Genomic DNA, 144179 nt, shown 5'->3' with positions numbered 1-144179 from the left:
GGCTCTATCTTAGGAGGATATTCTTAAAATTTTGAATGTAAGATTGTAAGATTGTTCTTACATTGATTATCGAATGTTATAATCTGTGGATTGGTACCGAATCTGGTTAAAAATTGCGATATGTGTCTGAAGACGCAAACGTTGAATTTTGCCGGGTACTATGAACACCGAATGCAGCAAGGAAGCAAACATATATTCCATCTGGAATTGTTCGTGGAGCAGTTAATGGCACGGTATAAGAAGTTTCTCAATAAAGTCTCAATGCAAGTGGATGATTTTTGAGCGATTCTTTGAGATCGCAATTTTCTTTCATTTTATGAAAAAATAAAATTTTTGTGTTCATCTCACGTTTATTAACTAAATTTCAAGATGGAGGCGATCTGGCGTAGTGGTGACATCCATGCCTCTCACGCTGAAGGTCACGAGTTCAATTCTCACTCCCGACATTCTTCCAAAAATGGAAGTACAAGTGACGAACCAGCCAGATGAGTTGAAAATCACTATAATACAGATAAAAAAAAAAACTAAATCAATAGTTCAATAGTTCTGGTAATGAAATGATTAACTCAAAATTTAAAAAACACGCCTTGTCGGTTTTCAATCGGATCGTTTTCATGATCCGCAAATAATTATGAAATGGTAAATTTATCAATATACTTAAATACCATTTCATTCAAAAACCATTATGCTGCATTGATTTGCTTGATTAATTCTCGAGTAATGCAGAAATTTCAGTTTCATTTGTATGGTTTCATTTGCTTGATTAATTCTCGAGTAATGCAGAAATTTCAGTTTCATTTGAAAGCGCTGATGAACGGTGTCACCAAGAGCCTGTTTGTGCGCCTTAGGTCTGAAGAGAATCCATCAGAATGAGAGTGATGCCACTGAAAAAGCGACCAAGAAAGTACCAGCATCGAAAATTGGTTCCACTTGAGGCATCGTAGCAGCCGCCACACAGACACATACACGCGCGCAACTTTTTTCGTTTGGTGATTATCGAGCATCGAGAAGAATCCGGAAAGATGTCTTCGTTGCTGAAAAATGATCTGCAAGTTCGCCTTAGAATTGAAAATTACATTCAAGCGAAAGAGTTTATTTTAATGTTTTCTATTCATATAATACTGCGATCAAATGCATTTGAAAATAACGTAATGCATTTCGTTTTGTGATTTTTCAATCAAGTGCAATTAACAGAAAAGCTTCTGAAGATTGTTCTTCCCCATCAAAAGAATATTTTTGTATCCAATATTGTATGCATAAAACCTTGTGCCTCCAACGTAACACTCTCGTTTTCGGAGTACCCCAAATATTGATTTATTCATTCAGAATGAATGAATTCAGCTTGAACTTCAAAATAATGATCACTAAATCAACGATAGTCCTACGTCAACCTTACGGTTATACCACAAATATAATCCGCTTCCTGTTCTCCCAGTTGACGTACACACAAACCCCCAGTGTGTTTGTTCCATGATTTTTCAAAGTTAACATGTTAACAAGCTCAATGAAAAATATATCAAATAAACTAACCATTAATTAGTTAGAAACCATGATATAATGAATCTAATAAAATGGATATCGATATGGAGTTCCTTATAGTTCAGAAAAGATGTATTACCTAAATTCAATTTAATTAATTAATGAGATACAAAAGTAATAATCGAAATTGATTCAAGTCTCTACGTATAACATGACAGTCGAGGATTAGAAATTATAATGAGTATTAATAATGTGACCATGTTTCAGTCTCCTCAGTTTTCAAGAAAAAATATAGCGCCCTTTGTCTAAGCCATGTAACTAATAATTTCGGAAACGAAATCTAAATTTTTACAAGCGTAGTATTTTTTTAGAAAAAAGAGGGAAAAGAGGGTTTAAATGGACAAACAAAAACCAAATAAAAAAAACGGGTCCAATATTATACGATAAGAACCAATTTTAAAGAAAATCTGATCACTATTCCGGTTTGGGTGTATTGTAATATGAATGGACGATCAATTCAGAGAAATTCTTAATATTATCTGCTCCTCAAATAGTTCAGAAGATCACGGAAGATTTCGGAAAGAAATTTTCAACTTCTGCGAGAGTTTATATGATGTTTAATAATTATTCCACATTCTTTAGCATTGTCAGAATGACTTTTCTCTCAATTTAATTTAATGTGAACAAAATAAAAATTATAAATATGCTTAGAACAGGAACTATTAAATGTATAATAAAGCCTATCCACGGTAAATTTCGGACACCAAGATGATGCCAGTAAAACAAAAATTCACGTAATACAACAAAACCGATTGTTTATTTCAGTAAAATAGACTTATATCTAAAACAAGGAAAGCTTACTTCGATGTTAATTACGTTGTCTGTAAAATTCACGAACTTTCTTGGGAACATCTGCCATTATTTTCCGTACAGTATCCTCAGATATGCTGGCGGCGGCGCTTTTTCATCTCCTCTTGAAATCATTAATGCAATTCTTCTTAGTTTCGAATAGTTTTCGCCTAATCAGAGCCCAGTACTTTTCCACTTTTGACCTCATGTGCATTATACCATTCCAGGATGGATTTTGCATAGTGACAAGGGGCCAAAACAGCGCTGGAGAGTGGTGGCTTCTTATGAATGGTAGCAACCGCTTCTGGAGACATTCCTTCTCGTAGACATCTTTGTTGATAGTGCCGGTAGAGACAAAAGATTTGGATTTCGGCCGCAACTGCATATGGTCTGCCAAACTTTTTGGGGAATTTAGACTGCTTCTTGGTCCGGAAACACTCAGCTACGGCATTTCTTCGCATTGCAGTATAAAAAGCGAGACCCGGAAACTGTTTGAAGTCTTCTAGAACATAAGTTTCATCGTCCATTATGGTGCATGAGCATTTTTGCAAAAACTGGGTGTAGAGCACCTTAGCACGGCTTTTTGTAGTGAAATTTTACTTATCATCACGATTGGGCACCTTTTTCACTTTGTACGCCTTCAGTTCATGCCTCTGCGTCACTTTTTGTGCATATGACTTTAATTTTCCAATCTTTCGAGCCAGATTTCTAACTGAAAGGTTGGGATGTTTCTCAATAATGGCAACCACCTTTGGGTCCATCTGTCGGGAGCATACTTTTCGATTTGTTCCGCTTCCAACCTTCCGATCCACAGCTAAGCGCTGGTCAAACGATTTGCACACACTAAACACGGTACTCTTCGGCAGTTTTAGCTTTTTGGCGAGGTCGCGTACCAACAGTGTTGGATTTCGCTGCCGTTCGCGCAAAATGCGTTTGCGTACTTCCACTTGATTCGACGCCATTTTACCAAACTGAAGAAGAATGTAAACATGATGGACATCGAAATAAAGAGGAGGGTTTCAGCTGTCATGTAAGTGAAATATTTCATTGATTAGTGAAATATTTCATAAACTACACTGAAAGAAAAGTGTCCGAAATTTAACGTAGACAGGCTTTATAGTAGAGATGGGCAAAACGGATCATTTCAGAGAGCAGCTCAGAGCTGTGCGAGCTTTGCAAGTATCATGGAGCGGTATAATGAATTTGTCTAAATAAGTTTTTTTCTTTTGTATTTTAGCTAAATGTATACATTTATTCATTGCTGCGTAAAGATAATCTTTTTAGATCAAAACCTTGGGGAAATTGTGGTTCGGTAATTTAGAGTTTAGTTTCCTGAAGCTCTCTGTAGCTCTCTCATACCTCCTACTGCAGTGCTTGAATTAAGCTTTCAGAACTAGCAGAATCACTAGGTTTTTCATTAGAGATGTTGATAGTGCTGTTCCCGATTTCATTTGACGGAATATCCCTCTCGGGATAGTCATGTTTCGTCCCATAAGAAAACTGGACCAACTCCGCGGATGTTATGGATGATTTATGATTTTTTATCCTTGCTTGATGTTAATCAAGACCTTTCGGTGAGCCGTCCGTTTTGATTTCCCGAGGCATGAGATTCGTTGGCCTTTCTGACAGTAGGATCAGCTAAAAATAAACATTTTTGTGTAATAATTGTACTTATAATATGGATTTGTTCAAATTTACCTGTTTGAATCAGTTTTCGACGATATTGTACTTCCAAGCCATCGATATGAATGAAACAATCTGGACTTTAGTGAAGCGAGCAAATGTACATGTGTTTAGTATTGCTGTTTAGGTCCTGTCCAAAGAATCGAAGCCATTTCTTCCGAATAGTCACATCCCTTGGGGATCGATGGAATGATAATTTGTGGGCTATGTTTTCATAATTCGAGTTGGAGTCGAGCCAGAGTATCGATGTTTAGCCACGCATCGGGGTGCCACACATCGAGCCATAGAGTTATCTGAAAATAGAAATATTTTATATATATATATTCCTTCGCAGTCGGGCCACCGTAAAAGGACCACTTTAAAAAGCAACATAGAAACACCACATCCTGGGTACTAGTTCCGTTATTTTAAATTTGATGGTTCATTAACTCGTCTATCACAAGTATTATTGACATATTTCCAAATAAAATGTAGCAAAACACGTAATATTCGCAACAACACTTGTTATGAATTGCTTTGCGATCTCTGCTTTCCGTCAAAGCTAAGATGTCATAGTTGAGAGTGTATAAGGGAATCGTGTCGGACACACTTCGAGTCCAGGATACCTTCTCATAAACGTATCCTGGGCTCGATGGCTCTTTCCAAGAACTGGTTTAATCGGATATGTAAAAAATGGAAGACGTAAAAAATAAAGTTTAAAACAATAATCAGTGCAGAGAGAAGATATATTTCCATCACATTCACATTACTTCTTTATTTTTTTATTTATATAGATTATCTTTATCTGATGAAAGTCTACTACATCTTTCACTGCAAAATTGTTTTGCTTTCGGAAAACTCGCTCACATGGTACTGAAGTCGCCGGGACACAAAATATTTTCAAAAATAGGAAGATAGAGCCGCGGAGAGATAGATTTCTTTCATTCACCAAAACAAAGGGTCGCTTAGTCTCAGAAAATGTGGTTCCGCTAAATGTTTATCCACAATAGAGGTTGCAGCAGCTTTTGGATCATGTGAGGATGGAAGATTACCAACCAGTACATCAAACTCCTCTCATACAGGTGACAGCGCTTTATCACCAACGATTTGTGGTAGTTTCGTAGGTGTGTATTCTATGGATGTCATTTTTAACATCATTATCAACGACTGGGTTTCATAGTTGTACTTTCTGTTATCCCCAAAACCTTGCTGCTTGAAGCGAGGATCTAGCAGTATTTGTTAGGCTACTAATTCGTCTGACTCAAAATTTGTAGATCGCTTTACCAGCTCCAAAATCAATTCATACAGAGCTTTTTTATAATCACTAGAACTGATTTCACATGATCCATATAATATTGATCATGTCGAATTATACGTCGGGAGAATATAGCAGTTTTCGATAACGACACAGTTTTCTCCCCGTTTTAAATCCCAAACGTTTTCAAAATATTTCGAATGGAATGTTTTATGATTAACTATATTATATTTGTCAAATCATTGCATTCGATACCCATATGCGGGTTGGATTTATCATAAATAACTGTGATTTACTAGTCAAGCCCATTCATCTGACACCCATATGATGGGGTTTTCAGAAGAAATGTAGTCTGCCATTTCGTAACGGTCGCCATTTTGAATTTACATTTTTCATGAATAACTGCGTTCTACTAGTCAAGTCTATTCATTTGATACCCATATTGATGAGGTTTTGGCAAAATATGTAGTCTGTCATTTTATAACGGCCGCCATCTTGGATTTCCATTTTTCATAAATGACTGTAATCTACTAGTCAAGCCCTTTCATTTAATACGCGATTCCCGGAATAAAGCGCAGGAGAAAATGACTGCAACAGAAACCACATTGCTAAAGGATCGTATCCTATGTTTCAAACTAACCGGCCAATCAGTGGATCCCAGGTTTGCGTGCGAGACACCGCCGCTTCCGACGGCGGGTCGGTGGTGTACTCGGATCACGTCATCTTGGCGGCTTGGGCCGCCTCGATTCCTTATCCTCGTCAAATGGTCATCAGAATAAATTTCGAAAAACGAGAACAAGAGAATAAATTTATAGTAGAAATGTGAGGGATTTATACACATGATGTTTTTCCCGCGCCAAATATTTCTAGCCTACTACACTTTTTATAAGTGGTTGTTTCTGTTGCAGTTGTTTACTGTGGCGATTTATTCCGGTCACGGGGAAACATATATTTCTTCCGCACTGCCGCAAGCCACGGTTCGTCAGAACGAGCGTACGATTCACGGTTCTTTATCAATAAGCCGGCTCTTGAAAGAAACACGATTATTTTATGAACCGCAGTTCTTTTTTGAACGATGGTTCTCAAATGAACGGCTCTTAAATGAACCGCGGTTCAAAAAGAGCCACGGCTCATAAAAGAACCGTGGGTCTTTTTTGAACCGTGGTTCATTCAAGAGCCGTTCATTTGAGAGCCGCGACTCATTTTTCAAGAACCATGGATCGTGCGCTTTTTCTGACGTACCGGCTCAAATGAGCGTCTCGTGAGCGCTCGCCCATCTCTACTTTATACAGCGCGGACTCGATTATATACAATCGAATATATATAATCGAATCTTGTATATAATCGAGTCAAACAAAAATTTAGTGTTATTCGTTTTTTTTTTGCATGTATTTTTCGTTTTTTGAATATAAAAGAGAAATTTGATTTTTGAATCATCCCCTTAAAGTCAAAAAAAACCTTTCTCACATGATAAAAATTAATTTATTCAAATTCCCTCAGGAAGTAATAGACGATCATATTTGATGAAAAAAATCCTCCTACGCATATGTTCGAATTTCAACAATGACTTTATTTTGTTTCGGACTTTGTTGCCTCTAACTGGCTCTACATTACAAAGTACGCTACGGAATACGATTCTGTTACTTTCATTTGAAAGACAAGGAAATTTAGTACAGGATATAGTAGTGGAACATCTAAATTAGTGAATTTTAATAACAATTTGGAAGTGAAAAACTTGAAAGTTAATAATTTTTAATGTGTTATTATTAATTTTATCCTAGAAATGTATATTAAACTAGATTGTTTCTATCAATTAAATGGAAGCTCTCTAACCGTCCTACAATTTGTTCTCTGACACCCAACTTCTATCTTTCTTAATTTGGCAGCAATGTCGATATAAGCAATTCTTGATGAAAATTCAAGCAAAATCTTCAAAAATCACGATTTTTACCGCACTGGACATGTAATAACCACTTAAATTACACCTTAATGTTGAAAGGTTAAATTTCTTCTTGAAATAAGTCATGTTTGAAATATTAAAAAAAATATTTTTTTCCAAACTGTATATAATCGAGTCCAAAATTGTATATAATCGAATCACATATAATCGAGTCTGTATATAATCGAGTCTATATATAATCGAGTCCGACCTGTAGTAGCCCGTATAGGTAAATTTAGGACCACCCGTTTGAACATGTAGAAAAAGTATTTCTTTTTCTGTATCACTGTTTCTCAATACAACCCAGAAGTAAAGTAATGCCTCAGAGAACACAATCAATTTGTAATTGTCAACATTGTAAGCATGTTTTCGTATATGACATAATTTCCAATAGTAACAATGCTGTGTTTAATCCAGCGCATGAACATACATTGTACCCATGCCTTATTACAAAAGCGCAACACGTGTCCATATTTCGAACTCAACGTTCGAACAAATGTTGACTGCCTGCAGTAATTAGTTCTCCGTAATTGAGTTTGCTCAAATTAAACCATTGGATTACGTACAAATCGCAAAGGGACTTCACAACTGTACAGCTTTCAATCGTTCATTTGCAATCCAAAACAAACACAGAATACTTCTGTCTCTGCAAGATTTTTATAAAACAGTGACGTAAAAACGAGCCCAAGTTCATCGAACTTTTACTGTAGTCGCGCGAATGCATTATGTTGAGGTAACATAACAGGCAAAGGTCTCCGCGCGAGACACCACTCTCGAACCATCATAGCGGCGGAGTGAGCAACCCGTCGAACCAGTTTCCCGTTTGACGACACACTTTTCCAGTCTCTGCGCTGTCGAAGTGCAATTCAAGCGAGCCACGAAGAGGAAAAGTGCAACGCTTCTTGAAAGTGAAATTTTCTACCAACATCAACTGAACAGACTAACACCCATACAAAGAGTTTTCATGCGAGATACAGAGAGGCGCTAGCAGCAACGGTGAAAGAGTGAATGTTTTTACTTTATGTGTTTCGTGGACTACCTTCGCTATAGCCCGGTCGATAAGATCGAATCTTTTTTTATTCTTTTCCTATACCTTTCGCCAATATTTGGCTTATGAGCTGCTCAAATGATCCGGTGAGTTTCAGCGCCTGCATCCCATAGCAACTAAATGAATAAATTTTTATCGATATTAGTTATGGTGTTATTTATTATCCAACTAAAGCGTCTTAATAATATGTTAATTGAAGATTATGAAATATACTTTCCGTTTACATCTATTCCCTTGTAAAAATCTATTATTATACATCTTATACATCTATTCTCTTGTAAAAAAAACATCGCAGATTGGTAGCAATTCTCAACTATTTCAGTAATAATTGACAGAAAAACAACTGGTGTTTGGAAATGTATGAGCTATTTTTTCAGCTGCATATTTCTAAAATTTAGACATTTAAGAATACAGGTCGAAGTCGATTATACACTGCGTTTCACAACTATAGAACCACTCATTTTTTCTGAGTTTCCAGAGATATGTAAGAAGTCGGTTGAGTTGAAGTATATAGTGTAGGACATAATAACTATCTTTATTTATAAGACTGGTCATTTGTACTTTATTGTTGTGTCCAGGCGTAAAACATTCAAAAAACTAAAATTCAGTGTTTCATAACTATAGAACCAGATGGAAAAACTCTCACTCCATTACAAAATTAACGTCAATTTCACATGAATTACAATAAGTTTCTAATTCGTAGGTCATCTTGTGGTCAACTTACGGCTTGTAAGTTGCATCTACTATTTGTACAATCACTTCCTACAAGTTCTTAATAGGGTTTTGATCTGGTAAACAAGCTGAGCAGTCTAGAATCAGAAGCCCCTATTCATTAAACCATGCCATGAACTTCCGGATTTTATTAATTGATGTCAAATTACTCAATTATCACACCGTTTTTCATGCAGAAACAGCAATAAATGATTCTGAAGTTCTTCATTGCACTTCTGACTGTTGACGTTAATCTTGTGTAGAAGTGAGAGTTTTTCCATCTGGTTCTATAGATATGAAACACTGGAATTTTAGTTTTTTTAATGTTTCGCACTTGAACACTACAATCAAGTTCAAATGGCCAGTCTTATAAATGAAGATAGTTATTATGCCCTACATTATATACTTCAATTCAACCGACTTCTTCCATATCTCTGGAAACTCAGAGAAAATGAGTGGTTCTACAGTTGTGAAACGCAGTGTATACAGACTCGATTATAAGTGATTCGATAATATACAATTTCGGTCTCGATTATATACAGTTTGAAAAAAAAATTCTACGTTTTCCACAACCTGTCAACGTAAAGGGGAAATTTGAGAGGCTATTATAAGTACCGTGGGGTAAGAATGGCAATTTTTGAAGATTTTGCTTGAATTTTCCAATTCCAATAACTGTGTATGTCGATATTGCAGCGAAATTATGAAAGATAGAAGTTATGCATCAAAGAACAAATTGTAGAGTGGCAAAAAAGCCTTAATTTTATTGATTAAAACAATCATGTTTAACATGAGTTTTTGAGATAAAATTAATAATTACGAATTAAAAATTACTAACTTTCAAATTTTTCACTTCCAAATGCTATTTAAATGATCAACTACAATATTCTCTACTAAATTTTCTCATCTTTCAAATGGGAGCAACAGAATTGATTTACGTAGCGTACTTTTCAGTGTAGAGCCAGTTTGAGGTAACAGAGTCCGAATCGAAAGAAAAGTTTCATAAGTCTGTCATTGTTGAAATTCGAACAAATGCGTAGAAGGATTTGTTTCATCAAATATGATCACCTTCTGAGATTCTGGAAACAAAACTAGAAGTGGGTTATATCTTTGATATAACTGCAAGGTGGACGTAGGACTAACGTTGACTTAGCAATCAACAAGTAACAAGCATATAAATATTAGACGTTTCATCTATCGAATAAAGTGATTATAGTACCACTTCGTTTAGCCGGAGAAGAATTATTAACGTTCAAAGGGGGAATCGATTACTCCTCGGAAAAACCCAGCGCAAATAGTACCCACTCCCCAAGCCCCGACAATTGGAATCATCGTTGATCCAGAGCAGGATTATTAACGCTTGAGAAGGAATGGATTCCTCCTCAAAATTACACAGCGAAAATAAGACCCAACAATTCCAACTTCCTAATAACGACGATCATTGCAGCATTCGTAAACAAATAATTTTCTAACGCTGCTTTTATAAATGTGATTTCTTCGATATGTAATATAATATCCACTTTGATCATATCCACCACACCGTATCATACCATATCAAATCCATAGTCAATACGAGTACAATAGTACTCGCTGCTTGCATCTAATTTTCTATGAGAATTGGCTCCATGGTTTTGAATTCTGTGTTAGGGAAACATTCCATTTGTAGAAACGCATGTGAGTACAAAAGTACCCGCAGCTCAAATCTATTTTGCAATGCCGATTTCCCCAGGCTTCATGATTTTGAAGCCTTTGGAAACATTCCAAAATTGCAGAAACGCAAACGAGTACAAAATTACCCACTGCTTGCATTTAATTTGCTATGCCAATTTCCCTTGGCTCCATGGTTTTGAAGTCTGTGTTAGGGAAACATTCCGATTACCAGAAACACAAGCGAGTACAAAAGTACCCGAAGCTTAAATTTGTTTTGCAATGTTGATTTCCCTCAGGCTCCATGGTTTCGAAGTCTGTGTTAGGGAAACATTTCAATTTCCAGATACGCAAGCGAATACAAAAGTACCGACTGCTTTCATCTATTTTGCAATGCCGATTTCTCCTGGCTCCAAGGTTTTGAAGTCTGTGTTAGGGAAACATCCATCCATTTCAGCGATCGTACCTAAATCGTTGCACAATTATAACTGAGTGGATATCCAAGCGGCACTTGTTTATATACCGATTGGTGTGATTTCAATAGCCTGTTTTGAAAGTAATTTTAGGACTATTGAAACAAATCAAAAAGTAACAAGCATATAACGCGTAGTTATTTTATCTTTCGAATGAAGTGTTTATCATACAATTTCGTTCAGTTGCTTAAAAGCTATTAACATTCGAAAACTCGTTCTCCGGCGTAACGCATTCGTTTTCGAAACTTTGAACTTACACCCCACTATAGAAATGAAAGACATAGTCCTACGTCAAAACCAATAATAAAGATTATCTATGCGATTGGACCTATCATGAATTTTTTTGTACTTCTCGTAGTTATGTACTCTCCAATTGGCAACATAATTGGAGAGAAGATAATATGGGTCGCTGGTTACATACAATTACACTGAAGTCGCATTTTACGCAGGGGATACGTGCCGCGTAAACAAAAACCGCGTAAAAAAGCCGCGTAAAATAAAACCGCGTATAAAAAAACCTCGTAAAAAGCGACTTCAGTGTATTCCCAAGGTATCGACAAACGCATGGTTCAAGGGATTGAATGTAGGTCGGGACTTCATTCGCGTGATGTCCCGCCTCATTTCCAATCATTACTTGTTAGATGCACATCTGTATCGCATTGGAATCGTTGATAGTAATATTTGAGTTTGTGGTGATGGTTATCACGACATCGAGCATGTGGTCTGGTCTTGTATGAACTTTCATTCAGCCAGGGCTCATCTATCGGATTCACTCAGGGCACAAGGAAGACAATCTGACTTACCGGTTAGAGACATCTTAGCTAGTCGCGACCTCAGCGTTAAGTTCTCTCTTTACCAACTTTTCAAAAGAAATGATATCTCTGTTTGATTCCTTCCCTCCTCATGAAACCAAATTACTCCACTCGCTTCATCCTAGTTCTAAATCCTAATCCTGTCCATCCAATCTAGCGTTAGATTTACTAATTACTAAATTGTTAGTCTTAATTATATAGAAGATAAGTTATATTTTAAGGTGAAAATTGACTCTGTAAACGTTAGATAATAAGTAATTGAGTCTGATTAACACTAAACCTACCACGAGGGGTCAAATGACCCATTTTATACATTTGGTCAATTTTTTCTTGCAAATTACATTTTTTTTTTTTTATCTGTATTATAGTGATTTTCAACTCATTTGGCTGGTTCGTCACTTTTACTTCCATTTTAGGAAGAATGTCGGGAGTGAGAATTGAACTCGTGACCTTTAGCGTGAGAGGCATGGATGTTACCACTACGCCAGATCGCCTCCTCTGCAAATTACATTGTCACAACATAATTTGCCTACACCATTTTTCTTAAAACATACATCAACTGTTTTTTACTGTTTACTTCTCTCTTGTTATTTTTTTTTTACTGAGAAATATATGTAATCTGCCTTAACTACCTTCTTTTTGAATGGCGTTAACGTTCCCTGTGGAACTTTTGCCGTCTCAACGTATGCATTATTTAGCGTTATTTATTAATACTTAGTTGAGATTTCTTAAGCCAAATAACACGCCTCGAATGTATTCCGAGGGGCAAGCTCTTAAATACGCGTAACCACAGTGCAAGTCGAAAGAAATTTCTTTGACGAAAAATCCTTCGGCCAGAACGGGAATCGAACCCGAACACCCTGCATGATAATGTGAGACGCTAACCACTCGGCCACGGATGCACCAACTACCGCAACGGGTAATTTGACCCGTGCAAACATATGATATGATATCAAAAAGATTTGCATGTGTGGTTGTGATACTAAACCATTGCATTACACATTTTTGCTATTGCTTTATATTTTTTGTTGTATTTGAGGATGAATAGTGAATGATTAGAATTAATTGTATTGTTGACTATCCAAGCGAGCTAACATAGGGTGTCGACTCAAAACCAGGAAAAAAATCCCTGATTTTCCCTGATTTCCCAGTGTTTTTTTAGAAAATTTCCAGATGTAGACTAGTCAAATTTTCTACTAATTATGTAGCTGTAGTTCTAAAAACATTTGATTAGCTGAAACAATGTAATTTATGAACTTAGATTTATTAACACAGTTTTAAGTTAACCTAAAGGATCCCTAAACACTAATACAAAACGAGTCGTTATCATTTTGATTCGGATCAATTTCCCGGAACTTTGATGATTTTAACGAAACGATTTTTTCTTGCAATCTTTCGGCTTCCTTCTTTGTGTTTTCCAATTTTTTTTCTCGTTTCGCCTGGGGAGATTTCGCTTTTTCTCGTAGCCGTTTCATTAACTTTGATTCATTCGACACAAAAGCTTCTTTCTTCGGACTTTCATTGTCTTCCATATAATGAAAATGAAAATTTCAAACTCATTGAATTAACTAGCTTGACATTTTCATTGACAACCTTGTCGCATAGTACAACCATTTCCTCACGCATGTTTTCATAAAAACATTTGATGTTAATGGGAAAGCCCTCTCATTGTTGGGGTTTCCACACGAGAGTCTGGAGACCATTTTTGCTATGGTTAAAAGTTCCGTGAACATATTGTGCAATTCCAAAAGAAATTGAACTAAATATGCAGATGCAGAATGTGTAACTTTTGCAAAGGTCGTATCGATTTTAGCAAGTGGAAACTTTGATAATGTATATCTCAAAAACTATGAGTCATACCGAAATAGTGTCTTAGAAAAAGTTATAGTATATTGATGTCCAAACTTGAAAAAAAAATGCACTGAGAAAAAAAATTAGGACCTTTTTTTTATTTACAAAAAAAAATGATTTGCGGTATCTAAAATACATATTATTTATTTATTTATTTATTTTTTTTATATAAAATACAAGTCATGTAGAAAATTAAAAAAATGGGTTCAAGATGGTAAAACTATTTTTGACAATCTTTGTGGAACATCGAATTTTTAAGAATTTTCGAAATTTCGAATTTCTGTATGTTAACAATTATTTTCATCCACAAATTATGAATCCTGATGTGATTTAAAATAAAGAAAAAACCTCTTTATCGTTCTCCTTCTAAATGAAGCTATTCTCGAGATATTTAAAAAAATATTTATAAATTGTTGTCTTTTTTATAGTAAATAGGCTCTTTTAATGTGTTTGTTGTGTTATACCGTTATACCGTTATATTTGTTCATGAAATTTTATGAATTTGCTTACAATTTTTTTTTCAAATTTGCAACAACTTTTCCAAATACATCATTATGGTAAAAAATATGTATTTTAGATATTGCAAATTAATTTTTTTTTTTGGAAATAAAAAAGGTACTAATCTTTTTCTAATCAATACTCTCTAACTCTTTCTAAGACACCATATCGGTAGGACTCATAATTTTTGAGATATAAATTATCAAAGATTCTTACTAATATCGATACGCCCTTTTCAAAAGTTTTCAAAAGTGGAAAACTCATTTTTCCTCCAACCCAAACGGAATACAAACTTTCATTTGCATCAAAAATACCCATGTTTTGTCAGTTGTCGATTTCAATTGGAATTGCTCTATCATTTCAAACTTGTTGCTTTTGTTGCAAGCAATATTGTTTCAGTGTAAGTCGAATCGTTTTCTAGTCATTTGTTGATAGTAATCGAATGATGAAAGGATCAAGAGAACATACGGCTTTCATCGAAGAATACATTAACGTTTCATAAGCTTTCAAAACAGTGCATCACATCCCAGAAGAAATTGCAGTATTTGTTTGTCAATTTTTCTGAGCCCAACCATTCTTGTATGCACTGTATAGAATATACAATCCGGAAGTACCCAAATTCAAGACATTTTCTTCTCTATTTCGAAAATCGCGTAAAATGATCAATTCAAGTTAGTGCCTTTTATCGACACCAGAGGAAGTTCATTTAAAGATATATTTTCCAGGTCTTCTTTAAAGCTACAAGTTCATCTGACACTTGAGAACTCCCAAGAATTTTGACGTCACGCAACGATTGGCCATCTCTTTTATTCTTCATCCCAAAATCTGTTACTTAGACTGCATATGCAACTTAGTTGTATTCCTGTTAAGAGATTCGTCGAAACCAACGACAATGTATAGCTTGTATTATGCAATGTTTCATTGAGGTCAGATTTAGAATACGGGGCAATGTCAAACGTTAGTTAGTTAGTCTTCCTTAGCTTTCTGGCTGTCATGAAACATTACAACCATGTCTTTTTAAGCAGTGCGGAGTGATTTGTGACACATAGCTCTTTCCGGACACCACAGAATCTCTGTATCTCCACAAGAACTTTGATAACATGGTTTTGAAGCTTGAATTTATCGATAGTTTTCGAAGGGAAAATGAAAGGGAATTTGTTGGAGTTGAACTGCAGGCACTGATTGCATAAGTAAGTGAGAGTCAAACTAGTCAAATACAATTGTTTTGGTACCATGAACTGTTTAATTACTGCAATAATAAACATTCTAATCTGCGGAATTGCATTTTTCCAGGTGATGATGTGATGTAATTTGATTGTGATGTGGTGTGATTTTTTATCTGTTCTGATGACATAGAATGAACGAGCAGGGACAGCAAATTTCACATAACAACATGTTCCGTAATGGACTTTTAGCATAATGAGAGTCACATGCTTTCTTTCTTGTAAAAAAAAACTTTTCTGAAAAGCTCGTCATGCCAAATACTTTAATAGAAAACAGTCGATCCCCGTGCAGTGCTACATTTATAACAGTTTTTTTTACTATTTGAACTACAAATCATGTACTTAGGAGCTCTGTTTATTAGTCTCGTAAAATATTATATTCATAAAATCAAACTCATCTTGAAAGAAAAATAATATCCTTGATTGAATTGTACTGTTGTTCTAACATATTGCACATAACGATTGTAACTGAATAGTTAAAACTCATCAATTTAATTTTTGATTATCACGGGACAAAGCTTCTTGACAATGTTTACTTACCTCACCTGCTCGATTTCTCTTTCGGATGAATTCGGAGCTGAGTGTTAATTGAATGGTAAATGTCGAATTTGAGGAACAGCTGCACTCTTCTAAATTCTCCATCGAAACGCATCTTATAACAAAACTCAAAACATCCTCGCATAAACTGTATTTGCTTTACATCGGATAATTTCGGACGACATTTTCTTATTAACACGGAGGATTTCAATTGCAGTTCTCAACTACTTTAGCTACGCATGCTACAAAGTCGGAAAATGTGTAGAACTTTTCTCCCTGATGATATCTCATGCTCCGCTCAACAGCGGCAGATAATAATTGCAAACGTATTCCGTATGCTTTGATGGATGAACATCAATCGGTTGTGGAAACAGCGATTGAAATTTACTGTTTCCACAACAAACTGGCGTTGGTGGCATAGCTTAAATAAAACTGCATTTTTTTCAAAAATCAAGTCGATGGCAATGTTTTTCCATCAATTGTACATAATTTGTACAGATCATATTTTCGTAATGTACGCGTATGCTGATTTGCAATTTTTTGCATGCAATTTTGCGAAAAGTCTCGTACTGAAATTTTTTCCCTCTGGCGCTTGCTTCACTTTGCGAGATTACGGCAGTGCTGTGGTAGGAACAGGTATACATGAAACATCAGTAGGTTTAGTGTTAATAAACATTTTTGGAAAAAAAATATGCGATTGGATGCAGTTAAGTCGTAAATCTGGTTTCGATAAGCCATTTCCCCAAAATGAAACCTGCGAATCAGCAGTAAATTGTTTCACTACTGGCAATATATCGTTCGAGCGAGTGCTCCATTACCTGCACGAGACCAGGGAAAACCATCGAAGTTCAGTCACTTTCTAATAGCGTGGTAGCGATGGTTCGTTCACGTTTTTCTAACCATCTTTTCCAGCCCGTCAAGCCGTTACGTTAAAATTACACTTGGAAAGATTCACTTTTAGTCTCAAAACAAGTTCCATTGCCATAATGATGGCAACTGCTGCCGTTGGCAGTTTAAAACCTAAAACTTGTGCCGCAAGAAGCGATGTAATTAAAATCTGGTTGGTTTGTCTTTCTTCGCTAATACACCGCAGATCGTTGACATTGGGTGACAACAACGGGGCTTTACATCGAGTGCTGCCGGGTGAAAGTGATGTAATTTGTTGGGACTTCCATATTCTTTTTATGACGTTTCAGCGACGTCTCTTGTCGCTTGTACTTGGGGAGAGTTTCGCCTTTTGAACTAGGTGCTAGTATTTAGTACTCGAAATCGTTGCATTTCCAAGTTTTAACTGATATTTTAAATCAAGCGAGTAGTCGATTCTTGAATTTTTGCTAATTCAAAAGAAGACGGAAGTCAAATATTACAGTCAAAAAGCTACAAATTAAAATTAGAGAGACAAAAGCCACAATGCATCAATATTTCAAAGACGGAGAGGAATATTTACAGTAATGCTTTTGAATCCGGACACTTTTTCATTACATTCAATATCATACCAAAACCATTACATTTTTTGCATGTTGAATTAATGTGACTGATAGTTACTATTATATCAATGTTGTGGTACGAGCGATCATTATCGTCTAGACATTGTTTCTCTAGGATTTAGCCTCATGGGAGGTAAATCCATAAACATGGCAAGGCGTATTTATGACTTGTTCGTCTCATGGCATCACTAAGCAACACAAATAAGTAGGTAGAATAGGTTCAAAATGGAATAAGTAGATGTTAAGAATGTATCAGCAAAGGAGGAAGCAAAATGAATATCATGAGTTAGTTGGTAACGATAAACCAAGAAGTGGAGATGTGCATCCGAACGGCCCCTGACATCAATTTAGTTTAGTGTCATACATAGTACCTAGCTGTTTACACAGATATTTGTGTTTCACAAACCCATGTCCGAAATAAAAAGCTCATTCAGAAGATGATTTTACATCCAGACGGATAAAAAGTTGACAATTAACTTTCACATTGAAGGAGCTGCATAAGAGTATGTGAAAAACTCTAATATGGAGCAAAGATTTTCGATCCGAGGGACCACAAAACTATACACACCCTTCCTTCTCCGTATTTGTTCGAATTGCAACAATGACAGATTTTTGAACATCTTTATTTTCGAGTTATGATGGCTTAAATTGGCTCTACGCTACGTAGAATGATTCTGTTGCTTCCATTTGAAAGACAAGAAAATGTAGCACAGTATATTGTTGAGAAACCTCTTAATTAGTGGATTTAAATAACATTTCAGAAATGAACAAATTAGGAGTGGTTGTTGAAGTGTTATCACTAATATTACCCAAACATCCATTTGATTGTTTCTATCAACCAAATTAAAGCTCACAACCATTTGTTCTACGATTCTTGGTCAACTGTACTTATGATAACCAATTAACTTGCAATTAACTTTGGAATATTACATTTTTTCTTGAAACAAGCCACATTTGTAATATAACTTTTTTTTTTCAAACTGTATATAGTCAAGTTCGACCTGTATCTTAGTTTACACTGAAAAATCGGATTCAGGAACGGTACTCATTCACAAAAAAGATACAGCAGTATATCGTGGAATAAATCGTCTCCATTGCACAAACTGGATTTCCGGCCAATGTAAAAAATTAAATTTGCATTTAGGAAAAATTGATAAAAATCTCAGAAAGTTGGATTCCCTCAAACTCAGTATCTCATCTGAGAATGGATTAATACACTCTGTCCACTGACTTCTATAAGACCACCCTGATTATATTTCGTTGCAACACAAACAGTTAGAATTTCAACAAGATACATTCATACATTGTAGAATGCTTTGAATGAAGTATATTTAACCTCAATTTCATTCAAAAGAAGTATTTGTTTATTTATTGTGCTTACATATGATAATTAAAGCTGTCAAGTTTCTATAAGACCAAATTCATAAGTATTATCAATGAAAAATTCAAAACTATTGCGTGATTTATATGTCAATAATTGGCAACCTTGCCATCTGAGGCTAATAACCTGGAAAATTCGTGTTGGCATACTATTTACCAAATTTTTTCTGAACGGATTTAGCGATATTTTTGCATTTTTCCAAAATTGCGACCTTGTGCTCTCCAATCGTGGTGTACCGCTTTCTTTCACTATAAATTCTGCGCACAAGGATCCCCCTAAGATTTTCAACAGGATACAAGTCTGGAGAGCGAACCAATCAGTCCAAAAAAATAAGTTTTTGTGTCCTTAATCCATTGCTTAATTTTCTTGCTGGTATGAATAGTAGCATTGTTTTACTGGAATGTGATTTTTTTGTGACGATATTCACGCAAAAACGGTAGGAGAGAAGATTTTTTTTATACCCTCCACTAACCCCCACACCAGAAAGCTCGAATAGAGAGCCCCCTGGTAGTGGACTCTTGCTAACAGACAACAAACATAAGAAGAAATAGCGGAGAATATAACAACAAACGAAGAAAACAAAACATGTGAAATCCCAGTGGAACATTAGAGTTCTTTTGAAGGGATCCACCATATTATACAACATTAGAACGACGCAGGAAAAAGAAAAGTGACGGAAAATATTATTAACCAAAGCATACATATACATAAGATGGTCGGCACATTTACAGAATATATTGATTTATGTGGATCGTCATATACTGTTTCAGCTTATTTTTAAAAATATGTTTATTGCTTATTGCTTTCAGATTATTGGGAAGCACGTTGAATTTTAATGGACCGTAACTTTTTATGCGCGTGAGTCCCAATTTCGTAAAAGCTCTGGTTCTCATTAAGTCATTTGCATTTCTCGTATTCAAAAGGTTTATTCGAGTAGGGAATGTGATATTATGGTGAAAATTACGATTATGCAAAATATTATGAACAAACATGATACTTTGAATATCACATAGGCCTGAAATAGGAACAATTCTATTTTGTATAGTAGTGTAAAGCGCAACTGTCGGATATAAGTGAGGAAGATTGAAAACTACTTTCACACATCTATTTTGCAGCGTTTGAATTTTTTTCAATTTTGATTTGGCAGCATGACCCCAGACTACAATTAAGTATTGGAGGATGGAGTGGATGCATGCAAAATAAAACTGTAACAATGCTCTTTTCGGTATGAAACAGCGTACTCTTTTCATGAGACCACATAAACTTGCAACTTTACTCGATACATGTTTAATGTGAGTATCCCAGGAAAGGGCAGAATCTAAATACAATCCTAAGTATTTGGAAGAGAAGACTTTTTCAATAGACAGGATTCCCACACATGGATCACGGTGTTGAGGTATTTTTTTTCGTGGCGAATGGAAGACCATATACTTTGTTTTAGTGAGGTTAATGGTTAGATAATTGCCACTGAAATGTTCCATGAGTTTCACTATATCTGATTCCATGTCCGCTACAATAGTTTGAATATCAGGACGCGGATAGAATAACGCCGAATCGTCTGCAAAAAGTCTTGGTATTCCGTGGAGCGTTAAATTACCAAGATCATTGATAAAAATCAAGAAGAGTAGAGGACCTATGTTGCTTCCTTGAGGAACTCCTATATCAATCGGACGTAAGCTACTACGAACACCGTTAATTACTACAAATTGTTTTCGATCGGACAGGTAACTTTTTTTCAGATCGTTGGCAACTCCTCTTATCCCATATCGATCAAGCTTTTTCAGTAAAATTTTGTAATTAAGAGTGTCGAAAGCTTTCTTAAGATCGATAAATAAGCCTCTTACGAACCTTTTTTAATCAATTTCGCAGATCAATTCGTCGACGAGCTCTGTAATAGCGGTCATTGTGCCACAACCTTCCCGGAAACCATACTGATATTGCTATATAACATTGTTGGCACTCAAGAAGTCGGTAAGTCTACAGGTTAAGAGTTTTTCCAAGATTTTGTTGAGAACAGATAATGTTGAAATTGGTCGATAGTTCGAAGGATCACTATTGTCTCCAGATTTAAACACAGGTGAAACTTTGGCGATTTTCAGAATATTCGGATAAACTCCAGTTAGGATTATTCTATTGAATATTTCGGAAATGATTTCAGCGAACCGAGCTATGTTAGCCTTTATCAAGTCTGCAGGAAAGTTATCATAACCTTTGCTCTTCTTAACATCAAGCTGACTTATCAGAATACGAACTTCGTTTACGCTAGCAGGTCTCAGAAAGATAGAGTTTCTAACACTTTTTACTTGTTTTAGATAGTCGAAATTTTGCACTGTCAATTTACTAGCGAGATTATTATTAATACTAGAGAAATAATTATTAAATACTTCTGCAATTTCATAATTTGAATTAATGTTCCTATCATCAACTCTTAATTCAATTTGCTCACAAGGCTTAGAGCGACCAAAGATTACATTTAATTTTTTCCATACATTGAGATGATTAGAACCACTGAGCATAGTTTCATAGTATTCCTTTTTACATCGTTTCTTCATATTTGTTACTTTTTTGGATACATGAACTAACATATCCCTAGCGCGTATATCATTGGGACTGTTTTTCACTTTTTCGAGATAATTATTTTTGATTTGAATCAACTTCCAAAGTCCATAAGTCATCCATGGACATTGATCCCTCTTTATTTTGACAAGTTTAGTCAAGGTTCCGGTACAGCTTATTAACAGGTTGTTATAGGTTGTAGTAAGAGAAGCTAAAGTAGCGTCGACATCGTCAGTAACTACAAAATCATTCAAAAATATTGAAAAATGATTTTCAAGATTAACACGATCAACAATGTTCCTCTCAGTTCTTTGTGGCTCTTATCATTAATCATAGGAAGAGAGGAAATGATAGGAAGATGGTCGCTTATATCATTAAAAATAGTGTGATTTTGTAACATGTATGATGTGAAACCTATCTTGAGCTTTCCGGTTGCACAGAATCCCGCCCAAACCATGCACGAGCCTCCAACAAAATTCCTTGTTGAAAAATACTGTTCCTCCTTCCGTAAATCACGCCAGTAACCGTTGAAACCATCAGGGCCATCACAATTGACTTGTTTTCGTCACTGAAGATAACCTAGCAAAGTTAAAAGTAATAAAAATAATTTAAGAACTGAACTGACCTGAAGAACAAAATGTATTCTTTTGATTTTTGTATACACACGGATTACTTATATTCGATTTCAGTTGTTGACGAGCTGGGGCTTCCGACACGCTTTGCGTCGTTTACATCTTTTTGACCCTCCAAGATCATTTTTTCGAACTCCGATAAACGTTGTTTCGCTCCAAGGTAGGTTCACCAGATGTCACAATCAACATTCAGAATCTGTTCGCGCACTTAATTTTGTTTTTCACACGAAATTTTATACAGATTCTTTTATCCATTTTTGCAATAGGCAAAAATCGAAGATGAACCAAAACACGTGTAAGAAAAGCAGTTGTCAAAAATTAACTGAACATTCAAAATAGCCGTACTTGTCAGCATAAGTGAGAGACATGAGTACCAACATAATGCCAAATCAAATAATCAAAAAAATCCATAATCGTATATACGTAACCCGGAAAATTCGAAAGTCGCGATACTCTTTGAACAGACTTCGTATGTAAATATTTTGACGTAGGACTACGTCTTTCATTTCTATACCGGGGTGTAAAACCAAAGTTTCGAAAATGAAAGCGTTACGCCGGAGACCGAGATTTTGAGCGTTAATAGCTCTTAAACAACTGAACGAAATGGTATGATAAACACTTCATTCGAAAGATAAAAGGTCTACGCGTCATATACTTGTTACTTTTTCATCCAAAAACTTGTTTCAATAGTCTTAAAATTGCTTTTTAAAACAGGCTATTGAAATCACCAATCGGTATATAAGCGAGCGCTGCTCGTAAACCCCTCAGTTATGATTGAACAGCGATTGGAGCATGTTGTCGCTGTGTTGTGAAGCTATTTTCGTTTATCATGAAAGCGCTAATGAACGGTGTCACCAAGAGCCTGTATGTGCACCTAAGGCCAGAAGGGAATCCATCAGGAGGAGAGTGATGCCACGGTTCCGCTTGAAACATCGGCCGCCACACACACATATACACGCGCGGAATTCTCGTTGCTGAAAAATAATCTACCAGTTCCCCTGGGAATTGAAAAATACATTCATGCGAAAGAGTTTATTTTAATGTTTTCTATCCATATAACACTGCAACCAAATACATTTGGTTTTGTGATTTTTCAATCAATCGCAATTAATAGGAAAGCTTCTGAATATTTTTTTCCCATCAGTGGAAAACTTTCGTATCCAATATTGGATGCGTAACATGAAAAACGTGAAACATCATCGCTAAAATCAAGTCATTTTCAAGCGATTATTTGCTTTCTACTCATATAATGCTGCGACCAAATACATTTCGTTTTGGATTTTTTCAATCAACTGCGATCAACCTAAGACCACGTCTTTCGGCAATTTATTAGAGGTGCAATGAATCTTTAGGAATTCCCGCTCTACGCGCACTGGCAAACAATGTTTACTCAACAATTTCTCAAACGAGAAATGGGTGTTGTGAGAAAAGATTAGCGAACGCGAAAACGACAAACGGGAGAAAGATATGTTTGGAGGTTGAAGGAAATTGGCAGAAAACTTCTTCATTCTATCATTCAAATAATGTGATTCATACCACTTCGTTTTACCAGAAAGAGTTTCTTAATGCTCAAAGGAGGAATTGAGTCCTCCGAGGAAATTACCCAGCGCAAATTAGAGTCGACTATCGATTGCGGCATTCGTACACAAATAATTTTATAATGCAGTTTCACCAAAGTGATTTCTTCGGATATATTCACTACATCATGTCATATATTTCATATTCTTCATTATGAAATCCATATGCATGGCACCTATCGGTATCGAATTATCATCGACACCACGATTTTCGCTAAATGCTCCTTTCAGTTCGGCCTGTAAAAAACTTTTCTGAACTCTAATCCATCAAATTGGGAGCCCTGAAAAGGGCCGTTGATTATATGCTAAGCTAATATAGCACGCTCTCCTCGGATACGATGGGCCAACTGGATGTCCTTGGGCATGATGTGACGCGTTTTGCATGGATAGCACACAAATTGGTATCTTCGAATAGGACTCCTGCAGCGTCATAACCGCGGAACTTTGGAAGCGCAAGTCGGTTTTGAAATCCTGAGCAATTCAACGAACTGCTGCAAAGGTAGCTTGCGGATCAGCGACTTCTGATAGCGACGAATTTTACGCAAAGTTCCCGGTCGATAGCGATGTGGCTTCTTCACCTATCCTGCTGCTGGTGCGCTTATCCGAGCTGCTTTCATGTGCCTTACCACCGAAAGACTAACGAGCTGTCTGCGAAAGACTAACGAGCTCGAGTCCTCACGGTGCGAGAGTAGAGTAAGAAATGAACGAAAGCAAAGGAAGCGTCATTTTATAAAACATAAAAGTATCGAATGTAAACCCCACCCTCTTTATTATATAAGCTTACTGTATACTTACGAATATAATAAGGGTGGGGTTTAGATTCTATACTTTTATGGTTTATAAAATGACGCTTCCTTTGCTTTCGTTCATTTCTTACTCTACTCTCGCACCGTGAGGACTCGAGTTCGTTAGTCTTTCGCAGACAGCTCGTTAGTCATTCGGTGGTAAGGCACACGAAGTCAGCTCGGATAAGCGCACCAGTAGCAGGATAGGTGGAGAAGCCACATCGCTATCGACCGGGAACTTCGCATGAAATTCGTCGCTATCAGATATCGACCGAATTGCTGATCCGCAAGCTACCTTTGCAGCAGTTGGTTCGTGGAATTGCTCAGGACTTCAAAACCGACTTGCGCTTCCAAAGTTCCGCGGTTATGACGCTGCAGGAGGCTTATTCGAAGATACCAATTTGTGTGCTATCCATGCAAAACGCGTCACATCATGCCCAAGGACATCCAGTTGGCCCATCATATCCGAGGAGAGCGTGCTATATTAGCTTAGCATATAATCAACAGCCCTTTTCAGGGCTCCAAATTTGATGGATTAGAGTTCAGAAAAGTTTTTTACAGGCCGAACTGAAAGGAGAATTTAGCGAATCGTGGTGTCGATGATAATTCGATACCGATAGGTGCCATGGATATGGATATCATAATGAAGAATATGAAATATATGATATGATGTAGTGAATATATCCCCATATCGAAGAAATCATTTTGATGAAACTGTTTACCGTTTGTCGTTTTTAATTGTTGGGAAAGGGCATTATTTTTGCTGAGTAAATTCCAAGAAAATACTCAGAGAGTTTATTCTCCTCTAGTTTGCCTTCCAAATTGCCATCGTAAACCACACCTTCTCTCGATTCAATCACGCACGAAAAGCATACTTAAATGATATTCTGGTGGTGAAACCCATTCATTTTTCGTGAGGCGTCGTACACAAATTACGTAACGCGATAAGGGGGGAGGGGGTAGATGTTGCGTTACTTTCTGTTTATTAGAGATAGGAAATTGCGTTACGTAAGGGGGGGGGAGGGGGTTCAAGATCCGGATTTTTAGCGTTACGTAATTTGTGCACGACGCCTGAGGACATCGACAAGACAACATCGTTACTGAACGAGCTGAACGGCGAGGGATCGAGGGATTCATTACCTGGCCTGACCTGACCAGAAATGCAATCAGTTTGTTTTAACTGTGAGGGAGCGCAGAAAAGCCGATCGATCAGAAGGAGAAGAGAAGGTGACCAAGAGAGCATCGAAATACGGTTCCTTGGGAAGACATTGAAGCAGCCGCCACACACACACACATACACGCGCGCAACTCTTTTCGTTTGCTGGTTATCGAGAAGAAACCTGGAAAGAAATGATCGTTGCGAAAAATAATCTGCCAGTTCCCCTTGGAATTGAAAATTACATCCAAGCGAGTTTATTTTATTTTTTTTCTATCCATATAATACTGCGACCACATACATTTGGTTTTGTGGTTTGTCAATCAAGTGCAGTTAACAGGAAAGCTTCTGAAGATTATTCTTCAGAACAAGGTTTTTTGTATCCAATATTGAATGCATATAACCTTGAGCCTCCAACGTAATGCTCTCGTTTTTGAAGCCACCCAAATATTTATTTATTCATTCATTCAGGATGGATTTAGATTCAACTTCAAACAAATGATCCCTAAATCAACGATAGTCCTACGTCACCCTTGCGGTTATACCATAGATATAACCCACTTCCTGTTTTTAAGTAGTTAATGTTATTATCATAGGCGCTTAAATGTCCGGATTTCGATGCATCACGACACTTGCCGTCATTCGTCATTCCTTGAAAAAAAAAAAACACCGATGAAATTTCATATTGTGTTCAATGCTAATAGGTATTTTTGAGGAGTCGAAACAGACGTGAATAAATAACACTAAACTGTAAACCCAGTAGCAAGCTTCCTAATCCAGCTGAAGGATTTTTCTATGAGAAAATCTTCTGAAAAAGTCAGAATTTCATGAGGTCATGAAACATTATTGGAAAAGGAAATAGAGTGGATGATAGTTGGACAATTAAGGCACCAATCAATAATTTAAACAAGATCGTCCTACAAAAATAACAATTTAAAACTATACAGTACACCATCCTACGAGATATGAATAAAGTTCACAGAAAATCAACTGAAAAGTAGAATAACATAGGTTGTGACGTGTCAATATTCCGAAATTCCTATATAGAAGAAAAAATTCTAAGCCATTCGACTGTATCCGGTCCATTCACTTTCTGCGGTATGCATTTTGGGACAAGTTTTGAACTTGTTCTATAGCTTTGCAAACCGTTTGAGAATTTCGAAGCATTCGCCGCCTGGCAACCCGTGAATTTTCATCCGTTAACGCGAATATAAAATATTTCATCGATGACGTTATTTATCATGATACGGTAATGAAATGCGGAACGCCAGCAAGATGATTGTGTCCCCAACGATGTGCGTATTCAGTACACACAAACTCTGTTGCAATTGGAAATGCTGCCACACGTAATCGAGCCTTTTTGAGATGTCATTTCCAAATTCGATTCAAACGCTGTCAAACAACGAACCCGAATACATTTTCGTCCCAAGCCAAGCTCTGAACCAATCCAATCCAATCCAAAGTATTTGTGCGGGCAGTGTGCAGCGAAAGCAACCACACACCGTATGTATTTCGTTTTCCCATAATAGGAAAGTAAAAAGAAGGACCACGTGCCGCCATTCATCACGGTGAAAAAGTGTCTGTATGTAGACGCGTGCGAGCGAGAGGAACAACGAAATGAGCAACACTAAAAAAATAGTGGGGAGTTGATCCGCCGCGCTAGCTCTAGACTCTGAAAGCTTTCCAGCCCCAACGGGATCGAGTCAGTTTGGATTTATCCGCCTCGGAATTCGGAAGTGTGGCTTAGTATCCCCCGGCGCGGCGCGTTCTTCTTTAGTTTAGGTGTTCTTCGTGGAGAATCGAGATCCAGAGCAAAGCAAACGATATCAGCAGAAACAGGAAACCACCCCCCAGGATCAACTCGCCTTTTCCCCCTCCTGTATCCTCCTTCCTTGATTCCAGCGATACGAAGGCAATCCGGAAGGATTCACTGTTGAAAAGTGAGTTGGTTAAGTTAAGTTATGCGGGAGAAATCGCCTGCAATGTGGAGGAATGACTCGGTGGTGTAATGAAAGAGAAAGTTTTCGTGTGGCCACAAAATGAGGCATGGAATGAATCTGACGATGCAAGAAGATACATAAACAAAACACAAACTGTAGAAGAAATAAAACGGTTTTCGGGGAAGAAAACAATTGTGGTCAAAACATTCAGGTGAAAGTAGTGTTGGGGATAAGTGAAGCATTTTAATAAATGAGCGAACTGAAAAAAGTAAGCATAGAATCCTCGGTTCCAATTATCGAAATATCGTGTTATTAACATTTTCGCTGAAAGTTCATCGTTTAATAATCAGAGTTAACTAGAAAGCAATCGAAAAATTCATGAGACAATAATGAAAAAAGTTGATGAGTATGGGCCTAAGAGCACGAACGGGACCTTGACATAGAACTGTGATTGTGTGTAGTAATTGCATTTGAATTATTTTTTTTCTTTTATTGTTCAAAATCTGTATTTTTTTCTCATTTTCTACACCGAATGTAAGCCCCGAAAAATATGCGTTAGTCTGCTCTTTCGTTCGATGCAACCAGTTAAATTAATTAATTGCATTTTTCGTATAACCAGACAACATGCAAGATATAATGACATCCTGGACCACAATTACATAAATTGTTAGTAGCAAGACGTACACGATAAAACGTGAAATGAGCACGAATTAATTGAACAACAACTTGAACTTCAATCTAATAAAATCTCTATCAACCTTTACTCTTTCGGGCCAGACTCTCGTCAAAATCTTTGGGGAGAATAGAGTGAAACCATCCGATATCACCTTCAAGATCATTTCTAGATCAGCCCTCCATTGATTCTGCCTACTGATAAATGCCTATTATCGGCAAATCGAGAATAATTCATAACACGCTTCTAATCACATTGTGAGCTAACGCCGAATTGTAGGCAAAAAAGATTGCTTGTTGCGTTGTGGGGGATAACGAGTGGCAAGTAAATTCGAAATAACATTCATAACATTTTGATCGTCAAATTGTTTACATTGTTTTAATATATTCACTATTCATGTCTTAAGCCAAAAATGCTGGATAAATTTCTTGTCTAATGTTATACAACATAATATGTGTCGCAATAACGATTTTGAGTAATATGCGCTTGAAAATTCTTAATGAATCGTTACATTTTTCGTAGAGTTACCCCCCTATATAGAAATTAAAGACATAGTCCTATGTCAAAAATATTTTATCGCAATATTCGATCATTGAAAAATTCACAATTGTATAAAACCACCAGTTACTGGAGTTATTACTATTGGAAATAAAGGACTAACACTGCCGTATAGCTAGGAAATACATCAAACGAGCACTTTCAATGCTAATACAAAATTTAAGAATGAACCATTCGGAACAACTTCTGCAGAATCACAGAGAATGCGTGTTAAAGCGTATTGTTCCGAGAATCCTAAGCTTGGTTGGTGACTTTCCGATCAATTATTCAATTTTCGTGAATTCGTGCATTGTTTCCGGGTTATAAGTGGCGTCTAAGTACCACACATTGCAAGCCGGGTGAGAAGAAAGAATTTTCCAGCAATGAGAGTTGAAAACTGAAGATGAAAATTCGTTTCATTGCGCTAGCTATAGTTGCCGCCAACACCATCGATTTCAGATTTTATGTTGCCGTTCTACGAAAAGAGCTGCATTGTATAATTTGTGGATTATTTCTTGAGGAATTATGTTTTTGAAAGCATTGGAGATGTAATTTTGCTAAGGGGTATGGAAAAAATAGTCGGATATTCGAAAAGTTATTTAAATTAACCACCCTTAGTGTAGTCCTACGTCATTCCGGTTATGTCCCCAACTTTCACCAAGATATGAATACTTAAATACAGGGTAACTTCGATATAACGTACATTTCACTTTGTATGTTGTACATTGTATGTTATATCGAAGCATAATAAAGGACTCACAAAACCAGCTATATTTCGGGATTGATCGAAGGTACAAAACATGTTTTAGAATCATTAGCATCTTTAAGAAAAAACAATATTAAAAAATAATGTTCCCTAACACTTTGGAAATGTGTATGTTATATAGAGGGTACGTTATATCGAAGTTTACCTGTAGCTATGAAATTTTAATACTCTGCGAAGAGGTGGGAGGAGTGTCGAATCACTATAAAAGCATTTCTTGTCCCCTCAAGCCTTTACTTGTCACATTAGCTCTCGAGCTATGCTGAAATTTGTGTTTCATTTGTATGGCTTCTAGCTTTGTTGACGATTTTGACCGAGAGTCGAGAAACGATTTTTCATAAACGGTCATTCTCTTCATTTTTATCGCTGCAACTGTGTGAATCTGTTAGACGCGTGTTTGACGCTTGTTGAATTGCGGAAGATGCCACTCTTTAAATACCCAGTGCAATGCGTGCATAGATATAAAGAAACAAATTGCGACCAGGGCTCTGCATAGTCATAGTCAACTGAGGATAGTCAGCTGACTATCTAACTGACTATATCCGTATTCAGTTAGTAATGACTTTTGGCTTCTTCACGCAGTTTCTCCGCCGAAACGACTAAACAGTCAGTCGGGCATTTAATCGCTATCTCCCTCTACCGACTCGACTATGGGGAGTCTATTCCGAGAGTCGTTTCACGACGTGACAGTCAATTTGCGCACGTGTTTGTATTGTGAGAATCGGCGTAATTAAAAAAATGCCAGGTGCAATGAACTCTTTTCATTTCTCATTGTACTTTCAAGTCACTCGACTCTTAGAATTGGGTGAGAATTGTCCTATAACTCCGAAGGGAAAAATGTCACTTATACCGACTTGACTCTCAGAATAACCCCCTATATCATTTCATTCTTCCCAGTCAAATTGTCCTCATTGCATTATGAAGTGATTTCCCCCAAAACGAATTCATTCCTCTCTTTCTCTCTCCCATGTATGTGTGCATGCATCGATGTTTGAGTTCAACGTGGTTTGACATACGCTACAGGTGAGCTCGCTATTTACTAATACTAACGCGAGGACCTTTATAGCAAACTTGATGAATGTCTAAGTTCGTTGGTTCGAGTTCACGATGGGTAGACAATAAACCGTCCATTGATGGGGCAACTACTTTTTTGCATCAGCAATCAAGTTTTCGTTCCTCTTTATATGGACGTAGAAATAAGATTGCTTACGCGGGTATAAAATTAGTGTCAGGGGGAAATTCAGGTGTGGATTGAAATCAGTTGAATGAAGAGGCAGACTTGTATTCATTAGTCGAGTCAGTTAAAATAACCACTGACTGGACTAGTTCACCAGTCATCCTCGCTAGTCAACGCTAGTCAATGCATTTTCTAGTCAAGTCACTTTTTGTTGTGGGCGACTGCCAAAGCAGTTCTAGTCGAAGCGAAGCTACTGAGAGTAGAGTCGGTCTTCATTTTTCGTGTCTTCAATTCGGTCTTCAATTAGTGTATTGCAAAGGCAAGAAAGAATCGTTGCTTCTCGAAACGATTCTACAGAACCACGCAAGCTTTTCAGGGTCCCCGAAACTAAAGAGTTATTTATGAAATTTGTATCTGTTTTTCTTTATTGAATCTTATCAAAATGGATATCGATTTGGAGGTTCTTACAGTCCGGGAACGATGTATTACCTAAATTCAATCTAATTCATTTATGAGATACAGAAGCAATCATCCATATTGATTCAAGTCTCTACGTATTACATGTTATTTTAGGATTGAAAATTTTAATGATTATTGATAACGTAACCATGTTACAGTCTTTATAAATCAATGTAGGCGCATGATAGTCTAGTCGCCTAAGCTTTAATGAAAGAATATAACATATATAGCTCTAAACCAGCGGTAATCAATCTTATTTTAATTGGGGCCACAAACACGTGTTAGTCATGGTGTCGCGGGGCTCAAAAAATAAGGAATGGTGATTGTAGGATCCTGCTACCTCTATAGAGCAACACTTTGCGTAATGGATTCAATCCGTAAATGATGCACACCTTACTGAGAGAAAACACCTTGAATGAGCGAAGGGAAAACGACGTGGGAACAAAAAGTTCAGTTCGACAGCGGAAGTGAGTGCGATGGGCAGCGTTATAAGGCAGGTGAATTAATTGCCTAATAAAAGTCGTTGACAAATAAAAGACGGTGTATTATTTATAAAATAGAAAACCTTATAGCGATGTCCAAGACACAAACATTAAAGAAATTTAAAAATAAAACTCTTAAATCAAGTCAATTAGTCAATAAATGATTGAATTCACTGAGTTAGGAGCGCGAACGTTTTGCCAAGCAATTTTAGTTGGTTTTCAAATCAAATCTAGCATTAAAATTTACAGTTGATGCTCGCTGTCTTGAACACAAAAACTGAAATACTGATCTTCTTGAATATGCATATTCAGTAGTTTTTCTGTATCTTTCAGCAAAATTACATCTCCAACGTAGAACGAAACATCTCAGAAGACGCAGAACGGCAACAGAAAATCTGAACCGAATCTATTGTGAGGTGGCGCTGGAGACGAAAGCAATAGCACCGAAACAAATTTTCATCTTCAGTTTACCACTGAAGAATACAACTCTCAACGCCGAAAAATACCTTACGTATCTTTCAACCCGGAAACAATAAATGAAATCACGAAAAATGAATGATCATTCACGATTTATCAGTCATCCAGCTGGCGACCGGATGGCAGCACGGCTTTCCAATTGGTATTTCTCAAAGCCAAGTTGTTTTGTTTAGTTTTTCAAATTGGCCTTTTCCAAGGCTAGAAGCGAATGAACTGAGGAAACATCTATAATTGAAAATAATATCGTTATACCAATAAGTCCAAAAACACTCCTGAATTCACAAGACCTTCCTTCAATCAAAAATAAATATAAAATGGATTTTCAGAATGCATCTAAATTTCTAAAATAACTCTTCAGTCGGAAGTTTTAGTTGCTCTGAAAAGGACCGATGGGTTTGCGATGTTTTGTAGACGCAACTGACGATGGTAGATTCATGATTCATTCTTGATCTCGCGAGAACAATGAACGTAACACACTCAGTACACCATATATCTTGTCGTACTACACAAGAGTACGACTCCATGCGATTACATATTTGTTTCCCATTTACGCATATAATCTCATGAAACGCATATAATCTACAATTCGTACAATTTCCATAGTATGAAACCCGACGTACGTCCTATTTAATATTTCGCTTTGATTCCGCTCTACACCGTGCTTGCTTCTTGCATATTCTGAAAATGCATTCTGTGGCGAAAACAATTGTCCAACACCTGACTAAGATATACACTCAAGCAGGTATTCATATTTATATATTTTTGTGATTTCAATAGTTTGCTTTCGAAGCAGTTTGGAGCTATTGAAACATTTTTTTTGACATACATACACTCATACACCATTGATCTTTCGAATGAGGTGACCACTTTTTTCAACAGACAAAGAGGTATCAACGCTTCCAAATTTTGCACCCCAAACGTAACGTTCATATTTTAAAATCCATATTTTTATTTTTAATCACTAACGTGTACAGGTAGGCCAACCTGAAAGCGAGCTGCAGGTTAAATATGGCTGCTCTAAAACATGTAAATCATAAAAACAAATTCAATCAATAATTACGAAAACAAAATCCATTTTTTTGCAAGTATAATATTTTTTCAAAGATTAGACAAAGAATTGACTTTAATTTGACATGTCGATTATCTGAATCGGTCTATAGTTCGAAAGCTATGAATTTCTGAAAAAAAATCAATTTTGGGAAAAAGGAGAAAAATTGATTTTTCGGACCAACTTAAAATAGAAATGGCCACCCTAATGAAAAAATAAAAAAAAAATCGGATCTAATATTTTGCGATAAGGAACAAAACTACTAATTTTCAAGAAAATCTTAGAACCAATATATCGGTTTGACATGGACTGGCTGGATAAGAACGACCGAACAAGAATATGGAGAAATATTGTTAGACGGATCTTCCTTGATAAGAGACAATACACCATTGCTGAGCTTGAAGTGTCCATCTTCAAGGCGTGGTGAAATATTAAACCGAATATTTTGGAGAACTTGATTTCCAGTAAGTCCAACCAGATTTTCTAGGTTACTGAAAGTCCAGGGAAGCCAAATCATTATTACCACTCAAAACTTGTTCTAAATGTTGAATATTTAAGCATGTATCGATTATTAAAGTAAGTACGGCTATATAAATAAGCCAAGTAATATCATGATATTGTTAAGAAGAGCCTTAACTTCTATCTATTATTACTATTTTTAATGATTTTATTTTATATTTCAACTTTTTTAAAACATTTTATAATAAGGAGCTTAATTTCATGAACAGCTCCAAAATTCACCATAAATATATACAGCCATTCCATGCGAAACGATATAGTGGTTCTCAAATTTTCGCCAAAAGTGGTAATTTTGTTCCTAATCTCAAAACAATAGACCCGTATTTTTTTATTTTTATTTTTTTTTTAGAATGCCCATTTCCATTTTAGGGTGGTTCGAAAAATGAATTTTTCCACTTTTTCCCAAAAATGACTTTTTTTTAAAACTCATAACTTTTAAACCATTGCATCGATTTAGATGATCGACATATCAAATTGAAGCCAATGAGCTAAATTGTTGTATTGAATTTGCGAAAAAAATAAATTTTGTTTTTGTAAATATTGATTGTTTTTGTTTTTCATTGTTTACATGGTCTCGGGACCAAGGGGGCTATATTTTTTCATATTTTTTATTGAAAGCTGAAGTTTTTTTACATAACATATCCAAAAACCACAGAGGCGTTATTTTTTTGTTCTTGAGTTATGATTTTTCAAAGTTAACCGATGGTACAAAAAATAATTTTTCCCCTTTTTCCAAAAATGACTTTTTGCAATAATTCATAACTTTTGAACCCGTTGGAGGCGATCTGGCGTAGTGGTAACATTCATGCCTCTCACGCAGAGATCACGAGTTCAATTCTCACCCCCGACATTCTTCCAAAAATGGTAGTAAAAGTGACGAACCAGCCGAAATGTGTTGTGAAAGTCACTATAATAGAGAAAAAAAACCTTTCGAAACCACTAGGCCGATTCAGATGATCAATATATCAATTTGAATCCAATGAGTTGATCTTCTTTGAAAAATACCATACTTGCGTAAAATTGATTCTAGTTGCATATATCTAGTAAAGTCGCACAGGAATATTGAAGAAAAATTGAAAACTTGTTAACTTTGAAAAATCATAACTTATAAAGAAAAAATAAAGCCTCTCTGATTTTTGGATATGTTATGTAAAAAAACTTCAGCTTTCAAGAAAAAAATATTCAAAAAAGTGCCCTTGGTCCCGAGACCATGTAAACTATGAAAATAAATACAATCAATAATTATGAAAACGAAATCCCTTTTTCTTGCTCGCTTGATATTTTTTCAGAGAAGACTAGTTCATTGCCTTTAATTTGATGTGTTGATTATTGGAATCGGTCCAGTACTTCAAAAGTTATGATTTTTTGAAAAAAGGAATTTTTGGAAAAACTTGTAAGGGGTTGTATCTAGGACACGACCGCATTTTCGACGTAGAACTACGTAGTTATATTATTCAATCCACTTGTTTACCACTTCGAATATAATTTCAGGATGCATCGATTTTGTTTTTAAATAACTTTTTAGTTTTTTTTATTTTTGTACCACATCAGTAGTAATAATTTTTATTTGAAATTCGAACCATTTCAAACTGGTAGACCTGACCTGGTAAACTGATAGAGAATAATATGGATATCGCTATCAGACTGTAGATTTACATATTAGATATACACTGCGTTTCACAACTATAGAACCACTCTTTTTTTTTGAGTTTCCAGATATATGTAAGAAGTCAGTTGAATTGAAATATATACTGTAGGATATAATAACTATCTTCATTTAAAAGAATGGCCATTTAAACTGGATTGTGTTCTGGCGCGAAACATTCATAAAACTAAAATTCAAGTGTTTTATAACTATAGAACCAGATTGTAAAACTCTCACTCCTTTACAAAATTAACGTCAATTTCACATGAATTACTATAAGTTTCTAATTCGTAGTTCATCTTTAGTTCCCAATCAGTTGAAAAATCCCATTCGGGGTGCTATTGACCAAGCTGCGCCATGTTGTAGTGTATATCTCGTACTACGCATAGGATACTGCCAGTTTAAGCTCTTCAAATCACTCATACTGCCTGTAAGCTGCATCTACTATTCGTACGATCACTCCTCATATGTTCTTGATATGGTTTTGATCTGGTAAACAAGCTGACCAGTCCAGAATCTGAAGCCCCGTTTGCGAGTTTAGGGGAGCGTAAAAGATAATAATTGATTTTCAGGCGGAATGAACACTTTTTTGATTCCAAATTGCTTTATAGCAAATGAGAAATAAAAGTTTAACAAATTATTTCTCTCAGTGTGACGAATCGATTAATCGATTATTTGGGTAGACTTTGGGACTCGTATCGAATTACAAACTGCTGAAAAGTATTCGATTAGTTGATGAACGATTAATTTCAAAAATCGGGAATCACTACAAGCGAGTACAAAAGTACTCAACACCAAAAAAATATCCCCGATTCGCATGTACTTACGATGATGATGATGATGTTGGATTAAAGAGGCTTTAAACTTTTCAGTTCATTCGCCTCTAATGTACTTACGAAGCGGATTCCCCTAGGCACATTAATTTTGAAGCTCGTGTTCGGGAAACACGGCTCGGTGAGAACAAAAGTACCCCCGTATTGCATGTATATTTGCAATGCGGATTTCCACAGGTACATCGATTTTGAAGTCTGTGTTATGGAAACCGTAAAGCGGGCCAATCAAAACTTGGCAGTTAGGGCGTTTAGATAACGCTTGACATTTTACAGTTATTCAATTATTCATCTTATGAAAAACAACATCTAATCAATTGTGACAGACCCGTCGAAATATTTCCTATCAATTGATGCAAACATCTTTTCGATCTATTAAGAAATGTTCGAGTTATAAGCGTTCGAAATACGGGTAGGGTTAGCACACAAATCGGCAGAACAAATGTATGGGAGAAAGGAAATTCTTCCAGTTTTAATGAATTTAAACCGTTTAGAGATTAGCGAATTGTAATGTATAGTATATCAAACAAATCATAGAGAATTTCCAATTCGATTGGTATGCAAATCATGAGAATTCGTTCACAGTGATAATAGTTATTAACGTTAACTTTATTTCATAGAAACGTGACCTGTTTTCTGATTTGACACCCTTCCTGAAAGACGTAGTTCTACGTCAAAAGCGAAAAAAAAGTTGACTTTTCGGACCACTCTAAAATGGAAATGGTCGCTCTAATGAAAAAATAGAAGAATACGGGTCTTATGCAGCGTTTTCACATTATAATCTGTACCAGAGGGGTTAAACATCTCTCTCATCTGTACTTTTTCGTCCAAAAATCTGTACCAAAAATCTGTACCATCGAAAATATTCGTTGTAGTAATTTAGCATGAAAAAATACTCATTTATTTACTACAAATACAACATTTACATTTGCAAGTGCTTCGTGTGATTTCTAATGCTTATACATAGTTTTTCTTTGAATCTAGATTGCGTACTATCATGAATTAAATTTTTAAAAAAATCGCTCCAAGCTGTTAGCCACTTCTAGTTGGCTGATCATCTCACCATCCAATAAGCCCCTCGGTTGTTCTAGGGGAAACAGCCCTACCTTTGACGGATCGATCAATCAGTGACGGTAGGTCTGTCATTGGTCGGGTAAGCGAAAACCAGAAAAAAAAAAGTATTACGGATTTGAGAACTTAATTTCGCAATACTTAAAATTAATTATATATACACTATATACTTATTATCTAGTGAGTATAACTATAATTAACAAAGCCTAAACATATCCTAAATATACTTACATCCTATCTTACTACAACCCGTATTACCTAAAGATAACCTAATTTCTAACCTAGTATATATAGATATATGGAGAAAACGATTTGTTCCTGCTCTTAAAATTAGAAGAAATTAAAAAGGGGACTAAACGTGAGTAAAAATTTGAAGAAAAACTAAAACATACACAATTATTGTCAATGAACTTATAAATAATTGTTTGTTACATGCAATTTGTAACTAATATTATGAACATATGTACAATCCACAGGAAAATTATAATTTACTCTACGAACTTCAAAAACATCGAGCTCTGAAATTATAATTACGGAAGAAACCCCCTTTCGTTTTACCATTTGTAACACAAGCGATATTGTGTCGTAAAAGTCGTCATGTACCTTAATGTTGCTTTGTTCGAATGTAAGAAATTTCACACGCGAAAAAAATCTGTATTAATCTGTACTTTTTGACGAAAATGTGTACTCTTTGCCGTACAGAATCTGTACCAAAAATAACGTAAAAATCTGTTCCTATCCAGATAAATATATACGTGTGGCAACACTGGTCTAATGTTCTGCAGTAAAGAACAAAATTACCACCTTTCACGAAAATCTGAGTATCGGTTTGGCATGGAATGGCAGTTTATGTACGGCTAGAGAAAATAATGGAAGTGCATCATTGCATCAACAATCTCAACATCTCTTCATTTAATCATATATTATCATATATTTAATCATAGGTAGACTTCATGCTGAGGTATGCCATTCACAGGACAGTTTGACGATTTAAAAGAAGGGGAAAAATAATTGATTAACTGGAGCATGTGGAGGTGTTAAATTTGTACTAGATTTAAACTAAAGGGTAATGTCCAAGAATTATTGAAAGCATATCCCTAGAAACTAAAACAAACTATTTCTGATTCAAAGCTGAACGATTTTTATGTCAGTCTAACATGAGAAAAAAATGGGGAAGAACTCGGATTACCTCAAAGTCTCATCGCTCTCATCGATAAAAAAAATCGATCCGGTTGGTATGGTTCGACAACCCTCCGTACCAACACTTGCTTTTCGGTAAGACATTCACAAGGTTCGTCGGTAGCGCCAGTCAACATTGACCGAGTTGCCGCAAAAGAGAAAGTTTCATTACTCTTTCATCGCATGACGTCGCAGTTTCACTAGCCGAAAAATATTTACTTGCGACAGTGGCAATCCGCTGCAGGAAATGAAAACGAAATTTGTGCTCAGGCCAGTCCCTTGACCGCCCCTTTTGTTTCCAAGAAAAGGGTCTCGACAACAGTAACTGCAACAAAAACAATCCAAAACGAAAAAGTAAAATGCTTTCTTTCCCACGAGATGTTTTGTGGTCGTTAAACGCGAGAATTGGTAGCCGGTTCCCGGTGCAAAGAAACCGGTTGAATGATAAGAGGGCAGATGCGTGTCGGTATAATTTCGCAGTTTTACGCAGTGCGCTCTTCCGCTGTTATCTGATCATGAGTCACGAGGGCTCGAAGTCAACAATGGGAGTCAATTCTACGGTGTTTGGTGTTTGGTTCACCTAAATTACGACTAAACTGCGAAATAAATCACACTACAAGTTACAAGTTGAATGAATCAACTGGACACGACGTTTGAGTTCGTATGACGTCAAACGATTTGTTTGGAATGATAGGCAAAGATTCGCAAACGAGTTTTGCAGAATATCTTTTCCGGCGGTTGATCAGTTCCACGCCCATCCAATCGAAACAGAACTCAAATGTCAAATTTTGTAGTATGAAATTATAACAATAGCGAAACAAAAATTACTGTCCTTTGAACAACTTGAATTGAGAATTAATAGGTGCAACTCAATCAAGATTGCTCTACATTGGATATTAGCACGGCAATTGTAGTGATTGACATTTTCGTTCAAGACTCTTCAACAGCAAACATTTAACTCATTCATGTTGCCGTCGAAAGTGAAACGGATCAACAAGTGAATCAACATATGAACCACGGGAAACCGGTTCAGAGCACGAATAGTGCGCGCATAACTTGCCAAATTGGCTTGCTCTCTGATGATATAACCTCGCAAAATAGGTGTCCAAACAGAATGCTAGAGGCTCAATGACTAATCGAAGCCATTTTAATATGCCTAATCATATCGGCAAGTCACCCATGCTAGGCACTGGCTCGAAATTGTAGATGCAAATGAGCAGCCAAAGGGAAAATTATCATCATTAGTTTGGCAGGTTAATTGACTCACCCTATATGACACAATGCAACAACGGTGCTGTGACTACGCATATGGTGACAAATATACGGTACTACCCATCGGAGCGAATAAGAGGCATTGGCATTGGCCCATTACCGATTATGTGAAATGAGATGTGGCAGCTATTGAAAAAAAAAATCGGGAATGCTGAACGTGGCCCGTCACGACTGAAGATTTTAATATAATCGATTACACGATAGTTATTATTGATTAACTTATTTACTAAGTAACTACTGAACCACAATTTGTATATTTTTGTAATTATATATTTGTTGTTACTACACTAGATTTCCGTATACACAACATTGCCAAAACAATACAAAAGGTGCAGTTTATTTATATACTCAGCGCATTTCCATGCCAAACCGATATTGTAGCTCTCTTATTTACGCTAAAATTGGTAGTTTTGTTCCTTATCGCAAAATATTAGATAAATTTTTTTTTTCTTTTTATTTTAGGGTGGATGATCGACATATCAAATTAAAGCAAATGAACTAGTCTTCTGTGAAAAAAATTTTGCACTTGCAAAAAATTAAGATTCTGTTTTCTTAATTATGTATTGTATTTGTTTTTTTTTATAATTTAAATGGTTTAGAGATAGAGGGCGCTATATTTTGTTATGAATGAATGTTATGAATTTTTGAAACAAGTCATTTTTGGAGGAAAGTGGAAAAAAATATTTTTCGGACCACCCTAAAATGGAAATTGGCACTCTAATGAAAAAATACAAATATACGGGCCTAATATTTTGCGATATGGAACAAACCTAACAATTTTAACGAAAATCCGAGAACCACTGTATCGGTTCAGCATGAAATGACTCTATTCTAGGGTCATAGTCTTCCAGCTAAGAAGTGGGTATAATGATCTAATCATTGGCCCAAACTCAGTCACGATTTTTGTCAATTTGTTATCTGAATAACAGCTTGCTGCCCAAGGTGACACCCGTCTATGTTCCCACACTGATCCTGTGGATAACAGACAGAACAAGTCGCGGTCATTTTTGAGCTGAAAAAAGACTGACCATTATCTAATAAGGGAGGAAAATCTAACGTGTATAAAATGTTAAAATGCAAAAGCAAAAATGGTCATGTCAAATTTCGAAAACCGACCATGTACATTTTGTTTATTGGTCCAAAAAAATGATCTGTGCAAAGTTCAGCTCAATCGCACATGATTTAGGGGTGCCTCAAAGCGCTCAAAGTTTTTATTTTTTGATTCTCGAAAGGAAATTGGGAAAATCGATTTTTTTTTTCGATGCCGAATGACTTAAAAATGCATGAAACGTCGAGATTTGAAAAAGAAGAAAAAGAAGAAGAAGAACTCCATGTAAAAAAATCAAAATAAGCAGACAGAAGCTTAGTTATGCTGTTTCAGCTTCAGTGTCTCAAACAACTCCAGCTTTTGCTGCTTCAGTCGGTTATGTTCTGCCAGTTTACTCTGCTTCTTGTTCTTGTTCTTGCTGTCGAATGATTCCTTCTTCTTCGGATTTGACTGAGCCGTCATTTAATCCGTCTATGCGTTTCCTGCCAATGCATTATATCGCAGATTAGATTGTTGACTTTGGAATGATAATTGAATCTTCCAGAACATCTTGGCCAGCAATATATTCGTTTAATCCATGACCTTCGACCACAACGGATGCTACAGGATCTGTCTCGGAACATCAAATGCTGACGGACTAGCCTCATTCTCGCATACTGTCCTAGCAATGCCTTGATTGTCCTCAACCATATCGGATGCAACAGGATCCTTCTCAGCTGGTTCATGAGCATCGGACACTGCAGGACGGTCGTCATCCTCAGTTACTGTCCTGACAATGCATTTCTCGTAGTCAAAAGTATCAGTGCCAAAAGGAAACAGATCGTAAACTTTGAATCCGTTTTTAATGCTTTCCTCTTTGATCCCTTTATTTATCGCTTTTTGCAACACGCCGGGAAAGTCCTTCTGCGAAAGATTCGCACCTCCGTTGTTCATCCGCCATTCCGATATGGCATTTGCCCAAGCGCTCTTCAGAGGTCCAAATATGGCAACGTCTGCCGGCTGCGTAATATGCCTGGTATTTGGGTATAACGCAATCAATACGATACCCAAATCCAAACAAAGTTCGGCCACCTCCGCAGCAAGGTAAGCGAAAGGTAAGCTCGCGGTGTCGATGAAGAAATCCTTTCAACCATTTTCGACCTACAACCGATAAGGATATTCTTAACAAATCTCTATTTAAAAAAAAATGAAATGCTAACCTGGAACGTTGTTTTTAAACGGATTGGGACGAGAATTGGTTTCGAAGAAATTCTTCACTTTATGCAGCAGCAACTGTTTCGTCACAGGAAATCCTTTCTTCTGCATAGTATCCAAGTATAGAACGAGCTTCCTCCTGGTCGGTAAGTACAGTCTGCGGCATTTTTCAAGCTTTTGTTGTCCACTTGCCACTAAACCGGTAACGCACGGTACATTGAGGAATGCCGTAAGCTTTGCATGCTGCGTAAAGAGTTTTTTGCTTGAAGGTCACTAACTACATGCAGCGGGAAATGGTCGCTTCACCGTATTTCCGCACAGTCTTCATTGACAAATCCGTTCTGTAATAAATTGGGGAGTCACTGTATGTATTTTCATGAGTAAATAACTGTTTCTTACCGAATATAACAACGAATATTAGTCAAAACTTTCACTGTCTACGTTTTGTTTACGACCGAATCTGCGACTGCCATTTGCAATGTGCCACTATAGGAACAAGCATGCTTTTATGTGCCTATAATGGCACAAAAGGAAAAACAGGAAAAGCAGGAAAAGCAGGAAAAACAAGTAATTTTATATTAAAACACTTTCCATAACTTGAAATAAGTAATATTCTTGATAAAAAAAACAGTAAAGGGATGGGGTAACATTATTTTACTACCTGTAAAAGCGTTAAGCAAAATTGGTATTCGGTTCAAAAATCATAACAAATTGGCCAGATTTATGCGACGAGTTTTGAAAACAGTTTTTCTGAATCATTTTGTATTATAAAGACAATATTATAAACTGACCAGACGTCCCGCGTTACGCGGGACAGTCCCGCATTTCAACAAAATGTCCCGCGTAAGATTCCGTCCCGCGAAACGTCCCGCATTTGGCAAAAGAAACGAAAATGTCCCGGGATATCAATATATTTCAATATCACAATTTGATCATGTTGATTTTCTTAAATGGATGAACCTCAAAAAAATACTTTTATTTGGCAGACTGTTCAAGAGCGCTTCTAAAGCATCTAAAGATTAATACGTTGAGCTGGTTTCATCGCACCGACATTGGGCTTTTTGTTTAGAGAGTGTCAACTGGAAGCGACAGCAACAAAATTGGAAAATGATTTTTATAGAAGGCCCCTATTGATCCGCAGGGACCAACGTGAGTCAGACGATAAGTTCATCTTTGGCCCACTAGCTCGGTCAGGGATGATGTATATCGGCAGGTTATTTTACTTTTTCGTGGCTTTGGTGGTCTGTATGTCTTTGGCCATTCGCTCAAAAGTTTTCTATCGGGCGCAGCTGGGGAATGTTGGGGAGGTTGGTGGTCTTCGCTACAATGTTTATCTCAAGCCGATCCATCTATCCTTTTGGCATAATGGGCTGATCCCAGGTTTGAACACATAAATACCACATCACCTTCCCGACTCCGGCAAGCACTTCGTACCATATATCTCCCCGTTCACCATATGACTCGAAAGAAGAGTGGCTTGGACATTTCCTTCACGTCTGTCAGAGAAGGATCTTCTTTGAGAACTTGATGTGAATGATATATTCGACGTCATCGCTTACCTGGGGAACGTAAAGTACCCGGTCCCCTGCCATTCGTTGAATTCTAGCATCAAGTACGTCTCGTCTTTCATTATGAGTACGAAAAAAAGTTTTTCACTTCTTTCGCCGGAAAGAAGTTTTTCACCGGCACCTCAAGCTACTCCTTCTAGTGATTGCCTGCTGCTCAGATACGACCGGTCTCGTCTGACGCTTCCGCATAAAAATGTCCATTTTGGCCAGATTCTTCTACACCGTTTGGCCGGTTGCTTCGATCTTCCGGCTTAAGGAGCGGCAAAGAGATGATATTGTAAATACTAGATGGGCTATATTTGGCGGACACAAAGGGCCTATGATGTCCAACTCCTTCGAAAAATCATCAAGTTGCTTGACAGTGCGGCTGCTACGAATCAACAGCCTTGAATCATTTTTATTGTAGGCTTAATAAAAGTAAGATTTAAGGAAAATTTGTTTCATTGAATTATCTTTCATGGCCATTCGAAATTAGTCCATCTTCTTGAATGCATACGTTAACACTAAAATCGATGAAAAATGAATTGGAATTTTCGAGCATTCCATTCGGTAATTTGAAGAAAATTGTAGAATTTGAAACGTGCTTGCCAGACGTGAATGCTCTGATTGAGCGAGTGATTTTCGGGCGCAAACAAAATCTAAACCACCGAAAAATCACAACTGACTGCCGATACTCAGAAAGAAATAATACTGATCAGTTTAGACTCGCTAAACTATGGTTTATGTTCACATAACGTATATACCTAACGTTTTGTTTTTTGTGTCCCGCGTTAGACCTCTGACCATCTGGTCACTTTACGTTATTATTAACTCAAATGTGACGTAAATACCCAGCGAATGTTCTGTTTTCAGTTTATTTGCCTTAATTACCGTGAATTTGATATAAAACGACAACCACTATTGGTACTACCTCCACTATAGGAGCACTTGCCCTATATCAGAAATAAAGAGAAATGCGTAATGCGTACTTTTGCGTATCTAACCCATTTGATCCCGAGATATCAGTGATTAGTCTCAAAGTATACATTACGGTGAAGAAATCAACAATATGAGGAAAAGATGGATGTTAGATCGGGTAACTCTCTCAGGCAGCTCAATTCTTTTATTAAAAAAATACGAAATACAAAGGGTGAACACTTTTAAAAAATCTTTGAAAATTCTGATCAAATTTCAGATTTTATTTATACTATACTTATTAGGCGTGTCCACATGGACATTATTCATAACATTATTGGACATTATTGAAAAATAAAATAAACAATGGAAAAAAAAACCTGAAACATTATCCAATCTCTAGCTGTTGAATTTGAATACTTTCAAAACTATCAATGCAATAAAAAAATAACCAGAAACAAATCAATTTTATAAAAAAAACTAACCAACAAACAAAAAAAATTATCTCGCCCCCGGGTGGACTCGAACCACCAACCTTTCGGTTAACAGCCGAACGCGCTAACCGATTGCGCCACGAAGGCCACGATGTTCAGGAGGGTAGAATGAACTTTTTTTTTACTTCAGAGCTATTAGCTAATAGCAGTTGAGCTGTGGAAACTTTCACGCACTTTTGATAACGAAGAGAGTTATTTCAATCACAACTCGAATACGCCTCGATGGTGAGGAGTGTAACTTGCATACTAGAACTCCCAAACGTTCATACATTCACGAATTAATCAATTAAATGTTGTTCCCCACATCACACAATGAGTGGTAAAAATAGAGAGCCATTCATAAATGGAAACACTGCGCGTCATAGGCCGCGCTATTTACAGAACAAAATATAACCCTCAGACAATAATCATACTTTCGTTTCTCTTTCCCTTCTCCTTCTTTCAGTGGCAGCCGCTCTGAACGTGTGCAAAGCGCCCGAGTCGTACGACGACTATTCATTCACCCTTCCCGACAAGTATAAACTGACCGCCCAGGAGGAGCTTCGCGAGGAGGATGACATCCGAGAGAACGCTCTGAAACAGTTCCGAGAGTGGATCGCTAAGCATCCACTGATCAAAAAATGCCGCACCGACGCTCCGTTTCTGCTGAGATTCCTCCGGACGAAGAAGTTCTCCATCCCGGCTGCCACGGAAATGCTGGAGAAGTACCTGTCGATTCGTCAAATCTACCCCAACTGGTTCCACAAGTTAGACATCAACGACCCGGAGCTGGAGGCAATCATCGACGCTGGATACTTGTTTGCCTTGCCGGAGCGTGACGAAAAGGGCCGCAAGATAGTTTTCTCGAATGCAGGCAAATATGACACCAATCGATTCACTGCCGCCCAGCTGATTCGCGTCCATTCGATGGTTTGTGAGGCACTGCTCGACGAGGAAGAATCCCAAATCGCTGGCTACGTTCACGTGATCGATGATTCCGATCTCTCGATGGGATTCCTCGGCATTTGGTCGTTCAGCGACATCAAGAATTTGGCAAACTGTGTCCAAAACTCGCTCCCAATGCGTCAAAAAGAGAATCATTTCGTCAATTTGCCAACGTTTGCGAATAAACTATCGGACTTCATTCTCTCGGTTTTGAGTGACAAACTGAAGAATCGAGTCTTTGTACATAAGAATCTAGACGAACTGAAGGCGAAGGTGAACCCAAAATTGCTACCCCAGGAATATGGTGGAACCATCCCGATGGCTGACTGTGTGGCTCAATTTAAGGCTTTCCTGAAATCCAAGCGTGAAGAATTGATTGCCCTCGACGAGATGCAGATCGAAATCAGCAAGAACTCACCGTATTGGGCGGACAGTACCGATGCAGATATCGCAGCCGGCGTGATTGGAAGCTTCCGAAAACTCGAGGTTGATTAGGTTGTTGCGAGTTGCATCGAATGTGCGAATCTTCTCTTCAACTCGCTCTATCCTGTGACAAGCTTTCACTCCTACGTTTAATTTTATCATTATTAGACAAACAAACGCTGAGCAAATCGGTAACTTTTATTTGTATAAAAATAGTGTACTATTCTATTTATAGAGGCGGCAGAAAGAGGTGACCTAATCGTAGGTCATTATCTTATCCCAAACAGGTGGAATAAAGTTACCAAAACTCAATTATCTCTATTGTTAGTATATTTTATATTTTTGGTATTTAAAAGTTTCAAATAGATCGGTGCCAAGGTGAATCGAAATCAGAAATCATTATGGTACTATTACAACTATTATGCAGCTGCAAGTATTACGCACTATATGTACTTTTATCCAAGTGATCAGGTGAGCAATTGATCTTTTCAAATAAATAGAACATTTTCAAATGCAAAAACAAAATTTAGAAAATAAAACATGGAACTAAACAAAAATCTGAAAAATGTTATGTTTTTATTTGCTCCATTTATGAAGTTCAGATGCAATAGCTCTTTCAATAAAACCACTCGAATAGTTTAATAATATTTTCCAATGATTGATACACTCTCGAGTCTTCTGAAAACAAGATGAGAGTCTTCTGAAAACAAGATGAGACGTAGTTGATACTTCGTCATGTAAAATTGGAATCACAATGGATTACAACTTCACGGCAATGTTCCTGAGTAGAAATGACCTTTACAGCGTGTACATGAAAATACGAAAACATTCGTCGAAAATAAGTGCAAAGCTCGATTGACCTTCCAAGTTGTGATTCATGGGTAAAATAGCATGTCACTATTCATGGACATGAGCGTTTGAATAATTTCAAATGGAGAATATCCGTTGTCATCAACGCATTAGCGGCCAATTTGTAAAAAGAAAACTTTTTTTACGAAAACCATTTGTGTAAATTTGATTATTGATCCTAAAGAAAGCAAGAATATTATTCCAATTTTCCACTTTCCGGAAAATGACTGTTTGAAAACTCAAAAATTGACCAAAACCTGCATTTTCTTAATGCGGGAGGTTCAATCGAACAGTTTTTGTCCAACATCACAATGTGTGTTCTTTTATCAGAGTAATACTGTATAAAAGTTATTGAAACACCTTTCACACATATTTCTTTCAAATCGAATTTATTGTTCAATGAAGAGATACAAAACTAAAAGAAATTGTAGGTAAGTGGTAGCTAATAAATTTGGCTATCATTTGGTGTAAAGACATTACCGTATGGTTAGTTTCCAAAGACATGAAAAAATATCACTTATCAGACTGTGTGCCGCTTCATCGACACGAGTCTTTGAATACATTTGAAAAAAAAATAACAATTCAATACTAAAGTAAAATGTATAAACGATATGTTCCAATGAACAATTGCAAATATAAATATATATAGAAGATGCATTTGCATATGAAGTAAAATTATGTTTATACGCGAGCGTAACATGAGCAAATTTATAATACTTTCCCCAATACAAACAAAACCAAATTGAAAAATGAAAATTTAACATTCAGAGCACTAGCTCGAGTTTTCCGACGTTTTCACTATACAGTGCGGCAGCAGATGAAAATTTAATATCTTGTGAGTAATCGATTAGAGTTTGGTTGGTATTACTTGATGGGAAGTATGCGAAAACGATTATTTTCTTCACACTGTTTCGCAAAATTATTGATTTTAGGGCGAGGGGTGAGGGAGGGAGATGAAAGAAATGAGCGCCATTGTGGCAGCCATTTGTGGCTAGCTTTCATCTTCACCTTAAAGAACATCAAGTTATAATGTTTTTTCCAAATTTTGAAAAATAATTTAAATTTCTGATAGAGAGTATTTCTGCTTTGTGACATATGAAGTTGTCACAGTCAGTTGGCATATGACATTGCCTTTCGTGGTTGCAAATTAAAAAGTAACTTCTCAAATAGTTTCCGTGTTGCCGCAGAGTGGGTCACATCTAGATTATACTCACTAGCATTGTCGTTAAGCATTTCTCTGGGACACCTATTAGATTCACCGGAAAGTTCTGTTCGTTCTTAGAATGAAACTCAATAATAGGGTAAATGATCTTGGTTTGTCCGATTTGGGGTGTTTTTACGCAACTAGTAAATGCAAATCGATTTTTCTTCATGAAAATCACACATAATCGATACGAGTTTGTTGAAAAGCCCCAAGTCTCTAGTTGCTAATACTACCATAAGGTATTGAAATTATTCAAATTTTTATGTTTTTTAACGATTTTCCTTAAAGAGGAATTATGATCATGGTTTGCCCAAAAAATGATCATGGTTTGTCTGGTTTTAGAAATCACAATTTTTGAATGAAAACATTCGAATTCACAAGTAGATGGTGCATTTACCATTGCTTGAGTTTACTGTCATCATATTGATCCATTCATAATTTAGGCCTTCTTTAGAATATTGCCTTTTCTTGGGCATTTTAAAAGTGTTCACCTCAACACACTCAACACAGAGAAACTTTGTGCCTGATTCTCGAATACACTTCACGGTGGAAACGGAATGAAACGTATCCGCGATGACAACGGTACGGTGTCGACATCTGGATACGAGATTAGTTTCCCGCGAAACTTATCATTATAATATCAAATTATCTTCAGATGAAATTTTTGTATGAGATTATTATATCACATGAAGAAAACAAAGTTTTCCACTCACATTGAATACCAGTTTGATACGAAGAAGTTAATTTTCATTAATGATTTTTTATTTGAAAAGTGCTCATTCTGCCTGAAAACGCATAATTATCTTCGACACTTCACTAACTCGTAAAACGTAGTTCAATAGCGTGCCGTTTATTTCGTTTCCACCGTGAAGTGTATTCGAGAATCAGGCCCTTTATTTCTGCTATCCGCGAAGGACACAATAAACAAACTTCAGCGCGCCAAGCGGTTGCCATAGAAATCATGTGGACAAAACAACATTACAGGCAAACCTGTTTTTGTGCGATTTCTCATATGTGTGACTATTTAGGTGCGATTTTATGATTTGTGAGATTATTTTGTGTGATTCAAGACCCCATGCCATAATAAAATCGCACAAACGAGAAATGACGCACAAAAACAGGTTTGCCTGTATTGAATTGGACAACTCATGATCAGAATTGAGTTCATCAAAATGCGTTAATTTAATGGTTTAGCTATATAAATCTGATGAAAATTGTGAACAAGCATGATGTTTACAATATTTGTAAGTTTTGTAATCCAGAAAAGGTCTGAATACGTGTCAAATAATCATCTGGTGATCGATTAAAAGTTAGCTCGAATGAGGGGCGCATTGACACAAATAGAAGGGGTATTTTATAATCCTTTAAAAAATATACTATCAAACTACTATAAATCATGTGAAAGACCATTTTATTTATATGTTTCGAAACATTCGAATACCTTATTTGACACAGGAGCGCTGAATTAGAACATTCAAAAAAGTGGGCAAACCATGATCATATTTTCGACTGGACAAACCAAAATAATTTATCTTACATATTTTCAATACTAAATATCTCGTATTTTTAACTTCTTGCCAGCGTGATGATATAAAAGGTAGACATACAGTTGATATCAGGATCAGCTGAGATGTTTTAACCGGTAAATCAGGTTGTTTCCCTAGTGGCCTGAGTGAAACGGATAGTTGAATCCTAGCTAAATGAAAATTTGTACAGGACCAGACTTCATATCCAGTAATAATGACAATTATATCATTCAAAAAAGCTCATTAGATATAAGAAAAAATAATCATCCTGTCCTATTTTTGAAATGGACAGAACTTTCCGGTAGACCATTTTTAATATATGGCATTGTGAACTGGTTTTTATAAATTGGAAATCTTCTCTTTTCACGTAAAAATGAAATATTTTAGACCTGGGATTCTCGAACTAATTTCGGCAATAGACCCCTTTTCCAAAATGAAGTTATACAGCAGGTGCAAGTTTGGACTTGACTTCAATCATGAGTTACTTAACCGTGGTAACAAAATTTTTGGTTATGTAAAATATTAAAATAACGTTCCAAGTGTAGCGAAAAAAAATATTTTTGTTGGTGGCAATATGGTTCGCACGGCCTTATAAAGGGTTAATTAAGTTCATTGGGAACTTGTTTCTAGAAATTGGAAATCTCTTTTCACGCAAGAATGAGATATTCTAGAATCTAGATCAGCAGTAGGGTAACACGGGGTGAGCTGGACATATGGGGTGATTTGGACCACCCCTTTATCTCAAAAAGTACAGCTCAACTTGGATTTTTTATAATGACATCTTCTTTTAATTAATGAACCGTATGTAACTAACGTAAAAAACATTGGTAAAATTCGACAGGTGGAAGGAAATGGTAGCATGAACACAGCAAGCTCTTTGATTGTCAAAAAATGTGAATTTTCCTATCGTGGTTTTAAGGTTTTTCCCGCTGATAAACTTTTCGTGTATTGTGCAGTAAAGTTCTGTTCGCCTACAGAAGAGGAAAAATTTTATGCAGCGAAACTGTAAGTTTGATAGCAATAAATGGAATTAATTGCATTTTAATTTTTGCATGTTGTGTGGACACGTTTCTAAGGTGTGAATTGGTCCTACATGTTTGAGGCTTTTCTTTGGTCTAATTGATTCCAGATGTCGCAGAATTACAAAAAGAGGATGGACAGAAAACATTGGAAGAAGGAGGAGCTTGAAAGATCAACGCAGGCTATCAAGAACGGATTTTCTTTGGCCAAGCGTCGAAAGTGTTTGAAAATGCTCGAACAACAGTGAAAAGATCTATACATAATTCGAGATGGTCTCAATCCAATTTTTCTGGTCTGGAATCTGGCCAAGACACCTGGTATCGAACCCAAAACACTGTTACTGTTTGTAACATTATTCCAAAATACTTTACATAAACATAAGTATGTTTTTTGCTGGTGAAACACATGCTGGTCCAAATCACCCCGCATCAAATTTTAATGTCGAAAAATCAACTCTTTTATTTTATGGTATATTTAGTAGTTTAAAGCTTGATATAATTATTTAACATCATTGATTGAGAGAAAACAAGTGTAGCTTAGTATACATTGTGACATTTTTGATTTAGATCGTATTGGGTTGGAAATATTAGACGATTTGCTTAGGTGGTCCAAATTCCCCCCTTTTCTCGTACTGAACTTTTTTTTTTCTTGCGGGCCTCAGCTTGAATATAGCTGATCTAGATAAACGAGCTGGAACATGTAATTCATTAATTCGCCATAAGGTAGACTATCTCATGAGCAAATGTAACATGCAAAGGTTTCTCGATAAAAGGTAGATAATGAATGTTGTCCCGCTTGTGTCATTTCAGTATACAACAGTACGTGTATATTTCTTAACAAAACAAGAAACAAAAAGCTGTATTGACCCATTCCATGAGGTTATGTACCAGAGAACCATATTTCATATCTAGTTTTACGAGAAAATTGAAAACGTTATTTGAATAAGCACTAATTATATCTTAAATTTTGACGTGGGACTACGTCTAACCGGAATATATGGGGGGTAAAATGAAAACCTAAACACAGAACAAGCAGGAATAAATGAAAGATTTCGAATGCATATAACTCGAACATTTCTTACTGGATCGGAAAGATGTTTGCATCAATTGATAGGGAATATTTCCACGCATCTATCGCAACTAACGAAATGTTATTTTTCATTAGATAAACAATTGAATAACTGTAAAATATTAGGCGTTATCTAAACGCCCTAACTGCCTCGTTTTGATTGGCCCGATTTACGGTTTCCCTAACACAGCCATCAAAACCAAGCAGCCTTGAGGAAATCGGCATTGCAAACACATGAAAGTAGGGGGAGCTTTTGTTCCCACCGAAATGTGTTCCCTAACAGAGATTTCTAAACCAAGGTGCCTGGAGGAAATCAGCATTTCAAATTCATGCAAGTCGGGGACCTTTTTGTTCCGACTGAAATGTTTTTCCCTAACACAGACTTCAAATCCATACAGCGTGGGGGAATCGGCATTGCGAATTAATACAACTCAGGGGTATTTTTGTTCCGATTGAAATTTGGTTCCCTAACACAGACTTCAAATCCATGGAGCTTTGGAAAATTGGCATTGCAGATACATGCAAGTCGGGGGTATTTTTGTTCCGACTGAAATGTTTTTCCCTAACACAGACTTTAAATCCATGGAGCTTAGAGAAATTGGCATTGCAGATACATGTAATTCGGGAGTGTTTTTGTTCCGACTGAAATGTGTTTCCCTAACACAGACTTCAAATCCATGCAACGTGAGAAAATCGGCATTGCGAATTCATACAAGTCGGGGATATTTTTGTTCCGATGGAAATGTGTTTCCCTAACACAGATTTCGAAACCAAGGTTTCTGGGGAAATCGGCTCTGCAAATAAATGCAAACTGCGAGTACTTTTGTTCTCGCTTGCCTTTATGCAGACTGGAATATGTCTGTCCTAACACGATCTTCTAAACTTAGGAACCTGGGAAAATCGTGCAGACACTAGAAGCGAAGGAACATTCCAGTTTCAAGCAAATTCGCGGTTCGAGAAGTACGTACACTTGAGAGATGTAATTTTCAGAGGAAAATGTAAATAAAATAATCGTTTGATATTTTTTTTTGTCTTTATTAGAGAGATTTTCAGTCTTAGGCTGGTTCATCAAACGTTTGATAATTCTTCCATACATACATTTTGTTCTAGGCATCATACCAAACGTAAGAGGTATGTCATTGAATTTACTTGTAACGAAGAACAATCTATCACAATGCATGAATTGACTTCACATGGCATTTGTTCAATCTTTTTACTCACAAAGCAAATGTATTGAATTCGATTGAATTTGAAAACTGTTTCATTCAATCAAGAATTTAATCAATACAAACGAATGATTGCTAAGCTAAGGTAGTTCCACGTCAACCTTGCGGTTATATCATAGATATAACCCACCCATTTTTTTTTTTGTAACAAATTTTGTAACAAAAATTTTTATGCACCAATCTTTGAGAGAGGCGAGTTTAAAAAACTACATAATTATATTTAAAATATTTTAGGTTTTCACTATTTTTATGTTTCTTGAGATATCTCTGCAGATGCTTAACCAATCATCATCAGTTGGAGAATATTTTATAGTTAGATTGGCTTGTTATCAGTCAAATATTTTTGTGAAGTAGCAACACCTGACTTTTTGCAGTTTCGGACTGTTGAACAATAATGATTAATTTAATTGATTACAGTTCCGTTTCAAAACATACAAATGATCTTTCTTTTTTTTTGTTTTATTAACAATTCATGAACGTGGCTCCCATAATATAAGATATAATCTTATTTCAACTTACGGTTTGCTGATGGTAGTACAGGGCGGACTCGATAATATACAGTTTTTGATTTCTTTTCACTGTATATAATCGAGTCAAAAAAAATTATTAGTTTATTAGTTTATTTGTTTTTGCATGTATTTGCATGTTTTTTTTTGAAAATAAAAGAGGAATTTGATTTTTCATTCATCTCCTTAAAGTTAGAAAACACCTTTCTCACATGAAAAAAATAAATTTATCCAGATTATTATTAAAAAAAATCCTTCAACGCATATGTTCGAATTTCAACAATGACAGAGTTATAGAACTTTTCTTTCGATTCGGACTCTGTTGCCTCAAACTGGCTTTACATTAAAAAGTACGTTACGGAAGACGATTCTAATGCTTTCATCTGAAAGATGAGAAATATATTAGTGGAATGGAATTAGTGGATTTTAATAACATTTTGGAAGTTAAACACTTAAAAGTTAATAATTTTCAATGCGTTATTATTAATTTTACCCTAAAAATTTATATTGAACTAGATTGTATCTATCGATTAAATTGAAGTTCTTTAACCGCTCTACAATTCGTTCTTTGACGCACAACTTCTATCTCTCTTAATCTGGCTGCAATATCGATATTAACAATTCCTGGTGAAAATTCAAGCAAAATCTTCAAAAATCACGATTATTACCCCACTGTACATGTAAAAGCCACTTAAATTACACCTTAACGTTGAAAGGTTACATTTCTTCTTGAAATAAGTCATATTTGAAACATAAAAAAAATCCAAACTGTATATAATAGAGTCCAAAATTGTATATAATCAAATCACATATAATCGAGTCTGTATATAATCGAGACCGACCTGTATAAGCAAATATTATAAGAGTTTTCAGTCTGTGCAGCATTAGAGTAGTGCGGGGCAAAGGTGCGCATTGGCCATTTTGAAGCAAACGTCTTATTACACCAGCAGCTCACTAATATAAAAAAGATACATTTCATGAAAGTGGTAAAAAGTTATGAGGAAAAAAGAGTTTTGCGATGTTTTGATCTAATTTTTTTCAGTTTTGGAGATGATGATTTACTTACCTAAAATAACTGGAAAGTTCGAAGCTACACTGTCAAGGAAACCTTCATTCTATAGTAGATGATAGTGCGTATTCGTTTTTGTGAAAAAGTTCAAGAATTTCTTTTTTAAATTCGATTAATTCAAAAATTGCTTGTGCGGCAAAGGTGCGCAGTGGCTGTGGGGCAAAGGTGCGCAGTGGCTGTTTGTTAAAAGCTCGGATTAGCGTTTTGCTCTGAAAAAAAATTATAAAAGTTCACCAAAATTTTTAACGAGACCCACAAGAAGAAAACTGATTTGAAGAAATGCTCAAATGGCCCGACAGAGGCTTCGGGAGGGAGTCTCGAAGTGTCGGATTGCGGCAGACCTAGGTATTTCTGAATCAGCTCTGAGAAAGAGGCTCATATCAGAAAGTGGTTTATGATTTAAATCTTCTTTTATTGACACTTCTACTTCTGCTGGGATGTGCCAGCGAGCACTCCCATTTGCAGAGCACTGGACATAGCTTTCTATGGTATAACTGTCGAAGATTTGAGGCACCTGTCGTTTGATTTTGCGGAAGTCACAATCTCCAGCGCGAATTCAACCAAGTTGCAAAACTGGCAGGAAAGGATTGGACTTCTAGCTTCATGAGGAACCACCGTCTGTCTGTTCGAACCCCACAACAGCGCTCCAAGTCAAAGCGTCGGAATCCTCAGAACCGAAATCCAATATGAGGAATAAAAATAAACAATTGCTTAAAAATAATTCAAACTGAATTTCAAATGAAAAATGTTTTTATTTTCACCATGCATTCAATACAATAACGGTTATGTTTCGTTTATGTTTATGTTTTCATGAATGACTTAAACTGCAGAGTTTAAAGCCTCTTAAAAACAAAGAATCAATCAATCATATGATTAGATAACATCCTTTCTAATAATATCTCTACAAACTTTTAACCCTTTGAACCAGGCTCCCGTCGATATTTTGGGGATAATAAAGTGTCGCCATCTTCCAAGTAATTTCCTTTCCTTTGATTCTGACAAGTGTTGCTATCAGCAAATAGTAGAATAATTCTTAATATGCAGTGAATCACCTTGTCCGTCACGAAAAAATAAGTAAGAACGGATAAGAAAACCAGACCATGGAGTAGAGCAAAGCAGTTCGCCTTGATGAACGGCACAGTCACTAACAGGTTCACCCAAGTGAACCATTCTTTCGATCTTTCGTACAGCGGAATCAATACCAGCATCAATAGAAACAACCCAACCCAACGAACACAGCTTTACAGCTATCCATGTCCTGGAATTGATATCTTCAGATTAGATTACCCATTTTCTAATTTCTGGGGATTTTTTTATTACTGTAAATTATGTAAATTATGTTGGTTTATCCGATTTTGGGTGTTTTTATGCAACTAGTAAATGCAAATCGGTTTTTCTTCATGAAAATCACATGTAATCGAGACGAGTTTCGATTTGTTGAAAAACGCCAAGTCTCTAGTTGCTAATAATATCTAAGACGTTCAAATTGTTAATTTTTTATGTTTTAAACGATTTTCTCCAAAGAGAAATAATAATCATGGTTTGTCCAGCTCTGATCATGGTTTGTCCGAAAAGTGACCATGGTTTGTCCGGTTTTATAAATAACTTTTTTTGAATGAAGGATTTCGAATTTAGAATTTTGATGTTGCATTTCTTGTTGCTTGAGTTTATTGTCATCATATTGATCCATTCATTATTTAGGCTCTCTTCAGAATATTGCCTTTTCTTTGCTTTTTTAAGTGTGATTCGCATACAACATCCACGTCACGTTCACGTTCCGTCACGTCACGTTACGTCAGTTATTCTACCATGCAATTATTATGAAAACATTCACATACACCGGCTACGTAACGACCCGTCAGCATACGTTCAACGAAAACGACCGGCAGGATTTGTAGAAAAGAATAATTCTCGCGTAACTTTTGAAAAGGTCCTAAGTAACAAAAGTAAACAAATCGAGTTAATGGATGCATACTATTAGTGCTCAATCATTGAATGCAATGCGAAAACAACCGTTCAAGTATCTATCCTTTTCACCTTTTGACGTAGGACTACGTCTAACCGGAAGATATAGGGGGTGAAATGGAAATCTAGGCACTGAACAAGTAGGAAAAAATGCAAGATTTGGAACGCTTATAACTCGAGCATTTCTCAATAGATCGCAAAGGTTTTTGCATCAATTGATAGGAAATATATCTACGCATCTATCATAACGAATAACATTTCATTTTTCTTGAGATAAATAATTGAATAATTGTGAAATATCAAGCATTGTTCAAATGCACTATGTGCCCATTTTTGATTGGTCCATTTTGTGCTCCTCAAATCGTACCGACCAAAACGGGCAACCAGAGCAGCAGCGAAATAGAATGAAGCACGATTGAAAAGAAAAAGAAAAAAATGAACGAAACATTGGTCGCAGTCTCACACATGCGTTATTCTCGAGCCAGCCAGTCAGCTTAAAAATCCCCGCTCCGCTGCCGTAACGATCATTCTCATTCAAACCGTACACCACATCGGTTCGCATCACAACACATCAGCAAACCAACCCAAGCAGCCATGTCTGGACATGTTAAAGGAGGAAAAGTGAAGGGAAAGGCAAAATCCCGCTCGAACCGTGTTGATCTGGAGCTCCCCGCAAGGGTAGCTAGGCCGAGCGCGTTAGTACCAGTGCACCAGTCCACCTAGCAGGCGACATATAGTTTCGGCCGCCGATGTTATCGAATTAGCTGGCAAAGCTGCTCGCGACAATAAGAAAACCCGCATTCGGAACAGAACACATTCGGTTCGGTGGACATCAAGACAACAGGCAGTTGCAGCGAGTGGCGAGTGGCAAACGCAATCGCAAAACGGCAGCAGGTAGCAGAAGAAAAAAGTTTGTTCTTTACACAATCTGCTTTGGTGGCAAATCCAGAACAAGGCGGCATCGAGGGCGTTCGAAATGGTTTTTTTCAAAACCACGAGTACTAAGTTTTCTAAATTGGAGCCATTCCATAAAACAAGGCGCTTTTCATGGCCATTAAACCTTCCAAAAAAGAGTTTAGGAAATACAGTTCAATGCTTTCTAAAACATTATCCAAAATTCCTGATTATTCAATTTTCATCAATTCTTAAATTGTTTCCAGATTGAAAGTACAGTTATTTACAATTAGTTCGACATTAAGCTAATTGGACGGACATGTAATGCGACTTATTTAGTTGGACATTTTTGTAAACATAGAGATCCAAATTATGACCCCACATTGAAAGTCGACACTGTACCACTGTACCACTGTCAAATGTTCAATTACAGGTTAAAATCGCCTCCAATGCAACACTGAGTGGCGCTTCGGCACGTCGCATTGAATGTAATTTACTGTACAACATGTCACAAAGCTGGATGGGAAGAACTTTTCCAACTGTGAAAGCTGTGGCAAGTGGCAACAAATCGCTAAACAGGAAGGTTTAGCCGAACAAGATGGGAATATCGAGTGATAACAAAACAATAAACTCTTTAGATTGAAGATAATTTTGTGATCCTGAAAAGGACCCTTTTTAGCCTTCATGTGAATCCAACGAGCGAACAAATCGTAATGAATGTATTTTTTTTGCCATCGCTCCCTTTTAACGCTCATTCGTTCGTCTCGTTGGACTCGCCCCTCTGGCTGAGTCTGCCGATTTGTCTCTATCCTGTGAGTGTGTACCGCTAGAGTATAAAACACGCGGACCCCAAAAAATTATCTTATTTTCTTTCAAACCGTAAACCCGTGTGGTGGTACGGCATCGGCATCGTGGACGTAACAAAGGAGGACAAGTTAAGGGAAAGGCAAAGTCTCACTCGAACCGTGCAGGTCTCCAGTTCCCTGTTGGTCGCATTCACTGATTGCTCCGCAAGGGTAACTAGGCCGAACGGATTGGTGCCGGAGCACCAGTATACCTAACAGCGATTATAGACTTTCGGCCGTCGGAGTGCTCGAGTTGGCTTGCAAAGCTGCTCACGCACGACAATCAGAAAACCCGCATCAAGAACAGAGCAGCTTCGGTTCGGCGCTCATCAAGGCAACAATTAGTTTCAGTGAGTGGCAAAGTGTTTCTCCGGCACGTCGCATTAAATGTAATTTACTGAACAACATGTCACAAGCTGGATGGGAAGAAGTTTTCCAACTGTGAAAGCTGTGGCGAGTGGCAAACGCAATAGCTAAACAGGAAGGTTTAACCGAACAAGATGGGAATATCGAGTGATAACAAAAACACAACACCAAAGGTTCTTTTCAGAACCATCAACATATTCATAAAGAGTAAACAGTAAACTAATCCATTTTTCAGGTAGATAGGTAGGTATTCACGTAGGAGAAGAAAATAAAACAATATATTTAAAATATATATTTAACAAAAGCTGTCCCCTTTGTATAGTCCTACGTCACTCCGGTTATGTCCCCGACATTACCCACCCGTCTTTTTATTACTGATACAAAAAATGTCCAATGTACAGATTCGAATTTTAAGCACTCGACTATTACTTCGGACGCCACTTTCCTCTGACGCTCGATACGTCCGAAGTAACAAAGCAATCAAAACAACACGAAGTCGCACTTCGGACATTTTGAGTTTTTGTTATTTTCGGGTGTTGATAGCGTTTTTAGTGCAATTCAACGAGTTATAACAATAGTGATCTGCTTTTAGCACGAAATGCAAGTATTTGAAGCGTTGTTCAGTAGTTATTTGCAAATTGTCATCGTACAACGTAATTTGTCCAATGTACGAAGCGGTCGGTCAAAACGTCCAATATAACATTTTTCGCTCGGAGGTTTCAATATCAAACTAAAATCACATAACAACAGTTACGATTGGTTTTGCGGAGTTATTATTGACTGCTAGTGGTAAAAGTAGTGATGACGATCGATTCATTTTGAAACAATTCGCGGAACAATGTTCCGATCTTCAACTTCGTTTTACTCGAGTTGATGTGAATGTTACATAGGACCTTTTCAAAAATTACGCGAGAATTGACGGAGAGGAACGGTTCCTTGGGTTTTTGTCTGGGCTTTGTGTCTCGGCTTTTGTTTTGATTTTGGTTGTACAGTAATTTACATCTAATTCGACATTTAGCTAATTGAACAGAACTGTGTTGCAACACGTTTAATTGGACATTTTTACCTCTAATTTATAATTTTGGACATTTTTACCTCTAATAATAATTTTTGTAAACATTGAGTTCGGGGCCCAAATTATGGCCCCACATTGAAAGTCGCCACCAGTCGCGAATGTCCATTTACTGGTCAAAATCGCCTCCAATGCGACACTAAGTGGTACCTCGGCATGTCGCTTTATAAGTAACTTACTGTACTTTTTATGCCAACATATCTCTTAGTTCCAAATTTCGGAGTCAAATTCATTCGCGACCAGGTGAGAGAAATAGTATATATATTATTATTGTTGAATAAGGGTCGGACTACGGGGTTCAAGCATTTAAATTCAATGATTTTCATTGAATTTTTCAAAATTTAGGACTGATTCTAGGCATGTTGATTCGAAAGAGGGCATTGCAATTCTAAATTGTTGTAGGTGGCGACACCATGAATAACATTAAATAAATCATTCGTTTGACATTTGTCGTGACGGGCTGGTGGAAGCATTGACTGCATGTGTAAATTGGTGGAGACGTTGACTGAACGTAGACGTTCTTCTCCGTAACGTTCTATGTGAATCGCACATTAACACTTTCGACGCCCCGTCACCCAGATATGGGTGACACTTTCCTCACTCGAATTGAGTAGGATTTTTAGAAGGAATTTGATAGAATAGGCACCTAGATGTAACTATAGGATATGAAGAAAAATAATAAAATCATAACCATAATATTATACTGTTTATACAATACTTTTTATTAATTTATAGTACGGATGGTTTGTACTGCAGTTTTTTGCAAAACCCCTATTATATGACTTTGGCATGTGTTATTGTCATCAATTCGTCTTCAATTGGAAATAAACATAGCTAGATCATGTAAAAGTTATCTACAAACTAAGTTTGATCTTCATTTAATAATTGATTCGCAACTTGGGCTCTGCAAGAAACTCAAAAACGTCGCGTTGGGCGTCGAACGTGTTAAGGTGAAAGCACTAAACACAGAGAAACTTTATTTCTGCTACGCACGAAGAACAACATGAACATATTGCAGCGCGCCAAGTGGCTGCCATAGTAATCATGTGGACAAACAAACAGCAGCGCATCGAACAATCCATGACCAGAATTAAGGTCATCAAGATGTATTAATTACTTGATTTAGATATATAATTCTGAAGCAAATAGTTTGCAAGCATGATGTTTACAATGTTTGTAAGTGTTACAATCCAGAATGGTCTAAATACGTACCAAATAATTTTCTGGTGATTGATTAAACGTTAGCCCTCATTTGAGCTATTGACACCTTCGCTTTCGCTTTCTAAATCGAGTTGAAATTTCAACCAGCGCACGAATATGAGTTTGAGTCAATTTTCATATATTCGCACATACATTCGTCATTCTTAGAGGAATGAGAGCCATTATTCCGAAAACAGATAGTAAACCTTTTAACTCTTATATGACACTATGACTTTATCTGAATAGAATGTTACGAAACCTTGTTTTCGACTTTCAAAAAAAAGGAAAAAGAAATCTGCATGGTGGAGCACGATTACGAGTCATTTATTGACGATTATCAATATTTTCCAGAATAATGGAACAACAAAACCTTGAATTTTGAAGATAATACCATCAGAACAGATATATTGGAGCAATGAACGATTGCATAAGGTAAATGATGTTGGTTTGTCCGGTTTTTAGTGTTTTCACGCAACTAGTAAATGCAAATCGATTTTTCTTCATGATATGATACGTACGTACGAAATAATCATCTGGTGGTTTATTAAAAGTTAGCTAAATGATGGGCGCATTGACACCAATAGAAGGTGGACTTTATAAACCTTTAAGACATGTGAAACCGTAAAAATATCATGTAAAACTGCTGTAAATTATTAAAAAGACAATTTTATTTATATGTTTGGAAATATTTGAATACCTAATTTGACACAGTTGCACTGAACTAGAGCATTCAAAAAAGTGGACAAACCAATTTCATTTACCTTACTACTGCACGGTGGTTAGGTGGAAAACAAAATAAAAAATTGCACTTGTTCATAGTACAGGGTTTTCCAACTTTAAATTCCGAAAGTAAATTGAACTAAACACACTTAGAATTCGAATTTCGATGAAACTTTTATTTCAAATTAAAGTTTGGTTTACTCCATTATGTGTGAAATACAACATCATTCAAATGTTCACCTAAGGCTTCCTCGCACACCTTGATCCGGAACAGGTAATTTTCGATGACTTTTCGGCACATATGGGGCGGTATCTCGGTCATAACTTCACGAATGTTCTCTTTCAAATGTTCAAGAGTTTGCGGAGAGTTGGCATAGACACGGTCTTTCGCATAACCCCACAAAAAAAAGTCTAGCGGGTTCAAATCGCATGATCTGGACGGCCAATTGGCATCACCAAAACGCGAAATTATGCGTCCCTCAAATTTCGTTCGCAATATGGCCATGTCCATGGCCATCCATATCTTCAATTTGTGGCAAAAAAAAAACGGTTAACATGCGGCCATAGCGCTCACCATTCACAGTTACCGCCTCGCCGTCCTCATTTTCAAAGAAATACGGCCCGATGACTCCACCAGACCATAATGCGCACCAAACAGTGACTTTTGGCGGATGCAATGGCCTCTCAACAATCACGTGTGGATTTTCTGAGCCCCATATACGGAAATTTTGGGTGTTCACATAGCCACCGAGCTCGAAATGTGCCTCATCGCTGAAGAAAATTTGATGCGAAAATTCAGCATTTTGCTGCTGTTGTTCGTTCACCCAATCGACGTATGCCCGACGCATTCCATGGTCTTCTTCTTCTTATATGGCACTAACGTTCCTAGAGGAACTCCGCCGTCTGAACGTAGTATTACTTGCGTCATTTTCATTAGTACTTAGTTGAGATTTCTATGCCAAATAACACGCCTTGAATGTATTCTGAGTGGCAAGCTCTAGAATACGCGTGACCACAGTGCAAGTCAGAGGAAATTTCTTTGAAGAAAAATTTCCCCGACCAGAACGGGAATCGAACCCGAACCCCCGGCATGTTAGGTTTTGACGCTAACCACTCGGCCACGGGAGCACAAATTCCATGGTCACCACGCTCTAATTTTTGTACCAGTTGGACTTTATATGGATGTAGGTTCCTGCGTTCACATACATTTCTCTGCCTTCCTCACTCTCGCACAAACTACGGTTACAACGAACCCGTATCGAGTATGTCTCGTGTATTTAACCGCTGTTACTTATCTTATGACTTTCACTTATCTCGCGCCAGTTTAAGAAAGGCATTCTTGACCGCTCTTTCCAGTTAGGCATAGTTTTAAGTAGATTAAGTATTTTATGTTATTAATTTATTAGGTATCATTAGGGCACTCATGTTCAGGCCTGTTGATAGTAATGAATAAACAAATTCTTAATAGGTGCAAGTCCAAATGCAAAATTCGCCACAATGATGTGTTTGACTAGCCCAATTGCTGAGCACGCCGTGGAATCGAAACATTCGAGTCATCCTCCACACAGGCAGCAACAGCAGCAATATTTGCGGCCGAACGCACATTACGATGATGCACAGGTTTCACAATATACGCTACGGATCCAGTTTGTTCGAATTTACGCACTAGTGATTGTGTGCTCTGTAGGCCGTCCATGACGACCAAAATTCGTCCGTAATGCTCGAAAAACATTTGCCGGTTTTTCATCATTTTTATAGTATAATTTAACAAAATTAACACGTTGTGCGATGCTAAAACGATCCATATTGTAAAATGACAGACATTCAACTAACGATATGACGCTTTGGTTGAGAGCTATGTCAAACGGTTGTCAGCGCAGGGCTGTATACTTTCGGAAGCCCGAAATGGAAAACCCTGTATATCCATTGTTGTTGACCGCCCATTGACTTGTAGCATGTATCAAGTCGATTCGAAGGAATGGCGCCTTAAGGCTTTGACCAACAATGACAATCCAACAGATATGGGAGCTGCATCACAGGAACAAAAGGGTTAATCTGTTTTGTTAATTGAGTAGAAGTGAGTGAAGGAAATGTAACCAAACCGGAGACGGGTTGGAACCAGTCTTCATCGACTGTTGTTTCGGTCGAACCAAAACAATGGAGTTATCTTAATTTTGTGAAGATGAAAAGTATGCATGCTCCACGCATGTCACGTTGCGAATAATTAAGTTTAAAGCCTCTAGAAAATAAACAAAGGTAGACAGCATGTAGCATTGCATCAGAAGTATAAACGATTTGACTCCATGTTTTTTTAGTTTCACTCTAGACAACGCCATCCAACGCCATATATTTTGACTTATAATGAGGATTAGAATTTGTTTTTGAAGTTACAATAAAATTACGCATCAGAGACATCAAAAAACAAATAAAATAAATCTGATGATGGAATCCGAAATTCGTAGTCTGCGATAGTGAATCATAAATTTAAAAAAAATTCTGTAATAAGTAAATGTAATTAACAAATTGAAAAACGGCCAATTTTCTATCCCCTATGCCTTCCAATCCAACAGAATTGAAGTCGTGATGAGTTTTGTATTGTTTCAAGAAAAAAATTAAATAAAAGTTCTTGCATATGATTAAAGGGTGTGTCACATCAAATTGCATCACGGAAAAAACGCTGTAGAAATTCGCCCAGTAGAAAGATCCTTTTGAAAATTTTAGACAGTAAAATAAAAACTATTAAACAACTTTTGGCATTTTCTTTTCATTCATACTTCGAGCCCAAGCCCGTATGCTCGCACCTTCCTCTTTACCCCGTCCATAAGGTTCTGTACAACGTCAGGTTGTAGTTTTTTTTTTTGAACAGAAATCCATTTTCTCTTGAAGTCCGCCTCCGATTCGACAACTTTTGGGTTCTTCCGGAAGGCCTGCTTCATAATCGCCCAATATTTCTCTATTGGGTGAAGCTCCGGCGCGTTGGGCGGGTTCATTTCCTTTGGCACGAAGGTGACCCCGTTGGCTTCGTACCACTCCAACACGTCCTTTGAATAGTGGCACGAAACGAGATCCGGCCAGAAGATGGTCAGGCCCTCGTGCTGCTTCAATAGAGGTAGTAAGCGCTTCTGTAGGCACTCCTTAAGGTAAACCTGCCCGTTTACCGTGCCGGTCATCACGAAGGGGGCGCTCCGCTTTCCGCAAGAGCAGATCGCTTGCCACACCATATACTTTTTGGCAAACTTGGATAGTTTCTGCTTGCGAATCTCCTCCGGAACGCTGAATTTGTCCTCTGCGGAGAAGAACAACAGGCCCGGCAGCTGACGAAAGTCCACTTTGACGTAGGTTTCGTCGTCCATTACCAGGCAATGCGGCTTCGTCAGCATTTCGGTGTACAGCTTCCGGGCTCGCGTCTTCCCCACCATGTTTTGCCTTTCGTCGCGGTTAGGAGCCTTCTGAACCTTGTATGTACGCAGGCCCTCCCGCTGCTTGGTCCGCTGGACGAATGAACTTGACAAATTCAGCTTATTGGCGACATCCCGGACCGAACTTCTCGGATCACGTCTTAACTGCTTAACTACGCGCTTGTGATCTTTTTCACTGACGGAGCATCCATTTTTGCCGTTCTTCACCTTCCGGTCGATGGTTAGGTTCTCGAAGTATCGTTTTAGTACTCTGCTGACCGTGGATTGGACGATTCCCAGCATCTTACCGATGTCCCGATGTGACAACTCCGGATTCTCGAAATGAGTGCACAGGATTAATTCACGACGCTCTTTTTCGTTCGACGACATTTTTCCAAATTTACAAAAAATTGACAGTGAAGCATGGCCAACGTGATCTATACACTCTTATCTGATTATAAGCGAAAGCTGAAGATATAATTCCTAAAAATTAAATTTCTACAGCGTTTTTTCCGTGATGCAATTTGATGTGACACACCCTTTATGCTATTATATCCTTTTGTGATTCACTTGTCAACTATTTTCACATCCGAAAACCTCAAACTTGTTGAAGGACAATAGGTGTTGAATCTAACAATCGAGAATGACGGTAACAATATAGAAACATTCCCACCTAGACAGAAGATTAAAAAATCAATATATATTAGAATATGTTATCCAACACATTATAGATTCAATGAAAAAAAAACTGTATGAAACATGCTTTCATATTCGACGCCACTGACCACTCTCGACGAGTGGTTCGTCTTAATTACCACAAGACGCACAAAACATGAACGTCTCCATTAGAGCTGTGCACCCAGGACAACTTTCTCATGCATTACCATCAACTAACGATGTAATCACTCAATTATAGCACCTTCTTATTTACCCACCTGCGTCGATTTGATAATTATATAATAATGACTTGATCAGCCCCGGCTGATCCCCACAAATCTTATTAGCCTCAGCATTTGCCACGCGTATCATTAAACCAGTGTCAACTAATCCAACCCTCCTCCTGCTGGCGGCTGGCTGGCTGGCTGGCTCTCAACGATCTCGACTACTTACCGTGATGAAAGACCCAACGCGACCGCCGATCGAATCGCCCCCACACGATCACGACCGGCCCCTTTTTCACACGGGACGTATAATGACGGAGCAATTGATTGTCTTTTTGTTGCTTGTTGTGAATCAGTCCTTCCGAAGTAACGCTTCCAAATCGGGGTAATTATCCGCGGGTCAATTAACAATTCATCGGAAAACCAAAAATCATCGTGAAACCTAATTAGCTCTAATGGCTGAGTCACCATTGTCGATCACTGCCCTGAAAACAATCGCTACCATCGGATGAGGCAACACGAGCAACCGCGGGTTTGACATAATAAACTTGACCGGTCGAATGTGTGCAAGGCAACGCAAGGAGGGAATAAGTTATGATCTTGTTGAAATGATACGCATAAACGGTTTTTTTTTTCTTAACATCTTTATTTCACTTCTACTGTTTAAATAATCACTCGTAAAACTGTTAGTTGGAATGAGTATGTAGGATAGGAACATCAGACGGTGGGTATGAAGGGGTTACGTAAAATAGGTCAACTTCGAAAATCAATATCTAACGAAGCATAGGAATTGGGCAAAGCAAACCATCCTGTGCCGAGGGCGAGTGATGCTACCCCATGTTGTTAGCATCTTATGCGAAGATGCTGCTGAATCCGAAACCGAGCGGTGCACGGTTTTATTAGAGTGTGCAGTAATAAATGCTGCCACAAACGTCATAATCATCGATCATCACCATATATTGAAGCATATATAGAGAGAATTGAGACGCGACGCTGTTAGTCACTTTGCAAGTGCAGCTTTAAAGCGCGCTTAAAAACCTCGTGAGAGTTTTCACATGTTCGATCCGAAACTTGGACCTCTTAAAAGTCCCACAGAAAACATGGCTTGGCAAGACGTTGCGTCGAGTTGTTGTATGTTGATAAAATTGTGTTAACGTTGAAAATGTTGTCATTGTTGTGAGAACTTTGTTTGAGACCTTGATCATTGAGACAATTGAAATAAATAGCAATTCCGATGAGATATTAGAAATTGATTTCAAGGTACTAAACTTCCCAATCGGTAATGAAATATGTATGAAATGTTGATGTTCTCACGCCGTGAGATTACAGTCACGACAGTGAAACAATACATTCAGTAACCATTCTACAAATCCAGATCAACATGAAAATTGTTCAAATAATTAGTAGGAATAATATGAGGCACTAGATCACACGTTGTTCAAGATTCACAAAGTCCAAAGATATGTCAAATATAGGTAAATTCTAATATATGGCATTAAATGTTGAAATGTATCCTCGATATAGCGTTAAATGTTTTGAAGTGTTACAACGCATTCCAGAATTTGTATATAGAGTTGCATGAACAACATCTTCATTCTTTAAGCTGTTGAGAATTTCTGAAATTACTTTATGACAGATCGGACAAATCACGAAATACAAAACAAGGCAGTCTACTCCAAGGGGCTGGAAAAGATGACGGTTTTTGTAGCTGGTATAGAAAATCATAACCATATAAATCAACTCAAGCCACACTCACATTGCGAAAGAAACAAAAGAAACTTGACAGCTCGACTGAATTGACAGGGATGTCAAGACGTTGGTCTACTCTGATCAGTTTCCCCTCTTTTCTTATTTTACGTAAACTTTAAATCATCCGATTCACTCGTCTCCGTCCCGTCAGAAAACCATTGATTTGAATATAAACCAATAGAATTATTTCTTCTTTCCTAGTAGGATCCTTGACCATTACACCATCACAGCCCTGTCAGAAATGGCTTTAAGTTTGACAAGGAACATCGATTTGAAACAGAAATTTTTTGACATCAAATCGTATTTTCAAACGGGAGCAAGTATTGTATGACGAAAATAGAATACAGGAATTCAACGGCAGAGCCTTCCAGCAGTGAAAAATGGTATGGGTTCCGTCAAGGTGTGTGGGTGCATGAGGGCAGCGGGTTTCTGGAAAATTACACATTATTAAAGGGGGCATCAGTCATCAGATGTATATTGAAAGAAAATTTAAATGTCAGTGCCAAGAAGTTAGGACTATAATAGACATATGTCTTCCAGAAAGATAACAAAACCATGCAAACAGCTCAAAATACTATGATGTGACTTTTGCAGAATACCAACAAAAAACTGGCCTCCTCAGAGTCCAGATGTGAACCCGATAGAGCATCTGAGGAAGATACCGAATAATGCGATAAGAAAAAGGCAAATTCAAACGAGAATGAATTTGAACGAGCATTGAACTGATTCAAGCGTCCAGTCAACATTTCGATTTGAAATGTGGCAAAACAGAAGAAGATTCATTACGTTTTGTTTAAAAGAACCAAGAATCGTTTTGTGGACTAATGGTATACAAAGTTCGTAAGACATCAAAACGGGAAAACACAAATCCGTTCTACACTGTATTGGGTGATGAGTCCTACATCAAAGCTATACGGGATTGAAACACTATGTCGCCACCTCTAAGAACACCGTTCCAAAGAGTGGTTTAAGAAATACGATTCTAGCGTAATTCTATCTGACAAGCGACATGTGAAGTTGGCAAAATAGGTCAGTCCTTCATTGCATCTAGGAACGACAACGAACAAATCTACAAGGACGAATGCCACGGAAACATGACCAAATCACCCCACACAACATGCAAAAAATAAAATGCAATTACATTCATTTATTGTTATCAAACTTACAGTTTCGCTGCATCAAAATGTTCCTTTTCTGTAGACGAACAAAACTTTACTGCACAATACACGAAAAGTTTGTTTATTCAGCGGGAAAACACTAAAACCCACGATCGAAAACTCAGTGCTTGTTGTGTTCATGCTACCGTTTCCTTCCACTTGTCGAGTTTTACCAATTTTTTTTTACGTTAGGTACATACGGTTCAACACTAGAAGGTGATGACATTTTAAAAAAATCCAAGTCGAGCCGTACTTTTTGAGATAAAAGGGTGGTCCAAATCACCCCGTGTTACCCTATATGTTTTAACTGCAACCACAAAAATTTAATTCAGCCATTTGATTTTTTTTACAGATTTTTAAATGGGCATTTTACAAACACCACAACAAAATGTAAACATTGAACATCATAACCAGGGATGCCAGGTGTTTGTTTTGAAAATATTTACACTGCACGAAAAGTGTCGTCATAATCATATAGAACAAAAAAAAATTAGGACTCATTTTCTGAGATTTTTTTGATAAAACAATGTTTTTCTACTGATTCTTATTTTATATAATGTGTTTCAATCATCGTATCTAGATGTTTCGAAGTTTGTTACTATGCATGTGAAAAACTAGAGTACTTTATTGTGCAACTATTAAGGGAAATACATGCATAGAGATTTGAAATTTTCATTTATAAATCGTTGCTTAGGTGAATAAACATTGGCCTCAATAACTCCATAATAACGAAACGTGTGAGCGATGAAACCATATGCTGGTGAAAAAATGTCGTCAAAACAAAAAAGATATATGAAACTTATTCCTCTTTGTTATGATTTTAGGATTTTGGCACTGAGAAAACAGTCTCGTTTGATCAACTTTATGTGAGAATCATTTTCTCGGAATAAAAACATATCTTCACATCTGACATCACTGATCATACCGAGGAAATGTGACAGAAGTCTTTCCAGTCTACCAAATAAAAGATTTCAATGAAACTCATGTGCTGGAATAGGATATTTTGCTCGTCTCGACAGTGACTGAAGCCGAGACGAGACGAATTACTCGGCTCGTTTTCTGGAATAGGGCCCATAATCATTTTATGTGTAGATATAATTCAAAACGAACCATATGAGTCAGAAGTATTAAAGGATCTGTTTCAATGTAAGAATCTCGTAGAAGCAATAGAAGAAAATAGATTCAAAAATTCAGCAATAACCCCAATTAATTAATTGTTATTAAGTTTTTTGTATTTAAACAACACATCAACGCACCGTTTTCAACATAATCATGCTCCTCTCACTCGATACCAAACAGTGGAGCAGATCTCGAATATAGAGATTCAACGTTTACGTTTGTCACTGCCATAACCTCTTCGACCGGATAAACCCCCGAGATAACCCCCGTCAGCCCAATGCCATCCTATTGGGGAGGCAACAAATATGTGTTGCAACTGTTGCACTTTTCGAGATCTGTTCCCCCTTTCAGCACAACATATCGCGCACAAATTGGGCATTGAAGCTGAGCAAATCACCAATTGTTTTCAGCAGCATTTTGAATTATATAATCGCATGAATTATATTCCGCATGTTGCATGCAGCACCCCAATCGCCCTCGGCAACATCTGATGACAACTACCTATTGTCCCCTTCATCCCGTCGATCGAAACGAGAGAAAAGATATGGTGTTAGAAAAATATTAACGATGAAAACAAAATAAATAACTTGGCGCTAGCTTTCAGTTCAGTCCGTTAAGTTAATAAGTCGTGGTGTCCGTCTTTCAAAAGGTCTTTCGTAATGCTCTCATCAGGGGTGGCGTGAGGGAAATGGATGCACTTTGAGTTGAGGATGATACCTTGTCCTCGGCCCTAGGGGAAGGGAATGCTGGGTATCTTATAGTGATAACCATCGCTCTCGAGCGTGTGCGAGGGTCCCGCCGGCGATGGCCGCTGTGTGCCCTCCGTCGGCTGCTGTACCTCATAGGCTGTGGTTGGGCTGTCAATCGAGACGCGGGGTTTCAGTTCGGATTCTTCCGCTTCCGATTCGACGAGTGGTTTATGTGTGGAGCTCGGATGGTAAGTTGTGATTGTGTCATCAACGGTACTGGCCAGTCGTGGTTCAGAGGTGGCTGCGCTCGACGACAACTCCAACGGTACAGAGGAAGTACTTTCCTCAACCACGATTGAAAATCCAACGTCGTTTTCTGATTCAGGGCTTGTTACGGGTGCATTTCTGCTGTCTGTAGGTGCAATCGATGTTTCGGTTGGGATGTTCAGTCGGTTTGCGGATGGAACGCCCGAATAGTTCGGCTGCTCTGTAGGTGAGGTGAAACCACCATCGTTGATACCTGCTGACGGAAGGTGGAAACCTTCCGGCTTTTCTGATCCGGGTGGTAAGTAATCTGGAGCTGATGTGGAAGTTGGCAAGTCATATTGGCCAGAGGTAACAGTCGAATACAGAGGTTCATTATTAGGTCGGTAGGAGGGAGTGAATCCATCCGCAGGTGCATCATTGAATGGCTCGTAAGTTGAAGGTTGACCAATAGAAGTGTACTCTGGAACTGATGTTGACTCTGAGCTGGAAGAAGACGGGCGTTCAGCAGGTACAGTTGATACTGAGGCACTTTCAGGAGCAAATGTTTCCTGATTTAAACTTGTATAACCAACATCAGCAGGGGTAGTGCCTTGTGAAGAACTGAAGGATCCTGAATCAACTTTATTGTCTTGACTAATGTCTGGATAGCCTGAGGTTGCTGCGGTTTCCTGGTTATATCCAACAGTGGTAGTATCCTGATCAAATCTGTTGGAAATGTTTTGGTCGTATGACTGAGGTTTCTCTGGGACTTCACCTTGTCCTTCAGTAGCGTGGGAGCCGTCAGGGGGAAGGTATTCTGGGGCAGAGGTAGATCCCACATTCCCGAGATCCGAACGAGTTGTTATTTGCACCGATGCGGTCACAGGGGCGTACGTTTCTTCAGGGGCTTGCGGAGTACTATACTGTGTGGGACCATTCAATTCCGATAGTGGCTTTGGAGGAATGATATGACCGTTGTATTTTCGAGTAGTCACCGGCACTGCGGTAGTTGTCGCTAGCTCGTTAATATCTAAGGGCTCCCCGATTTTTTCGTCCAGATTAGGAATTTGTGGTTGATCTGGTTTCACATAACTATAACCATTATCCCCTTCAACGGGTTCCTGTCCATTGAATGTATCAAGCGTGGAAGCCATTGGTTCCTGTGTATACCCCGTGTAACCATTTTCAAATCTAGATCCAATAGCATCAGTTTGTGTAACGGATTCTTGCGTAGGTCCACGTGAAGTGAATTCTTCTTGTTTACTGTAACCATCCTGTGGCTGAGTTGAGGGCTGAACATTGTATATATCCACTGGTTTCGAGGTCGAACTATGATCACCGTTTTCACCAACAACGACAAGACTATACGTTGATTCTGGATACGACTGCTGTGCTGCTGGCGCTTGGGAACTGGAAATCACCAAGTTCTTATCGACAGTACTTGTAAACGACTCCAGCTCCGATGGTGGCAGATATTCTGGAGCTTGAGTGGAAACTGGTTTGATGAGATTAGCATCCGGATTGACTGGATAATCAAACGGACCGACTGTCGGCTTTTCATATGTATAACCCTGCTCTTCCGTGTTTCTCTTGAAAGGCGAGGGTTGAATGAATTCTCTTAACTGCCCGTTTCTACTGTCAAACCCTGAACTAGCTTGCGCGTTAAGTTCATTGACATTAGTTCCATTCAGCGAATCCAAATACTCCAGGAAGCTAGACTTGTTCTGTTGTCTCAGCCGTTGGCCGGTTTGATTCTGTTTAAACAGGTGGGAAACATCTGGTCGTCCGAGGCTGTGCGTAATGAGCCATGCCGCTATCAACAGTTTCAACATCTGAAATTATACAACGAAAAAAAGCAACAAATCTTAAATTACTAAACGTAAACATGGGGCTCTTCAAATGCTATTAAGATAGATAGGTTCTTTTTTGGGTCAGACCAATAGTAATACAATTGACGATGGTTTTCCCATAATGTGCTGAGCAGAGACCCCCTTCACCGTGTGATTGGGTTGATTATTTGAAACCTAAATGTGAACGTCGAACGGGAGGAAAAAAAATAACAAACAATCTCTATGAAATGCGACGCTCGGTGGCTCCAATCAGTGCTTGGTTACCGGGGGGAAATACTTGAACCATGTGCGCGTTTCAAGCTGACAAACAAAATTATGCATGCTATCGACAATGACACGGTTGTTGTTGTTGTTGGGGTACAGCCGAGTGAAGCCTTCCCGGATTAGAGACATCGAAAGTAAAAGGCAAAAGTGCATGGAAGATCCCATGTGAGACCCTCGTATTACGCGGGTCTTGATTTTATTTAGGGGGGCTATAGTTATAAAGAGACAAGCGGTTATTCGAGAGCATTACGGCTGATAGTTTATTTACTGGGAATGCTGTAAGCGTGTGCTTTCCTAGTTTGGCAATGGTTCGCACCATGGATTGACTTGTTTGGTCACAGGAAGTTTAACCGGTGGCTCGGAATGATAGCATTGGAAACATGAACCCATAATTTCCGCCTCGAATTTGTTGGTGAATGTATCAACGTTGCATACATGAAGCGGTTGACATCAATAAACAGAAGCTACCGATCCTAACCTGTAGTTATTGGCTTGATACCATCATCTTTGATGAATGGTTTTGAATGAGAAGGAAGCTTATCACATACTAATTAAATTCCAAACGCGATGTCACGAAACGTTTAGGATTTATTATTACCAAACAATATTTTTACAATTTATACGCTGATTGCGATATGATTGAACTGAACTTCGCACTAAATTCATTCCTCGCCCATCAAACTCATAGGAACACATAACTAGTTACTCGACTCAGATTAAGATAATCTTATAATTTCTAATGTGTCCAATCACAAGAGTGACCAAAATCATCTACATTACAGTGCAGACATAGAGAACTACGTTGAACCTGTCAAAAATCACATCCTACCCAGACAATCAATCAGCATTGGAATCAAACTGCGTTTGGCAAAATACGTGGCTTATCACTAAAGATTTATTGACCTTGAATTGACTATTGAAGATTCATTGAACTGCTTGAACTATTGTAGTGCAGAAACACGCATCCAATTTTTCAACTTCTTTATACCAGCTCGTGTTCGTGCTCGTGATAACAAAAAATACATTCCAATACAATGCTGGGAGATAATTAGGAGATTTAGAAGGGAAGACAAGGAGATTCGTAAGATCATCCGAAATATAAATGAATGAAAAGTATAATAGAGAAAACATATTTTATGTTTTTGATTTTATTATTTTTCTATGCATCCTCTAATTATATTTGAGTGTCTATTCCATCAAATTCTTTCTAAAAATCCTATTCATTTTAAACGAGAAATGTATCACCCATATCTGGGTGACATCTGATATCTTCGACAAATGATCAGTTTGGGCGACTGTTCACAAATTCTAGAAGAGGTTAACACATATTAGGTTAGGAAAAAAGTTTTATATAACTATAAATATATATATTATATATTTGCGTAATATCGATCATACAATTTTAAGTATAAGCTCGTTGTAAAGGTGACATTTCACACTAATAAAAACGTTTGCTGTTTTTTGTTTGCTCCATTCAATTGTGAGTTACAGGATGTTAACAATGGTGGTCAACAAAGAGAAAATTCGGTACATTTTACACTTTTTCTTGCGAAAATGCAAGCCAGGCCACTGAAATTGTGAATGGTGTTTATGTTGCCGATACTGCAACAATAGAAAACGTGCATCTTAATTTATTTTTCAAATTTTTTTAATTTTCTCAAACTTTTTTAATTTTTTTTTTTATTTTTTATTTAGTGCAATACCTTAAATTAAGATCTCTACTGTTAACAAATAGACCGCTTGAAGCTTGCAATTGACCAGAAACGTTCAAAATAGGCCAACAGAAGAGGTGTTTTTTTCCATCAGGACAACGCAAGGCCACCTTTTTCTGAGAGCTTCTGATTGAGATGTTTTAATGCATCCACAATATAATCTGAACCTGGCACCAACCTATTACCACCTTTTCTTCGAATTGCAAGATTTCCTGAGTGATAAGAAAATAGGATGAAGGGAAGATTGAACAAATCTATTGCTAAAGTTTTTCGTCAATAAGGACCAAGAACTCTATGATAGAGACATTATGAAGCTACCTTTAGAATGGCCGCAAATTTTACAAATAAAAGGTGCATATTTGTCCCAAATCGGACAATCTAAAGCATATTAAAATTAAAATGAATTTCACCCAAAAATAATGGATTACTCTTTCCCCAACCTAATATTTTGTTTGATTTCAGTAATTAGTTAGCCCTCGAAAATATATTGTTGTTTGGGAGAAAACTTCCAACCTTGTCACGGTACTATGAAGAAATTCGCCTTCGTATTCAATTGGAAATGAGTTCTGGCTCCTTCCAGCAGTTTCCCCGTCAACATGACTCAACAGACATTCGGATGTTTAGTTGCTATTTCACTCTACGACTCGGCTATATCATTTCATTCTTCCCGGTCAAATGGACTTCATTACACATTGAAGTGCCTTCCCTCACACAGACAAATTTGTGAATTTGGTTGATATAAACCCGTTTTTTCTATATATTTTTCACAAAATTGAACTCGTAAGCAAAGTGATCTAAAATTATGTTTAGAGTTCCTCCCAAACTGCACGCCATTTTGCACACTATTTAATAATACTAACGCGAGGACCTTTATAGCACACCTGATAACTGCCTAAGATCGTTGGTTTGAGTTCACGGTGGCTAAACAGTAAACCGTACATTCAAGGCGTAACTACTTTTTTGCATCAGAAATCAAGTTTTCGTTTCACTTTATATGGACGTTACAATAAGATTGTGTACGCGGGTAACTAGATTCGTGTCAGGGGGAGTAGAAGTATGGATTGAAGTCAATTTGAACGAAGAGGTAGATTTGTATTTATTAGTCACGTCAATTAGAATAACCATTTGCTAGAATGTTCATCACTTATCCTCGCTCTCTACGCTCGTCAATTTATTTTCTAGTCAATTCATATCATGTTGACGGCGAATGCCGAAGTAGTCCTAGTCAAAGCGAAGGTACTGAAAGGAAAGTCGATTTTCATTTTTCATCTTCAAATATTTTAGGCCCTGCTTTTCACTAAGCTGATAGACCCCTATCACGTGTTGCTCTTCAAGGGGTCCCAAGGGGTCCTCAAGGGTTTATCCTGGAAAAATATACCGCCCCAACCAAAACCAAACCTTATTATGTGAAGCGTTATGTGTTTCTTACTACGTTTTTGTACGTATGAGAAAATTCTAATTACGATTACAGTATGCAAAAAAGTTTATCCACCTCCCTACCAATTTACATTTTTTGTTCTTCTGGTGAAAATCAGGTTAATTTGATAAGCGTATCCTCCGTGATTTATTAATTTATGTTTATTTATCACATTGCCATTGAAAATACGGCGTTTATATGTTTTCTGGAGATTTTATGAGATGAATTATGGAAAAGGGTAAAAAATTACGCAAAAAAAAGTTTATCCACCCCCAAACGGATACTACGATTTAAGTGTGTTTTATAGAGTTTTAGCTTTACAAAGATACGGTCGCTAGGATTGCGCAGAGGTACAAAAAGCGTGGTTCTATATCACCAGCTACGCGATCGAGGCGTCTTTCAAAGACAGCTGGCCGGAGCCATGGCAGCGAGCCGGTGAAAGTTTGAAAGAGGAGTATTTGAGGCTTACAGTCAAGCATGGCGACGGTGAGTTACTTTACCAGCATAGATTTTTCAATCAACTGAGCATGATTTTTTTTTCTGCAGGTTGAGTTATGCGTTGGGGAACTTGAGTTCATCGATGGAATCGTGACCAAGGTGGTTTATTTGGATATTTTGAAACTTAAACTACTAGCGTCTGCACAAAAGCTAGAGTTGGGGCGCAGATATACGTTCCAACAAGACGGATAGCACATCTTAAAACTGGTTTCGCAGTGGCTCAAGGTATCAAGGCTATGGAGTGGCCACCACAGTCTCCCGATCTCATCCCGATCGAGCATTTCTGGTCAATTTTGAAAATTAAGCTCCAGGAGCAAAAACCAACAAGCATCCAGCAATTACGGCAGGTAATCTCAACTGAATGTGACACAATCACTCCGGAGATAACTGCTAGGCTTGTTGAGTCGATGCCACAACGATACCGAGCAGTTATTGAAGCCAAAGGCGATCATACGAAGTACTAAAACTATGTGAGCCAGACGGAGGGTATACTTTTTTGCGTTATTTTTTTTTTTTTTTTACATTATGTCTCAAATACAAGGGAATTTAATTTTTTTGTTTTCAACTCGCATGCTTTTGCTTTGTTTTTACATAAATAATAAACTGAAACTGAACAACAATTAACCGTGTTTTATTTTTTTCTGATTCTGATGTTTTTTTTTGGAAAAAAAATATAGCTTTTCACTGGGGCTAGATAAACTTTTTTTTGCATACTTGACCTAGTATCTAAATAATGATTTAAATAAGGTTGGACATGAAACAATGCATAAATATATCCCATTTAGCATCCCATGTGTGTAGGTGTTCATTTTACCACCACCATGTGATCATTTAAACCTCACATTACAAATGCTCGATTTTCCAGCTTTTTTCTTTTTATGAGAATGTACTACTTTTATTTTCTATAATAAAAACCGTTTAAAAAAAACAGATATTTCAGTATGAAAACAATGCTTTATCAATACAGGAATCATTGAACTATTCATCTGTAAGGTCGTGTACACCAGTAGTCAAATAATGTGAAAGTCATGACCAAAACAGAAGAACAAAAACCTACCACTTATTGTAAAATTTAGGGTAGGTTCATATAATTATTATGGAACTCGCTTTCGCGGATAAACCGCACCGCGGATTCAATTATCAAAATGGCGTCCAAGCAATAGGAGCTAAATCAATAAAAGTGAGAAGTCGGAAGCGATGGCAAAATGAGTGACCAAGCGAAACCCCAATCTGTTCATTCGAAATGTCATAAACAAGCTGGGAGTGTTTTCTACTACGGTGTATCGAGCTAAAAAAATAAGCCAAATTGTTGACTTACATGATGGTCGTGACTCCAAATTGCGAGGATTAACATAACAATGACCATTTTGTTATGTCAATCTACTCAGCATGTGCCAACAACGTGCCATTGTTTCTCAAAAAACTATTTGGAGCAGAAGCAGTTTAAGGCAAACTGGAGTTCTACGGCAAGCAAAGAGAATGAGGTTGTACCAAATCCGATGGCAGGAATTAAACGAAAGGCCGACTATACGAATTCGGTCGACTGGGAGTTTAGCTGAATTTATTTTTTCTGTATTTCATACCAATTGAAGTTCAGACAGAAGAATAATTTTTTGAATAAAAAATTATAGGAGATTGTGTTCAAGACACGACCGCATTGTTGACGTAGAACTACGCTGTGGTATAATTCAAGTCGCTTGTTTATTACTGCGGATATTATTTTATAATGCTACGAAAATTTTTAAATAACCATTCTACCAGTTTGGTCGCTCTGAAATGTTTTTTTTATATTGTAGACTCATTTGATGATATTAGTTTGATGATTCATCCTTGTGCTTGCAGAACAATACTTTGCTCGAGATAAGCGCAGCTGTCATCCCTAGTGAAGCAAGTTTTACTACTGGCAAGCGAAATCAAATCACATTCAAAATTCCAGAACGACATTTACTTTCTTGGTGACTAAATAAACGAAATAAGCTCTATCTGTTAATCTCAACAACCTTGAAAAGAGTAGCACTGTTTCATTATGATCAAGATTAGCGCAAATGCAATTCTAGTTAAAAGCAGTTTTGCGCCTGGCACGCGAGCCCAAATAAATTAAAAACTTAATATAACCTTAACACCTGCTTCGCCATAGCGTCAGTTCAATGCATTGATGACAGAAAACGAACAATGTGCTTGAAACTTGAAAATCTGCTTGAAAAAGGCTGAATATTTGCCTCAGCAGAGATTCATTACTAATACCCTAGCGTAAATATTTCGCTCCCGCTAACTTCCCTCCTTGTTTATATTTATCATTACGACTGCATAATTTGAAACACGATTTCTCGTCGATAAGTTGCTCGTTATTGACAGCTCTGTTCGGGAAAGCTCACAAATGGACAGAACAAATGTATGAGGAAATGGGAATGCTTCCAATTTTCCATATACAGGCTATGGGATTGTAATGTATAGCATATCAAACAAATCTTAGGGAATTTCCGATTCGTTTGGTATATGTATCGCCAAAATCCGTTCGCGGCAAAAATAGTTATTAACCTTAATTTTATTTCATAAAAACGTGACCTGTTTTCTGATTTGGCACCCTTAATGAAAGACGTAGTACTTCGTCAAATATTAATCAATTTACACGTATTCTTGTTTGGCCAGACTTCCATGAAACCAGAAGAAGCCATCCCTGGATCTCGCTACCGAACACCACTTATATGCGTGAGTCGAATATTGAAAGAAAACAGCCCAATATGACCAAAGACACCATGATATGATTATGCTGCGCGTCAATACTCATCCAAATAATGCTCTAGTCGTTAAAATTTACCTGCAAACGACTACGATATATTCCGATCGATGGTGAAGCATGTTCTTGCATAGTAGCCCTTCCATTCTTACGTAGACCATAATTTGTATAGACTCGGGGATCACTCCAGCAGTTTTTCTGACGAGAAATCCGTATGCTGCTATAAAGATAGCTAGAGACAGATAATGTTTTCGAGAATCGGGATAGAACCTATTTTTACAATAAAACTTCAATTTTTTACATAAAACGGCGAATCTCACCACTGTTTGAACCCAACTCACCAGAGATCTCACAAAACTTCACAAAAAAAAAGATCAATAATTTTAAGCCACATGATTTTGGATGCCAATTTATAGTATTGGAGCTGTCCGCTATTCGAAATTATTCCTTACTTTCAAACAATCATTTGTAGCATGCACGGTTTTGCATGTGGTACCATCTTGTCGGAACTACAGCTCTTCTACATTAAAGGCACTCAATGATGGTACAAAAAAGTCGGTGACCATGGTCCTCTAGCAGTCACCATTAACTGTTACGTTCTGGTCGGCACCATTAGGAAAAAATCAAACCAACGAATCCACCGGCCCATAGAGCGCGCCAATGATACGAGGATTCCTTTCATTTTACATGGGGAGAAATTGCTTTTTGACGTATTGATTTAACCAAAGATGAGCATTATCGCTGAACTAAATTTGCTTGTGAAAAGTGCAATTAGTACCTGGAACAGGAGCATGGGTTCCGTAAAAAAAACTTGCCCAATTTTTTTTTTATATCTGTATTATAGTGATTTTCAACTCATTTGGCTGGTTCGTCACTTTTTACTTCCATTTTTGGTAGAATGTCGGGAGTGAGAATTGAACTCGTGACCTTTAGTGTGAGAGGCATGGATGTTACCACTACGCCAGATCGCCTCCACACTTGCCCAATTCAAATGTGTTGCTCAGGTGTCAGTCAATCTATGATAAAATGGCGAATCAAACTAAACTGCAGTGTACCGGATAGTGTACCAAATAAATTCATATACTATTTTGATCGAAATCAGCTCGAAATTTCCCCCAGACATTCTGGTTTTTAATTTAGTTGTACAACAATATTGTAATATTTCTTTGAAGAACAAGTGACGTTTTGTCATTGCTTTCTTCGGGTGGGTTTAGACTAGGGATATATTCATGTGAAGAAATATGATGAGATTTATAGAAATCGCATCAACCGTTTACACTAGCGTGAACTTCTATAATGAATACACTCATATTTTCGATGAATTTATTCACCTGAAGTAGAACTGCATCCAACTTTAGTGATTTCTCACCAGTGAGAAATTCACAAGCGTTTACATATGCTGAATTTATTCAAGTTATATATACCTCGAATAAGTGTATCATATTTATTCTCACCCGTTTACACTTATTTTCACGTGAATAAATCCATCTATAGCTATAGATCTCCCTAATGTAAACCCGCCATTAGTCAGTCGCTCCAGGCTCCTGACCTTGTAGTGTTCGAGTCAGGGTCACATTAAATACAAACACGGTCTTGGGAACCACAAGAAATAGAACATTTATTTTTTTTCATAGCAAGTTGGTAGATTGAAGCTACAAATTGTACTGAGTAGCAATACTGCTTGGTTTCTAAATATTTTTACAGCAACTCAATATTGTCAACACCTCAGTACATAACTGTCATTGGTTGCATTCTGTACAGTACCAGTAGTAAAAAGTACAGAAATTTACGGCACCTATTTCTGTTTTGTGACCCGTCTTGTGCGAATTTGACGCGCAATACACTACTCAATGCGGCATTTCGACACTTGCCAAATAGCATTCCACACTAAATGCAGTGCTTCTATCCAGCAAAGCTTTGATTTATTACTCTGTACCCATTAATCTTTGACTCTGTACCTCGACTCTGTGCAACACCACACAGACGAGGTAAAAGTAACTATTTCACGTATAACTTGGGTCCATGTGCATCCAAATTTGGCCAACCAGCAAACCACAAACAATCTTCCTGTCAGAGCGCGGTTACATTATCCACAATCGCAAGTCCACCACATCCTTCTCTATGTCCCATGTTCCTGCCCAAAGCTGACAAGCTTGTCTCCTACCATACGAGCGAATCTTCTTCATCTCCAGCAATTACTATCACCACACAACATGATCCACCAAACAAATGCGCGACAACCCGACAACCGGCGAAAGGTCACACTATGACATAATTTGAGGAGCAGAGAAAAAAAACTTGAACCGATTTGTATCTCTGCAACTTTTTCAAACACACATTCGAAGTGCTTCATGGGAATGAATAGCGAAAACCTCCGACGCTCCAGCATTTAATCTCGGGACCGCTCACCAAGATACAATGGGTTTCTATCACGTGCCAATCCATTAGACTGGATCATAGAGCATAGATTACCATCATCTTTGTCACGATGTGATCGCATTTCACAAAGTCCATCAGGAATCCTACGGTTCGCGATGGGTCAGTTTTATGTAACAGTTTATGAACGTTTAGAAGAAATGGCGCATTTGGGTGACGATTCTAGATCTGAGTTCGTTTTATTTATCTCTTTCCCAGGTTGATTAATCCTTTTTGATTCGAGGCACCACAACTCACCATCATTAAACTGAGATTGCACTCGTCAACAAATATTCTAATCCAATCGGGTTGTTATCTCGGCACTTTTTTATACACAGTTTATAGCACTTGTTTCCAAAATTGGATCGTTCTTCTAGTGGTCGATTTCGTCTATAATCCCAGAACAAATCAATCACACATAACCAAGAACAAAACACTGTACGCGCAAAACCCACAACCGATCTTTACTCGATCAAACAATTACAACGAATGATGTTTAGCATCCATCAATCGACGTTACTTATATACTAAGTAGCAAAAGAAGGGGCATCCTCAGTCACAATACAGCATCGTCTCCCTCGAAGAGATCTTCTCCCGAAATTCTCCACCACGTGTTGGGGCTGGCAAAACTTGCGTTCAAAACATTATTGCGCCAAAGGCAAGCGTAAGTTTTTTTTCCTTGTGATCCAGTCCATCTCACAGTGCAGTCCACTTCGCCGAACAATTGTAAAAACGTTATCGAGATTTGCAAACGCGTGCGCGTCCTCTTCTGGACACATGTTGTAGTTGCTGTTTTAAGTACAGAGGAAACGATCACTAAATGTCAGGCGGTAACATTTCGCATAAGCACAAACCCCATTTTTGTCAACAAATTAATTCATTCTACTACGAGCATCGCGTCGACCAACCGCCCCCACCCACTGCAGCATGGTTTACAATGTTTGCTATATCCTAACGCGACGAGACAAATTTTTGCTTCGGCAGAAGCAATGCTCATGGAGACAGTTTCAGTGATGTTCCTCGCGGAGGAAATTGATTCTCTATCCTCCGCACCTTGGCTATTGATGAATGACATTGTTTCTTTAACGATGGGAACGCTAGCAGATTCGGGGTGAACAAAAAGTAGTTTGGAGCTGTTTTGGGCTCTACAATAGCTTGAAGGAATGCATCCCTGGGAAACTGGTGTTGATGATTACCGAAGTGTTTGTTGTTTCGAATATTGATTTATGCTGTGGGTTGAATTTTGAGACAGCAGCTGTTTTGTCGACTGAGTTTTCGATTGAAGATGTTTCCACAGGTTGCATCTGAACTAGCTTTTAAAACGCGTTGCATCACATCCTGATTGTTATTCAACTTGTGTTCATAAAAATGCAAGTAAAACTCATTATCTTGAGCTTTGGATTTATCATCAATACGTCAATTTTAATTGTATTCAACACTTTCTCGAACATGCAGAAGCAAACCAGTTGTTACTGTTTGTTTATGTAGGCTCTAGTTAGTATAATGGATTGTTGGAAAAGCTCCGAAATTATTTATCTGTAGCATGTCGTATGTGAGTTGTTCCAAATGACAAATCGACAAATGACAAAACATGAGTATTTTTGATCCGAATGAAAGTTTGTTTTCCGTTTGGCATGGAGGAAATATGAGTTTTCCACAGCAATTGGGAATTTTTCGACTCAAGTGTAACTTTTGAAAAGGGCGTATCGATTTTAGTAAGAAAAATCTTTGATAATTTATATTTCAAAAACTATGAGTCGTGCCGAATTAGTGTCTTAGAATGAGTTATAGAGTATTGATGTCCAAACGTGAGAAAAAATATACACTGAGAAAACAAATTAGTATTTTTTTTATTTACAAAACTTTAATTTGCAATATCTAAAATACATCATTTTTAATTTTTTTTTAATTTTTTCATTTCAAATAGAAGTCATGTAGAAAATTTAAAAAAACGGGTACAAGATGGTAAAACTATTTTTGACGAACTCTGTGGAACATCGAAATTTTTATGAATTTTCGAAACTTCAAATTTTTGTATGTTAACAATCATTTTTAGCCACAAATTATGGTGTGATTTAAAAAAAAGCTCTTTATTAATCTCCTTCTAGATGCAACCATTCTCGAGATATTTGAAAAACTATTTCTTATTAATTGTCTTTTTCAATTTTTTTTATTTTTTGGCAGACTTATCTCACTTCTTAACTAGGCGAACCTAGCCAGAATTTTCACCTGCCCCCGGGCTTCTGAATGCCAAAGGGGGACTAGGCTCTGCGGAATGCACGTATCTGCATGCTCGTGCTGTTTCAGTCCTGACCGAGAAATTGTCGGACAATCGCGCAGGTGCTAAGGATGACCGACTTTTGGATGCCGGCCAATTCCTTCTCCATGTTCAACACCTTTAGCGCTTCCAGAAGTGTCTTCGGGACAATTCCAGTTCCAGAGAGAACGACTGGAACAATTCTTGGGACCTCCCTTAGCCCCCACAGTTCCTTGAGCTCCACGGCGAATGGTCGGTACTTGCAGATTTTGCGACTGTGGGTCTCCTCCAGATTCTGGTTCAGTGGAATAGCGACATCGATGATGGTGACTTTGCGGTCGCTCTTGTCGTAAACCATTATATCTGGGCGGTTGTGGTGGATCGAGAGGTCGGTCAGAACAGTGCGATCCCAGTACAGCTTGAAACGGTCATTTTCCAGGACAGGTGCAGGCAGGTACCGGTAGTTTGGTACGTTGTCTTCCAGTAGAGCACATTGGAGCGCCAGTTGTCGATGAACAATACGGGCCACGTTGTTGTGGCGCTCGGTGTAGGCTGCGTTGGCCAAAACGGGACAGCCTCCCATAATGTGCTCTATGTTTTCACCTGGTTGATGGCACATCCGGCAAATGTCATCAACGTCTTGATGCCAGACGTACCGCCTGCAGTTTCTCGTCGGCATTATCCTGTCCTGGATGGCTATCATGTCGGCTTCTACTACTGAAGAGAGTTCACCACGCGTTAGCCACAGATTAGATGCGGCCTTGTCGACGTGTGGCCGGTCCAGTTGATGGGGGTGGGCACCATGCACTGCCTTCTGCTTCCAAGCTGCAATCTTCTCCTCCACTGTCTGCAGATTGCAGTTGAGTTGGTACTCCGCTTGCGCCAAGTGCAGAGCGCTGTATCCTCTGTCGGCGGCGCAGACAGCCCGGTATAGCGCGTTTTGGTTGGCGCGTTCTGCGAAGTACTCGCGCAGTTGTCGTACCTGGGCAACACACAGTGCAGATATGTCGACTATTCCAAGTCCCCCTTCTTTGCGTGGTAGTGAAACCCTCTCCAGTGCCGATTGAGGATGGTGCATTCCGGCCTCTTTGAATGCTTTCCTCATCCTCCTCTCAAGGTCCTCTAGGTCAGTTTTGCTCCATTTGACTACACCAAAACTGAAGGTCAGCAGGGGAACCGCGAATGTGTTGATCGCGCGTACCTTGTTCCCCGCGTTGAGGAAAGTCCTCAGGACACAGTTCACTCGACTCAAGAACTTGTCTCGCAGCTCCGTCTTGATGTCGGAGTGGCGAATCCCGGTGAGCTGTCGGAATCCAAGATATTTATAGGATTCGCCACGAACCATGTCTCTTATAAACTCGCCGTCATAGACCTCGTTGCCTCCGGATTCGGTAAGTTGTCCTTTCAGCAGGTGGACACAGCGACACTTGTCGAGGCCGAACTCCATGCAGATGTCCCTGCTTATGTCTTCGACAACCCGGATAGCTACACCTAGACGCTGACGTGAATCAGCGTAGACCTTGAGATCATCCATGTAGAAGGTATGGGTCACTTCTTCGTGGGCGCCGTCGCCATACCTTATTTTATAGCCATGACCGTTTCTATTGAGCGTCCTACTGAGGGGGTTCAATGCCAGACAAAACCAAAGCGGGCTGAAAGAGTCGCCTTGGAATATCCCCCTCTTTATCTGCAGCGTTCTAGACTGCAACACATTTTCCCCATCACTGAGGTGCAGAGACGTGCTCCACTGCCTCATCGCATGCTGCAGGAACCTAACGACGACGGGATCAATCTTGTATAGCTCCAATACCCGGACGAGAAACGAGTGAGGTATGGAGTCATAAGCCTTCCTGTAATCGATGTAGGCCATACTTAGGTTCCGCTGGTTATATACCGCCTGGCCGACTATGGCTGCGTCGATGATGGCCTGGTCTTTGCAGCCATGCGTATTTTTCCTGCATCCTTTCTGCTCTTCTGCGATGATGTGATGCTGTTCGCAGTGAGCAGAAACTTTGGCGGTAATTATGCTGCTCAGTATTTTGTACAGACTCGATAGGCACGTTATCGGTCTGTACTTTGATGGGTTCAATGTGTTGCTGTCTTTCGGGAGGAGGAAGGTGACGCCACGGGTGGCGAATTCAGGAAGGTTGTGTGGGTCACGTAGCACCTTGTTGAAGCACTCAGCTATCTTTGGATGTGCGACGGTCAGCTTCTTGTGCCAAAAGTTCTGGACACCATCGGGGCCCGGTGCTGCCCAGTTCCTCAGGTACCGCGAGGCTTCGCGGACATCGTTCTCTCCGACGATGATAGCTGGCATCTCTCCAATTTCACCACAACTCTCCTCCTCCCGTCTTAACCACATTTGCCCGTCGCGATGTTCTACTGGGGTCTCCCAAATACCAGCCCAGAAGTTCGTCACATCGCTAATATCTGGTAAACCTTCGCGGTAGTCGGGCTTCTCGTCGCTAATGTGGTCGTAGAACGCTTTTTCGTTATCTCTGAACATCCGATTTTGTTCCTGGCGCTTTGCAGAGTCAGAGTAACGTTTCAGCCGTTTTGTAAGGACGCTCAATTGCTGTACCAGTGTGTCGAGTTTTTCCGTCAGCTGGTGAGCTCCCAGCTGGCGAAGTTCAGTAGGCCGCACGATCACAGCAACTTGGCGACATAATTTCGCCGATCTGCTGCCTCTTTTGTACGCCATCAGTCTTCCAATTGCGGCGCGCTTGTTTAGGATCCGTTGCTCCAATCTCCTTCGCCATGGAGTCTCACGCCTTTCACGGAGATGTTGGAGCAGTCCGCCTCTTGGCCTAATACGGTATCCTAAACTTTTGGCGGTCGCCACAGCAGCACAGTAAACTTTCAGTTGCAGCTCCTCCATGTTCTCAGCATCAATCAAGTGCAGCGGAAGAACGTGCTCGTTCATGAGCTTTACTGCACTTGTCAGCCTGCGGGAATGCTGCAACTTCGGGATCCTGGGGCGCGACAATGGGTCTGTGTCGCGGAACTGTGAGATCGCCTCGTCGTAATGGAAGACCAGATCGCGTAGTAGTTGTTGATCTGGCTGTGGGTCTTCCGGCTCAGGGGGTTGTTGTACTGTGGCCTCCACTGGTGCTGATTCGCGTGCCCCACTCGCGAATGAATTGCTCAGCCGTACTGAACTTCGTCTCGACACATCGCTTGCTCTGTTGTTCCTGGAGCTTATTTCTCTCTGCACCTGCTGCTTGATCTCGTCGATTTGCGTTTGGGAGAGCATGTTGTTGCGTACTATCGCTCTACGCCTCGCGTTCATCGCGTTCTGATCAAGCCTCCCGACGAACTCTGGATACGCTTCCTCGAACATTGTTAGTATTCGAGGGCGACCGCTCATGTCCGTCTCCAAAGCAGTGCAGATGTAATAGGCGCGGATCACGAATTCATTCATTTCGTGTGTCCACATGATCCGGCGCCTAGTGGTACCCACAAGTGTGGACGACTGTCGTCTGGCAGTCGCAACACGTCTCGTAGGCGCAGCGTTTCTTGGGTGATGTCGATGGCTGCTGTTTCCGTGTGGCGGTAGCTCTTCGGGTTGAACCCGGCTGGTAGCCCGCTCTTGCACATCGCCCTCCAGCCGCTGGCCGCTCGCTCTTACGCCCGTTCCAGGACCAGCTCCAGTTCGGGGACCCTCCTCGGGTGATCGCATTCTAATTATTCTTCGTGATCGTAGCTCCATTTTATTGGGTGTATCTCCTTTGCCCGGGAGACAGCGGGTTGGCAAGGCCTCCATGACCGGCCTCCCGGGAGAGATATAGCGCTCTGACTCGCTCGCACCCCCTCACTTAACCACTTTCGACACCCGTTCTCGGAGCCAAGACCAGGTGTGTGTTTCCAGTTCACGCCCGATCTAAAAATGTCGTCATATGATCTTCGTGGAGGCGTGAGATAGGAACATTTGAGACCAACAGGCAGGCTCCTACCCTATGTTGATCCCCATTTGAGAACCTTTTTGAATTTGAGAATTCAAAAATTTGAGAACCATTTAAATTTATATTTGTATTTTTTTTATTTTTTTTTATTTTTTCATATAAAATAGAAATCATATAGAAAATTTATAAAATGAGTCCAAAATGGTAAAACTATTTTTGACGAACTTTGTATGTTTACAATCATTTTTAGGCACAAATTATGAATCCTGATGTGATTTAAAAACAAAAATCTCTATCAATCTTCTTCTAAATGTAGCCATTCTCAAGACACTTGAAAAAATATTTCTAATCTATTGACTTTTTTATAGTAAAATTTTCAACATCTTTTCCAAATACATCATCATAGTAAAAATATATGTTTAGGAGTTACGTTGAAAAACATTTGAAGACATGTGGGTTAAAACAAAACGTAGCGATGTTTTCCAACGTAACTCCTAAACATATAGAAAAATTCGTGCAATTTATTTTTTTTTCCTTTTTTTTCTTTTTTTTTTTTGGTTTAGTGCAACAAACTAAATTCAGATCTCTTCTGTCAACAACTATACCGTTTGAAGCTAGTTATTGACCAGAAACATACAGAATTGGCCAATACAAGAGGTATTGCGTTGCATCAAGACAACGCATGTCTATAGTGACTCGCCAGATATTCCGGGAGCTTGATTGGAATGTTTTATTGCATCTACCGTATAGTCCGGATTGCCACCTTTTTCTCGCATTGCTAAATTTCCTGAGTGATGACAAATTGGGATCAAAATAAGACTGTAATAAAAGTTTTTCGATTCATCGATTCAAAATTTACAACAAAACGGTGCATGTTTAGCCCAAATCAGACAATCCGAAGGTTTGAATTTCACCCAAAAATAATGGATTACATTTTCCCCAACCTAATATATTTTCGTATCTTGGTGAAACTAAACTAATGTTAAAACATTGCAGAACTAGCTACTATGTGAACTGCCATTGAATTGACCCGAATAATAAGTGACTAGAGCTTTATATCTAAAAGTATTGTATCAACTTTTTAGAACGATCGGAGAAGTCCTAATGTATTATTTTGTGGTCTGTATGTTGTTACTTTTGCAACGTACGCGCTTCAAACGTGTTTATCCGGTTGAATTCGAAGGTATCACCATAACCTCTTAACCTATTTTATTGTTGAATCTAGCTGACCCAGCAAACGTTGTTCTGCCATATAAATTATTTCTAGTGAATATGCTGGTTGTTAAATTAAAAATAATATGATGCCGGAAATGATGGTGCACATTGTTATTCGATAAACAATCTTTCGGGACTCGTGACATTCGTGACATCACGCAAAATAAATGTCAAAATAATTTATCCGTATTCATGTTAAAATTTGAATTAAAATTATTATTCGATGTTGTTTAAATACTTAGAAGACCTAGACCTAACTTAACTATTTCAAATGTGTTACTCTGTTACATAAAACAAATATGAGATTTTATTAATTTTTTTTCGGTAAAGCCTATTTTCTTTTATAATTTTTGTTTGTTTTGTGTGTTCATTTTACCCGAAAATTCATTGCCATTTCCGCTTTACAGAAACGAAACACGAATCTCCATGTTGTCTATGTCGAATTGCGTGGCCAGGTTGCCACATTTGAACAAATCAATTAAACTTGATTCGAGCGGATTTTAGAATAAGATTAGCAGTTGAGCAGTAGACGAATCTGGAATTTCCGAGGAATTTTCCTCAGGGTATATTTTGTCAACTAATAAAACTAAAAATGTGCGTATGAGGTCAACATCGTTCTGTTCATTCAACCGAATACATCCAGTAACGTGTTGAATAAAGATTAATTTTTGTTTGTTTGAATACACGTGCTGTAATGTCATCACAATTCATGCGTTTTGAGCTGGCTATAGTAAAGGCTGTGTCGACGTTACTCATGATAGCGTCTCGCAAGTAAATGCATTCTTCCTCACGCCGCTTCTATTGATTGTTCCGTCGCAGTTGTTCGCTCTCTACCTTTGCGCATATGTCGACCATTGTTGGCACAGCTCACGACATCGTAGAACGACGTTATACAACACACATAGAAATCCATTGAACGCACTGTTATGTTTGTTCTGTCTCCTCTAAACACATTTTTAAAAAAATAATTTAAAATGAATAATGATGTTAGTAATGATTGAAGTACTTGTGGCGGGATCTCGATGTAATGTTTACGCAATATCTGTGTTGTCCCTTCAGAGCGTCCGGGGGATTTTCCGTCAAAGAATTTTCATCTGATTTGCACTGTGGTCACACATATTGTAAAGCTTCAAGAATACATCCAATCATTTTTTTTTTTGTACAGAAATTTCAACTGAGTCATAATTAAAAATAACGCATGTGATACTACGTTGGGACAGCAAACGTTAGGAACGTTAGGTTAGTTCCATTGAAGATGAATGAGAAGATGGAGAACGTCGTATGAACGATGTGTATCGACGACGCACTCTAAATTATAGTTTCTTCTTCGAATCACAATTTCTCGCGTCGCTGTTCTGTCACATACCATAATCCCAACGATGTCTTCAACGACATGCGCATTGAATCTACACTCGTGCTCTCCAGCCGGCGTTTCATCAGGATTGATGACTATGACGTGATTGTTATTTTTCAATCTGAGCATGTGTGATTTTAAGAATTTCAATGATTCATTGTCATTAAGGTTTCCAGCTCACCGGCGCCTAGCTTTAGGCGAATTGAAGCTACTTGCGAACCCGCGCTATGAAGCGGGCGCAGTATCATCTATCATTTAACAACGTAAATAAATTCGTTCTTATCGAAAAACTAAACGATGGTTGAATTTGTTGGATATTGTTCATACAAAAATATAAAAATCGCTATTAAAAATAGGAGATAAGGGTGAAAATTGTATTGGTTTATGTATATTTTGAAGCCAAATTTAAGAAAAAAAATCCAAAAAAATAATCAGAAATATTCGTTTTTCATCAGGACCACCCTAATCGGTATTAAATGTACAGTAATCTATATCTTAGCGGTATCATATATAGTTTACGACCTTTTCTCATGCCTGCCAAGCTTTTTGTGTACAATTTTATAAAAATCGGTCGATCAGTGCCGGAGGAGTTCGACCACGAACATCGTGACACGAGATTTTTATATATATATAATATATAGATTATAACATTTTATAACTGTATTAAATTTCCAATTTGTACTATTTCTGGACTTATTTTCTTTTAGGCTTTGGTATCATTTATATACTAAATTATGTTAATAATTTGCACCGAAACATGGTAATGGTTGGGTGTCTTAATAGAAAAACGCACGACATACGAACATAGTGTACATAAAATTCGGGTTGTTTAGGTAAGAAAAATATATGCAGACATCAAACAGTATGAAAGTGTTAAAGAGCTTAAAAACGAGCAGTTGAATCTGCGTGGAACGAGGAACAAATGTTAACATGCCGCTGCTTGATTAGAAACATAGTGAAAACACAAAGTTCCGCTAAACTTTGACATATCTCCTATTCAACGCGATACGAAATTGGAACTGTGAATTGTGAGCTAAAAGTGCAATTTTCTCACTTTCTCGTGATTCACATCGAGCCATTAACGAAAAATCCCTCAGAGTAGATTTCCACCGCTGCCTTCGCTACCCCATCATTGCTAATCCGAGCAATTGGCGTCCTCGATCTCCGGCGCTGTGGAATGGAACATGCGACTACAACCCAATGAATACATAATTTTTTCGAATTCCCAGGTCGCTTAATGTTCAACAATATAGTGACATCGATTTGGTGTCAAAAAGTGCATGATCGACGGGTCGCTAGACTTAATTTAGATTCTGTGGGTAACAAACAGACCACAATTGGATGAAAAACTGAAAACGTAACTCGATGTGTCAATGTGTCAATGTGTATTGTATAATATAGGGCAAAATATATGAGTAACTTGTCCAAGGTCGGATGACTTTAGATGTATCTTTTGAGCATTTGTCATTCGCAGAGTAATAGATCGTTCAATGCCCATTGATTGTCATTGGCTTGAGTTCATGCATAGAACGATTGAAGAGAATATCGGGATCGAAATAAACTGTTTAAATTACTGTTAATCACCATTGATCGAACCCGTGGTGAATGTGAGATATTAAGTGTTCGGAAACGAATGCTCAGACTACCAAGCTGACTAATAGAATTAATCAAATGTGAGAAAAACTGAACCTGAGACAAGGCGGATCTGTGCAGAGTCATGTTATACTAGAGGACTTTTCTACACAGTCGTACTGATGTCGTCATTGTAAGAAGCTTTATGATTCCGTTGCAAGGAAATGATAATTTTTTCAATCAATCAATGTCATTAGCTATTGGATTAAATTTCAGTGCAAAAGGGTCGTGATGACTTTTAGTGCTTTTTTTCAGTCTAGTTCCGGTTAAATAAAACGAGCAATTAAAATAATGGAAATTCCTGATTTTGTTCTCTGCTTACTGAAAATCACACGTTCCACACGTTTGATTTCCTATTAAAATTATATTCTACGTCAAACCGAGACACATCTTCAAACCGGCTGCATGTTCCGCAAGGATTTTTACAATTGCTTCCAATTGCCTTGGCCGATGGAAAAAGGAACAGACATCGTGCAAAGTTGAAAGACAACTAAGCAATTTTCGAATTAATGTTACCTACTTTGGACGAAGATATCGTTAAAGCATATTCACACTTCAAGCCATTACTTAAGGCTGATTAGGTGGTAGCCGATAATCCTTAATTAAGTGCAATTTCGGTTCAGTAGCTATTCCGAATTCTGCAAGATGAATCTCAATTAAGTCATTATTTGATCGATCCTATGCTTGTATGCTCTATTGCTTCAAGAAGTTACTGTCGGTCAATCGGAATCCATACGCATACACTCCCGCACAAACACATTTGTTTTCAACCAGATGAGGTAAAATTTTAACTTGTTTTGTACGTGACTGAGAGTCATCTTCGGTCGAATTGTTATCCTTCGGATCGCACAATGTTTTATGACCCTTCTGCGGAAATGGTGAATATGTGCGGTAGGTGTGAAATTATTTACACTTTTACAATTGGTGTTTGGCATGAAATTGAAACGATCCTCATTGCATCGTCACAATATTGGGGAAACCAAGAAGTAACACTGACCTTTGGGGTATCGTTTCTAATGCTTTCAATTATACGTTGCGCTGCTGGCTGCTGGCGCTTCTTCCTTGCTTTAGCCGACCAGAAAGTAATGGAATCAATCACCATCACGCCTCTGGTAACTGAAGCGTCATTATGCGATGCTAATTTGTTTACACTTGTGTGTTGTGTTGAGAACTCAGGAGTTAAAAATATAGTGCTTTAGCGAGATAGTCGCGCGGAATTAGGCTCGATTTGAATGGCTCTTAATAAATTCATTACATAAATTATACCTTTTGTTTCCAATCATCATTGTTGAAGGTAAGGTAAATGATTTTGGTTTTTCCAGTCGAAAATATAATCATAGTTTGGCCACTTTTTTAAATGCTCTAATTCAGCGCACCTGTGTCAAATCAGGTATTCGAATGTTTCAGAACATACAAATAAATTTGCCTTTCATGATTTACAGTAGTTTTTAAAGAATATTTTTACGAATTCACATGTTTTAACCTCCAACTTCTATTGGTGTCAATGTGCCCCTTATTTGAGCTAACTTTTAATCAATCACCAAATGATTATTTTGCACGTATTCAGACCTTTTCTGGATTATAACACTTACAAATATTATAAACATCATGCTTGCACACCATTTGTATCAGATTTACATAGCTAAACCATGTAATTAACGCATTTCGATGACCTCAATTCTGATCATGAGTTGTCCGATTTACTTATGTTGTTTTGTCCACATGATTTCTCTGGCAATTACTTGGCGCGCTGCAGTTTGTTTATTGTGTCCTTCGCGCATAGCAGAAATAAAGTTTCTCTATGTTGAGTGTGTTGAGGTTATTACTTCCGGGGTCAGACGGACCTCCCGCAACACCTCGGTTCCTGGTCTGAGCCTCGGGAACCTTTGAGGTTGGGCTCTCAAGGCCTCTTTTAATGCTGGCAAGCTCGAGCTTGAGGCCAATCGCTCTCAGGGTCGGCTTCTTCGGGGAAAAAGCTGATCAAGGCTCGGATGTGGAGTATAGAAAAGCGTGTAGATATAATTTTTTCTTTTTATTACCTAACCTCTATAAACCTGTGTGGTGAGTGTCGGTGTCTGGTGTGTCCTCCGGTTGGATCTCGAACGTCGTACGCTGGCTAACTTGTCCGCTGCTTCTCTCGAGATACGGGATTTAGTTTCGGGGTTGAATTAATCCCAGAATAAACGGGTCCTGTTCACCCACAGAGAGATACAGAATTTTGCAAAGGTTCTTTTTTTTTGTATAAAGGTAATCGATAAATACCTGATTTTTCTACTAAAATCTATCACTATTCACACTATAGTCTCAATTGACTTCTCTTTTTTTAATTTTCCGTGTATCGATTTTGTGTCTGCTGGGTAGTCGCTCTGGACAATAAATGAACCCTTCTTCTAACGGCCATTTCATTTGCCTTTACACTCTCTTCAGCTCCTCTCTGTCTTTCTTTTATTCATTATTGTTCATTCTGTATCTCTATCTCTACTTCCGTGGCACTCTCTCCATTCTCTTTTTCCAGCTTTTAAGTGTAAGTGTACTTGTGACTTAATCTAGTCCCTAACACTGGGTAAGTATTTTATGGCCTATATTTTTTTACACACTAAATGTCTTATAATTGAACGCTACAAACGAAAATCATCGACGAAACAAACGGTAACACTACCCTATACTCCCCCTAGAAAATAAACCAGAATGGTTTATTTTTATTTGAACGTATAGCCCTTCTAAATAACCCAGGTTTGAGTTAGCATCTTTTAATGCAGATCTCGACTCTTGTGAAAAAGGCATTTCTGACACGTATTTTACCAAATAGATGATTCATTCAACTAGCTGAATATATCAGTATTTTACGCGTTTACCCTATCATTTCTCTCTTGGAGTTTTCAAATCTGCTATCTTGCAGATGAGAACTCATCTCTTCTTTAGCACTCACTGATAAAGTCTCTCTAGCCTCACAATAGGAATTTATCTCCTAAATTCCATTGTAGCGAAAGTGGTGTTATCATCGTGAACAAGTCGTGGCTGATTAAATAATTAATGAAAAGGGAATACCGTACACTGTCGCATCCTATAAAAGTGCTTAGATTAACCGGTTTTGAAAAACATCTAATGGAATGTCTATCTTATCATTTGGCGGTTTTATTCAACCCTGATCAGCTCAAGACTAGACAAGAAGCTACTTTTCTAGGAAACAAGAGACGCACAGGACAAAAATATAATCTGACTTTAACCATTCACAAACACCGCGGACTCCAATCGACTCAATCTCTGTAATTATTAATCAATTTACATATAGAACTATACTATTAAGGATGAATTTTCAGAACATGCGAAAAATACTATTATCAAGGATCGTCGACACCTGGTTTCAGATCGGCTGCTGAAAATACACCTAAATTTTTCCCGTTGTCATCGACGAGCTCGTAAGAATTAGTGCCTCTTCTAGAAACCACTGTGCATGGAACATACGCTGGACCTAATTTGGCATTATAGGCGTTTCCTGCGGAAGATAATGCAAAATTTCTACGGAACACATTCTGACCAACATGGTATACCGGAGCAGGTTTATGAAATCGTAAATTGTAATTACGTTTAGAATGCTCATAGGCTTTCGCAAGATTTCGACAAACAATTTCGAAAATGGATTGGTCAATATTCTGTTTACGGTTTACTCGGTCTGAAGGCGATATTTCATCTCTATCCACCTCCCGAAGATGCTCGTCTCCATTCGAAACTATTTCATGCCCGAATAGTACCCTGTATGGAGTGAATCCGGTGGACGCATGAACGGTATTATTCATTACATACTCTACTTGTGATATTCGAGTATCCCACAGCTTCTGATCCAATTTTACATAGGTACGGATGCAAGCATTTATGCTTCGGTTCAGTCTCTCTACGGGATTCGCTTGGCTGTGGTGACGTGCATTGGTCCAATGTTTCACATGAAATCTCTCAAGGAAGGTTTGGAATTCTTTGCTAACAAAGCTTGATGCATTATCAGAAATCAAAATTTCTGGCACCGAAAATTTACGGAACCACTGCTCTTCGAGAAGCTTAGTGGTCAAACTGGCTGAAATTTTTCGAACAGGAATAAGGACTGTCCACTTCGAGAAGAGATCAAGCATCACCAAAAGATGAGCGTTTCCCGATTTGCTACGGGGCAAGGATTGTATAAAATCGATACAAATCATCTGAAACGGCTTTGTAACTAATCTCTGCTTCCCCATTTCAGGATGTTGTGATGTATTGGACGGCTTACTCACCTTACAGGTGACACAATTACGGACATATTTCTGGACTGTAGAAGACATTTTGGGCCAAAAATACAGTTTTTTAATTTTTTCTAATGTTTTATCGAAGCCAACGTGTAAGTTATCGTCGTGCTCCTGTTGTAAAATCTGTGATCTCATACTCAACGGAAGACACAGTTTCCATTCATGGCTATAATCTAGCACTTCATTTCTGGTCGGAACCAATTTAAATAATTTTCCCTGTTCTATTTTGTAATCGGGATTTTCTTCCGGATAGTCTCTCACGTTCGTTAAGAGCTTGGTATACCAAGAATCGTCATGGGTACACAGATCAATACTCTCTACAGCGCGAGATAATGCGTCGGGAATGATATTATCTTTACCTCGACGGTGCTTTATCTCGAAGTCATAGCCTTGGAGCGCGATGCTCCATCTGCTTAAACGCGAAGATGTGCGCCATTTGCCTCGCATGATGTTGGTTAATGCTGAAGCATCTGTGATAACCATGAAATGAGTTCCCTCTATATACGGTCTGAACTTCTCGATGGCTGAAAGCACAGCCAGACCTTCTTTTTCAGATGCTGCGTAGGCCTGTTGAGCTGGTGTCAGCTTCTGAGAAAAGTAGGCAATAACCTTCTCTCCGTCGTCGTGATGTTGTGTTAGTATCGCCGCTATTGCTGTGTCGCTTGCGTCACTTTGTATTTGAAATGGTCGTATAAAATCGGGATTACAGAGGACTGGAGCAGCTATCAAACTCTCCTTGATTTTAATAAATGACTGCTCAGCTTCATCATTCCAAACAATCGATTTCGGCTTTTTACGGAGTAAATTCGTAAGTGGAGCGGTGATCTCACTGAAGTGGCATATAAAGCGACGATAATAATTCGCCATGCCAAGATAACGACGCAAAGCTCGGATTGAAGATGGTCGCTCATAGTTGACAATGGCCTCTATTCGATCCGGATTCGGTTTCAAGCCCTCTGGAGTAAGTAAATATCCTAAATAAGGGAGTTCGTTCAAACAAAACTTCGACTTCTCCATATTAATCGACAAGTTAGCAACTTCGAGTCGTTTTGCTATTTCTTCTAAACAATCAATATGTCGCTCAAAAGTCTCTGTGACGACGACAATATCGTCAAGATACACAAATACTTCTGGCTCGAGTTCTCCGTATCCTAAAACCTCGTCCATCAGTCTGGATAATGTTGCTGGGCTGTTCACGAGACCAAAGGGAAGTCTATTAAATTGAAAAAGCCCTCTACCGAGCACCGAGAAAGCCGTATACTTTCTCGAGTTGGGTTCGAGTGGTATCTGAAGAAAAGCTTTCGTGAGATCGATCGTCGACAAATACTTACTCGATCCCAACCGGCTAAGTATTCGGTCTTGATGTGGTAAAGGATACGCATCTCTTCGTGTTCTCTCATTAAGACGACGAGCATCCAAACATAATCGTACTTCGCCATTAGGTTTTACAACCGGTACGGTGCTGAGAGACCACTCACTGTGGCTCTTTTCAATGACATTTTGAGTCAGTAGCTTATCCAGTTCTTGGTTTATTTTTATCTGAATCGAAGGTGACGTAGGATAAGGGTTTATTCGTATGGGTGGTAGATGTTTATATTCATCTTTTATTTCTATTTTATGAGTGATTAACGGTGTTATATCAAGATATTCTCCCTCGACAGATACTTTAAAAAGTTTTTTGACTTCATCTAAACGCTGTTCCTGTTGTTGGGTTAATTTTGTTACAGTATCTAACTCGGTTATTTCGCCAAGTTCGACTATGCATGGAATGTTCGGTTGAATTCCGAATGCTTTCCAAAAGTCGCCTGCGCCTAAAATCAATCGATGATTCAACTGTGGAGCAATAATCGTACAAATTACTTTTTCGACTTCACCCAGACGTATCGGCAAATCAACCTGACCAATAACAGGGATTGTTTTGCCTGCGGCGTTAATTAAATTCGTATGAGATGAATTTATCTTTAATCTTAATGATTTCAGAAATTTTTCTGCACCCATTCCAAGAACTGAGCACTGCGCTCCACTGTCAAGTAAGCCAATTACTTCTTTTCCTAGGATGCTAACTTTTACGAATGGACGTGGATCACCATTCATTTTCATAACAAGCTCTTCAACTTCGGGCAAATAACAGTAATCAGATTCAGATAATGGTTCGAATGCGTCTAGAAGAAGACTCTGCGAAATATGCACGCCGTCTAAGGGATTTTGATCATAACATTCAATTTGCCCTTTCAAACTGAATTGCCCACGTTTTTTTGACAAAACGGACACATACTGGTAAATACATCCATAAATCCGCATATTCTACAAAACTTTTGACGTTTATCAGGACATTCCACATAATGATGTCCAGATTTTCGACAGTTATAGCAAATGCCGATTTGTGGTCGTACGTATTTTTCCACAAGAGTACGAAATGTTCCCTGACTCGATCCTTCCATTGGGTTCGTAGTCTGATCCCTCATTTCTGCATCTTGATGCATGTTACCCTTGGTTGTTTCGCGCTGTTTAATGGGTTTTACTTTTGAATTCTGAAATATTTTTGAGTTATTCCCTTTCTGATTTCCATTTTTATTTGCACTCTCTTTCACTTCTGTCACCTCGTTCACCTGTAAATTTCGTGGTTTATAGCTATTTTCAGCTGGTCTATGATATAAATACCAATTATTTTCATCCACTATCCTGCCAAATTTTCTCAATTTTGATAGAGAACTTATATTTGCACCTGTCATCGCATTTTTATACTCATGTCGCATGTTACGCCAAATAATTTCGAACTTTCGTCGTTCTGAAATTGGTTTGGTCATGGAATGGTAAATCTTCTGCATTTCGTGAAAATAATCAATAAATTTTTCGCTTAGTCCTTGACGACGATTAGTTGCCTGGATTTCCAACTGAAAGTCTAAGTCGGGAGGCAAGAACTCACGCTTCAGTTCTCTTTTCAACTGAGACCAGGTTCTGAATTCTCTATTTTCATATCCCTCTAGGTACCAATCTTTTGCTCTGCCAGTGAACAAATGTATTGCAGACCGAAACAAATCTTTCTCGCTTACGTATTCTGCTCGGGCTCTCATCTTAACCTCTTTCAGAAACTCTGCTATTTTCCGACCCTCATCTCTACCGTCATATTTAATTTTCCATTCCGCTATTGGTATACGTCTAACTGTTATACTGCTAGATCTCCTTACTTTTCTACTCTTACGAGTTCGCGATCTAGAAGAACTTTCTGAGCTGGTTTCTCGCGACCACTCACTATGAGATCCTTTCGAATCATTTGAGCTTTCCGATTCCGATCTCGCTTTCCTCGATTTCCTCTTAGTTTTAGAATTATGAATCGTGCGAGATTTATGTATATTAACCGATTTATTCACTCGGTGTTTCCGCGTATCTTTCGTTGAATCTTCCGAGCCATCAGATAGTGAGCTTTCAGTGTGAGAGCTTTCGTTTCTGTTTAAATGTTTCCTAATGCCCTGTCTCGTATTCATTTGATTCGGGATTTCATGTAAACAAACTTTCGGTTTAGGCGAATTCATCGCTTCGGTTTTCATACTTGTGCTTAAATTTGAAAGCAATTTCTCTAGCTTTTTCTTATTGTAAATACGTTTTTCTACGTCATTCACCCTTTGATGCTGTCTCTCTAATTCTTTCTGACGTCTTGTTTTCTCTTGTTCAGATGTTTGAATAACGAAATCTTTGAAAGCCCTGAACAGATCGGGTAAATTCTCGGCTTCACCCTTTTCATATTCTGACAATTTTTTCAATATTTCCTCTGTACGCTTCGTTGAATTTTCTAGCTCTTTCTCCTTTTCCTGAATCAATTTGACCGTTCTATTTGCCTCTTCTGATTCCTCAGAAATAAGGCCTACAGCTCCTACACTTTGATTTAGATCATCTATTTCCGTTCTCACTTCTTGTAACTGCTTCGAAATTTCCTCTTCCACGTTACTCATTTCAGGGATCTCAGCTAACATTGGGAAATGGTTACAACAAATCTGATTTAATTCTTTTTCAAGTCTATTAATATCTGGGGCAAATTTCTGAGAGTCCGATGCTGAATTCAAACGTGCGATGCGGGATTTGTAATGAATCAGTTTTGTTTTAATTTTCTCTTTATTTCTAGTATCCATTTTAGGATTCTCTAGTAAGGAACCAATCGCTACGAGCTTCATCATTATTGTTTGTATTTCATCCTTGGTCGATCGCCAAGTTATCTGATAGAACGTGATTGGATTGCTATGCTCTCTCTCACGTTTCAACTGATCTTTCAGCTTACGCCGCTTGATACTCTCGTGTTCATTCGGATCATATAATATGTTCCGGATTAACAGTTCATGCTCTACTTCATCTACGCCTAAATGAGAAACCTCTAACTTCCGGTATAACGAATCAAAATTCATCTTGAAAATGAATGTACGAATGAATTGCACTAATAAATATTCTAGCAGTGTTTTAATAATTGTTATCCGTGTCACGAACCACTTGGAGAAACTCTATCAATGAACAAATTCGTCGATAATCGAATCAAGACCCGTTTACAATTCTTCTTCTAACCTATCAGCGAATTCGCGCTTATGAATGAATCACTATTTATGCAAATTTGGTGCTTTAAATTTCTTCTTCACAAACGTACGCGCACTAGTAAGTCACTTATCGGAACCATAGTTTAATTTTTTTTTTTTTAGAAGGATTTCAGGCAAATGCCGCCACGTGTACCACCAACAATGTTCGCTTTTTAACCTCTCCTACACTCCGGTGTAAAAAAATAATGCCAATTATTTTTTCCGAGTCTTGATTAGCTTTTCTCTTAGTTAGTTGGGCGCCAATTATTACTTCCGGGGTCAGACGGACCTCCCGCAACACCTCGGTTCCTGGTCTGAGCCTCGGGAACCTTTGAGGTTGGGCTCTCAAGGCCTCTTTTAATGCTGGCAAGCTCGAGCTTGAGGCCAATCGCTCTCAGGGTCGGCTTCTTCGGGGAAAAAGCTGATCAGGGCTCGGATGTGGAGTATAGAAAAGCGTGTAGATATAATTTTTTCTTTTTATTACCTAACCTCAATAAACCTGTGTGGTGAGTGTCGGTGTCTGGTGTGTCCTCCGGTTGGATCTCGAACGTCGTACGCTGGCTAACTTGTCCGCTGCTTCTCTCGAGATACGGGATTTAGTTTCGGGGTTGAATTAATCCCAGAATAAACGGGTCCTGTTCACCCACAGAGAGATACAGAATTTTGCAAAGGTTCTTTTTTTTTGTATAAAGGTAATCGATAAATACCTGATTTTTCTACTAAAATCTATCACTATTCACACTATAGTCTTAATTGACTTCTCTTTTTTTAATTTTCCGTGTATCGATTTTGTGTCTGCTGGGTAGTCGCTCTGGACAATAAATGAACCCTTCTTCTAACGGCCATTTCATTTGCCTTTACACTCTCTTCAGCTCCTCTCTGTCTTTCTTTTATTCATTATTGTTCATTCTGTATCTCTATCTCTACTTCCGTGGCACTCTCTCCATTCTCTTTTTCCAGCTTTTAAGTGTAAGTGTACTTGTGACTTAATCTAGTCCCTAACACTGGGTAAGTATTTTATGGCCTATATTTTTTTACACACTAAATGTCTTATAATTGAACGCTACAAACGAAAATCATCGACGAAACAAACGGTAACAAGGTGAACACTTTAAGAATGCCCAAAAAATTTTTCAATCAAAAATGGTGATTCCTAAAACCGGACAAACCATGATCATTTTTTGGACAGACCATGAATAGAGGTGGACAAAGCATGATCATAATTTGTCATTGAGGAAAATCGTTAAAAAACATAGAAATTTGAATAATTTCAACACTTCATGGTTTTATTAACAACTAGAGACTTGGGGCTTTCCAACAAACCCAAAATCGTATTGTTTATATGTGATTCGGACAAACGGACAAACCAAGATCCTTTACCCTACTTTTGACGCTCATGGTAGACAGCATAAATTGTGATGATGAATTGATTTCGTTTTTTATTTTGATTGCTATAATGCATTTAATGCATGCATAATGCATAATGCATGAATTTTTATCAGACATTGTGTTTTTATTTGACTATTTCATTTTAAATAAAAGATAATCATCATAAAATTTGCTTAAGTCCACGAAACAACAGCTTGGATTTTTTTTTGTATGCACAGTCTCGAGTTTATTGACTGGTTTTGATTTACTGTCATCTTTATACGAAGTCGAGTATTGTTGAATTTCAAAACCGTATGGAATTCAGAGATTGGAAGGCATGGCTCATGGTGATGAAGAGAGGACAATCAAATCAACAGAAGAATCAATCGTACTATCGAAGTATTCTAAGAATCTTAAAAGTTTCTAGCAGATCGCCCGAGGTCCTCATTTTGCACCGATGTCTGGGTAAGAGTCCCCGCACACTGCAGACTTTTTTTTAGCCGATAGTTTGGTCGGGTTGGGTTGCTAGTGCGCGCACCGAGCCAACCAAACAGTCGAGTTGGTAAAGAGTGCGCACGCTAGCCAACTTTCGGCCGGATATTCTCGAAAGACTGTATTTAATTTGTGTTTGACAACGGTAAATGAAAATCAAAAAGAGATTCACAGAGCATTGGGTGCATCCCATTCTCAGTGATTTGCACGGCACGTATGTCGTACAACGTTGCCAATGTTCCAGTTTAAACTGGATTCTTCCAGTTTTTTTTTGCTCGATCCAGTCAAACAGTTGAATTCCAAATTCAGTTTTTTTCAAATAATATCCAGTTTTATCCAGTTTTTATGTGTCTGATTCACATATTTAAAAAAAACTGGATCACCCATTTTATGTGAAATACATTCACAAAATAGACATATTACCTTTCCCTCAACCTTCCTATCTCTTGACTCATTTTGTTTTATAACATTTGTCGTTCGTTCGATCCAAGGTGTTTTTACCTTGGGTCGATCTTTCTTTTCTTACACACTCAACTCAGTGATTTTTTTTATCCAAGATGCAATGTGTTACACTGTCTTTACATTTGTATGAACATCAGATGTTCTAGACTCTTCAAATCATTCTGACGTTGGAACCAGTTGATTTACCATTTCAACCAGGACTGATGCAATGTTCATAGCAACAAATCTTACTCGAAATGTTTCATAGATCCCGCGTACTATGCCGGCTTTAATTTCATATAAACATCAGATGTTATAGGTCCCCTAAATCATTCAAAAGTTCAGATGATCATAGTGTCAATTCGCTTCATAGAATTTAATTGATATGAATATAAAACCCAAATAATCTCACTTCAGTTTTCATCAAACGGATACTGGTTTCTCATGGTAACTCAAAAGATTTTAAATACTAAATAGCATTACAAATAGGATGATCAAAACTCTCCTATTAGGCACATTGTTCGCAATAAAAATAGGATACTTTGCATAAAATCCATATACACTACAGTGTTTGTAATATCTTTGTATTGCAAGAATATTTACTATGTATACTTTTTTCACAAAAATACTTTCTCGAGCAGGAGGAAATACTTGAGGATGCCTGATTTCTATCTTGTTACAAAAATTTTGTTTGGACAAGCCTTATTTAAGAAGAAAAAAACCAAAGAATAAGACCAGAAAATTGGAGATAAATAGCTTTATAGCTCTACTACACGGAGCTCCGAAATAAATTCTTTTTCTCAAGCATTGAAATGGGTAAAAAATATGTTAGATGAATGAAAGCCAATCTTCTTAAAATAAAACGGTTCTACAGGATCCAGTTTTTTCCAGTTTTTTGAGAGCAATCTCCAGTTTTTTGAAAAATATTATTGGCAACCCTGATGTCGTATGCCAAAATTGAGAGCGAATCGAGAGCGAATTGAGAGCGAATTGAACTATCGACCGATAAAGAATCGTCGTGTGTGCGTAGATCGATGCTGGCCAGTACCGATTAAACGGACGACTGATAGTTGACCGACCGAATAGTTTGAATGCAATCGGGGAGCCTATCAAACTTTTTTATCGGCCGGTACTGAATCGGTGTAGTGTGCGCATATGCATATAGATTCATACTAATTAAGTCGTTCAACCGGTCTATCGGCCGACAAAAGAAAACCATTTGGAATGCAACGTTCTAAATGTGGTTCATATGCAATGAATAATAACACTTGCCGGTTTAAAAGGTGGATGAACCAGATCAAGTAAATCTCTTAGCAAGCTCTAATCGAATCTACTATTAAGGTTTTCTTGATTTAGTGAAACATTTTGGTCAAAACCGTTCATGGAATGTATATTACATACATCCGCCCTTGATGTGCATCACATGAAACATTAGGAAGAAATATTATTAAGCCCTCATAGTATTATGGAAAACTAAATCTCAATGTTGACGAAAATAAGGAATATACTGCACGTGTGAGTCTCTGGGTTTTTTCCCTAGATGAGCGCTAGAACATTACTGAAAAAATCAAAATCCTAAAAACTTAATCATGAACAATTAGGCTTTACAATTTTGGACTACAAGTTAAATTAAAAAAAAATTGATGTTACAAAATTCTGTTGTCAAAATTTTGTGGCATGTCCTTTGTCTGTAGAACCATATTAAATTTTCGTAGAATGCTTTTCCACGTATTTTGTAGCTTTAGGCATAGGCGTGATATATTCATCGGATTATGATTCTGATATTTTTCGATTGATTTCCTGTAGGGTTCAAGATCTCGCATTCAATATACACTTCAGGTAGTTAGGAGGAACACGAACACGAACACGATGCATTAATTCGTTTATCGATATGACGATCATCCTAACATCGCGATATACAGTATTATATACGCACATTCTATTGATTTCATATAGCATTGTGGGGTCACATAGCATATTAGTGTAAAAAGCCTTGTATATCGTTATACACTGTATCCTTTTTTTACCAACTGATGCAAATAAAATCGTTTAAAAAAATCGCGTAATTTCGAGCAAATCGCGTAAATAAAAATCGCATAATTTCAAGAGAATCATGTAAAGAAATATTGCCCCATCGCCGACACGCGCTCGTCAGAACCACACCCGCCAACACTCTCGCGCAAAATAAAATCAAAAACGCTAAAAAATCGCGTGATAAAAAAAACAGAGTGCCACGATTTGAAACTTTTTTTTTTGTTAAATCGTTGATACAGTACATACTGAACACGGAAAAACTTTGGATAATGAGAAAACCTTAACACGACAGCCGAAATATCTTATTTCATGGCACTAACGTTGCTTGTGAAACTTCGCCTCTCAACGTAGTATTACATCCGTCATTTTTATTAGTACTTAGTTGAGATTTCTATGCCAAATAACGCGCCTTGAATGCATTCTGAGTGGTAAGCTCTAGAATACGCGTGACCACAGTGCAAGTCGGAGGAAATTTCTTAGGCGAAAAATTTCCCCGACCAGAACGGGAATCGAACCCGAACCCCCAGCATATTAGGTGTGACGCTAACCATTCGGCCACGGAAGCACATCCGAAATATGTTCATATAATTATTATGCATTGATTCTGATTTTTTTCCTTTTCAGTTTAAATAATATAACTCTAGCATTCGGAAAGACCACTACTCAAGCAAAACAAAAAGAGACAAAACTTAGAAGAAAAATAATCCAATCCAGTACTTCGATCCATGTGTGGCTGCATAGCATCCCTTTGGCGTTTGGGCGTAGAGGTACTGATCCATCATCTTATCTACCCAGTACAGGAGGCTTACTTCGTACCAGGATAAGCACCCCCACACCATAATGTTCCCTCCTCCATGCTTGAATGTCTTCGTGGTATACTGTGGCTTGTAGTTTGGCCTGTTGGGCGATGGACCCAAGTTTTTCCGTCCGAGCCGATAAGGTTTATCTTCAGAGATACCAGGTTTGAAGACATTTCTTTATTTTGAAGACATTTGGCTTGCTGTGAAGACATTTGATTTTGTGAAGACATTTTAAAGACATTATGAAATATGTGAAGACATTTCAGTATGATAACGTACGAGGGTTTTTGAGAGATGAAATTCTAACTATTAGCCGAAAATATCGTAGCGATTTTGTATCAGCATCATTCACTCGCAATAATCGCTATTTATCAGTGTCACTTGTTTACTTTTGTTCTTAGTAATCAACGGAGACTTTTGTCTCGGGGTCAATCACATGCGCTTTTCAAACTTTTCCAAGCAGAGAATCCACAAGCATTCTATATGAATTCAATATCGAAGCAATTTCTACTTCAAATTCTGGAGAACTTCAAGCTGTCTAAATACACATTTTATCTAGAAGACATTGGGTCTTTTATCCGACCACTTCATCATCGAAGATTTTCCGGTTACAAACCGTTTCAATAATTAGTTGAATGGGTATGGTTTGAGTTACAACCAAAACTTCGAAGTACAAATAAATTGAGTTATCACAGTTCCGTCTTTGTGGAAAAGCTGGGACAATATTCACTCAATCAACGGAATATCAATCGAATTATTATTTCTAAACTCATGAGATTAAGTTCGCAGTTTCGGATATATTCTTTATTCACATTTATTGAAATGAACTTCAAAACCTCAAGATGATCCTAATGAAATGCGCTATATAACAATGCCAATTAGAATAAACTAATAAACATTGAAGGAACTATCAAATTTTGTTCAAAAGTAAGTTACGAATTTCAGTTTCCTCCGATATGATCGTGAAGACATTTGAAGACATTTTTTCGTACCATGTGAAGACAATTGAAAAAATCACCTGGTATCCCTGTTTAGCTTCGTCTCATCCGACCACAGTATATTTCGCCACTGCTTTTCCTTCTCCGGACCGATCCTATCGAAGTGGTCTTTCGCGAACTTCAGCCGCGCCTTCAGATGCTTCGGCGTCTGCATCAGGACCTACGGGGGGGCTTTTACCGCCTAGCCCCTGCTCCACCAGCCGCCGCTGAACTGTCCGGGAACTCATGGACAAGTTCAGTTCGTCCCGGATCTCTTTCGAGGCCTTGAAGGGATCTTTCTTAGAGGCTCGCTTTATGGCAGAGTCATCCTTCGCGGTCGTTTTCCTTGAGCGTCCAGTCATTTTGGATTTTTTTACGGTCGTGGAGGGCATAAAACACGAAGGTTGTGAATCGTCCCAAGTACTCTGCGATTTCGCGTTGGCTGCTGCCTGCCTGTCCTTAATTTTCGTCATCGCATTGTCGTGTCTGAGTATGCTTTAAAAATAAATTATTATAAATGAATAGAAGTGTAAGATGCATACAGAGCTTGATAATTGTAGATTCCTTCTTCCCATAGTTGGAGTGCTTGTAACACTGCCATGTAACGTTAATATGACTAATGTCGTGTTTTGGCAACATTGTACAGCGGTAAGTCAGTGGTGGCGCCATCCATTCAGTGTAGACTCTCAAGTAGGAGAGACGTGTTTAATTTGCTCGACCAATATCCATATCGATTGGTTCTACAGCAATGACGTGTGCTGGCGTCGTGAACCATGAATATTTACAAGAAGCACTGGAATGGATAATTTTTTCTCGAAATTTTATCACTTTCTTTTTTTGCTTGAGCAGTGGTCGTAGTGTTTTGTAAGGCACTGTATTGGAGCAATTTTTCTGGGCACCACCACCACTCAATTCACTCAATTTAAACATTCATATCCCCCTTCCACTAAAAGTCTATTGAATAATTGAATAACAAACATAAGTTTTCTCATGCAATGACGATTCGTGAGATTATGGAAATAGGTCTAACCTCTTGAATATTCTTTCATGTTTGTAAGAAGTAGTATATACGTATGAGAATAGTCGTACTAGATGCAATCATAAGTTATTGGTTGTTCATTCAAACTAATTCTCATGTATTTGTTATGTAAGCATATCGTCTCCACTTTTGCATGTATATCCTAGTTACGCACATCATATACCTCCCAAAATATGGAATATATAATGCTGTTTATACGCTAGTAATGTTTGCTGGGCATGCTCTTGTCGGTTAATTGTCGGAAAATAATGAATTTATTTTTCTCGAACCTAATAAAAAGAAGGTCTAGTCTTGGACCAACAATTCAGGTTTAATAGGTAATCCGTCTGAGTTCAAACAGTGAGAGGATAGAGCTATCCCACTCTACATTGTTGTGCCAAATCGGTCCCAACAAATGGTGTTCTGATATTTTTCGATTGATTTCCTGTAGGGTTCAAGATCAAGATCTCCTAAGGTTTCGACGAAAGCTTGGTTTAAGGGATTGAATGTCGGTCGTGATTTCATTCGCGTGATATCTCGGCTTATGTCCAATCACTACAACCTAAACGCGCATCTCTATCGAATTGGGCTCGCAGCAAACAATCTTTGTGATTGTGGCGATGGCTACCACGACATCGAGCATATTGTCTGGTCGTGTATCCGGTTCCATGCTGCTCGCTCTCAACTCTCTAGAGCACTGAGAGCAAAAGGCAGACAATCGGATATCCCCCTCCGGGATATCTTAGGTAGCCGTGATCCTGATCTTCTGCTTCATCTATACCTGTTCCTCAGAAACGCCGATGTCAACGTTTAATGATGTTTCCTTCTTTGTGTCCCTGTTTCGTATCCCTCCTATCCGATCTATAAACTTTTACTTAGTCGCGGCAATACATACACACACTCTTTACAGATACACGGGCCAAAGGTTGTGCAGTCCACTGATGATTCAACAAAAGCCAAAGGTTGTACCGCTCATGACAACTCTACACGAGCTGATGATTGCGCCGGCTAGTGACCATTCTATCCTGGATTCCTCGAGAAGACGTACCACGCTAGATATGGGGTACAGACTAGGGGGGCGTTGCTGATTAATGGTCAGCTGCATCCCAATAGGAAGTATCCCGTGTCGGGCACAGGTACAGATCATTGAAGACAGCAACATCACAATTACGAAAACACTTGTAATACTAACCTCGAGCCAACCGCGAGTAATCGGTTACATATTACTAACATAGTTATAAGGCAAACATTGTCGAAATATTGAACTCCCGGCCCCGTCATGTTGACGCCATATGAGCCTTAATAAAAATATATATTTTGGATAAAAAAAAAAAAAAAATGGTGTCGACAACGGTGCCGATATCGTGCCATCTTGCAATGATTTTGTCGACCCATCCTTCGTATTCGACAACCAATTATGAGACAACACTGTGCCAACTGGCACCACGTCGGCCGACAGAAAAAGTGCTCGATCCTCATTATGGCACTATTCTCTTTTCAAAGAAATAGGTATAAAAAGTGAAGAAAAAACAAACCGTTGATGGATATTATTTATTTCATTATAAATATATACAAATACATCATACATTACATTAGATATTAGCAGCTAACAGTTTGAGCGCAACGAATGATCCCTGAAAATAATCAATGACCGATTTGTTCGCAGTCCATCTAGACATCAGATTTGGTCTTCGTGTTGTATCAGCGTCGAGAGAATCATCTCCGATCGCGACCAGTTCTTAATCACGCTATCCTCGCCAGTCCATCCATCAGCTCCATCGACTCCAAATCGGAGGAGGTATGTATGTGACGACCAACTGATTGGCGTTGTTATGTGAATATGTAGCAGCATCATGTAGGCAGCCCACTCTGCTAAAACCATTTAAACAAGCTGAAAAAAGAGCAAAATACATGGAGGTTGTAATTAAACAATAAATTGTAACTTAATGGAAAAAACTTTTCATACCTACGAAATCTGATTCTCTATCCATTCTCTGTTTTGTTTTGAATGACAGTTCAGAGAGAAAGAGAAAAAACAATCACTGCAGTGATGCCATTTCGATCAGTGAAAGCATTGAGTTCATTTATAGCTGCAATTATAGGCAATGGTGCCAGCGGGGGGCAAAGAGGAGCTTGATTTCAACACTTTTGTAGCTCTTTTCGTCGCCGACCGACATGGTGCTTATAACCGCTCGAATATATTTGAAACTGGGATGTTTAAGAAATTATCCCAGTGCTAGTTTGCTTCACATTCCCAGATTCCTATATTTTCGAGCAGTTATGGACACCATGTCGGCCGAGCGACGAAAAGTGCTACAAAAGTGCTGGAATATTACCTCACCTTGTCTCCCGCAGGCAACAATGTCTATAATTTCAGCTATAATTCTACAAGATAATTTGAACAGAGCGATCACTGTAGCTTTGCTTTCTCTCTTTCTCGCTAAGCTGTCATTTAAAACACGAAAGCGAGTGCTACATTTAAAAACAAAACATTGAAGCAGTGGTTGAATGGTTACAACAGCAAAAAGTAATTTCCCAAATCAAATGACTTGCTAACACGGTAGGCTTATATTTTCATTATTCTCAAAAGTAAACTTCATTTTATTTCAGCTGTTGCGGCACAAATTTCATGCACCAAATCCGTCCTGGAGAACATGCAGCTGGAACACCAGTGATTGAAGAATGATTAGCGAGGATGTGAATAAGATGAAACGATTAATTACGATATATTACGGCTAAACTGAGGAGGATAAATAGAATGGTATTACTAGCGAAGACGATAGAAGATTAGGCTTTAAAATTTATTTTACTTCAGCTGTTGCTGCCGCTCTTTCTCCCTCATTATAACGTATGAAAATCCCGGCCGGTGATGTTAACGAATTGAATGAGGAGGATGCTTCGAATGATGATGGTATTACCAGAGTTGAATGATCAGCTTATCGTCTTATCGTCTTATGCGTATAATAAAATGATTATAAAAAACGCTTTTCTGCACTTTTTATTTTAATTTTCTTGAACACAAACAAAGCTATAATAATATTCAAGTAATTGATTGACGAATACGAAGGGTAGGTCGACAAAATCATTGCAAAATGGCACGATATCGGCATCGTTGTCGACACCATTTGTTGGGACCGATTCGACACAACAATGTAGAGTGGGTTGTTTTCAGCTATGAAATAAACGCTGCAGATTGATTTTCAATAATATTTCATTATCTCGCTATAAAAAAAGCACTAAGAAAAATCGTGTCCAAAAGCGCGGTGTTAATAAACAAAGAGCATGTTTACGGAGAGAAAGTTAACAGTGAGTAGCTGCAATGTGTGTGTGTGTGTGTGCATACGAGTGCGTGTGAATACGTGCGCGTGTATGCGTGTGTTTGCGTGTGCGTGTGCTCGTGCGTGAGCATGTGTGTGCGTGAGCGTGTGTGTGCGAGAAAAAAGTATCAAATAGGAAGTAGAAAGTAAAGAGTAGATGGTATAGGGTAGAAAGTGGTGAGAAGAGAGTAGAGAGTAGATAGTAGAAAATGAAGAGAGGAGAGAGTAGAGAATAGATAGTAGAAAATGAAGAGAGGAGAGAATAAAGAGCAAAGAGGAGAGAATAAAAGCAGAGAGAAGAGAATAACGAGCAGAGAGGAGAAAATAAATAGCAGAGAGTAGAGAGTAGGGAATAGAGAGTTTAAAATGAAGAGTAGAGAGTAGAGAGTAGGAAATGAAGAGTAGAGAGTTAAAACTCATAGTCAAAGTTGAAATAGTAACAGTTGATCGCAGAGAAAGAGTAGATCAAATGAGATATAGAGACAATTGGACAAAAACGAAACATTGAAGAAAAGATAAGAAAAAAAAGCTGCGTGGGGCTGTTCGAGTGCAGCGGCAAAGCTATTCCAATGACTTTGCGGGGAATTCATTAATACATTGTACTGGGCCGCTAGTGTATAGAAGAATATTGCTCATACTTTTACCGCTTTTCAATCTATACATCAGGGAACTCTTTAAAGTCCCGTTCCATACAACCACAACATCATTCTCACTTGAGCATCCCTAGAAACCCAATTTCCTCGCATCGACTTTGTGTCAGTGGGTTTCATCGACTTTTGCTCTCATCAACTATGCATTCACTTTCCTGCAGGTTGCGATTTGTTCGACGTGTCAAATATTGCTCGATGTGTACCTTGATGTCAGTCAAATAGTGCCCGTCTGGATTCGTGTATTGCGTAGAGAGAACGAGACAGTAATTTGAGGCATCGGTCGGTGGCCTAGCTGCTGCGTGTATTTACCGTGTAATTATCCAACGTTTGCTAGGAATTCGTAAGTGAGCCGATGCAGATCGACTTCCGTCCCCGGCCAAACGAACCGATCCGCAAGGAAACCAACTGAAAAGCGAAATTTAATTGAAGCAGCAAAAAAAGATGGGCGGTCAAAAGTTTCAGTACGATGAAAGCGGTGGAACGTTTTTCTACTTCATACTTTCATTTCTGGCTCTGATACTTATTCCGGCCACATTCTACTTCTGGCCCCGGAAACGGAAAGAAGGTAAGTACCGGTCCGCGTTGATTTATGTTCTGTGCTTGCCGAATATAAACACATTGACAAAACTGTTGATTCCTGGGGCTTCGAATGTAAATTTGTTTCCACTCCATATCATCCTTGCTGTCAGTTGTGTGCTTTACACGAGAGCAAAGGTAAATGAACAGTTATCTTTCGGTTTGTCTCACTTTCATCGTGACGTTGCTCGGCACACAATTTTGTCTGTCGTGGATTTCTTTGAATGGTTCAAAACAGAAACGGATAATGTGCTTGTAGCGTAGCGTTTCACTTGAAGGCATTCCGCTCATTAGCGATTGTGAATCATCGCGTACTTAAGAAAATATGCGGTCTTTGGCCTTTGGATTAGTAGTAATTTTCATAGTTTTTCCTGGAATATTTCAGTGGGTCAATGTCTACATAAGCGGAAATTGTTAACACTATTCTATTCTTGCAGACCCTGAACGCTACAAGGCAGAATGTCAATGCGAGGGATGCCTCCAGAAACGCATTCTAATCTCACATTCCGACCCGTACAAGGGTGTGAAAGCATTTTTCGTCAAGCTTGCGATTATCGGAGGCTGGGCGCTGCTAGTATTCCTAACCTACAAAGTATCTCAATTTGACTATGAAATGTCTAACTTCGACCCGTACGAAATTTTGGGTGTGCCACTGGGATCCTCCCAGAAGGACATCAAGAAGGCATACCGCACCCTTTCATTAATTCTGCATCCTGACAAGGAAACGGGTGACGAAAAGGCGTTCATGAAGCTGACGAAGGCCTACCAAGCGTTGACCGACGAAGAGGCTCGGAAGAATTGGGAGAAATATGGAAATCCAGATGGTCCGGGTGCAACATCTTTCGGTATCGCTCTGCCCTCGTGGATTGTCGAGAAAGAGAACTCCGTTTGGGTGCTTGGATTGTACGCGCTGGTGTTCATGGTTGCCCTCCCGACCGTGGTCGGAACTTGGTGGTATCGTTCCATTCGATACAGCGGTGACAAGGTGCTGCTGGACACCACTCAGATGTATTTTTACTTTTTCCACAAAACGCCTCATATGCCATTGAAGCGTGTAGTGATGATTCTGGCCGCTAGTTTAGAGTATGATAAACGGCATAATGCTCAAGTGGTGGAGCGACAATCTGATAATGAGGAAGTTCCGATGGTAATTGGAATGACTAACTTTATTGTAATGTTCGGTAATAATAGTTTCTCTTTTTTTCTAGCTCATCAAACAACTACCGAATCTGAACGAGAAATGCAAGGAATTACCGTTGTGCCGAATGTACTCGATCAAAACTCGAGCCATTTTGCATGCTCATCTCAGCCGTATGGCACTTAACCCACACACTCTGGACAAGGACCGACAGTTTATCGTTAAGAAATGTCCCTATCTCATCCAGGAGATGGTTAGTTGCGTCAATCAGCTGATCATGCTCGCGTACGCACGAAGAAGTACAATCCTGCGCATATTTATTCAACCGCTTATAATTTCACTTCGGTTTTGTTTTCAGTTTCCAAACTGCCCCGAATCGAAACCATCGAGAACTGTATGAAACTATCCCCGATGATCATCCAGGGACTGTGGGAATTCAAAAACCCACTGCTTCAGCTGCCCCACGTAACGGAAGATCATTTGCGGTATTTCATTTCCAAGAAGCGCCCCGTTCGTAACCTGCAACAATTTGCCCAACTGCCGGCAGAGGAAAGCCGTCTGGTTCTGCGCAGTTTGAGCGACTTCGAGTACGAGAACGTGGTGAAAGTGTTGGGCCGAATGCCATTGATTGATTTCAGCGTGAAGTGTGAGGTTGTTGACGACGAGAACTCGAACGTGGTTACGGCTGGTGCGATCGTAACCGTTACGGTGGAACTGGTGAGGCGCAGTATGAGTGAACTGTTCGGCGACACAAACGCCAAGGAGAAGCAAAGCATTACGTGAGTAATGTGCGCGCCTTCCCATTGACAGAGCTGTGAACTTTTTCTTTTTAATTCAGTGAAGGAAATGAAGATCCCGCCGAGGGCGCAGAGGATGGAACCGAAGGTACGACGCCCAAGGACGAAAAGGAAGAAGTCAAGGTGAAAAAGCCAGCGAAGTCGAAGAGCGGCCACAAGGGCAAGGGCAAAGGTAGTAATCACAAAAATAGACAAAGGCATGCGCAGGCAGCTGCCGCGGCCGCAGCAGCAGCGGCTGCCGCCGCTCAGGCACAGAACCAGGCCAACAAGGCTGAGAAGGTAAGATCTATAGTAATAATGTTAGACAGCTCTTGAAGCTTGTGCTCTTCCAAAATTGTCTGGAAATGCATTTGTCTTTTACGGCAACTAAATCATAAAAGTTTGGTAAAACTGTACTGGATTCCTAGAAGGCAATGGACTTGCAAGCTGTGGTTCAAGCATACTTTTCACTAGTCCAGAACCATTGAGTGGAATTTCTGATTGTTTGTTTAAGAGTGAGCTGAAGACCGGGAGGTAATGGCGAATTGGATAGTTGTATACCATATTGTATTATAACCATTAAAAAAAATAACACAATTGCTGAGTCTTTATAAGAGAGACCCATTTACGGGTCTTATAACAGGACACTGTCCGATCATCTTCGTAACTTAGGTTTCGTTCAAGGTGATATTTGTCGGCTTTGCATTGTCGATAGCAAAACCTCGGAACATTTGCTCTGCAATTTCGGAGCTCTAACTAGACAAAGACTTCAACATGTTGAAAATGCTACTCTGGCTCTTCCTTTTATGTGTTATTCTTTTCAAATTTCTTGGATGTTGTTTCCGTGATTTTTTCTTCAATGTCGAAATATGTATATTATGGCGGGTTTACATTAGGGAGATCTATAGCTATAGATGGATTTATTCACGTGAAAATAGGTGTAAACAGGTGAGAATAAATATGATACACTTATTCGAGGTATATATAACTTGAATAAATTCAGCATATGTAAACGCTGAATAGAAATGAAAATACACCCAGGTTTTTCTTTACGCGGGGGATACGTACTTCGTAAAAAAAACCGCGTTAATTCGAAAATCCGCGTAAAAAAAACCGCGTTAATTGGAACATCCGCATAAAAACCAAGTCACTTGATGATAGATATCAAATGGGACTATCCTTATGTTGAACGGAAGTAAAAAGATGAGTGTTGCTCGCTTCCGAATGCTCGTAGTATTTTCCTGCAATTTCGTTGGTTATTGGTAGCTATAGTTCGATTTTCCTCACGAATGAGGTCATCTGCTGTTGCTAGAAGATTCCCTTATGATTTGTACACTCTACTGCCAATGCACAGGCAGTACCACTATTGGACCAGAGCTAAGTGGACAGGGAAAAACATTCACGAATCGCTGCCTGAAAAACCCCCGTCCCGTTGTACCGCTAAAATCCACGTAAGAATATGGTGCGGCACTTATTTTCTTCATAAGCGCTAAGCTCCGTTACAAGCACTAATAACCGTAGTATGCGTAGTTGTTGATTTTCATCGATGGTGTAATGGTTCGGAATGTTTACTTGAACATCCTAAAGGAAAACATGAACCACCTTAGAGGCGAATGAACTGCAAAGTTTAAAGCCTCTTAAAAACAAAGAAAGAAGAACATGAACCAAAAGTGTGGACAAAATGAGATAGAACCGAGGATTCAGGTTTTATCAAGACAATGACCCAAAGCACAAGATCCATAAAGTTCGCACATGGTTACATTAAAATTGCTCAAAAGTTTTTGATACTCCTGCACAATCTTCTGGCATCAATCCCAGTTAAAAACTATGGAAGCCATCTATGTAGAAAATTTGGAAATCATTAACATTCTAAAAATAACGATTTGAAAAACCACTTGATCAAAAATGGATGAATATTCCTGAAGCGCCCTTAATTATGAACATTTTGTAAAGGTACTTGGAAGATATATTCCTTAAATTTATCCCTATCCTTATATTAAATGGCCAAGTGAATATTCAAAATGGGGTGTACGTCGATAATGAAGTTTCAAATTCAAGTTATAGAAGTCAGATATGCTTTTTTAAACTTTAAAGCATTGCATATATATTGTAGTAACTAAAATTGTCCATTTCTCAGATAAAAACCAACGACAAAACCCGAAAGGATGATTCGGACGCGGAAAGTGGCGCTGAAAGTGACAACGATGGCAGTTCGGACGAAGATAAAAAATCTTCTGTAGAGGATGACGACGTTGAGTGGGAAAAGTAACTACACCGCCGCTTGCAACGTTAGAACGAACGCTAATAATGTTCCCAATATTCTAGATTCCAGCAGAAGATAAACAAACGCGAAAAGTTGGAAGGAAAATCCAAAGTATCCCATCCCGTTCACTGTCCGTTATTCCCAGAGGTTTGTATAAAAATGTTAGAGAACATTCGAAGCAGTTTAACACAAGAAAAATTGCAGGAAAAATACGAATACTGGTGGACGTACATCTGCGATCGAAAATCTCGCACCCTGCTGACGGCCCCCTATCACGTGACCAATCTGGTTCACCGCGAGGAAGTTCAGCTCAAATTCACAGCGCCCAAGTGGCCCGGAGTGTATGTTTTCACCGTGTGTCTGCGATCGGATTCCTACTTCGGAATGGATCAGCAGGTTGACCTGAAGCTGGACGTTAAGGAAGCAACGGCGATACCGACTGAGCATCCCCAGTGGGACATCAGCGAGTCCGACTCCGAAGTGAACGAACAGCATGCCAACGAGAGTGAATTCACCACAGATTCGTCCGATGCCGAGAACGAGGATGATTAGATGATGAGTGTGCGCGAGTGTGAGTTTGTTTTCCTTTAGTTCTACATTCTACTACAGATTTACTGAACCAAATCCATTCACACTAAGAGTAAACAGTAAAACAAACCTGTTCCCACAAACGAATCATAAAGCTTTTGTTGATCGAATCTTAATAGTAAATGAAGGCACATTTTTAAATGAAATTGGAAGTAGGATGAAAATTCGTAGGTATTTATGGTTTACTATTCTAAACTTTACACCTACAAACAATTAAAACAATCACATTGAATCTGAAAGCAGAAACACAAAAAAAACTGGTAAGCAACGGAGATTTTTCCCCGTGAGCTGTTTATTTTTCTCTATTCCTCCAAAGGTATATATGGTGAGAGGAAATTGATTACGATTACGAGTAAAACAACAATGCTCAAAATGCTCCAGATGTCGAACAATTGATCCGAAATATCCATGAAAACACATTGAAATAACTAGAGTTGGATAAAAAAGTATATAATAGTTGAAACAGCTGAAGTTGGGCGAAACATTTGAATCCCGGATCATAATTGGGATTAGTAAAAAATCGATTTTTTTTCCGCTATTCCGCCCAGTAGGTGGAATCGGACCACTTCGACGCTAATCGACTACAGGTTTGAAGCCTGCACCCCGGACCACCGAGGTTCAACTGGGCGGTCAGAACGACTCAAAGAATCATTTATATAGCAAGTGATTTTCAACGCTGTTCTATCGATTGCCAGCATAGAGGAGGTAGGTAAACACAATCGTTAAATCTTGTGAGCACGTGACTTGCCTGCAAGTTCATTTTAACCTCATTTGCACGTGATATGAGGAAATTTAAACCCAATTCAGAAAACATTTACGTCGATTTGAAATTAACGCAGATGTCGTCAACATATTTTAGCCATTTGAAAAGTTGCTGTGTCTGAGATAAAATTGCGAAATCGTTTGAACAAAGAAAACAATATTGTGTGATTCAATGAAACGGAATGAGGCCCGAAATTAAAATAAATCCTCCCGGCTCAATGGCTACAGTATATTACAATTAAATAATTGTGTGGTAGCCGGTTCACAGAACTCAACATTTCTGTTCCCTTCAGGATTGTGGAACGTTATTGCCAGTCGGGTGCCGTTGCAAAGTCACGGTTGCTCCGGTTCCATAGCATCCTAATCGTCGGCCCAATTTCAATTTTAACAATTTTAACTAATTCAATTCACTCGTTTATTACTTTATTACTTGCGGATATTGTTTTAGAATGCATCGAAATAAAATTTTAGATGAATAAAGCCTGTTTCAGTTATAGTTTGGTCGCATAAAGTAGAACGTTTCTCAGCATAGAAATATCTTACAAAAAAGGGAATGTCATTTTGTAGGTTTTTTAAATGAACTTTAAGGTAAAAATACATGAACATTAATCGTCTGCTGTTCGGATGAATTTTCGAACTCTTCGTGTGAAAATGATGAACTGGTGTGAAAATGATGAACTGGCAATCTTGCCGCCCCTTGCGAGTACTTCGTATTTATCAATAAGAGACCATATTTTTTCATATTGTTGAACTGTTTCGCTGAAATGTGTATTTTGAGAGTAACGCACATGAACTGAGAGTGATGGATTTATTTACATTGGCAGAAGAGGATCATACATTCCGCCAGGACGAAGATACCACCAAAGTATGTTATGGCGGATTTACATTAGGGAGATCTATAGCTATAGATGGATTTATTCACGTGAAAAAAGGTGTAAACAGATGAGAATAAATATGATACACTTATTCGAGGTATATATAACTTGAATAAATTCACCATATGTAGTTTAAGAGACGAATGAACTCTCAGAGTTTAAAGTCTCTCTAATTCATTACCATTACCATTACCATATGTAAACGCTTGTGAATTTCTCACTGGAGAGAAATCACTGAAGTTGGATGCAGTTCTACTTCAGGTGAATAAATTCACCGAAAATATGAATATATTCATTATAGAAGTTCACGCTAGTGTAAACGGTTGATGCGATTTCTATAAATCTACAATATATCGGTTCCATACTTTTGCGTCTTGTGTCTGGTGAGATTGGAAAGGAATTCCGTTTAATGTGCTTCTACAGAGCTTCGATAGATTCTAACAAGAACTGCTTATAACTAAACGAAACTAAAGTCCAGAATAAACTAACATAATTAGCCAATAAAATAGACGTCATATTCCATCAGGACAATGTCAATCTTCCTTCTCTTTGACAACCTGGCCGAAAATGTTTGGTTTGCCTGAGAAGTGCTATTTCACCCGCCATCATCACCAGATATTGCACTTTCCGGTTATCAATTTTTCAGGCCACTTTTCTTGAGCGCAATAATTTCGGCCCATTGGGTAGCATGGAAAAGAACCTTGTCCAGTTTTTTTACGAGAAACCAAACAAGTGTTGGGAGGTTGGGTTTTGAAATTGCGGAAGGATCGATTCAGCAATACCTTACACTGTGTAAACTAGGCATAAGAATTAACCAATCAATATTAAAAAAAAAAACTTCGTAAAGAAACTCGATGTTTGGAAGCCACATGAATTATAGTAAATTTTTGCTACATTTTGTAAATTTTGGACTGAATTTTCATCAGAAAATCGATCACGGTGTATAGAAATGGGTAAAACACGAAATTGTTTGCAAAGATCATGGGATAAGCAAGACAAACCACTGCAAATAACATCAAAGCCAGGATTACACAAAAAGGGACGCGGTGTGTATGGTGGAACTGGAAGCGAATCTCCGATTATGAGGAGTTACATGGCCAAAAGGTTAATTCCGTGTTGTACGGTTCACAACTGGATAGATTTCACGAGGCGATTATGGAAGAAACCACCAGAATCGATCAACAGAAAAGTGTCACATAAATGTTTGATGACGCTCCAAAAAATTAGGGCGATTAGTTGGGAATTTTTAATGCATCCATGGTTTATCCCAGACCTTGCAAACATAATTGCGATCTATTAAGAAATGATCGAGATATAAGCGTCCGAAATTTTTAGACGTAGTCCTACATCAAAAAAACATTCAGAAATTAAACAGAAAAACGCGAATACTTTTTAAATGATCCAATACATTCGAATAATTGTGTGTTTGTAAGAATGATACTTTGGATTTTTTTTCCCTTAAAGTCGGCACGAATTCGGGAACAACCTAATATTTTCCAAGTCTTACGAGGTTGAACAGAAAAATCATTGGTAGATGAAGCCAGCGATCACGATACAGGTTTATTGTTCATTTGAGCCGCCATTTGTGTGTTAAACAAACTAACACTACATCATTTAACACGACATTCTTATAACTTGAACATCATGATGATACCGATATCGATTTTTTATCACTGCTGCTTTGTCTTGCGATTCCAATAACGATTTCGTAATGAAGCCCTAGATTTCATTGTCTGATTTTTTTTTGAAAACATATAACAGTTCGGCTGAAAAGTAACACAGTAAAACGATTTGCAACTTTTCGATACCATTTTTATAGTAATCTTTCGGTTTTTCCTCAAAATAGGCCTCGGTTTCGGTAATCACTTCATCATCGGTCTTAAATTTCTTGCCAGCGTACATTCTCTTCAGGTCTGCGAACAGAAAATAGTCGCTGGGGGCCAGATCTGGAGAATACGGTGGATGCGGAAGCAATTCGAAGCCCAATTCATGCAATGTTGCCATAGTTTTCATTCGTTTGTGATTTTTCAATTTTTTCACAATAATAAAAGTTGCTTCACTCTCAATGCTGTAACTCACGAGCCAATCGACCGATTGCTGTCAAATTTTGACACGTATCCATGATGGTGCTTTGTGATTGTCAAGTATATTTTTGCAAGAGGTTCCATCTAGACGTCAACCTTATGAATTTTTCAGCCGAACTGCTCAACCAAATAAATAAAATTGGCAAATAATTGTATATGATTATAAAGAATGATAATAAGAATAAGAAAAAAAGAATTCCCGAGAATAGATTCTCAAGTGATTTTTTTATATGGATTTCAGCGGTAAAAATAACCTGACAGCATAAATGGAATTTAGAAGAAACTAAAGAGCGATACAAATAACTTCCCGGAGAATGCTGGATAGAGAATAAACGAATTTAAAATAAACCGCTATTATTATTTAAGCTAACATTGTTATCCATAAAACTATAGAACACAAAATAGAATCAATCCCAAAATGAAATTTAAGAGAGGTTCAATTTTATTTGGATTTTTTTAGAAATAATTGGTGTAATGTCCACGTGGACAACAGGGGGAGGGGTATAGTAAATGTCCACGTTTGTCCACGGAGGGGGAGGGGGGGTTCAAAAACACGATTTTTCTGTCCACGTGGTATGTGGACAGCCCCTTGACACGTTTCTTCACTTTGTCTTCCATAATTGCCCAATATATCTCGATGGACGAAAATCCGGACAATTTGGTGAATTGATAGTTTTTTCAATCAAACCGATCTTGTTCTCCTTATACCACTTGATGACATCCCTGCTGTAATGGTAGCTTGACAAGTCACAACAGAACTTTACCGGACCTTTGTGTGATCGAATGAATGGCAAAATCCTGTTCTGAAGACACTCTCTTGGATTTAACCGTCATACCAAACAGACGTGTTTTAGTCAATTGTCCCATAACCCCAGACAGTTGCCTAGCAACATCACTGTTTAGTGACGCGCATTTTTTTTTTCATTCGCGAAGAAATTCTCTTAATGTGAAGAAATTACTCAAGATTATTTAATCGGGTGAATAGTGTGTCAGTGACGAGGTCTCCTGTGCGAAATACGAATAGTAGTGATCGAGAGAATGCGCCAGGTGTCGGAACAGATGCAGAAGGAGGAAACGGATCTCAAACAGATTTCAGGCAATGCTGGATCTCGATTACCGGTCAGTTCAGTGTCGCTCCCATTGAAGGAATTTTTACGCGGTTCGGAGAACTACAGGTCCTGGTCTTTCGCGACCAAGATGATCCTCATCAAGGAGAGGACTTCATGCGCAGTGAAGGAACAACAGGAGAGCGATCCGGAGGGTGCAGACGAAATTTCAGAGCAAGCTTTGGCTACGATATGTCTTAGCATTGACCACAAGATCTACTAATTGGTACGAAACGCAAACACTGCAAAAGAAGCTTGGGATAACTTACGTAACACGTATGAGCATAGCCGTTCCACTCGGAAGATTGGCTTGTTGATAAGGCTTACGGGGATTCGGCTGGTAGGTGCAGAACGTGATGAAGAAGGCATGTGTCAGACGACGTGAATGAGCTGTTTACTATGAGTTACCAGCTTTCGGAAGTAGGATTTAAAGTGGACGGTACCTAGCTGGCGAGTCTGCCTGAAGGGTCTACCGAAGCAGTACGAACCGATGATCCTGGAACCAGAGTCCTCGAGTATGGTGCTTACGGCGGATATTGTTAAAGCAAAATCGGGATCGGGATCGTCAGCAAGTCAAGTGATGGAGCGTTTCACTCGAAAACGGAGAAGAAGAAATCTACCGATAAATCGAACGTGAAGTGCTTTCGATGCCAGAAGTTGGGACACTATGCATCGAAATGTAAGAAAAAACCAGTAAAAAGAAAAACCCGTGAGAAGCAAAGCGGTCATGCTACATTTTTTCTCATCTTTTAATACGATCCATTCGACCAACGACAATATGAATTAGATTTTTTGAATCCGGAGCTTCAACGCATCTATGCCGAAACAGGAATCATCTGAAGAACGCAGGGAATGTGTCAGGGAGCATCAACGCAGCGAACAGTACTGGAGCTGCTGTTGTTTCCAAGGGTGCTATCGATTTGGAAGCAGACATTGGAGGTACGTCCTGTGAAATTTCAATGAGTTATGTTTGATAAGGAGTCATGTAAAGTAGTCAGCGCAACAAATGTTGTGGCAGTTGGACAGCATTCGGATAGACTTTACAAGTTGAAATTGGCTGTAAGTTCATCGGCTCACTTAACTCAAGAACAGAATAGCTTTCAACTATGGCATCAGTGAATGGGTCATCTGTCTGCAGGTTGTATGCGAAGACTTAAAGGCATGGTAACTGGAATAGAATTCGAAGATCCAGGTTCTTTTCAATGTATTCCTTTTCTTTTTCCTTTTCCTTTTGCTTTTCCTTTTCCATTTCATTTTTTTTCCTTTTCCTTTTCTTTCTTCTTTTCTTTTTTCCTTTTCTTTCTCCTTTTCTTTTTTCTTTTTCATTTTTCCTTCTACCTTTTTCTTTCCTTTCCTTTTCCTTTTCCTTTTTCTTTTACCTTTTTTTCCTTTTTCCTTCTTCCTTTTCATTTTTCCTTTCCTTTTTCATTTTTCCTTTTATTCCTTTTTACTTTTTCCCAGTGTTTGCCAAATGATCCATTCACTGAAAAAATCGCTGTCGTTCGTTTAAATATGATCATACACAAATCATTTCCCTCAGCGGCATCCTTTTGTTGTTACGTGCTGCAAATCACGACACAAAAGAGAACGGAACAACTTTTCCTTTCCTTTCTCCTTTTTTTCTTGTTTTTCCTTTTTCCTTTTTTCCTTTTTTCTTTCTTCCTTTTCATTTTTCCTTTCCTTTCCTTTCTCCTTTTTTCCCTTTTTTCCTTTTTCCTTCTTCCTTTTCATTTTTCCTTTCCTTTTTCCTTTTTCATTTTTCATTTTTCCTTTTTTTCCTTTTTCCTTTTCCCAGTGTTTGCCAAATAATCCATTCACTGAAAAAATCGCTTTCGTTCGTTCAAATATGATCATACACAAATCATTTCCCCCAGCGGCATCCTTTTGTTGTTCTTCTTCTTCTTCAATGGCACTAACGTTCCTACAGGAACTTCGCCGTCTCAACGTAGTATTACTTGCGTCATTTTTATTAGTACTTAGTTGAGATTTCTATGCCAAATAACACGCCTTGAATGCATTCTGAGTGGCAAGCTCTAGAATACGCGTGATCACAGTGCAAGTCGGAGGAAATTTCTCTGACGAAAAATTCCCCCGACCAGAACGGGAATCGAACCCGAACACCCGGCATGTTAGTTATGACGCTAACCACTCGGCCAAGGGAGCACTCCTTTTGTTGTTACGTACTGCAAATCACGACACAAAAGAGAACGAGACAACTTTTTCCTTTTCTTTTTCCTTTTTCCTTTTTTTTTCCTTTTTCTCTTTTTTTCCTTTTTCCTTTTTTTCCTTTTTCTTTCTTCCTTTTCAATTTTCCTTTCCCATTTTCCTTTCCTTTTTCCTTTTTTTGCTTTTTCAGACTGGAACTTCGAAAGCGTTACTTGTCAGTCCGCAACTACAGATAGCTTGCTTCTCCGGGAACTTCGATGTCTTTCCTATTTTACAGTCTTCTACTTGTAGTACTCTACGAATCCAACGAGGTACGAAATTCTTGTCAGCCTCCAAGCTGCTCAAACTAGCTCAAACACATCAAACTAGACTGTTTCAGGATATCACACACCATAGATTTGACAAATCAACAGTTCAGCCAACTTTCCAAAAGATGGTCCGGAATTTTCTTTGCGAGCATCTGCTATCCGTAGGTTTACATGAAACCTGATGAATTTCATATATTTAAAGCTTCAATTCAATGGAAAATGATAGCTTTCAATTGGCCCAGTTGGAATACTTACCGAAGTGATTACTGCCATTCAGTTTCTACAATTGCTTGATGGAATGAATCAACTGAATTAATTCTGTATTAAGATTGCATCATTCCGTTTGTAACGAACCTCGTCGAATTTGAAATTTATACTATTCATTAGGCATTCTGGGGGGTCTTCGTAGCCTAATTGGTTGCGTGTCCGCTACTAAGCGAACAATCGTGGGCTCAAAACTCAGGACCCTCAACTGACCATCTTTGTGTGTTATTCTAGCTACTACCTCCACGCAACAATCATCATGGGTCAGTAATCCCAGTACCTTACCGCTCACATAACGGTCTGCTGCATCGGTAATTAGTTCTATTTATAACATAACAATGGAAGCCTCATATCAACAGTCACGCCGTGTATATAGCTCAACTGTGAACATTCCAACAATAGGAATAATCTTACGTCGAAAAAAGGCGACATGTTTTTTGCATTGATAGAATAGGAATACTCTAACGCCTAAACGGCCACTGTATAACAAATAAAATGTGTTTCGATAAGATAGGAATAATCTTACACCTAAAATGGTTAATGAGAAAAAATGTACACGATCAATTCGGCTCTGTTACAGCTAAAAGCAAAAAAAATAGTCAGAAAATTCCACAGTACTGAACTTAACTAAAATGAAATTACACCAAAGTTTTTTTTTACGCGGGGGATACGTACCTCGTAAAAAAAACCGCGTTAATTGAAAAATCCGCGTTAAAAAACGCTTTAATTCAAAAAACCGCATTAATTGGAAAATCCGCGTAAAAAAAACCATGTCACCTAATGATAGATATCAAATGGGACTATCCTTATTTATATCGGAAGTAAAAAATTAAGTGTTGCTCGCTTCCGAAAACCCGTAGTTTTTTCCTGCAATTTCGTTGGTTACTGGTAGTTATAGTTCGGTTTTCCTCACGAATGAGGTCATCTGCTGTTGCTAGAAGATCCCCTAGTAATTTTTACACTCTTCTGTCGATGCACGTGCAGTACCGCTGTTGGACCGTCCAGAGCTAAGTAGACAAGAAAAGACATTCACGAATTCCTGCCTGTAAAAACCCCGTCCCGTTGTACCGTCCGATGAGCTCCCCGTTACCCAACACCTAAAATCCACGTGAGAATCGTGATAAGGTGCAGCACAAAAAGCTAAGCTCATTTACAAGCATTAATTATCGTAATATGCTATGAGGGAACATGAGAGAAAAATGTGGGCTGAGGGAGAGTTGTTATATAGCATTGGACCGCGTTAATTGGAAAATCCGCGTAAAAAAACCTCGTAGAAAACGTGTAAAAAAACTGGGTGTATGTAAATACCATTGTAGAATGAGCTGTTGTTCACGTGAGCTCTCTTTTCTTTTCATCCATAGCCAAACCACAGTGAAAATCGGTTACTTTTATTCATTATTCAAAATAACTTCTAGGGCAAAACTTGATGATGATCATACCTGATTCTCGTTGGCCACATCGTACTTTTTGCACTACAAATCGAAGGCTATGGAGTTGCTGTAAATTGTCTTATTTGTAACTAATCCATCGAGAACTCGTACAACTGTTCGAAATTTGATTTAGTTTATTCAGTTGCTTTTCTTAAACATACAAATTCAAAGTCCTCTAACAAATAAATCATTCAATGTGTGTGTTACTTCTTCTAATCCCTCCTTCAAAGTATTACAATTTGCAATGCGATAATTGGTAACATATCGAAAATCATTACCACTAATCGATTAGAGCTGATGGAAAACTAATTCAACACATTGATTTGTTTCTTCAGAGCTACCTTAAAAGAGATAAATAAGAACCAGCTATCTGTGTCGTTCCGAAAAAAAAGATTCGTAGGTCAGCTTTTCTAATGCCTTCGCTAGCCAGAGAGTTCGATACCGATTACTAAATTCTATCTGATTCTTGGTTTTTCTTAAAATCTGGTCTTAATAATGCTTGTTTCACTTATAAGTAGAAATCCTATCATTATATCAGATACAGATAGCGAGAGTAGTTAGAGAATGGAGACGGAGAATATTCGGCATTAGTGCAATATTTTCACTATATGCTAACTAACAGAGGAAGATATAGAGATTGTGACGTCGATTGAAGCGCGATGTTGTTGTTATTGCTTGTGGTGTTAAAGTTGGTGAAAAATTGTGACATGAAGGGTTGTCGCATTATCCCAAGCAAAGTGTTCGGGATTTATTCTTCCTGCTCCTGTGTTGCCAACATGGGATCGTCGGTATCTACCAGTTTGCCGGATACCTCGTCCTGGAATGAGAACAGAAGGAGTAGTTCAAATCATACCGTAAAGAATCAATGATCACATGCAAGCGGCAGCGTTCTGAAAGTCAAGTTGTTCATAAACCGATAGGTTCAAAAGTGCTCTCTTGTGTATCGAATGCTTATTTGTCTATTGCAATTCGGTTAGAAGCGAACCCTGTAGCATCGAAGTTGCATTTTGGGTTAATATTCCTTCTACAGCAGCAGATTTTTTTTCTCAAATGCAAAAACACGTTTGCAGACCTCTTCAGCAATCTCCACATCCTCTGCTTCCGGTTGCGTGGCATCATCTTCGATGTCTTCTCGTTTGGCCAAATCAGCAGCTGCTGCTAGCAGTTCCATCTGTTCGGCCTCATCTGCCTCGGCACTGGCCGTGGCGGCAAGCTCCTCGCTAGATGTTACCTTCAAAAATTTCGAATTACGTAATTATGTTTCTCGCCTTCGTGATGATATAATTTTTTTCTTCATTCGTGTGTTCTGTCTAGCGCTCGGTCAAAAATATATCGGTTCTACTGCGAAACCGAACACCACGAAAAACGCGTCAGCCCGCGTAGAGGCAGAAATTTTTTTTTTTTGCGGGTCTGCTTCCTATTTCCTATTTTATTTTGCGAAAGTAAACGACGGAAGCAATAAAAGTGTGTTCGTACTTAGGGCAATGAAACAAAGAATGTGTTTCAAGCGATAGTAAATCAAAGGAAAAAAATTAAGTAAAGATCAGTGTAATATGTAATTATTCATTCTGAGTATGAAATATTTATATGACTTTGTTTTATGCATGAGAAACAATGCTCACGAAATGTGTGATGATGGATCAGTTCCTGCTACAGAATGATGGACCGCATTGTAACGTGGCAGGGTCAGCAAAATTTTTTTTAAATATTGTTTCTTAAATCAAAAATATTTTTTATTCTATCAAAGCTATCCCGAGATAGAGCTATTTTCTTGCGTCCAGATTTTAACTGAACAAAGGCTGATGCGAGGCGCATCTTTAACATCCGAATTACCGGATTCGACGAAACCAATGTTGCACGTGAATAGTAGGGATTGCATTACCGTGCCAAAATTTCAATAACCGGTTATTCGATAATGAACATTTCATTACCGGTAAAACAATACTTTGAAACAAAACCATTTTCTTGAAGAAACGGCTTTTATTGATAATGATTAGTATACATAAAACATTTTGCAGGATTTTGCAATTTAGTTTGTTGTTTAAATTAATACTAAGGGACACAAATAATGTTAATTTTGTCGTCTTCTAATCTGAATCGGATCTCATTAGGGGAAATCAGGGTAAAACCGACACCCTAAGGATTTCCACATATTTCCAAGACCTCCCATGTTCCTCCGACTTCAAATCGTTACAGAACCTCTCTTCAACGTTCTCTGAACTATTCTACAGTATCTGTTGATTATTTTTTGAGTAGAACTCGAGTTTTGATAGAATACAACTGATGTTTTTAGGTGAAATAAATGAGAGTGCGGGTGAAATCGACACCCTGTCGGGTTAAAACCTTTAGAGAAACTAATGTAAACTTGTTACAATAAGCAGGTGAAGGACAAATTCCTACTCCTGATCTGGAGTAAACACGGAAGTTTTAACTCCAGCTTGGGTGAGCAACCACGGGCGTTGTCCCGATGAGCGTTGAAGCTCTTCCAGGCTTTTTTGTTAACACGCCCTGTTCAACGTTGGTTTTGGCTGTTTTATCAATCCAGTTCTGTTGTTATGTCTTCCAAATATAAACACAAGACATCTAAAGCAAAAAGCAAGGTGTCGGTGTTACCCCGAATGGTCTCGAAATTTCAAAACAACGTTTTCCATCATCGATAATCAGCAAAACCACCTACCGTCTCATAAAATACACTGAACAATGATCTAAGATGAATTAGGCTCACAAAAGTATCGAATTTTCCCTAAATTTTTCGACCAAAACACTTAAATTCCAATAGCGAAATTTTACACGGACTGACTCCTGTTTGCTGTCCGGTCCTGTTGTGTTGTTTGTTTTAACAGTAAAGTGACTTCCGCAGCTGTAGGGTGAATCGGAACGTGAAAAATGACAAATGTGTACAGGAGACATCGGGAATTGGAAAAATCAGGAGGTGTCTGGTTTACCCTGATTTCCCTCTACCGAAATTTCCAGAAGAGGAAAACGGATGTTCAGAGTCCAATGACGTTGGGCGTACAGTACGAAGAGCATCGAATACCATTGCCATGTATTTGCCTCTGATGCCCTCTGTACGAAAACATGTCTGAGGATTTTCATCAATCCGTTTATAGACGTTAAGCTTGGGCTGGACATTGATACCTTTGATTGCTGGAATCGTCAAGTTTTTCCTCGATGCTCAACAGATTCTGCATCTTCCAGTGGGTTTTTTTCCCTCCTGTTATCCAACTACAACCTTACCATCGTCAAATTTAATCAAATCACGAGCGATTTAAAATACCTGCTTGTTCAAAGCAGTCCGTGAAGTTTGATAGAAGACGCCGAAGTCATCATTAATTGAGCCACGACCACGAGCAGAATGCAGATAGCTGTTCCAGCATAAAATGCAATCCAACGTCAGTTTCATAAAGTGTGCGATTCTTCCGGCATGGCATTTCAACAGCGACCAGAACTGATTCGAGGGCATCGAGTATCGAGATCGAGCAGCTATTTTTGAACAGTAGGCCGGAGGTCGTAGAATCGGCGCAACACTGCCAGTTGGATTTTTCGATCTTATTTAGATTCTAGAGTAATATTTCAAAGCGGCATAAAGGCGAATATTATATTTATTACCAGTATGGGAGGGTAGCACATTTTTTGTTATTTTTAAGCTAATTTAATGGTATGAATCAGGATGTCAAAACATGTACACCCAGGTTTTTTTACGCAGGGGATACGTACCTCGTAAAAAAAACCGCGTCAATTGGAAAATCCGCGTAAAAATAAAACTGTGTTAATTCGAAAAACCGCGTTAATTGGAAAATCCGCGTAAAAAAACATGTCACCTAATGATAGATATCAAATGGGACTATCCTTACATAAAACGGAAGTAAAAAGTTGAGTGTTGCTCGCTTCCGAAAACCCGTAGTTTTTTCCTGCAATTCGTTGATTACTGTTAGCTATAGTTCGGTTTTCCTCACGAATGAGGTCATCTGCTGTTGCTAGAAGATTCCCTTGTGATTTGTACACTCTTCTACCGATGCACTTGCAGTACCACTGTTGGACCGTCCAGGGCTAAGTAGACAGAAAAAGACATTCACGAATCGCTGCCCGTAAACACCCCGTCCCGTTGTACCGCCCGATGAGCTCCCCGATACCCAACACCAAAAATTCACCTGAGAATCGTGATAAGGTGCGGCACTAATTTCCTTCATAAGCGCTAAGCTCCGTTACAAACACCAATTACCGTAATATGCTCTGAGGGAGTATAAGAGAGTAATGTGAGCAGAGGGAGAGATGTGATATTGCACTGGTATTTTTTTACGCGGATACCGCGTTAATTGGAAAATCCGTGTAAAAAAAACGCGTTTATTGGAAAATCCGCGTAAAGAAACCTCATAAAAAACAGCGCAAAAAAACGCGTAAAAAATCCTGGGTGCACTAAAAATTAATTTCGGGTGCACTCTACAAGATATCGATCATTACAGCCGAAGATCTCTTTCTCACTAACCCAATATATTTCGGATTTCAGTAAAATTTTCAGTAAAATCGGAATTCAGCACAGTTTTCAATTGAAAACATGGAACGTTGGAACCTCCCAACTTATTTTACAATACCGAATGTCGCATAGAGCGACTGTTGGAGATGTAGCCCATCAAATAGTGAGGTGATGAGGCTTGGAACAATGGTTACTGGATCCACATCTGCTATACGGGATAGGTAAGTAAATATGATGTATTACATCAGATGGAGACTGGTGAACAATGGCGAATACTTCAACTATCGTTATACTACAACTCTGCCGTAATCTCGCAAAGTGACGCAAGCGCCAGAGGAAAAAAAATCAGTACGAGACTTTTCGCAAAATTGCATGTATAATCAGCATACGCGTACATCAGGAAAATCTGACCTGTACAAATTATGGAAAAATATTGTCATCGACTTGATTTTTAAAAAAAATGCAGTTTTATTTAAGCTATGTCACAAACGCCAGATTGTTGTGGAAACAGCAAATTTTAATCGCTGTTTCCACAACCGAATGGCGTTCATCCATCAAAGTAAACGAGATTCTGTTTCCAATTATTTTCTCCAAAATGCCGCTGTTGAGCGGAGCATGAGAAAGCATCAGGGTGAAAAGTTCTACACATTTTCCGACTTTGTAGCATGCGTAATGTGTTAATAAGAAAATGTCGTCCGAAATTATCTGATGAAAAGCAAATACAGTTTATGCGAGGATGTTTTGAGTTTTGTTATAAGATGCGTTTCGATGGAGAATTTAGAAGAGTGCAGCTGTTCATCAAATCCTACATTTACCATTCAATCAACACTCAGCTTCAACTCATCCGAAAGAGAAATTGAGCAGGTGAGGTAAGTAAACATTGTCAAGAAACTTTATCCCTTGATTCCTTAAGATAAAGGATACTATTGGGAAATCCTTGTAATCAAAAATTAGATGAGTTTTAACTATTTAGTTACAATCGTTATGTGCAATATGTTAGAACAACAGTACAATTCAATCTAGGATATTATTTGTCTTTCAAGATGAGTTTGATTTTATGAATAGAATATTTGACGAGACTTATAAACAAAGCTTTCTATTATAAATGTAGCACTGCACGGGGATTGACTGTTTTCGATTAAAATATTTGGCATGACGAGCTTTTCGGAAAAGTTTTTTTGAAAGAAAGAAAGCATGTGATTCTCATTATGTAAAAAAGTCCATTAAGGAACATGTTATGTGAAATTTGCTGTCCCTGCTCGTCCATTCTATGTCATCAGAACAGATAAAAAAATATAGGAGGTTGTGTTTAAGCTACGACCGCATTGTTGACGTAGAACTACGCTGTATTTTAATTAAAGTCATTGTAGAATCATTTAATGATTCATTCTTGTGCTCGCAGAACAATATATGCTCGAAATAAGCACAGCTGTCTTCCTTAATGGATAAAGTTTTGCTACTGGCATGCGAAACCTTATTATAACTTAACACCTGCTTCACCATAGCGTCTGTTCAATGCATTGATGACAGAAAGCAAACAATGTTAACTGCTTGGAAAAAAGGCTGAATATTTTCCTCAGCGAGATTCATTACCAAAACATTACAAGCGATATTCATTGCTTTGAATACAGAACGACACTGAAAGTTAGCCTTCCTTTCTTGCTTGAGACTTTAAACTTCTTCAGTTCATTCGTCTCCACCCCCATTGCCTTGAGAAAGGCATTCGATCCCTCGCCGTCCAGCTCGCCCAGCAACGATGTTGTTCAGTCGATTTCCTCACGAAGAATGAAAGTTTGCCTCAGCGAGATCCACTGTTTATACTCTAGGCAAATTTCCCCCTTCGTTCTTCTTCTTTTCCTTTGTTCACGGAGACTTTACATCTAACGATTTCCCCTTCGTTGCTCGTCGATAAGTTGCTTGTTATTGACAGCTCTGTTCGGGAAAGCGCACAAATGGACAGAACAAGTGTATGAGGAAATGGGAATGCTTCCAATTTTCATCAATTTAAACCATATACAGATTATGGGATTGTAATTCATAGCATATGAAACAAATCTTGGGAAACTTCCGATTCGTTTGGTATGTAAATTGCCAAAATCCGTTCGCGGCAAAAATAGTTATGAACGTTAACTTTATTTCATAAAAAAGTAACCTGTTTTCTGATTTGGCATCCTTAATGAAAGACGTAGTTCTACGTCGAAAAATCACACCGCATCACAATAAAATTGCGTAACATCATAAGGGAAATCGCGGAAGTTCTTCAAGAAACTAAACGCCTCGCACAAAGGCTTTGTGTCGCGGGTCGAAATGTGCAAGAACGAATAGGAGGGATCAGATTCATATCCTAGCTTCCTGGCTCCTGACCGAGCTCCCCATGTATAAGTTTGACAAACCCAAATTTATCCACCTCATGATCAGTATAATCTGAGCTACTCCCATATGGGATTCTGAAGTTTAATCCTCTTATCCTTCCCATTCTCGGGTAATTTGATACACGAGACATGAGGTTTGATTTAATTATTCAAACAGAAACTGGTCAGCACCTTTTTAATACTCTTTCATTCAAAGTATGTTTAACGTACAATGTTATAACAGGTTCTGGTCTGGTCCGCCAATTGTGAATGTTTGAATTACAAAAATTAGCTCTGCAATGTGGGAAAATCTTTACAGTTATTATTTTATATTCAAAATATCAACAAATCAATGTTATACATAATCAATCATAATGATCGTGTTTGGGCCAGTGGCCTCCATTGCCATTTTATGGTATTGCAACTCTCTCTTAGTCTAATCATAAAAATTTCTGTTCATTCAGGACAATCGGAAGTAGATCTCCGCCATGTTTCAATGGGCATACGGGAGCTACATTTTTAATCCTTAATTACATCCCATAGCGCATTTACGGAATCCAAATAAACAAATTTACGTCCTCTGGATACGTCAGAATTTCGTTCCAAAAAGGTCACCAGGTAGGTAAATTGCTGTTTGTTTATATTTTGTTTCTTAAACAAGACGAGACAATATTCAAAATGTTAGCAAAAAAGCTAAATAAATACGAAATTAAACTTACTCCATTCCGCGTGACTAGCTTTCACCATCTAAAACACAAGTGACAAATATACCGGTTTTTCTCCGTGACATGACAGTGTCGTGATATTCATAATAACACCGAGTTCATCAAAGTTGTCACGACGGATGAACTCTTCTGGATTCTACACACACGGTGACAGCCGTAATAAGGTTGTATACAATTCACTTCGTTTTCACCGTGAAGTGACGTTCGTGATCAGGCCCATTATCGTGTAGAAGAGCCCAAATTTCTCGATTGTAATTTTCTAGTCGAATTCGGAGTATTCTGGTCATCAAATGCTTCAAAACTCTGAGATAATGTGGGAAAAGGTGAAACAAACTCTTTACAGATGATAATTTCATAGTGTAATAGGGAATGGAGATAAAACCATTGTAGAATGATCCACGCTATGCAAAAGGGACGATGTGAGAATCGGATTCACCAGAGTATATAGGAAATAGGGATTGTCATCTATTGGCTATTTTTAAACTAAGCTATCTTAAGAATGTCAGCAGGATGCGAAAGGATAACTTGGAAAATATTGCAACGATATTCCCAAATCGAAAAGCTTTTTGAAATAGTGAACTACGAGGTATGGCTATTAAATAACGAGACTGCGCGCCTGGAGGGCGCCCTAGAGGGGTGGGGGGAAAAACGAATAGTGCATTCGGTAGCTTGAAGTGTCTGTTATAAACGTACGAAAACACGTTTTTGTCACTATAGTAGTTTGCGAACAGCAGTGATTTGAATGGAACGTGGTTTGTAGGGCGCGTCGGAAATCATGTGTGACGAAAAACACGAACAACAACGCACCTGCCCATAACGCACTGTCGGAGAAGCAATTTTTAGCCGATAAGGGCATTCCAATGCTCGAACATGCCCCGTACTCGCCAGATCTAGCCCCATGCGACTTTTTTCTACTCCCCAAGATCAAAACCGTGTTGAAAGGTACCCGATTTCAGTCCGTAGAAGAGGCGAAGAAAAAAGCGACGCGGCTTTTGAACGCCATCACAAAAGAAGAGTTTCAGCACTGCCTCGAACAGTGGAAAAAACGTATGGAAAGGTGTGTGAGGTGCCAAGGGGAGTATATTGAAGGGGAGCATTTCGTTATACCGTAATTTTTAAAATATTACCCTTTTTCGTTAATTAATAGCCATATCTCGTATATGCTGTTTTCGACGATCCATGAAACACAATTTTTTGTAACATTTGCCCAACAAGCCCTAGGTTATTATGGCATCGCAATCGTATCAGAAGTACAAAATCCTACGCGACTCTCAGAACGAACGATTCGTAACTTTCGTTTTGATGCATTTGTAGTACAAAAATTGTAAGGAGTGATGATACTCACACATATTCATACGCATTTCCACACATACACGCACTCTTTACCCTCAAATTCATAGAGACGAAAGTTACGAATCGTTCATTCTGAGAGTCGCGTAGGATTTTATACTTCTGGTACGATTTGCGATTAAATGCTCCTCTAATTCATTCCAAATTTTGAAAAAACGGCTGAGCGTATCAATATGAAACGTTCACAGATGTTTAGGTAATACACTAGGCTAAAATTTACCTGCAAACATTAGAACTTACTGCGATATTTGCAGAACTACAGTGAATTTGGTAAAGCACTATGAAAATCCTGTTTTTGGCACTTTTTTTTTAAATCGATGCAAAAACTTTAAATCATTTTTTTTTTCGTCTAAGTAACAAATTATCTTTGTGCAGAATTTATTGGAATTTTCAAAACTGCCTTTCGATTTGCGGTGCGATGGTTGTTTATTGAATTATTCCTCATCAAATACAAAGGGGTGATATTTCATTCAAACTGAGATATCTCTGTTTGGGAAGGTCATACAGAAACGTTTTTGAAACCAAAAAAAAACTGATTGATGAGGTTAATTGGATTTGCTGTTGAGTTGGTTGGCAAAGAATTGTGTTAATCCAGAATATTCTTGAAAAAATAGAGAAAAATCGATTTTTCGTTTCTTCCCGATATTGTTGCCCACTACACCTACACACTCCAAGATAAAAATATGTACGAAAAATATTCTAATACCTAAAAGTTGTAACTTCAAAATGATGCATCTCCCATGGATATGCGTTTATTTTTCACGAAGTTACAGCATGTCAAAAATCCCTTAAAATTTCCACTTCGCATTCTGTTCCTCTAATTTTTTTTGTCGAGTGTATTTATGAATGTACTAAATGGTGCCTGATGGAAGGGTGCGAGTTCGGTGGCTCCGAAAAGTATGTCTTTTTTAGTGTTTTTGTAAATTTTGGTGCAGTAAAGGCATTCAGATTTGTGAAATTGTGTTTTTCTAAAGACACCAAAAAGAAAGTGGATTTTAGTGCGAATATTAAAACTTGTCCATCTTTTCGTTTATAAATTCAGAAATTCGAAAACATGTAAAATTCAAACATTTAAAATCCAAGAATAAACATTCAAAAATTGAAAATCCAACAATACAAATTAAAAACTTAAAAGATCAGATTTGTGAAAAATCTAAATTATATCCTGAAATCGTTTGGAGAAGTTCTCTCGGTTGCATTTTCGGGTTTCCCGCGGAAGACTCTCCGACGTCGCAATTAGATTATTAATCGCGGCGGCGAGGGATGTCTTTGCAGGAGGCTTGGGGAGTGAATAATAGAATATATCGCCGGGATGATTGTTACTAGAGATGTTTCCTCGGTGACCTTCTCAGGTTTCCCAAAAACAACTCTCCATCGTCGCGATTGAAGTGTGATACAGAGGGCCTCATTACGAGCGTCGCTTCGCGGTAAGGGCGAGATGATTTGTATACAAGGTTTTATATACACTTCATCTCGTTTTCACCGTGAAGTGATGTTCGTGACCAGGCTCATAGTAGTTGTGATGAATGACGGAACATATCCCCGGATCGGTTGTCCTTGGAGGAGTATTCTCGGTTACCTTCTCAGGTTTCCCATTATTGAATCTCCGCCAACGCGATTAAATTTCGATTAAAACTGCATGCGATGAACACTTGAAGATATTTGTATCATATAGTATACAAAATGTATCAATTTTACAGGTTTTCCTTCTCAGGATACCTAAAGATAATCTCTGCCGTGTGTTGTGACACATGAGATTTTCGGATTTTTGTTTTGTCGAGAGGTCAATTGTTCGCGTTTACATAATCACATCACTTACCGCAGTGAATCCTGATTTTTCTTAACCATTCCCACTAACAACTATCCCTTCCTTGGTAAACGCTAGGGAACCACGCTATAGAGGCTACCCTTCTGGCCTTCGGGTGGCGAATATCATACTAACATTCCTTTCCTTTCCTTCTGGTGACTGTAAGGCGTGGCCGGCGTCGTTATTGACCATTTAAAGCTCGAATCACCGAAAATTGCACAACGAGAATGATTTGCTAGTCCCAAGCGTCATTCTGTGTGTTCTTCGTGCAATTTGGTTGGTTCAGGTCAATCACGGAGAGCAACTACGAATTGTACAGTCTACCCAAGCTCAAGCTCAAGCTCAAGAAATGGAGCCATCATCACAAACTCGTGTCAGATGCTTAGCGTCTAGAGTTTGGTGTACTTCCAAGATAAGAACTGCGAGAATCAGACTGCTCATAGAAACTGCCATAACAAAATGTAATGTGGACAATCTGTAACATAACAACTAATGAATTTCTCATTGTTTGAGGAGCAATTTCCTTCAACGGTGCTAATTCTTAAATTCGTTAATAATTAATGTTCCGAAATATCATACTGCACCAAAAGATTAACGCTGAAAGTGTAAGATTCATTAGTTACATAGAGAGATGGGCGGAAATTTTCAGATTTAAACCAATTAATATAAAGTGGCGGAAACGTGAGTAGTGTGTAGTGTAGTGTAGAGAGCAGGTACCATCAATACAACATCGAGCAGACAAAGTAAGAATATTTTGCCAAACCTTTGGTTCTAGCAACTCGACCAATACATCGCCTTTTGGAACAGCCCCTTCTTCTTTGACGCATTTCTCAACAAATGCGTCTGGTGTGACAGGAGACAAAGCAGTTGCATCCTGCTTTCCGGTGTTTGAAGCGACGACTTCACAAGCAGTTATGTTTTCAGCTAGTTTTTCTTGTGTTCGAACCATGTTGTCCGTTGGGAGAGCTTCTGTTTTATTTTCGATGTCAGCCTGTGCAATATCATGCTTAACTTCTAGTGGCTCGCTTTCAGGATTATCTGCAACACTTTGTAATTCGCCAGATTCTGTCATTGGAACTGATTCCGAGTTTGAATCTAGAGGCTCTTCCTTCGCGCGAACTTGGAGCGGAGCCTCAGGTTCTTCCTGTGCTCCAACAGTTTCGAAGACTGCGTTGTTATCTGCTTGTGAATTCGGAGGTATGGTTTCAAAGGCATTCTGTTCGGATTCCATAGCTATGGAACTGTTTTCGTTCGATACAAGTTCAGAATAAGATTCAGACTGTCCCAAAGCTAGGGGAGAATTGCTTTCGTCTTCCATGGGCACCTGCCTCGATACATTCGTGTCATTTACTTCGATTTCGTTTTCTGTGCTCAATACCTCAGCTATAAAAGTAAGCGATTCAACACTTCCCAAAGCTGGGGGCGATATTTCTTTCTCGACTTCTATTGACACCTTCTCTGGTTCGTCTTTCAAAGCATATTCCTTGTCGTCATTATTGTTATTTATCATTCCATCAGATTTTAGATTCGTTACCATTTCAGCCTCTTGAATAGCGAAGTTTTTATCAGAGACTTGTTCAGCGACACATTGCTCCGTTCCGACATCGCTGAATCTTTTTTTCTCCCCAATATCTTGATCCATCTCATCTTTTAACATAGCTTCATACAATACATCATGTATTCCCTCTATTATGTTTATATCATCTGCTAAGACGGCGAATTCTGTAGATGATGCGGTCTGGGTGCCATCCATCCTTTCCTGAAGCACAGCCATTGCTGTTTTATCGTCCTTCTGTTGATTTGCGGAGCTCAACTCAGTGCCCAGCTGTGGGACATCCTCAACGATAAGTATAGGTTCTTTGAACAAAATTACTTCCGATTGCAGCGATTTTTCTACTTCTGCTTCACTTGTTTTTTCCAAGGCTAGGCTCCCATCCGAAATATTGCGGGTTTCAGACTGTCCCGTTGCAGGAGACACTTGCAATGGTTCGGCACTCAAAACAGTCCCTTCTTCTTCGTCAGCTTTCGAATCTTCCGGTTCAGAAACTATCGTATTTTCATTCAATTCATATTGTAAGTTCCGGGGGCATTCTTCGAGCTTTTCTCCGACTTCGACCAATTCTTCTAAAGATTTCAATGAATCTGTTCCAATGTGCTGTTCATTTTGTAGATTTTCAAAAGAAGATTCGATTAAAGGTAGAACTTTTTCTTCTTTCAGCATGCTTGTTTCCACATAGGGAGTTGTATTGTTTTCAAACAGTGTCTGTATGGGGACTGTCTCTTTGATTCCCTCAATCGGTTCTGTTTTTGAAGAGAAAATTTCCTCTCCATCATTTTCGAGAACTTCAGACATGGAAGCAACGATATTTTTCATCATTTCAGAAGATGGATCCATGAGTTTTTTTAGTTCGAAAGTACTTTCATTCTCACCATCTTTGACAATTCCTTGCTCAGATGTTTTCTCGACATTTTGTTGTGATAGAACTCCTTCAGTGGCTTCGCTCTGTTTATCCATAGTACTATCAATTTCGTGCCCCACTTTTTCGGACACCTGCTCCGCTTCAGCCGTTAGGTTGTCACTGTTCTCTTCCGAGGATTCAAGCTTTGGAGTTCCCGTAATCTCACTCGCTTCTGGATTGGCTTTCACGAGAGATTCCCCGATGTTTTCCTGGATTACACTTTTCTTTGTATCATATACGGACTCTTCCTCCACTGATTTTGTTTCAGTATTCTCCTTCATATCTTGTAAGAGCTTATCAGCAGTACCAGATCCAATTGATGACAAAGTTTCCTGCTCTGTTGGAGATGATTCATCCATGACCGATGTTGAAATGGCAGCTACAGGATTTTCAATGGCCGTTTTCTCCCCCACTTGATTGTTAGGTAGGGTTAGCGGTTCCTCAATATTTCTCTCGTTAGCCTTTTTGTCCGCATCTCCTATGAATGATTCTTGTACTGATTCTTCATCAAGGTTCTCTGCATTATCTTGCGATAGATTTTCAGCTGTGACAAACTCGGCGGATGGTATCACTTCCTGTTCATGTACATCGCATTGTTTGTCAACGATAACGGGAATTTCAGAATGCTCCAGTGCTGGAGAAGCATCATTCTCAACTACTTTTGTTACAAGTTCTTGATCCGATGTTAAAACAGGATATTTTTTCTCGTCGTTTACGAGAGCTACGGGATTTTTAATTGCCGTTTCCTCACGAGGTTTCTCTTGATCAACTTGTGAAAGAATGGCAGCAGTAACAGATTCGGCTGAAGGCTCCGCTTCCTGTTCATGTATCATGTTTTGATCATCATCGATAACGTGAGATTCATAATGCTCCAGTGCAGGAGATATCTTCCCGTCATCGTGAGTTGCGGGCTTCAAAGTTGCCGCGTTCTCATTCACTTGAACATTAATTTGAACGAGAGGTTCCTCAACTTTCTCCTCGTTAGCGCTTTCATTTGCATCGTCTTTGGATAATTCTTGTATTACAGATTCCGCTCCAACATGCTCGTTATTTTTCGGTGATAGACTTCCGACAGTGTCAGATGCAACTTCCTTTTTGTCTACAATGCCATGAAGTTTGAAATGCTCCAGTGCTGGAGAACCCTCATCCTCTACTTCCTTCGATACATGCTCTGGTTCGACTTCTAAAATGAGATTTTCTACCTCTATGTCTGCGGAATCAACAGCCTTCAAAATTGCGCTATTCTCACTCATTTGAACATTCATCATTTGGATGAGAGTTTCCTCAACATTCTCCCTGATAGCGTTTTCATTTGCATCGTCGTCTCTGGATCCCGTTTCAATATTCTCATCATTGTTTGGTTTTTCAGGACTTTCAACAGTGTGAGATTCAACTTTCTGTTTGTCTCGGATACCTTGAAGTTCTGAATGATGCAAGCTCGGATATTTTCTATCCTCAACTTCTTTCGATACAAGTTCCGGTTCGACTGCTGAAATAGATTTTCCTGCTTCTACGTATTCGGAAGCAACATGCTTCAAAGCTGGACTGTTCTCATTCACTTGAACATTTTTCATTTGAACAACAGGTTCCTCAACTTTATCCTCGATAGCATCAGCATATATTACAGAATCCACTTCCACATTAGCTTTATTATCTGGTAATAGATTTTCTGCAGTGTCAGATTCGACTTCCTGTTTGTCTTCGATGCCATGAAGTTCAGAGTGAATCAAGTTTGGATTCTTTTCATACCCAACTTCTTTCGGCAAATGTCTCGGTTCGACTGCTAAAAAGGGATTTTCTTCTTGTACATCTTCGGGAGAAGCAGGCTTCAAAGTTGGGCTATTCTCACTCATTTGAACATTTATTGGGACGAAAGATTCATCAGTTTTTTCTCCGATTGCGTTTTCATTTGTATCGTCTCTGGGTGTTTCATGAATAACAGATTCTGCTTGAATATTCTCATTTATATCTGCTAAGAGACTTTCAACACAGTTAGATTCATCTTCCTGTTTGTCTGCGATTCCACGTTCAGAATGTTCAGAATGAGCCACGTTTGGAGATTTTTTATCTTCAGCTTCTCTCTGCTTCTCTGCTTCTCCGCCTTCGGGAACTACGGACTTCAAGGTCATTACATTCTCAGCTTTCTCCTCGTTAGCGCTTTCATCTGCATCGTCTCTGGATATTTCGCATATTACAAAATCCGGTTCGATATTCTCATTATTCTCTGGCCATATATTTTCAGCAGTGTCACATACAACTTCCTGTTTGTCTTCCATAGTATGATGTTCAGAATGAGTCACATTCGAAGATTCCTCAACTTCTTTCGACAAACGCTCCGGTTCGACTGTTAAGATGGGTTTTTCTGCATTTACATCTTCGGGAGCAACAGGCTTCAAGGTTGGCTCATCCTCACTCACTTGAACATTCAGTTGAACGAGAGGTTCCTCATTAGCGCGTTTGTTTGTATCATCTACAGATACTCCATGTGCTGGTAACTCAGCCTCATTCTCATTACTATCTTGTGATGAAATGCGAGCGTCAGTTTCGGCGGAAGGCATCGTTTCAGCTGTATCCATATGAGTCTCAGTATTCTCCAAAGTTGACGGTGATGTTTCATTCTCGACTGTTTTAGCCTCAGACTTCTCAGATTTGTCTGCCGAAACATTAGCTTCATCGTTGGACATTTCATCAGGCTTCGAATCTGTTGCAATTTCAGCCTCTGAAACGGATAAGTTCCCTTCCGAATCGAGCTCGTCGAGCCGTTCCTCGGTATTTACTTTGTCGTTGTTTTCATTTTCACCTCTATCCTCCGAAGTCACGAAGTCGGAAGATGTTTCGATCTGTGCAGTATCCACGCCTTCCTGGAGTTTGTTCACTTCGACAGCATTAACATTAGATTCGTTTCCAACCAGACTTTCGTCGACTTTGTCATCATTTTTCAGCTGCTATCGAAAACCATGATTTGTAGTTTTTTTTGCAGATTCATGAGAGCGTGTCATCAACACTCGTGTGTATCGGTGTAGTGATGAGATGTGTATGACGTGACCGTTTTGAACGTTTTTTTCGGGGTGGGTAGATGATTGCAGGTTTCAGGAATGAAATGAAAAAAAATATAATACATTCGTTAAAACTATTCTGCAAAATGTTATTTTATATCAAGAAACAAACCTTTTTTTATTTCAGGGTTAATGAAACAACGGCTAAAAACATAAGCGAGGGATGCACAACAACGTCGCAGGGGTTATTTTCTTTTGCTTCAGTAGCAACAACAGCAACAGCACATTGCTGACTTGTTTATTTCTGACTTTTTTTCGATAATAATGTCCAATGTAGATAAACTCCTTAACAGCTAGCAACTATCGTATAGATTGTTTGCGTGTAAACTTATGGGCTTCGCACTCCTTTGACGATTTTTTTTTTTTTTGGATTTGTATTTTCCCCTATATTTTCAAAAGTTTAGTTCTCTGTTAGTATTTGGATTCAGTGTTCTATCATTTATTAACCTTGCTAACACAGAGAGTGATTAGTTGTTTTTTATTTAGCTTCTCGTGATTTTTTGAAATTGTTGCTTTTTAAATTGATGATTTATATAATAATACTAAACTAGTTTATATTGGAAGGCAATTATTGAACAATGTTATATTCTTAATGCAACTGTATTTATTTTTGCAGAAAGAAGGCAAACTCAAAAATATTTTTACTCTCTTTTTTAGATGATAATTTGTTTTGAAAAATAGTTTCCCGAATTGGGGTGCGCGTAAATGGCTGCATCTAATCAAAGTGTCACAAGTAATACAATCTACAATGTTTGGAAGAAATAAGGAATATTTCATTGAAAAGATTGGGTTTTCTTCGTATCGACAAGAACAGTTGAATAAAAAGCGGGACTACACTTGCAGGCAAAATAAAGTGCCCACAAAATCACCACAATAATTTATTCCACTCAAGGGGTGATGTTATGGCTGTTTGGTTTTCCAGCCCTCTATTTTTGACAGATATGAATGATTCGTGCCATGTGTCAAAAAAAAGTTGAGTCAGTCTCATTGCCATTTCATTATGAAAAAAAAATACAAACGAACAACGCTCAATGTCATTGAATCTTATTATTAAAATCAATGCTCTGTTATAAAAGTGTTGATTTGTTATCATATCAAAAAAATGTATTAGGCAATGAAGCACATTTTTGTCGTATTTTATCCGATGAGCAGCCACAAGCAATACAATAGTCTCCAATGCATCTCGAAAAATGTGCTGTTTGGTGCGGTTTGTGATCCGGAGGAAACATTGGCCCGTACTTATTTAATCCTACTATATTCACGCATACGGTCTGACAGACCGATAATCGATGAGGTGGCTGAATCAAATAACTTTTAAAACTAAATGAAGTTATAAAAAAAATTTCTGGGGTTGTTTCGTTCCATTATATCTTTGTCTTTAAATAATTACCATCAAGGCCTAAAAATACACAATAGGCATATTACAGAGATACGCACAGTCTGTGAATACACGAGTTACAATTTTGCGCGCGAGTACAGTAGAGTTAAAGGTGAAGA

The 144179-nt window shown here is 38.3% G+C and overlaps 4 protein-coding genes, 3 long non-coding RNA genes and 2 other non-coding genes across 11 annotated transcripts; 5 read left to right on the top strand and 4 right to left on the bottom strand.

Moving 5' to 3' along the window:
* The first annotated feature begins 27245 nt into the window (after positions 1–27245).
* LOC129771332 (clavesin-1-like) lies at positions 27246–46724 on the top strand. 2 transcript variants are annotated; one of them, XM_055774870.1, is made up of 2 exons: positions 27246–27495; positions 45271–46724. In XM_055774870.1, coding segments are annotated over exons 1-2 (975 nt in total). In that variant the 5' UTR covers positions 27246–27494; the 3' UTR covers positions 46245–46724. The 2 variants fall into 2 exon arrangements, with proteins under 2 accessions (XP_055630845.1, XP_055630846.1); XM_055774871.1 differs by lacking the exon at positions 27246–27495 and adding an exon at positions 27509–27763.
* Trnan-guu (transfer RNA asparagine (anticodon GUU)) lies at positions 44839–44912 on the bottom strand. The gene has a single exon. It is a non-coding gene; the product is annotated as a tRNA-Asn (tRNA).
* Positions 46725–66662: 19938 nt separating the features above from the next.
* Positions 66663–82306, bottom strand: LOC129771329 (uncharacterized). Its single transcript, XM_055774863.1, has 2 exons — positions 82093–82306; positions 66663–72773 (listed from the first exon to the last, which is right to left on the bottom strand). The coding sequence occupies exons 1-2, from the start codon at positions 82096–82098 to the stop codon at positions 70737–70739; spliced, it is 2043 nt and encodes a 680-aa protein (XP_055630838.1). The 5' UTR covers positions 82099–82306; the 3' UTR covers positions 66663–70736.
* A 12526-nt stretch (positions 82307–94832) lies between these two features.
* Positions 94833–96031, top strand: LOC129771344 (uncharacterized). The gene is made up of 3 exons (XR_008742347.1): positions 94833–95460; positions 95515–95739; positions 95798–96031. It is a non-coding gene; the product is annotated as an uncharacterized LOC129771344 (long non-coding RNA).
* A 36-nt stretch (positions 96032–96067) lies between these two features.
* LOC129771342 (uncharacterized) lies at positions 96068–96535 on the top strand. Its single transcript, XR_008742345.1, has 2 exons — positions 96068–96362; positions 96426–96535. It is a non-coding gene; the product is annotated as an uncharacterized LOC129771342 (long non-coding RNA).
* A 14071-nt stretch (positions 96536–110606) lies between these two features.
* Positions 110607–111121, top strand: LOC129771343 (uncharacterized). The gene is made up of 3 exons (XR_008742346.1): positions 110607–110684; positions 110768–110918; positions 110973–111121. It is a non-coding gene; the product is annotated as an uncharacterized LOC129771343 (long non-coding RNA).
* A 1204-nt stretch (positions 111122–112325) lies between these two features.
* Positions 112326–117841, top strand: LOC129771327 (translocation protein SEC63 homolog). The gene is made up of 8 exons (XM_055774861.1): positions 112326–112689; positions 113138–113847; positions 113909–114137; positions 114197–114617; positions 114677–114914; positions 116752–116879; positions 116940–117024; positions 117082–117841. Exons 1-8 carry the CDS (start codon positions 112566–112568, stop codon positions 117427–117429), a joined length of 2283 nt encoding a protein of 760 aa, XP_055630836.1. The 5' UTR covers positions 112326–112565; the 3' UTR covers positions 117430–117841.
* A 165-nt stretch (positions 117842–118006) lies between these two features.
* Positions 118007–118093, bottom strand: Trnastop-uca (transfer RNA opal suppressor (anticodon UCA)). The gene has a single exon. It is a non-coding gene; the product is annotated as a tRNA-Sec (tRNA).
* An 8478-nt stretch (positions 118094–126571) lies between these two features.
* LOC129771325 (uncharacterized) lies at positions 126572–142859 on the bottom strand. Of its 2 annotated transcripts, XM_055774857.1 has the most exons (4): positions 142795–142859; positions 137931–142568; positions 127533–127691; positions 126572–127277 (listed from the first exon to the last, which is right to left on the bottom strand). In XM_055774857.1, exons 2-4 carry the CDS (start codon positions 142308–142310, stop codon positions 127209–127211), a joined length of 4608 nt encoding a protein of 1535 aa, XP_055630832.1. In that variant the 5' UTR covers positions 142311–142568; positions 142795–142859; the 3' UTR covers positions 126572–127208. The 2 variants fall into 2 exon arrangements, with proteins under 2 accessions (XP_055630832.1, XP_055630831.1); XM_055774856.1 differs by lacking the exon at positions 142795–142859 and having other exon boundaries at positions 137931–142786.
* Between the last annotated feature and the right edge of the window lie 1320 nt (positions 142860–144179).

Source organism: Toxorhynchites rutilus, chromosome 2, assembly GCF_029784135.1.
Source record: "Toxorhynchites rutilus septentrionalis strain SRP chromosome 2, ASM2978413v1, whole genome shotgun sequence".
Classification (NCBI taxonomy): Eukaryota; Metazoa; Arthropoda; class Insecta; order Diptera; family Culicidae; genus Toxorhynchites; species Toxorhynchites rutilus.
Note: the sequence above shows the minus strand (reverse complement) of the source record. Positions and strands in the feature narration are given on the sequence as shown.

Bases quoted from the DNA above. Each gene is read 5' to 3' on its own strand.
- LOC129771327 (XM_055774861.1), top strand. From the start codon at position 112,566: ATGGGCGGTCAAAAGTTTCAGTACGATGAAAGCGGTGGAACGTTTTTC. The intron at 114,618-114,676 runs GTGAGTAATGTG...TTTTTAATTCAG, and splicing joins AAGGAGAAGCAAAGCATTAC to TGAAGGAAATGAAGATCCCG. The intron at 117,025-117,081 runs GTTTGTATAAAA...GAAAAATTGCAG, and splicing joins ACTGTCCGTTATTCCCAGAG to GAAAAATACGAATACTGGTG.
- LOC129771325 (XM_055774857.1), bottom strand. From the start codon at position 142,310: ATGTCCAACGATGAAGCTAATGTTTCGGCAGACAAATCTGAGAAGTCT. The intron at 127,692-137,930 runs GTTTGGCAAAAT...AAATTTTTGAAG, and splicing joins TCGAGTTGCTAGAACCAAAG to GTAACATCTAGCGAGGAGCT. The intron at 127,278-127,532 runs GTCTGCAAACGT...TTCTCATTCCAG, and splicing joins ATGTGGAGATTGCTGAAGAG to GACGAGGTATCCGGCAAACT.